At 32.7% G+C, this 144179-nt stretch overlaps 14 protein-coding genes, 1 long non-coding RNA gene, 1 other non-coding gene and 2 pseudogenes across 30 annotated transcripts; 12 read left to right on the top strand and 6 right to left on the bottom strand.

The window, feature by feature from the left end:
- Positions 1-5726: 5726 nt before the first annotated feature.
- Positions 5727-6293, top strand: LOC107956357 (uncharacterized). The gene has a single exon (XM_016892051.1). It carries the CDS (start codon positions 5727-5729, stop codon positions 6291-6293), a length of 567 nt encoding a protein of 188 aa, XP_016747540.1.
- Positions 6294-15188: 8895 nt separating this feature from the next.
- On the bottom strand, positions 15189-16891 carry LOC107955453 (cytochrome P450 94A1). Its single transcript, XM_016891246.2, has one exon. The coding sequence runs from the start codon at positions 16880-16882 to the stop codon at positions 15359-15361; it is 1524 nt and encodes a 507-aa protein (XP_016746735.2). The 5' UTR covers positions 16883-16891; the 3' UTR covers positions 15189-15358.
- A 9715-nt stretch (positions 16892-26606) lies between these two features.
- LOC107956358 (myosin-binding protein 1) lies at positions 26607-30274 on the bottom strand. The gene is made up of 3 exons (XM_016892052.2): positions 29980-30274; positions 27044-29763; positions 26607-26963 (listed from the first exon to the last, which is right to left on the bottom strand). The coding sequence occupies exon 2, from the start codon at positions 29689-29691 to the stop codon at positions 27082-27084; it is 2610 nt and encodes an 869-aa protein (XP_016747541.2). The 5' UTR covers positions 29692-29763; positions 29980-30274; the 3' UTR covers positions 26607-26963; positions 27044-27081.
- Positions 30275-51407: 21133 nt separating this feature from the next.
- Positions 51408-53906, top strand: LOC107956359 (phytosulfokine receptor 1-like; annotated as a pseudogene).
- Positions 53907-61770: 7864 nt separating this feature from the next.
- Positions 61771-65430, top strand: LOC107955454 (uncharacterized). The gene is made up of 2 exons (XM_041116775.1): positions 61771-62164; positions 62926-65430. Exon 2 carries the CDS (start codon positions 62953-62955, stop codon positions 65212-65214), a length of 2262 nt encoding a protein of 753 aa, XP_040972709.1. The 5' UTR covers positions 61771-62164; positions 62926-62952; the 3' UTR covers positions 65215-65430.
- Positions 65431-65765: 335 nt separating this feature from the next.
- LOC107955456 (calmodulin calcium-dependent NAD kinase) lies at positions 65766-69267 on the top strand. The gene is made up of 9 exons (XM_016891247.2): positions 65766-66043; positions 66131-66313; positions 66417-66640; positions 66769-66830; positions 67133-67354; positions 67590-67716; positions 67994-68316; positions 68415-68559; positions 68641-69267. The coding sequence occupies exons 1-9, from the start codon at positions 66034-66036 to the stop codon at positions 68893-68895; spliced, it is 1551 nt and encodes a 516-aa protein (XP_016746736.2). The 5' UTR covers positions 65766-66033; the 3' UTR covers positions 68896-69267.
- A 71-nt stretch (positions 69268-69338) lies between these two features.
- On the top strand, positions 69339-71262 carry LOC107955458 (40S ribosomal protein S15-4). Its single transcript, XM_016891249.2, has 4 exons — positions 69339-69649; positions 69803-69951; positions 70069-70126; positions 70875-71262. The coding sequence occupies exons 1-4, from the start codon at positions 69647-69649 to the stop codon at positions 71121-71123; spliced, it is 459 nt and encodes a 152-aa protein (XP_016746738.1). The 5' UTR covers positions 69339-69646; the 3' UTR covers positions 71124-71262.
- A 1368-nt stretch (positions 71263-72630) lies between these two features.
- LOC107955457 (probable WRKY transcription factor 21) lies at positions 72631-75259 on the bottom strand. Its single transcript, XM_016891248.2, has 4 exons — positions 74755-75259; positions 73790-74547; positions 73536-73661; positions 72631-73156 (listed from the first exon to the last, which is right to left on the bottom strand). The coding sequence occupies exons 2-4, from the start codon at positions 74515-74517 to the stop codon at positions 73015-73017; spliced, it is 996 nt and encodes a 331-aa protein (XP_016746737.1). The 5' UTR covers positions 74518-74547; positions 74755-75259; the 3' UTR covers positions 72631-73014.
- Positions 75260-83896: 8637 nt separating this feature from the next.
- On the top strand, positions 83897-83968 carry TRNAN-GUU (transfer RNA asparagine (anticodon GUU)). The gene has a single exon. It is a non-coding gene; the product is annotated as a tRNA-Asn (tRNA).
- A 2493-nt stretch (positions 83969-86461) lies between these two features.
- On the top strand, positions 86462-88627 carry LOC107956887 (GABA transporter 1). The gene is made up of 7 exons (XM_016892374.2): positions 86462-86847; positions 86990-87112; positions 87191-87285; positions 87362-87548; positions 87642-87772; positions 87843-88058; positions 88149-88627. Exons 1-7 carry the CDS (start codon positions 86682-86684, stop codon positions 88533-88535), a joined length of 1305 nt encoding a protein of 434 aa, XP_016747863.1. The 5' UTR covers positions 86462-86681; the 3' UTR covers positions 88536-88627.
- Positions 88628-89529: 902 nt separating this feature from the next.
- Positions 89530-90482, top strand: LOC107955460 (PRA1 family protein E). Its single transcript, XM_016891252.2, has one exon. It carries the CDS (start codon positions 89797-89799, stop codon positions 90340-90342), a length of 546 nt encoding a protein of 181 aa, XP_016746741.1. The 5' UTR covers positions 89530-89796; the 3' UTR covers positions 90343-90482.
- Positions 90483-90924: 442 nt separating this feature from the next.
- LOC107955459 (E3 ubiquitin protein ligase DRIP2) lies at positions 90925-96280 on the bottom strand. Its single transcript, XM_016891251.2, has 8 exons — positions 95933-96280; positions 95651-95835; positions 94854-94953; positions 94022-94355; positions 93422-93864; positions 93269-93319; positions 91887-91959; positions 90925-91439 (listed from the first exon to the last, which is right to left on the bottom strand). The coding sequence occupies exons 2-8, from the start codon at positions 95763-95765 to the stop codon at positions 91266-91268; spliced, it is 1290 nt and encodes a 429-aa protein (XP_016746740.1). The 5' UTR covers positions 95766-95835; positions 95933-96280; the 3' UTR covers positions 90925-91265.
- A 1514-nt stretch (positions 96281-97794) lies between these two features.
- Positions 97795-102910, bottom strand: LOC107955461 (magnesium transporter MRS2-I). 2 transcript variants are annotated; one of them, XM_016891253.2, is made up of 11 exons: positions 102472-102908; positions 102354-102383; positions 102120-102279; positions 101922-102043; positions 100781-100855; positions 99103-99327; positions 98975-99019; positions 98853-98897; positions 98622-98651; positions 98370-98489; positions 97795-98206 (listed from the first exon to the last, which is right to left on the bottom strand). In XM_016891253.2, the coding sequence occupies exons 1-11, from the start codon at positions 102718-102720 to the stop codon at positions 98120-98122; spliced, it is 1188 nt and encodes a 395-aa protein (XP_016746742.1). In that variant the 5' UTR covers positions 102721-102908; the 3' UTR covers positions 97795-98119. The 2 variants fall into 2 exon arrangements, with proteins under 2 accessions (XP_016746742.1, XP_016746743.1); XM_016891254.2 differs by lacking the exon at positions 98975-99019 and having other exon boundaries at positions 102472-102910.
- An 8040-nt stretch (positions 102911-110950) lies between these two features.
- LOC107955462 (uncharacterized) lies at positions 110951-112113 on the bottom strand. The gene is made up of 2 exons (XR_001699974.2): positions 111479-112113; positions 110951-111220 (listed from the first exon to the last, which is right to left on the bottom strand). It is a non-coding gene; the product is annotated as an uncharacterized lncRNA (long non-coding RNA).
- Positions 112114-129026: 16913 nt separating this feature from the next.
- Positions 129027-133433, top strand: LOC107955463 (probable galacturonosyltransferase 6). The gene is made up of 9 exons (XM_016891255.2): positions 129027-129483; positions 129689-129723; positions 129815-129856; positions 129965-130112; positions 130211-130281; positions 130803-131035; positions 131187-131544; positions 131968-132489; positions 132900-133433. The coding sequence occupies exons 1-9, from the start codon at positions 129369-129371 to the stop codon at positions 133173-133175; spliced, it is 1800 nt and encodes a 599-aa protein (XP_016746744.2). The 5' UTR covers positions 129027-129368; the 3' UTR covers positions 133176-133433.
- Positions 133434-133644: 211 nt separating this feature from the next.
- Positions 133645-134290, top strand: LOC107955464 (photosystem II reaction center W protein, chloroplastic). The gene is made up of 2 exons (XM_016891256.2): positions 133645-133826; positions 133903-134290. The coding sequence occupies exons 1-2, from the start codon at positions 133745-133747 to the stop codon at positions 134208-134210; spliced, it is 390 nt and encodes a 129-aa protein (XP_016746745.2). The 5' UTR covers positions 133645-133744; the 3' UTR covers positions 134211-134290.
- A 954-nt stretch (positions 134291-135244) lies between these two features.
- On the top strand, positions 135245-138534 carry LOC107955465 (DNA-directed RNA polymerase III subunit RPC8). Of its 14 annotated transcripts, none has more exons than XM_041116770.1 (10): positions 135249-135495; positions 135722-135785; positions 135993-136092; positions 136237-136386; positions 136515-136610; positions 136753-136840; positions 137522-137606; positions 137753-137840; positions 137922-138011; positions 138184-138534. In XM_041116770.1, exons 4-10 carry the CDS (start codon positions 136276-136278, stop codon positions 138256-138258), a joined length of 633 nt encoding a protein of 210 aa, XP_040972704.1. In that variant the 5' UTR covers positions 135249-135495; positions 135722-135785; positions 135993-136092; positions 136237-136275; the 3' UTR covers positions 138259-138534. The 14 variants fall into 14 exon arrangements, with proteins under 14 accessions (XP_016746751.1, XP_040972707.1, XP_040972706.1 ...); XM_041116771.1 differs by having other exon boundaries at positions 135719-135785; positions 136035-136092; XM_016891262.2 differs by lacking the exon at positions 135722-135785 and having other exon boundaries at positions 135245-135495; positions 136035-136092.
- Positions 138535-140036: 1502 nt separating this feature from the next.
- LOC107955467 (F-box/LRR-repeat protein 17-like) overlaps positions 140037-144179 on the top strand; it is a 4326-nt pseudogene continuing 183 nt past the window's right edge.

Genomic DNA, 144179 nt, shown 5'->3' with positions numbered 1-144179 from the left:
GCTGTACCCGGATACACTTCAATAGCAAATTCAACCTCTCTATAAGGTGGTAAGCCCGGTAATTCTTCAAGAAATACATCTGAAAACTCACATACGATCCTGATCTGACTACACTGACTTCCAACTGAATCAGAATTAATAACATATGCCAAATATGCTGAACAACCCTGCTGAAGCAATTTATTAGCTTTCATTATCGAAATGATGCGTGTCGGACCACTGGTACGGATGCCACTTACTCCAACTCTATCCCCATCCTCTGTCTGAATACTGAACCTCTTTTTGTAACAATCTAAAATCACCCCATATTCGGATAACCAATCCATGCCCAAAATTATATCAAAGTCCCCAAATGGCATAATTAACAAGTCAACCAGAAAAGTTTTATTCTGTATAATCAACGGGCATATTAGACAGACTTGATTCACTAACATTGTTTGCCCCAACGGACTCGACACCTCAATAGACACTCTAGACATTTCGAATTTTAATTTTCTCAACTCAACTAAATTCGAAATAATGTAAGAATGTGAAGATCCAGGATCAATTAAAGCATAAACAGGCTCAGAATACAATAAAAATATACCTGTTACCACATCGTGGGCATCGCCTTCTTCACGAGTTTTGACCACATAAGCTCTAGCTGGTATTCTGGCTTCAGACTGCTGAGTAATAATATCATTGCTCCTTCTACCGGTTCCTCCTCTGGCAACCGAACTACCTCTACCTAGACCTCTGCCTCGAGCAGTAGATACTAATTTTTGTGATGTGACAGGAGTATCATTTTTATTCTTCAGACAGTCTTTAACAAAATGTTCCGTCGACCCACAATGGAAACAACCTCCGATCACTTTCCAACATTCACCCAAATGTCTCTTTCCACAATGTCCACATTCTGGAATGTCCACATCTCGAGGTGGACCTCGTAGACTACCAGTAGATACCGTCGTCTGTTTTCCCTGGCTTTTTCCACCTCTGTCTGATCTAAAATTGAATCTCCAACCACTCTAAGATTCTTTTGGTCTTTTCGGCTGAGGGTTCCAACTGGTAGTTCCCGTACGCTTCCCAGCTGGTCTAACACTTTGAGTCTTTTTATTAAAGCCCAACACTTGTTCTACCATTTTAGCTCGCTCAATCAAGTCTACCATTTCAGCAATACGTTGAGATACCAACTGTAATTTGATCTCATCTCGTAGACCCCGTAAAAATCTCTTACAACTATCAGCTTCAGTTGGAATAAACTCTGAGGCATATCTACTGAGTCTCGAGAATTCCCTCTCATAGTTTATTACTGACATGTCACCCTGTTGTAACGTCAAAAACTCTCGTTTCTTGTCTTCGATGTACATTTCTCTGATATATTTCTTTTGAAACTCTTTCTGAAATAGATCCCAAGTTATCTGATTCTCTGGTAAATGTCGAACCATTGATTCCCACCATAAGTAAGCTTCTTCTTGTAACAAAGATACAGCACAAATCAAACACTCTCGGGGGGTACAATCTAATTGTCATAAAATTCTTTTAATCGACTCCATCCAATTTTCAGCTACAGATGGATCAACTCCTTTCAGACCTATAAATTCATTAGCACCATACTTTCTCAATTCCTTTATCGGGGCTCGTCTTTGAATTGGAACTGAAGTCATAGCAGGAACAATTTCCACTATTCTTTGTAGTGCATCAGCAATTTTTCTATTTGTATCAGAATCATCTCTATCATTTCTTCTTTCTGCTCTAGGAGGTTGGTTTCTCATCGGGTTAATACTAGGTGTTACCGATTCAGTTTCATCTAACCCGTAAGATTCTTCTTCTCCAGTATGCATTTCTTCATCAGTATCATTTATTCTTTCATCCGACATCTTTAATCTATAAAACAAAACAAATAAATAGATCAGCATCCAAAAATCCCGACTCAATTTCGACTCAAAAGTGGCATATACTTCTAGACTCAATTTCGAGCTCAATATAGCCTGAAAATCAGCTAAACTTGATAGCTCTGATACCAACAAATGTAACACCCTCTAACCCCAAACCGTCGCTGGAACAGGGCTACGAGGCATTACCGGATATATCAGACAACTTATGGATATTTTACAATTATTATAACATTCATAGTATAATTGAAGAATTATGTCCCTATAATGGACTTTCGAAGCCCAACACAAGTATTAAAGTGGAATGGAATGGGACTTGTTCGAGTATTCAGAGATTTTTTTATTTTTATTTTTATTTTTACAAAAATTTCGACAGCATTTCTTCTTAATTTTTACATAAAACCCCCTGCAAATTCAAACCAAAAACCAACTAATCCAAAATCAATGGCACAATCAAAAACAATTTAAACCTAAATATATCTAAATCATAACCAATTCATTAACATAGTCATTTAATAACTAAACATTCATAATATTAATCCAAATTAACTAATAACTTCATTCATTTTTCATTCCAACTTATACCAAATTATATAATATAATATTTACCATTTTATCAAACTAATAACAAAATATGGTATACCATTCTTATAACCAACATTACAAGTATATCTATATAACTTATACAACACCTAGTACATGCCACTTTCAATTAAGAAAGAAAACATCACCCAAAATTTGCTGGAGTCGGGATCGTTCAGATGCTGGACCGGGGTACTAGACTCCTATTAACCTGCGCACGGAAACAACCGCACGCTGAGTATTCCGTACTCAGTGGTATTACCATAGTTCAAATTATAATAGCAATAAAGAATTTTAATTACCAAACATGTAACTATCTAATTTCACAAATATCAATTCATTCTTAAACTTTCATTAATTAATAATAACGATACAAGTTTTATCTATTCTTCAGTTTCCATCACATATTACATGTAACAATTTCAATCACTACATGAACATTAAGTTCATGCTTTTCATTTTCAATCTCAATTTCAAACCACTATTCAACTTTTTCATTTCTTTCAATATTTCAATAATATAATCAATCAATTTATTTTAAATTTCTCATTTTACATATTCACCCTATTAACAAATCCAGACTTTGACGGATACACGGATTCCAACCCAACACACCAGTACGGCACATTGTGCCTAAAACGGTACATAGTACCTGATCAGTATACGACACATAAAGTGTCTAAAACGACACTCGAGGTGCCTGGTACGACACACGAGGTGCTTGAAATACGACACATAAAGTGCCTGATCAGTAAAGCCGGCAAATTCCTGTACACTTCCAGATCCTATGGCATGCCAATTATATCCGACTTAGCCCGACTAGTTAATAAGGTATTTCAATTCTCAATTCACTTTCATTTCCATTCCAAGATTACTTTTCAATTAAAATTTTCACATTCAAATCAATTTACAATTCAATTATACATACACATTCACCATTCAATTCAATTCTCATTCAACTCAAATATCAATACTTACCTTATAATTCACTTATTAAATATAGAATTGATATAAAACATTTAATAAAAAGTAATTTGAATTATAGTAATACAAACCGTGAATTTCTTGTTTTAATCCTTGATAGCTTTCTCCTTTTCTTTGTGCGCCGATGTCTTGGGTTCTTTGTTAACTACGAAAATAATAATAATTTATAATCATCAATGTAACATAATTCAATTTAATCCATGAGCCTAAACATGCAAATTTAACCATTTTTATACACATAATTCCACTATTTACTTATATGTTCATTCAAAGCTGTCTACTTGAGTCGTTGTTACTAAATAATTTATATCTTGAGCTAGGAAGCTCCAAATTAAGATCCACTAATTTTCCCTGAAACTAAACTCACATATATTTTTACCATAAAATTTTTAAAATTTTTGGTTCAGCCAATAAGTACAGTTTATTCTTTAAAGTTGCCCCTGTTCTGCTGTCAAACAGTTTTGACCATTTTTTACTAAAAATTGATTATCTCCCTGTACAAGATTCGAACGATGTTCCTGTTTAATTATATTGAAAATAGGTTCAATAAGGATTTTAAACATATAAATTCCAACCTATAATTACTTTTATACAATTTTTAATGATTTTTCAAAGTTAGAACAGGGGAATCCGAATTCATTCTGACCTTGTCTCTCTCATGATCTAAAATTCTGTTGCTTACACCGTTTATTCTATAAGAAACTAGACTCAATAAGATTTAATTCCATATTTTTTTTCATTATCTAGTTCTATTTATTCATTTTTTTGTGAATTTTCAAAATCAGAACACTACCACTGCCCAAAACTGTTTTGTGAAAAATGTTAATAACTAAATTTACAACACCAATTCACATTTTATTTCTATTCAAATTTCATTTAAACTCAATTTAGCTATTAAATTTTCAACATATTTTCCTAATTTCGAATTTATTTCCATTTAATCCCTAAAACTCAAAACTTATAGCTTAGTTTACGATTCAATCCTTTATTCAATTCCAATCAAAATTTCTATCAAATAAACCCCCAATTCCATCATTTTATTCAACATGAACCAAACTTAAAAATCTAATGACTTTCAAAATTTCTACTTAAAACAAGTACTATTTATCTCTAGGATTCCAAAAACTCAAAAATCATAAGAAAATGGGCTAAATTGACTTACCAAATTAACTTGGAACCTTTAAAACTCTATTTTCCCTTTTTCTTTTCTTTCTTTCTTTCTCCCCTGTTTCTTCTCTGTTTCGTTTCCTGCTATTCTGTTTCCTTCCTTCTTTTTATTCTTTTGTTTCTTTCCTTTATTTCCTTTTTATTTACTTTACTTTTAATAATAATAATTTAATATATATTTTAACACATAAAAATCTCAGATTTTTATGTTTATGCCGCCTCACTTAGGACAAATGGCATAATTGTCATTTTGGTCCTCTTCATTTTCTTTTAATCTACAATTTAACTTTCATCCTTTATTCAATTTAGTCATTTTTCCTAATTACTCTTAATTAAGCTAAATTCACCTAATTTAAACCTAATTAAACACATCGCTAAACTCATAAATATTTCTAGTAATTATTTTGAACTCGATTTACTAAGACGGAGGCCTGTTAATGTACTTTTACGATGCCCGTGAATTTTGGGTCATTACAAGGAGCATGTGCGAGTGTTGAGAAAATTATTCCTGAGGTTGAGAAAATTCCAATTAAAGCTCAATCCATCAAAATGCACCTTCGGAGCTAGGTCCGGAAAGTTACTCAGCTTCGTAGTCAGTGAGAAGGGAATAGAAGTCGACCTTGATAAAGTCAAGGCTATACAGGAATTGCCTCCGCCACAAACTCAGAAAGAAGTCTGAGGTTTCCTAGGGAGACTAAACTACATCGCACGGTTTATTTCGCAACTGATGGAGAAGTGTGACCCCATATTCCGTCTTCTTAAAAAGCACAATCCTAGGGTATGGGATGATGAATGCCAAAAAACCTTTGAAATGGTTAAACAATATTTGTCCAGTCCCCCAGTGCTAACACCACCAAGCCCTGGTAGACCATTGATACTGTACTTAACAGTATTTGATAATTCGATGGGGTGTGTGCTCGGCCAACACGATGAGACTGGGAGAAAAGAAAGAGCGATATATTACCTCAGTAAAAAATTCACTGAATGTAAAATGAGGTATCCGCCAATTGAGAAGCTATGCTGTGCTTTGGTTTGGTTTGGACAACACGAAGGTTAAGGCAATACATGTTGTACCATACAACTTGGCTAATCTCAAAGTTAGACCCTCTCAAATACATGATGGAGTCAACCGCTTTAAATGGAAGGATGACCCGATGGCAGATTCTGCTCTTCGAATTTGACATAGTCTATGTAAACCAAAAAGCTGTGAAGGGGAGTGCAATAGCAGATTTCCTAGCTAGTAGAGCTTTAGAGGACTATGAACCTTTGAATTTCAATTTCCCCAATGAAGATCTAATGTATGTAGCAATCGCTGAAGGAGACATGCCTGAAGATCATTCTTGGAAATTAAATTTTGACGGAGCATCAAATGCCGTTGGAAATGGAGTTGGGGCAGTACTGATATCCCCGAATGTATATCATTATCCTTTCACTTGCAAGCTGGATTTTGACTGTACAAATAACATGGCAGAATACGAGGCATGTATCATGGGAATTCGGGCAGCTATAGACCGCGAAATCAAAGTATTAGAAGTATATGGAGATTCTGCATTGGTAATTTATCAGCTTAAAGGCGAGTGGGAAACGAGAGATCCCAAATTGATCAGTTACCGAAAGTTAATCCGGGAATTAATTAAAGAGTTTGATGATATTACCTTTCATTACCTCCCGCGAGACGAGAATTAGATGGTTGACGCCTTGGCTACACTTGTAATACCCCTACCCGTATTCATTGCCGGAATAGGGTACGAGGCATTACCAGAGTTTATGAATTAATTTTTTTATATTATATATAATCCCTTTATAAATATCTAACCTTCCCTGCAATATTAAATCGAGACCAATCCACATCAACCAAATCAATTCAACATATTTTCAAGATAAATTCATGCATATTTATAAGATAACGTCATCACATATCTAAAACCAGATTTGTTAACCATACTCATGGCTAACTTTACATTCATTTCACGTTAACATTTACTTTGTTAGCTTATACATGCCATTGATTTCCAAAATAAAGTTTCTTTATATATCGAAATCCTGAGGTTGACAGTGTGATGTGTCTCCGACCAAATCTGACCTCCGAGCTCTTAACACTACAAAACAGGGAAAAAGGAAACGGGGTAAGCACTTTGTGCTTAGTAAGCTCATGTAACAAGAATTATACTTACCTAATATTTTCAATACAATATAATAAACATTCATATATCCATTCAATGCATTATTACCCTAACATGCACAAACTCAACATTCAAGTTAGTACAATAATTTTCATGTATCAATAATATATATACCATGATTGATGAGCCCGTCAATACCATGATTTCCATTTCCTTATTATTTTTCCATATTTATCCCATTGAATTTATCAGAATTTCGATGGATTTTCAAAGGTACACATTTATTGTACAATTCCGGGTCCGTCAATTCATATTCATGTGCGCACATATCCATTTCAGAGAGCACACTCCCGCGAACCTCAACCTTGCAGCGGGATTACCAGTCCAGGCTAAATCCCCTGCAATATAAACTCATAGAGTATTGTCAGGATTACCAGTCCAGGCTAAATCCCCTGCAACGACAATTACTCTAATGAGTTTGGATCTGAATTACCAGTCCAGGCTAAATTCAGACCCTAATTCGAATTACCCGTCCGGGCTAAATCCATTTTACACATATTCTTCGGGAGGGCTATATTAGGATAGGGTCACCCGTCCGGGCTAGATCCTTTTTACCGTCAATTCCTTTTCAGAGATCCATCGAATTTTCCTTTCATTCAACCGGGATTTCTTCCCATTTTATCAAATATATCAATGTTTCATAAATTTTCATACAATGAACATTCAAATCATATTCATATCAAAAACATGCATTTCAAGCATTTAAGAATATAATTCAAGTTAAACGAACTTACCTTGATACTTGTTTGTAAACAATAAAAATCTACTAATCCCGAACTTTTTCCTTTTCTCGATCTAGCTTCGTATTTGAATCTTCCGGATCTAAATAAATAAATTTAATTATCAATTTAATACATTTCATGTTCATATGCAACATTCTCTATAATTCAACTATTATTTATAGTTCATTCAAAGCTGTCTACTTGAGTCATAGTCACTAAATTATTTATAACTTGAGATACGGAACTCAAAATTAAGATCTGTTAATTTTCCCTGAAACTAGACTCATAAATATTTTTACCATAAAATTTTCAGAATTTTTGGTTTAGCCAATAACTACAGTTTATTCTTTAAAGTCACCCCTGTTCTGCTGTCGACAGTTCTGACTGTTCTTCACTAAAAATTAATTATCTCTTCATACAGAATTCAAATAATGTTCTTGTTTATTTCTATTAAAAATAGACTCATTAAGGATTCTAGACATATAAATTTAAGCCCATAATTGTTTTTCTTAAATTTGTTATGATTTTTTAAAGTCAGAACAGGGGAACCCAAATTCATTCTGACCTTGTCTCACAAAATTCATTGTATCTCAAAATTTACAAATCCATTGCTTACACTATTTCTTCTATGAGAAACTAGACTCAATAAGCTTTAATTTCATATTTTTTTTATCTTCTAATTCGATTTCTAAAATTTATGGTGATTTTTCAAATTTAGTATACTGCTGCTGTCCAAACTGTTTTTTGTGCAAGTTGTTTATAACCATTTTTCCCCTAAGCTTTTAATAAATGATAATTTCGTCCCTACTCAATTAGCCTCTCAATTGAGCTGATTTTTCTCAATTAACATTTTATTCTATCATGTTAAACTAGTTTGCAACCTTTAGGAATTAGAATTTCAGCAATAGACTTTAATTCCAAGCATTTTCACAATTAGGTCCTAAAAATCAATTTCTATTGAAATTACCTAATAAAATCATCTCATAAACAAATTAAAGCTTTAATTTCATTCTATTTAATTATAAAATTACAGCACTCAACCATGGTGACTTTCAATTTCATCCATGAAATCAAAAACTAATGAATTTAATAGTAGGACCTAGTTGTAAAAGTCTTAGAAACACAAAAATTACAAGAAAAAGGCAAGGATTAACTCACTTGGTGCAAAAATTATGAAATACCAGCTTAGAGAACCCTCCTATGGCATTTTTAGCTGCTGGAATTGAAGAGAAATGTAGAGAAATCTAGATATTTCCTATTTAGTCCTAGCTTTATTTAGTTAATTTTGCAATATTCCAATTTTACCCTTAATTTATCAATTTTTCTGCTGATTTCATACCCTTTCCGTCCATCCCAAATAAATTTTGGGTCTAATTGCCTTTTAAATCCTTTCTCATTAGACTCTTAAGCTATTTAATCACTCTAGCAACTTTTACACCTATTACAATTTAGTCCTTTTCATTTAATTGACTACCAAAACATTAAAATTTCCTAACGAAATTTTAATACCACATTAATAACATTTCATAAATATTTATAAAATTATTTTTGACTCGGTTTTATGAGATAGAGGTCTCGATACCTTGTTTTTACCTAATTTCTTCAATAATTTCTTTTTCTATCTAATCACTATATTGGTAAAATTTTTCTATCAATATTTTCATACGATTTTCCTATCATATCAATTTTCAAGAAAAAATATTGAAATAAATATCTCTTTAAATCGGATCTATGGTTACGAAACCATTGTTCCGATAACCTTAAATGAATAGGAGAATATGAAGCCAATTCAGATGAGTATTGGTGAGGCTCCAGCTCACTGCTATAATGTCAATGAAGAGGAAGAGAAAGATGATCATCCTTGGTATCATGATATCTTACAATATGTGAAGAGCTGTGCGTACCCAGATCAAGCAACCGAAAATGATAAAAGAGCATTGAGGAGGTTAGCCAGTGACTATGTCCTAGACGGTGAGGTCCTATATAAGAAGAGAAAGGATCAGGTGTTGTTGAGATGTGTTGACGCTGTTGAAGCAAAGAAAATTCTAGAGGAAGTCCATGATGGTGTTTGTGGGACACATGCCAATGGTTTCACAATGGCTTGACAAATCATGAGATTCGGATATTACTGGTCTATAATGGAAGGAGATTGCATCAATTACACTAAGAAGTGCCATAAGTGTCAAATTTATGGAGACAAGATCCATATGCCTCCTTCACCCCTCCATGTTATGACTTCCCCATGGCCATTCTCAATGTGGGGCATGGACGTCATTGGGCCAATTTCGCCAAAGGCTTCCAACGAACATCGATTCATTTTTGTGGTCATTGACTACTTTACCAAATGGGTAGAGGCTGCTTCGTACGCCAATGTCACAAATTCGGCGGTCAGCAAGTTCCTAAAGAAGGAGGTCATATGTCGTTATGGTATGCTAGAAAGAATCGTATCTAACAACACGTTGAATCTAAACAATAGCGCAATAGCAGAAGTCTGCAGTCGGTTCAACATTAAACATCACAACTCATCACCATACCGCCCAAAAATGAATGGGGCGGTTGAGGCAGCTAATAAGAATATCAAGAAGATTGTGGGGAAGATGGCGGAGACTTACAAAGATTGGCATGAAAAGCTCCCATTTGCCCTTTATGCTTATCGGACATCTGCCAGAACTTCTACAGGGGCAACACCTTTCTCATTGGTCTATAGGATGGAGGTAGTTTTACCTATTGAGGTCGAAATCCCTTCCCTTCGAGTTTTATCAGAGCTGAAGTTAGATGAAGCAGAATGGATCCAATCTCGTTACGATCAACTAAACTTGATTGAAGAGAAGAGGCTGAAGGCTATTCGTCATGGTCAAATGTACCAGAGGAGAATGATGCGAGCCAACAACAAAAAAGTTCGCCCCAGGGTGTTCCATGAGGGGGACTTAATATTGAAAAAGATTCTCCCTATGCAAAAATATTTCAGGGGGAAATGGATGCCGAATTGGGAAGGACCCTATGTGGTAAAAAAGGCTTTCTCTGGAGGGGCATTGATACTAGCAGAGATGGATGGCAAGAGCTTGCCTAACCCGATAAATTTGGATTCTGTCAAAAGATATTTTGCTTGAAGCAGTTGAGGTGAAAACCCGTAAAGGACGTCAAAAAAAAAGAAGAAGAAGGGAGAGGCCAAGGTGAAAACCCGTAAAAGGGAACATTGAGACCAAAGGGGTTTTGAATTGAAAACCCGCAAAGGGTAATTCAAATTTCGATCCAAACTGGGGCAAACGGCAGTCTCACTACACTTGAATCGACAAAGAGGAGATAAGCTACATCTTGGGGCATCAACAAAATGCTATAGATCCCTTGAACGCGTGCCAAGTTTAAAAGGGTCCCCGAGAAGTTCGTACAAGGAAGCTCAAACTGCGAAATCTGGGGCACCTATTCTATTCCTTTTCATCCGTTTTTGTATCTCAAACAATGTCTGCTTTCTTTGTTGATACATTTTTTGCAAATTTTGACTCGAATATATTTCAGTTCTATCTATCACTATAATCTTTTTCGAGTATTTTCATTGAAATAATGATTAATGAACTAGTAATGCTCTCAAAAGAAGGTTTTGCATATTACTCTGAAAGGTTTCTAAACAATACGAGAACCTGAAACAAGACAGTTATTTAGAACTCACCGAGCTTAAAAGGGCTAGAAACGTGTGAGAAATAAGGGACTAACCACAAAGAAGGTATATGTCAGGCATGTTACCTTAGTAAACAACGAACGATGACAAACCAAAAAGTAAAAATGGATCATTCTCATGACATTTTGCATTTTGTGCATTTAACATCCATAATACATGTAGTTAGGAGCATTTGATTCATATTTGGCATCCTAATCGTCTAGCATAAGCATATCACTCTTCTACAGATGGATTCCCCAGTGGACAATGTAGCAGGATTACAGATATCATCAGCCTTATCTTCACTGAGTAGGAGTGGAGCAGGCTAAATACCAGGTCTTATCTTAGCTGAGCAGGAGCGGAGCAGATCAAATTTTGGTGAATATTATCTCTACGTATCGGCGATGGAGCAGATTCCAATCATCAGCCTTATCTTCACTAAGCAGGAGTGGAGCAGGCTAAATACCAGGTCTTATCTTCGCTGAGCAAGAGCGGAGCAGATCAAATTTTGGTGAATCTTATCTCTACGTATCAGTGATGGAGCAGATTCCAATCATCAGCCTTATCTTCACTGAGTAGGAGTGGAGCAGGCTAAATACCAGGTCTTATCTTCACTGAGCAGGAGCGGAGCAGATCAAATTTTGGTGAATCTTATCTCCACGTACCGGCGATGGAGCAGATTCCAATCATCAGCCTTATCTTCACTGAGCAGGAGTGGAGCAGGCTAAATACCAGGTCTTATCTTCGCTGAGCAGGAGCGGAGCAGATCAAATTTTGGTGAATCTTATCTCCACGTACCGGCGATGGAGCAGATTCCAATCATCAGCCTTATCTTCACTGAGCAGGATTGAGCAGGCTAAATTGCAGATCTTATCTTCGTTGAGCAAGAGCGGAGCAGATAAAGTTCCAACAAATCATACCTTCATGAAACAACTAGGAAACATTTGGAAGCAATAAGATGCAGCGGGTTGCGATAAGGTTACACCAAGAAGCCAAGATCTGACAGGACTGGGTAAAATTGGCCTTTGTAATCTTTTCTTCGTCCCCATTACATGACAACGAGCAAAGAGGGGCAGCTGTTAAGCCCAATTTATGCCCAGGGCCCAATACATTTAAAACCCAAAACAATTAGCAATACAAACCATTACCCAAACCCTAAACCCATCAAACTTAAACCCAAAACAACCCTAACAGCTAGCCTAGCAAAATTAAAGAAAATGAAAACCCTAGCAGCTAACACCCTCAGTCGCCGCAACCGTGGAGGTTCCCAAGCACCGCACATCGCTCGTCCCTCCGCGTCGTGCGCTCCTCTACTAGCCCACATCAGAGACGTGCTCGACTGAACCTACAAACAAGCAAAATAAGTTGTAAAATAGGCTATAAAGCCATGGAAAAACGATTGTAAGGGGGTTTTTTTTTGGAGATAATAGAGAGAGAGAATATACAAATTTTAAGAGTAAATCAAGAATTGGAACTAAGTTTTGAAAGGTGATTTTTTATTTTTTTGAAATTTTCTCTTAATTTGGATTTCGTTTGTTTTGTTTCCTTTTTAATTTTTTTCAAACGGTTTTTAAAAAAAAAACAAGAGAGGGAGAGACGGGACTTACCGATGAACTCCCGACATCGGCGGCCTCGGCGCGCCAGATCTCCGATGAAGGTGGCGCGGGTCTAAGTGAAAATTTGGGAGCTTTCTCTTTATTTTTTTTAAGGAAAATAAGAGAGATAGATGGATAAATTTTTGGGTTCTCAAAAAGGGTGGTTCAATGTTTAAAAAAAAAATAAAAAAGGCATCATTTGTTTTATTTTTTTTTCCCTCAAAAGTAGAGCCTGGGGAAGGGGAAAAGCTGGCCGTGCATTAAAGGATGGAAATCTGCATATGTCTTTTAAATGGGAAATTTTGGCGACTAGTCCCTGTCCTCTGCGCCTACATTCAATCAAATCATTTTTTTTGTTTTCTTTAAGTGCTTTCAAATTACCCCGGAAATTTGCGCCCAGACCCCTCCTTCCTTACCCACGTGTGCATTTTGGTCCCCTTGTCTCCTTTTGTTCTGTTTTCACCCAAGAATTTCATTTTTTAATTCAATTAAGCCCTATTTTGTTTATTTTAGACACTTTTATCACAAAATTATTTTTTTTGGTATTATTATTAATCTATTATTACTATTTTATTTTTTTACTATCATTTTTTAAAATTATTTTCTTATTATTTATTATATTTTTTACACTATTATTTATTATACTTATTATATCATTTTCATTATTTTTTTTATTTATTTTCATTTAATTTAATTAATTAGAGTTATGTTTCACATTATTATATTATTTATTTATTTGTATATTTGTTATATGCTTCGTGTATATATATATATATTTAAAATAAAACTAATTATTTTATGTATAAATTGTCATTATATGTATTACATTACTTGTTATATTATTTTTGTTTTTACTAATAATCATTTTTTCTGTACTATTTCTTTTTATATACATATTTTATAATAATTTTAAATATAGTTTATTACTTATTATATTTTATTTATCATATTTTATTTATTATTTTTTTACCGTTTACTATTATTTTACTATTATTATTTATAATTTTTATATGTATATATTTTTCGCTAAAGTATTTTCAATATAATTATTAATAGACCTACTATATTATTTTTATATACCATAGTTTTTTTTATCGAATATTTTTTATACTAAATTATTATTATTTATTACTTTTCACTTTCACTAATTTAGCATTGTTAATTTAACTTTACTATTATCACTATATATATACATCATCATTCAACATATCATTTTCACTTCTATTATGCATTTTCGTATCGTTAATATCTTTATTGCTAAGTTTGTTATGTTATTATATTTATTACTATTGTTATAATTATTGTTGATTTTCCTTATATTTACTATATTCTAGGTATTAATATATACACTGTCAAGTTTATTATTATACTGCTATTTTCATATCGCATGTCATCATTTTTTTTTGAGTTTCAACAGCCTCAAATTCATTTTATTCAAAGATTTATCCTCGATTGTTTTCAAAATAAAGGCAATATTCGATATCTGGGATCTTCGGGAAGGTTGTGCCCTAACTTACTGAGTACCAATTTTCCTCGTTGAACCTAAATAATTGAGTACCCTTCTTAAATCTAATTGTATGAGGTTCAAATAAAAACCTATTCTTGAAATTCGGGACGTTGCACCCTAACTTACTGGGTGTGGCATCGCATTATATTGAAGGTAGTGATTTCCAAAATCAAGGCAACCTTCGATATTTGGGAGTTCTGAGAGATTAAGCTCTAACTTATTGAGTTCTAATTTTTCATGAGTCCCGGAGGACCGAATATCCTTCTCTCGAACTTTCATACATGAATTTTAAAAATCGAAGACCAACTTAGTCCCGAAGGTTTGAAATGTTGGACCCTAACTTACTGGGTATGGCATTCTCTCCTTCGAAATGGGTAGGTCTTTACATTTTATTCGAATAATTTCGATTTTCTTTCAAATAAAAGGATCGTACTCTAAAATCTTTTCAAATTTCAACATCAAGATATCAACTAATCAAATAGGTACCAATTTTTGGGCGTTACGAGGGTGCTAATCCTTCCTCGTACGTAACCGACTCCCGAGCCTATTTTCTCAAACTTAGCAGACCAAAAAGAATTATTGTTTTAATAGGTCCAGATGTTTTATTAAAACGATTGATTTTAAGGTGGCCCAATCTCACCTTGAAATAGATTGGTGGCGACTCCATTTACATTTTTAAAGTCGATCCACGTTTTTCAAAACTTAAAAATGGTTTCGAAAAATACAGTTATCCTTTATCAATATATATGGTTGCATGTATGTTTATATGTCACTTTATTAGTTAAAGAAATCCCGTTGATTGATAGTTAAGTTGAATTGTTTGGATAACTTTCTTTTAATTTTCTTTTACATAAACTTGTATATAAGTTAAAATATTTTAATTTAAGATTATTAAATTATAGTTCGATTAATATTGATATTGTTATTAATATAGAAAAATATAAATTTAAATGTATATTTTTATTTAAATGTTGAAAAGGATTATAAATAATTTTATCCAAATTTTAGCTATTATGACAATTGGAACAAAACGACGTAAAACAAAATAATTGAAATCAGTGATTGGCACATTAAACATGACGCTTTAGCTCAATCGAGATCTTCCCTTTCCTCCATCCTGACTGGGAACCCACCTTTCATCTTCGATGTTAGATAAACAATTAACGAAGGCTCAAACCCATCCTCCACTGCCGGCACCACCTTGAACTGCCTTAGAACGCCACTCACCACCCTTTTCATCTGCAAGAACGCCATCTCCTTCCCCAAACAAACCCTGGGTCCCGCCTGGAACACTGGGTAAGTATATGGATCTCTCCCCACAAAGCTCCATTTCCCCGCCTCATCTCTCTGCAACCATCTTTCTGGCTTGAACTCTGCCCAATCCGATCCCCATATCTTCTCCATCCTCCCCATCGCGTAAGGATGATACGTCACCACCGTTCCTTTCTTCACAACCGTCCCGTCCGGTAAAATATCGTCGTCCACCTCCGTTTTGCCGTCCAATGGGACTGGAGGGTACAGTCTCATGCACTCGCAAAGAGCAGCGTGTGTGTAAACCATGTCTTTAACTTCCTCAAACACCGGCATACCGGATTTCCCTTTGATTTCTTTGAGAATCTCCTTTTCAACTTCAGGGTTCTTGTGTAATAACCAGAAAAACCACGTCAAAGCAGCCGATGTTGTGTCACGGCCGGCAAGTATGAAGCTGATGACAATATCCGTCGCGAAATTCTCGTCCGTATGGCCTGAGGTCAAGAACCTCGACAACAGATCAACAGATTCCAAAGACGAATTATCAGCCAGCTCCTGTTTCTTTTCCTTTACAATCTTCCTCGCGAAATCACGAACTTGAGTGACCGCAGTATGGAATCTTTTCTCCGATCCCACATTGAAAAATCGCTTGATTTTCCAAGCTATGCTAAGAAAAGCACGAAACCTTTTGCTACTTGTATCAGTAGCATCTTCAAACGCTTCAGCAAACTGCGCCGACGGTAAAGAAGGCAAAAGACAGGCAGGGTCAAACCCAAAAGCGATCTTACAAACGTTGTCAAAAGCGAATCTCTGAAGAATCTCTTGCAAGTCAAGCACGGACTTATCGACAACAGCATCAGATAACATCGGAATCAAACGGTCGTGAAGCTCGGTATCAGCCACGGTTTGCACGAATTTACGAAGCGACTTGGTGTTGAACTCGTGGCTAGAAACTTGTCTCTGGAACTTCCAAGACTCGCCATCGACGTTGAAGATGCCGTGGCCGAGAAAATCGAAGAGAACATCCCTGGAGAAAGGGCCCTTATGGTAGTTGAAGAAATGGGTCTTGAGCATGTGCTGGACATTGGCGGGGTTGGCAGTGAAAATCTGGCGGCTACCAAATAAGTTGTGGAGGGTGAAAGTTGCAGAGGGCGAACTCTGGAGGATTTCGGTAGTCCATTGCACACGGTTTTCTCGATTGGATTTGATAGCAAAATAGGAACCGATTATTGGGTAAGATTTGGGGATATTTGGAGGAGATGAGGCTGATTTCTGGGATTTCGACGTTCTTCTGATGATGGTTAAGATTAAAAACGGGAGAGCGAAAAGCAACAAGGAAGTAAACAGCTGAGTAAACATCATGATGCTAATGACTTTGAGGTTTCGCTTCATCATGGATTCCCCAAATATATAGACGAAAAAACGTGTTGTACGGATTATCTGGAATCCAATTTTCTTAATTAAAAAAAAATATCCAAAGACGGTAAATTATAGAAAGATTTAGAAAGAAAATAATATTTAGTAACTTTACTACTTTTTTCTCTTTAAATTAAAAATTTAAAAAATTATATAAAATTCAATAAATAAAAAATTATGACCTCAATAAAATCCATGGACCAAATTGAAAAACATCTATCGGATCAAAATAAATTGAAAAACAATTCTTCTAGGCGATTCATATGTCTATTTACTAGCACTTAACTAATATTTATTATTTTATAAAGTTTTTTTAAATAATTTCTAACTTATATTTAACCCCAAACAATATAATATGTCACTTTGCAATGGTTTTATATAATAGTAGGTTTGATTAGTTGGTGCATGCAAATATTAATTAAATAATAATTATAGTTAATTATATATTTTATGAAAATACAACAACACATTCATCCAGCATATTAAATAATTGCTTTCATATTTAATAATTAAAAACGTGTAGGATCTCAACAGTTGTTATGGTTTTTTTTAGAAGGAATTTCGTCATGGATGAGTGAAGGTGAGGAATAAAAAGAAAAAAAGACAACAAATTAGATTTCAAAACATGGGTGTAAATGTAAATTATAAAAAAATTTAAGTTCGGATTGAAAATTATCGAGCTTGGTAATATTTGACTTAGGGCTAATTTAACATTATTTTTAAAAAATACTTTTAAAATGTGATATGATTTTAAAATTTAAGTATTTAATATTATTGTAGAAAAGTACTTTTGATAAATAAAATATTTATTTTAAACATTATGTTATAAAATAATAAATATATATTTAAATAATGTTTAAATTTATTAATATTATGATATCTGATTAAGAATATAAAAATCATTTATTATAATTTGTGCAATGATTAGATAGTCTTCAAATTTTGATTTTGAGAAGGGAATTTTATTTTATTAACAACCTGTTGACCCCTAAAAGAAGTGTGAACATGTATTATTTTAATATCAAGGTGGCCAATGATATTATAAACATAAGCAAAGACGTACCATCACTTTTAATGCCATTGCCAAATGCATAAACCGCTAAGGCAAAAACCCAGTATTTTTCTTGGTTTATCTTCTAGACTTTGATTTTTTTTAGTGACGTGATCGAATAAAGGAGTGAGACGTACAAAATAAAACTTAAGAGAGCGATACGTTAATTACTCTATTTTTTTTTAAAGAAAAGTAAATATTTAGGGAATGATTAGAATTTATAAAAGAAATAGTTAGAGATTTGAGTTTTAGTTTGATTGGTATAAGTATTATTTTTAATGTAAGAGAGTGTGAGTTTACGGGCGAATCTAAGGGAGTTGGCAAGGGCCCGATCCCCTAAAATAGATTTTTTTTTATTTTGGCTCTTTAAATTTTTTAAAATATTAAATTAATCAAGGTAAAATTACACTTTAGCTCCTCTAAAAATAACAAAATTTTGATTTAACCTTTTAAAAATTATAATTTAATTTCGCCCGTTCAAATGCCCTAAAACCAGGGAGACTGGCGAGGACCCTGACTCTCTTTAAAATAAAAATTTTTCTATTTAGACCTTTTAAAATTTTAAAAATTCTAAATTAGTAAAGGTAAAATTACACTTTGACCTCCCCTAAAAATAATAAAATTTTCATTCAATCTTTTAAAAATTACAATTTAATTTTAACCCCTCCTGACTTCGCCTCGCCTCTGGTGAAATATATTATTATTTTTTATTTATAGTTTGAAATTGAATTATAGGTAATTTTAAACAAAATTTATAATGAAACTATTTTGACATATGTTTTAATTTAGGCTCTGTTTGATTGGTGGAAAATATTTTCCGGAAAATATTTTACGGATTTTCCAGTGTTTGATTGGTGTAAAATGAAATCCTAAGGGAAAATGTTTTACAAACACAGGTAAAAAAGGCCCCAATTTATGGAAAACGTCTTACCGATTTGGAATCAGTAAGACATTTTCTGGAATTTCCAGCGTTCTCCCTTCTCTACACCCTCGTTCTCCCTTTCATTCTCCCTTCTCCTCTCTACACCGATCTGGTTTCGTTCTCCCTTCTCCCTTTCGTTCTCCTTTGATCTGGTTTCGGGCTCCTTTTCCCCCCTTGATTTCTTCTTCCTTTTATAAATTAATTTGGGGATTTTCTGCTTGTTTTTGTCTGAGATCTCTTGCTTGGGTTTTCTGCTAGTTTGGCTGTGGTGTTTGGCTTGTCTTGAGCAGACTTTCTTCGCAGACTTGCTTTAGAAAGGTATATTTTCTTGTCCATAGTTTTGTGAATCGGTTTCTGGGTTAGTTCCTTTATGTTATTGGTTTCTTGTCCATAGTTTTGTGAATCGGTTTCTTGTCCATAGTTAGAAAGATTTTGTCCCCTGTTTATGCTGAATGTCACCTCTGCTCTCACTGATCTGTGCCTACAGTCTTCTGTAGTTACCACTGTATCGTTGGTCGCAGCTTAGATTTTAATCCATGCTTTTGATGTTCTAACAGCATCAAATGTAGTCAAATGTAGTTTAATCCATGGTTTTGTCGTTGGTCGCAGTTTATTACTTATCTAGTTAGAAGTTAAATTTGTTAGCATTTGATGCTAGAGAAAATGGCTTCCTTTGATACTGGCAGTCCTATAGACCATGTGCTGTAATAAGAGGACATAAACTCCAAGGGTTTTTGTTGATAAGAGCCTGCAACTCATTGTAAACAACACCTTGCAAATGAAAATGAGTCATAGCCTCATAAACATAAGTAGGAGTAGAATCTGACAGACAAACTACCTTGGTTCTTTCATATGATTTATTTCTTTACATGTTGGCGTAGGCAATTAAGAACCTTGTTCTTGGAAGACAGCTCAATTATTGAGAAATATGGTCGATGGATTCATGAGATTGCGATGAATAATTCAGTTCTTGAGACTTTAAACTTTTACATGACGGATCTTGTAAAAGTTGGTTTTGAAGATCTCCAACTTATTGCCAGAAATTGTCGTAATTTGGTCTCTGTGAAAATTAGTGATTGTGAAATTTTAGATCTCGTCGGTTTCTTTCATGCTGCTGCTGTTTTAGAAGAATTCAACGGTGGTTCTTTCTACAACCAACTTGATGGGTATGCTGCTGTAACATTCCCCTCGAGGTTATGCCGTTTGGGTTTAACCTACATGGGGAAGAATGAAATGCCAATTGTGTTTCCTTTTGCACCGTTGTTTAAAGAATTGGATCTCCTTTATGCATTACTCGACACAGAAGATCACTGCTTGTTAATACAAAGTTGCCCAAACTTGGAAGTTCTCAAGGTTGAATCACAAAACCATTGTCCGTATTCTATTTTTTTTCATTATGTTCTTTAATTATCAAACATATGTTTTCTGAGTGGAAAAACATATTAATAGTAATTAATTACATTTAATTACTTAATTTTTTCATAAATTTTTCATTTGCTGAAGTCCTATATGAAGTCCTTAATTAAAGTCCTATATGATTTATTTGCTGAAGAGTGAGCTTCTGAAATCTGTATATGTTGAAATCTAAAATCTGTATTTGGTAAGGTTCCCATGGAATTATTAGACTTTTAATTTTTAATAAGGATTTTACTGCATCATAGCTGCATCATAGTTCTATTACCTGCATTCCCCCATTTATGTTTCAATGCGCGAGAGAAATTCTGTCACTTTGTGTTCTATTACCTTGTCCTTGTGTCATCAACTTTTGGATCTTTATGGACTCGATTTAGAACTGGAGTTTTCACATGAAGAAAAACAATTTTCTCTGCTGAAAGAAATTTTAAAGCTTGGTATAGATGTAGTGGTGTCTGATGCATTTTCCTCCATATTTTTTGAAAATTCTTGGAACTGCATTTTGAGACTTGGAAGCTGTTCTTTCTGGGTTTTTGGTACCTGAACTGCTTGTGGATGAAATATAAGAAACTGCCGCAGAGTGCTCTGAATCTTCCAAACTAGGCACTAACTTGAGGGACTAAAGCTTCTTCCTCAACAGTTTGAGCCTCTTCTCAGCCTTGTTCATTACTTTGGTCTATTCTTTGAGTTTTTTCATATATATATATATGAAGCTTGTGTTGTTTCTTATGGGATAAATTTTCGTTTAGGGTTAATTTTAGAAGTTTAAAATTCTAGATTCCGGTTTCAATGTTAATGGCATTGATTATTATGTCAAATCTTGAGAAATGAAAATTTTTTCAGCAACTCATGTGATACAAAATGCATCAAATATGTATAGAACATTATACTTTTATAGCAAATCATAACAGAATTCAACTCTTATGATTTAACAGTCAATCTTCTTTGATAATAATTGCTATCTCATAAATGTTAATTATTTCTTCTATCTTTTTTTTTGTGAATTTATTCGTTTTTCTTTATTTACAAGTAATCGATATCAAAATCTTTTACGAAAAATCCAATTAGTACATCCTCAAACTATAATCAATAATCTAGATATTAAACTGGTCTCTATAATCTAGATTTTAAATTGGTCTCTATAAATTTTGATATTAAAAATTATAACTTATAATGTGATTCCTTTAGTTTTTTTAGAACATTAATATCCGATTATTCTTTTTTCTTCCAATTATAACTTATAATGTGATTCTTTTTTCATCCAATTATAAATATATTAATATTTGTTGAAGTATTGGACACAGAAAGTAGTTTAATTTCTCAAAAAATTATTAATGCAATTATAATTAGCTTGATATAAAAATTTATTAATATATATTAATATATGTAAAAACAACTTTTCCAGAAAATATTTTCAGGAAATCTGCCAAACAACAGAAAATATTTTACACAGATTCAATCAAACACCAGAAAATATTTTCCAGTAAATCATTTTACAGAAAAGTAAAACATTTTCCAGAAATCATTTTACGGAAAACATTTTACTGGCAATCAAACAGACCCTTATATAAATTTAAATTTGAGAGAAAAAAAATCATGAAACTTTTGACTTTGAATATCGTGTTTTTAGTTGGGTGCATGAATTTCTTTATCTGTTCTTTTCCTTTTGTAGAAGTGGGACATGCTTTTTTGTTTCATTTAGGATAGTGATTTTGGATAAGGTTGGGAATTCATATTTCGAATTCCAATATTCGTGGATGTATGATTTAAAGTTTACGAATTTAGATGTTAAATTTATTAGTTATTGTGGATTTTCGAGTAGATTAATTAATTTAGATATCTAAATCTGATTATAAAATATTTAATTTTTTTCTAATAAGATTTAAATTTGTTGATAAAATTGTTTGATAGGTCTAATCTTGATTTTACTCGAAAAATGGGTATAAAATTTTATCCAAGTCTAGCCCGCTTATATTAATTTTTTTATATAATTTTTAAATATATATAATACACTACAAACACAAAACATTAAAATAAAATTTTCTCAACAAATTGAAAATAAATTAAAAAAATCTTTATACTTGAATAGCACTATAATAGATACAACTTAACATGCAAATGCTGTAAAATAGTAGTAAAATTAACAATAAAATAATAGTTATACAATATCTAAACAATAACAATAAAATAATAATAACATAATATTGAAATGACAACAAAACAGTATAAAAAAAACAAGAAAATAATGGAAAAAGAATGGAAAAAAACATGTAATTAGTTTTATGATAGATTATAATATATATAATTATAGCATTATATAATTAGGCTAGATTATTAATGATATGTAGCCCTATATATATCTATGACATTATAGATTTAAATAAATTTTTGTTTGATTTTAACTTATTTTTAAAATTTTAGTTTTAATAGATTCGGATTTTTGCATATTTGGATACCTGAATGGATAATGATATTTAATTCTGATTTGGATTCCGATAATAATACTTGAATAACTTGCAAATAATAAACGAATTCATATTTTTAGACATATTTATGAATTCAGATTTGGATCATCCAAAAATTACAAATATTTAATCCACTGACATTCTAATCTTCGTGTTTTCTATCTCATCCCTATATTTCCTTTACTTTTTAAAGTATCAATCAACCAACTATTCATATTCCCAATCTGATCCCTCAAAACATAATTGACCTTAAACCAAACCCCTCTCACTCAATCCCACCCAAACTCATTGCACACAACACAAACAAGACTATACCTAATCTAGAAGGAATAGCTATTACAACATGCATTTCCACAAGACAAAAATTATACTTGGCAAGCTCAGATTATTCCATATGATCTGCTAGCTAGACCTTGTCATCCACTATATATGAGATGAAGAGGCTTTATTTGAAGTTCTTTCCTTTTTATCATTCTTCAACAACCAATATCCCTTTTATGCATTATGAGGCCAAATCACACAGTCTTCTCTTTCAACATCATAGAGTAGAATTCTTTGAATTACATTCAGGAACTCATAATCCAATTACTACTCTACAATAGACAAATCCCAAATTTCTTCTTCTGTTTTTTTGATTTTAGGCATTTTTGTTGGTAATATCTGAGAATTATCAATTATTCTTGGATTCTTAATTTCTAGTATCCATCTATCCCACCAAATACTAATCTTCTACCATTTATCATTTGGCACAAATTGTCATCATTTTGTTAATGGTTCAATTAATTATTGATCTAATTAATCGTTTGAACACCTTAACTCTAATTCTATCTCCATTTTCTTGATGTGGGGAGTGCACTATCATTTTAGAGGATGTTGCACTGCAACTCGGGCTTCCAATCGATGGGAGTGTAGTAACGGGAATAAGTACGATCTCTGAGCCGACTGCCCTTTGTCATAACCTACTAGGAGTCTCGCCCGGTGATGTTGAGCCAAAATTTATAAGTTTGAGGTTTTCATAGATGAAGGCCAATTTTAAACATTTATCAATTAATTCCACTGAGTGGGAGGTGATGTGTACCGCTCGAACATACATTATGCACATTATAGGGGGTGTATTCATGCCAAATGTAAACAACAATAAGATCCATTTGATGTACTTACCCCTATTAACTTATTTGCGTAATGTTTATTCTTATAGTTGGGGTTCCGTAGTACTAACTATGTTGTATAGCGAGTTTTGTCGGATGACAAAACCTTCTGCCGTGGACATAGGTGGATGCCTCATATTGCTGCAGTTTTGGGCTCTTTACCGAATGCCATTCTTAACTCGTACCCACCAATTGTAGCCTTTCATCGACCTCCAACACTCCCCAATATATAATGTTGGTTTAAACACGGCGACTTTGTAGTCCACTGACACATTCATGCTATACCGCTTAATGGCAAATATGCACTCTTCCTTGCTTTTGAATTTTTGGCCCACGAACAACTCATTAGGATCAGAATCTACGGTCATAAGGTGAGCAGGTAATATATCAGGGTATTTCGAGAACTTGGTTGTATACGTCGCATCGGGGTCTATAAGCGACATGCATGCCCCAAGATTATTCTGTATTACAATACGTCGAATCTAGCTCCCGAATGAAGACGCGTTAACATTTCTATTATCATTCACACCTTTATTGTCAATATCATCCGAAACCTCGTCCATATTGGGATTACTATCACTATCGACCTCATGATCAAAAGGATCACTACTACCGCATCCATCATCACCAATCGCATCAGTCTCGGGTGCAACATTAAGATTAATATCGATTCCACATACAGTCGATTAACTATAAACATACGATATTGGAACCATCAAACACGGCTCTTGAGCTCCATGTTCTTCACCTAATGGAGTGAGATCTTCAGTTCTCTCCACATCAACTAACTCAGCAAGTAACTGAACTGGTGCATTTTGGTCGCCCTGATTCCCACAATAAAGAGCGACCATTGTCTCCATCGTCTAGAAGTTTCATCTCGATGAATTTAATGGGATCTATCGAAACTGGAAACTTATAGAAAAGTTTCGAGATCCTTTTACCACAATGTCTAACAATTTTTGCACTATTCATTCCTTTCGTATCATCAAACGAGATATTTCTATTAAATCTCATTGCTATTTGTTGGTGACATTCAAATGTACATCCAATTGTTGTGGTAAGATTTATTCCATCGAAATAAACGCATGCGAAAAACTAATTATCCATCTTCAATACTAAATCTGTTAAAAAAATAAAAATTCTCAATATAATTTCGAACAGTAAAAAAGTTACTTTAATAAAAAAAATAAACTGTAAAAAAAAGACCAATATTATATCAATATGAAAAACTTTTTATTCATAAGATTAACATTATATCAGCATTAAGTTCTCATTTCGTATATGTACAACCATATTTACTCATTTTTTTTCACATTCTCTAGTCTCTAGCTTTTACTTTATCTTTGCATTTAACTACTTAAACTCATTTCTAGGTTTTCTTCCTTCTCCAATTCTATATCTTCCTCTAGGAAATTCTTTATATTAAATTTTGAGTTCTCTTCAAATTCATCTTTTACAATCCAAGTTGGAAATTCCTCAAGATCTTCTTCCTCTTTTATCTTTAAAACAAGTATTGAATTTATAAATTCTCTTGGTAATTTCCTAACAACTAATTTATCCATCTATGGCATGTCAAAGACATTTTGCTTCCCAATCAACTTTCGTGAACTTATACTTTGTCTCACTATTTTTCTTACTCCATAAGAGATTATAAACTTCACGTAGTATATAACTATATTCCAATAAGTTCGTGGTACCAATGTCTTCCAAAGTTGTTGATGCTAACATTCTATTAATGTCTCTCTAAGGGTCAAATATTACACTTTATTCTTTCTAATTAGTTTATGATCTTTCCATAACACTTCTTATATCTTTTGACTTACAGTAATAAGGTGTTGAAGATGTCTTCTTCTGATTTCATTCTATAATCTTGCATTTCTCTCATCATTCTATCAATTTTTTTCCTTTGTGCTGAGGTTGTTATTTCATCAAATAATATCAGATTTATTGTCATTTCTTCCAATATCTATAACAGAAAATAAGTTTTTTTTTCGAATTTTAGTATTTATCTATTTTCATTTATTGTCATCACTAATAAACAATTAATTTATAATAATTACTAACAAAGTAACTTTAAAATAAATTAAAAACAACATAAATAATTACATTTATAACAAATCACAACAAACATCAAACTAAACATTAGTAACAAAATACCTTCACAATAAAAATTACATTTCTAATCCCTTTATTAAAAAAAAACATATCTTCACCTTTCTCTTCTCTACTATCCTTTCTTTTTTTATCCTCTCCCTCTCTTCTTCCCTTCTGCTATCTTTATTTTTTTTTTAAACTACTTCTCTTCTTCTCTACAAAGAACCATGGTTATAAGGCCCCCAAATTTACTTCACCGATGTTGCCTATAAGATAGGGGTCACTGGTGCCGCCTATTGATATGGCACCATCCCCAAATGCTATACTCGTATATATCAACGGATATATACTAAACTTGAACTTTAGGTGCCGCCTATCAACATGACATCACCTATTAAAATATATATATTTTTTTAAATGACAAAAACTGAAAATGACAGCTTTAGGGTGGTGGTGGCACCTATCCACCACTCTCCACCACCCCATCTCTATCATTTTCGTTTATAATCAAACATCCAACCTATTTTCAAATTTAATATGTTTTTTTGTAATATTGGTGTAAAAAAGCCAAGAAAAGTAGAAATAAATAAGAATAAAAGAATCTCCTCAGTTTACAACTTGATAAAACAGTGTTTTAGGAAAAAAAAAAGGCCACAAATGTAACCGTCTTCCCAAGTGGCAACCAGTAAAAAGGAAAAAACCCACCAAGAGAGAAGAAAGAAAACAATCGTAAGTATTTGTCAAAAAAAAAAAAACAATGGTAAGTAATTACTCCCATGACCGATCACCTGAGGTGGTACCTTTCTATGACAACTCCCATTTTCTTTATAAGCTGAGAGATAACCAGTTCTGTGTTCTGCAATGTTTGTTTCATATCTCATGCTGACATGCCTCGCTTCTGCTTCTGATCAGTTACCCTCAATTTGGGACACATCTGAAAGACAGTAAAATGGTCAGCGTAAGGATTCAGACACTATTTCCTTAAGAACATGGATGAGTTAATAAAATGCTTACCTTCTGTAATGATGATACGCAGTCTGTCCACATTGAGCTCATAAAACAGAAAGGTTCATTGTCTTTAACCCAAATTTCTTTACTTCTCGTAACAGATGAAGTATCTCTTGAATTAATAGCAGCCCCTTTTTTCCATTTTTGAGAGCATTTAGAGAACGTTGAAGAAAACTACAGTCAGTTTCAAGTGCTTCCAACCTCTCATTAAGTTCTGCAATTTCATTTTCAAGAGCATCTAAGCTAATTTCTCCACAATCTTCTGAACCTTCCTGCCCATTGGAAACCGTATCACCATTTTCTTCTTCATCTTTGCTTATTGAAGTTTCTTGGAAAACACCGGTTCCATTAGCTATTGATGAAGCTTCCTGTACTGGTGTATGATCCTTTTCTTCTCGGCCTCCATCAGAGTTTTGTGGCGATGATGTCCCATACTGAGCAAGCAAGTTAAGTTTCTTCTCCAACTTTTGTAGCCACTGAGAGATGTACGACTTCTCATCTTCGATTTCCGACCATGCGGTTATGACTACGGGATGATCGTCGACGACGGTACTAGCCTCGGGCAACATTGTTTCCAAGGGATATTTCATATCATCTTGCTTGGAACATGTGCTTGTGTTGTTCTCCATAGAAACATGTTCCTTGTCTAAGTTGATGTTCGCCTCGGGTTCGGTCTCTTCCGATGTTTCATCAGGGAAGTTATATTTGTAATATTCAAGCTCTGCTTCCAAATCTTGTATTTCTTTCTCTTTTTCAGTCAGAAGATCGTTAGCTTTCTCCAAGGCGTCAACATCGAATTCGGCTTGCTCTTCCATCATCCTTAGGTACTGCAGGGCTTCCATACGGAGTGCTGCTTTTTCTTCTTGCAACCTTGTGATCATAGCCATTGCCTGATTTGCAGCAATTGCAGAAGCATTCCTTTCTTCATCTAGTTCTTTGGATAATGCATTTATGTAGTTCCTGTAATTGTCAACTTCTTGTTTCAGCGTATCAAGTGGATTTTCGCCTTCGATGACGCTGCTTTCTTCGAAATATTTGAGGCCAGGCGAGTCATTTATTGCTTCAAAGAACAGGTTCTGAAGATTCCGAACCTCTTCGGAGTTGGATTCGGATCTTAGCAATTCAACTGCACGATCTTGTAACTCAGGACTTAAGTTGTTCAATGATAAATGAATCCCTTCTCTAGAAGTGCTCTGCCCCGGCAATGACTTAACTTCTCCAGTAACTCCATTCGTAGGTTCAGTAACAAACTCGGATGCACTTTTTTCTTCACCACAGACTGGTAGCTCCTGCACCGCACTCCGATCCCCATCGGTTGAATTTACGATGGCGGTATCATCCTCAAGTTGGTCAGTTCCGAAAACAGCTTGAGTTGACGAGCTTATCAACTTAGAGATTTCATCACTCTCAGTTTTACTTGGTTCAAAAACAGTCTCCACCGGCAATGACTTATGATCTTCATTAACTCCATTATTGTTTGTTAGCATATGTTTTGTTACAAACTCAGGTTCACTCGGATCTCCATCGGTCGAATTTAGCATGGCAGTATCATCCGCAACTTGATTGGTTTCGAAACAAGCTCCGGTTGTTGTACTTATCAACTTCAAGATCTCATCATTCTTATTGACAGAAACATTTTCATTATCTGGTTCAAGAGGAACATCCTTAGCATTAATTGAATTGGAAGCATCAACCTGAGAAATAAAATCAGCTGCTAATAATGAGGCACTGAAACTTGGAACTTCCATAAGACAGGATGTAGGAGGATAATTATCTAGAGAAATAAGCTCAGGTAGTTCATTAAAATTAGCCTTCACTTTATGCTCACTGAGCACATTCTCGCACTCTGGAACCAAGCATCTAAGATCAAGAGATTCATTAGGATCATCAGCCTGTTCTTTTTTTTTCTCGTTTATATTACGATTTATGCTATCGCCAGTATCGTTATCAGTAGCCGGGAACGCGGATTTGGATTCAGAACTGATCTTCACCTCAGTGTCTCCTACGTGAGACAAGTGCTCAAATCCAGTTTTCCTAGGAACCGTGTCGTTCATCTTCTTCAAGTCATTTATAGGACTTAAGCTACGAGGCAAAGGAATGCTGGGCTTCGAAACCGACGTGGATGATTTCAGGAGAAGTGATCTATTGGAACTTGGGCTTGGAATCCATGGTTTATTACAGCATAGGCACAAACGTGTGAATTTGTAGGCAGATGTAAGATCCTCATCTACTTGAGAACAACAATTTCCATCATAACCCAAATTTCCTAAAACGAGTCTCTTCATATCGGAGTTTGATTCATTTCCCTCGACATGCGACGCGAGACATTCATCGCACATGCCACTGCTATCGACGAGCTTGTCATGGATGTTGCAGGAAAGCAAGAATGAAATCTCTGATCTATGACTTCTGCAAAACAGAGTCCGATAGAATCCATCTTTTGCATTGCCGAAAACATGATCAAGCCGAGAGCATAGAATGCAAGGGATTTGCAATTCACAGTACTGTGCAAAACTTGTGACCATGTAAGAGAAGGCAGCATCAATGAACAATAAAAAGATTAGAATCCATTCACAAGCAGCAAACTTGAGCACTCTTATAAACCCTTTCAAATTCCTTTGTACTCTGGGAAATGGATTTACAATTGCAGTCATTTTTTCCAGAAATTTGCTCTAGGACTGGATTTCCACAAGGTTCACAAAAAAAAAAAACCTTGCAATGCAAACCTGAGATTTTTAAAAAATGGGAAAAAAATTTCATGATAACAAATAATTAAAAATTGAAATCAAATTCCTTAAGGTCCAACCTATTAATTAATTAATGTAATAAAAAACAACCCCACATGAAATCAAAGAAAACCCAATTATGAGGATCTATTGACATAGACAATTATAAGAACAATCCTCCATATTCAATTAAGATCCAAAGATGAAGAATAATACCTTATCAGGATTGATATGAACGATGATGATGAGTTAGGACGAGTGTCAGGTATATATATATATACCTGTATATACATATATCTGACACAGGTAATGTTAAAATGTTATTAGATTTAGAAAAACATTACCATATCACTCTGTCCTAATAAAATCCATACGAAAAACCCAACTAATATGATGATGATTTAACAGGGAAGAAGAAGAAGAAGAAGAAGAAAAGGAAATGGAAAGTGCTTTTGTCCGGGAAAAATGATTGACCGTTGAAACCAACTGTTATTGTTTGTTCAGTTGCCAAATAAAGGATTATTTCATGTTGGAAATTTTTTAATTTGAACCAGTTTGGATTTGTATTTTTTTTAAGCTCGAGTTCGAATATTTTTAAATTCAGATTTTCTCTTGCTCAGACCTTTTGAAATCAATTTTTATGGGGCTTGAATTTTTTTTTTTGTCTGGATTGGTTCAGGTCAAAGTGATTTAAACGGATTTAAATAATTTTAATGTTTTATAAATACTACCTTTCTGAATGTAGGTGAACAACACATTTATTTTTATATAAAAATCTATATAATATATAACATATAATATAAATAATATTTTATAAATAAAAATTTTTGAATCATAAGTTAATATAAATAATATTTTATAAATAATATTCAGAAGATGGACATACTACATGACCATATTTTCTGTTCTTTAATTTTCATTTTTTTGATGTATGCGAAATTGATATAAATAAAGTAGTTATATTCTAGATTCACATAATAATAATTTTCAGTGAACGTAACACTTCCAGCGCTGCAAGTACATCAGCCACCATATTACCTCCACGGTACTCATGCACCACCGTGACCTCCCAGTTTCGCTTAATCAGTTCCATCGTTGACCACCCGATCGAACAAGGAGGCTCCAGCTTCGTCTAGAACCATCCGTCTTATCCCTATCTCCCATGCACCTTGGAGTCCCTCGTATGCACCCCCAAAACTCTGCCTCCATCACCGTGCAAGTTCCAGCATTTTTTGCAAACCCCCATACCCATTGACCATTCTGATCACGTATAACCCCTCCACTGGCAGCCACCCTGTTAGACTTTATATGACTTCATTAAACATAAATCTGGACTAGGGTTACGTACACATCTGCGATAGAGATCATACAGCATAAATTGAGTCTGTATAGAACTATATTTTTACTACTACTATTATTATCGATGTTTATTATAGTTTTAATATAACTATCGTAACTCATTTTTTTCAATATTTTTAATTTAAAAAAATTATTATATGCAATTTCTTACTTAATAAATCTGATTCTAAATTATATTATAATTTTCACAATATTTTTTTAAATGTAACCACCCTAATCTATTTCTTTTTCTAATCTATTTCTTTTTTCAACTTTTTTAATATAATTATAGTAACCTATTCCCTAAATTATATTATAATTATCACACTTTTTAAATATAACTATTGTAATTTATTTCTTTTTCAACTTTTAATTTATTATAATTATTTTTAGGATTTAATATGATAAAAAAATAAAGAGTATTATTATCCATTTAAAAATTTTTCTAAACTCATTTATATATATATAACACAATACAAATTTATCATTATAATTTGCATTATTATATAATATTACATTATATTGTGCATATTATAATGTATAATCTATCATATAAGATAATATAATGGTATAAAAAGCCATTGAAAGTATCCTAAAAATATTGATTAAGCCCTTTGATTTGATAGACTTAATAAATGACTGTTAAACTCTAACAGTTGACCTGCCGTTATTTGATATGTATGTCAAATTAGTTCTTATGAATCCGTTGAATAAAGAAATTAAATATATTTTCTCATAGATTCTTTTATGGTAAAATTGACAAGACTTTAACGGAATTAGAATTGGGTTGAGAAAAATATTTGATTGAAAAATTAATTTAGTTAATTTGATTAATTAATTAATTTTAATATTTATTTTGCGAAATAGGATTTCTGGTAGAGCTATTTACACTCAAGTTTTTATATATTGTTATTCTACTAGAATTTCTGGGAATTACAATTTCTGTCAATTTTTATAAGAGAGAATTATTTTCCTACTGAAAGTAATAAAATTGTTTCGTTTTGTGTTTGATTTGTGTTGTTTGAGCCCACACTCGACGCAATTCGGGGTACGATGATAACGAAGAAGGTCATTCAATTGAAAGTCGAGAATGATTCAAATCCGTATCGCACAAAGTATAGAACTTTTCCATAAAAGTTTATCGTTGTAAATATCATAAACTAGCTCGGTTTAGAAAAATTGTAAACTTTCACTATTACTGTAAACCATTTTTTTAAACCGAATTTTTCCAACACAAACTAAGGTCCATACACAAATTTGAACAACTCAAAGAACAAAAACAATAAGCAAAGAGAGTGAGGGAGAGTAAGTACAGAAGCTTTACAAACTCAATTCGAATTTAATTCTACTTTGTAGACCCTCACTCGGTGAATAGTTTGTTCAACAATTGATCCAACAATCTATTGGCTAAAGCTCAATCTATCCTTAAATAAGAAGCAGTTGTAGCCCCAATAGATAACCCCCCAATGTGTTACAACCACTTGCCCAAATGACCTTGTTGACACCATTTTTTGGATGAAAACGGGGTCGACTTGGATTTTGAAAATAAAACAAAATTGGGAGTCGCCACCAATCTTTTTTGATGAGGTGTGATCGGGTCACCTCGTAAAATGGTTGTTTTTGATAAACAATTTGATTTTATTAAAACAACGAGTTTGGTCTACGAAATCCAAAAACAGGTTCGGGAGTCGGTTACGCACGAGGAAGGGTTAGCACCCTCGATACGCCCAAAATTGGTACCTAGTTGATTTCTTAATGTCTTGGTGTCGAAAATTAAAAACTCAAAAAGAATTTAAAATATATATTGTTATTTTAAAATTACTCAAATAAATCAAAATGGAAAATGCTTCCTTATCTCGAAGTAACAAGATGTCACGTCCAGTAAGTTAGGATACAACACATCGTATTTTCGAGAGTAAGCTTGCCTTTATTTTTTGTTTAAACCTCATTTATTTTAATTTCAAAAGGATGTTCGGTTATCTAGGATCAACGCGAGAAGAATCGAAGCTCAGTAAGTTAGGGCACGATTTTCTCGAATTTTCTAAATACGAAATATTGCCTTATTTTGAAAGTTTAAAAAGGATATTTGGCTATTTGGTCGAACGAAAAATCGAAACCCAGCACGTTAGGGCACGTTTTCTCGAATTTTTCAAACGCGAAATATTTCCTTAATTAAAAAAATTTCTTTTTGACGTATGGTGTTAATATGCATAGCAAAACAATAATGAATATGATGGCATAAAAACAACACGAGTAATAGCAACGGAAACAAGATTATTAAATAATAATGAAAATGAAGATAAATAAATAAATAACGAATAGATGTAAAGAACGTATATACATGAATGTACACAAAATTATGAAAATATGAAAAATCTATGTATGTATACGTATTGTGAGATTATTAAATATAAAAATATATGTAAATATGTATACATGTATAGGTATATGAATTAAAATATGTAAATAGATAAGTATATATATATGCATGTAGAAAATATGAAATATAAAAAATATATTTAAAATAAATAGAGAATATGTACGTGTATATATATATAAATTATAAGATATAGTAAGAAATGTATATGAGTATATATATACATATATATATTAGAGAAAAATGTGTACGTGTATATATTTATGAAAATGAAAATATGTATATAAATATATAGGTATGTACATAAGTTGTAAAATATATAAAAATATATAAGTATATATATGTACCGAAATTTTAAATATAAATATAAATAAATAGATAACAACAATAATAGTAATGTAATATAATAGTAATAATAATATTAAATAACTAATTTAATGATAAAATAACTAAAATAACAAATAAGGGATTAAATTGAAAACTAAACTAAAATTTGGGGGCGAATCGCAAACAAATAAAATGATTTGGGGCCGAAATATGAGATATTTAAAGGCTAGGGGACTGAAATGAGACGCGCTCCAAGTATAGAGGACTGATCGGGAAATATGCCCAAGTCCTGAAGCGTCGCATTTATGCGCGGACTAAATTGGAGCAGACGAAAAAAATATGCGGCCAAAATTAAAAGAATTGAAAGGCTACATAGAACGTGTCGCAAAGCTAGAGGGACCAAAAGCGCAAATAAACCATTAGGGCAAAGTGCGCAGGTCTCCCCTTTAAACGGCGCCGTTTTCATCACTATAAAAGCAAAAATTTTTACTCCCTCTGCCGTTTCACTCTCTTTCAAAGAAAATTGAAAAAATAAAAGGGAGGCTTCCTCTTTTCTGTTCGGGTTCCAGGCCCAGCCGCCGTCGTGCCTTCCCTTGCCTGGTGGCCGGAGCCATGCAAGGGCGCCTTCAGGCCGCGCGTTGCAGCGCACTCAGAGATCGAGGCCAAGGAACGGGGGGAAACGAGGGGAAAAAAAGAAAAGCTTCGGGCCTCTCCTTAAACTCGCGTCTGACGACGGCGAAGAGCCGACGACGACGACGGCTTCAGTGGGCCGATTCAGGTGGTTTTCTTCCCCTTTTCCCTTTTTTTCTTTTTATTAATAATAAGGAAGTATTCAAAAAAATGAAAAAGTAGATAAATAATGAATAAAATAGATCGAAAGAGGAAGCAATTTGTTATCTTATTTCAAGTGTGTTTGTTTTTTTTTTAATCCGAAGAATCCTTTACAATGGTGAGATTTTCGGTTTTTATAACCGATTACAACTGTTTATTTTCTATTTGTTTATTTCTGCTTGGCTTCTTGCAGGTGGTCGTGGCCAACAATGGTGGTGGGAGTGTCAGACGGTATGGGCGTCGTGGGGGCGAGGGCGCGCATGCGATGCTGGGAGGCAGACGAGGCTGAGCGGCGCACATGGGCATAGGGCTGCTAGGGTTTCTGTCATTTTTTTGATTTGGGCTAGGGTTTATTTTTGTTGGCCCGTTGGGTTTGTTTAGTTAGGGTAGGTTAGTTGGGTTTTGGGGGTGGGCCAAAATTGGCCTGTACAGCTGCCCCTCTTTGCTTGTTGTCGTGTAACGAGAACAGAGCAAAGACTAAGAAGGCCAATTTTGCCCGGTCTCACCGAGTCTTGATTTTATGGTGCTATCTTCTTCAAGTAACCTCATTTCAGTCCACTGCGTCTTCTTGCTTTGATCCACTTCACGGCAACTTCAGATACGCCTTGTAGCTTCAATCTACTTTGTTACAACTTCATGGGGATGAGATTTGTGTTTTTAGTCTGCTCCACTACTGCTTAGGGGAATAAGATCTGTCATCTTCACTCTATTCCACTATTGAATGCAGGGAGATAGAGTTATCGGCTTCAATGTACTCCACTGTAGTCAGTGAGGTAAAATCCGCCATCGTCGATCTGCTTCGCTGCCAAATACAGGAAGGCAAGATCTGCAATCCTCAATCTATTCCACTGTCAAATACAGGGACAAGATCTGCTTTCTTCGATCTACTTCACCACCAGTATGGGAAGACAAGATCTGCATCGTCGATCCACTTCCTATCAATATAGGAAGATAGGACCTGCTATCTTCGATCTACTTCACGCCAATACATGAAGACAAGATCTGCTTTCTGCGATCTACTTCGCCACCAATATGGGAAGACAAGATCTGCATCTTCGATCCACTTCCTACCAATATAGGAAGATAGGATCTGCTACCTTCGATCTACTTCACGCCAATACATGAAGACAAGATCTGCTTTCTGCGATCTACTTCGCCACCAATATGGGAAGACAAGATCTGCATCTTCGATCCACTTCCTACCAATATAGGAAGATAGGATCTGCTACCTTCGATCTACTTCACGCCAATACATGAATACAAGATCTGCTTTCTGCGATCTACTTCGCCACCAATATAGGAAGATAAGATCTGCATCTTCGATCCATTTCCTACCAATATAGGAAGATAGGATCAGTTATCTTCGATCTACTTCACGCCAATACATGAAGACAAGATCTGCTTTCTTCGATCTACTTCGCCACCAATATGGGAAGACAAGATCTGCATCTTCGATCCATTTCCTACCAATATAGAAAGATAGGATCAGCTATCTTCGATCTACTTCTTGCCCCAGGAGATAGAACTATCAGCTTCAATGTACTCCACTGTAATCAGGGAGGTAAAATCCGCCGTCTTCAACCTGCTTTGCTGCCAAATACAGGAAGGCAAGATCTGCAATCTTTAATCTATTCCACTGCCAAATACAGGGAGATAGAGTTATCGGCTTCAATGTACTCCACTGTGGTCAGGGAGGTAAAATCTGCCATCTTTGATCTGCTTCGCTGCCAAATACAGGAAGGCAAGATCTGCAATCTTCAATCTATTCCACTGCCAAATACTGGGAGATAGAGTTATCGGCTTCAATGTACTCCACTGTAGTCACATGGAGGTAAAATCTGCCATCTTTGATCTTCAATCTATTCCACTGCCAGATGCAGGGAGATAGAGTTATCGGCTTCAATGTACTCCACTGTAGTCAGGGAGGTAAAATCTGCCATCTTTGATCTGCTTCGCTGCCAAATACAGGAAGGCAAGATCTGCAATCTTCGATCCACTTCCTACCAATATAGGAAGATAGGACCTATTTACGCCTAGTGTTTAGGATGACATGATCAGAATGAATCAAATGCTCCTAACTAGATATGTATGTATTATATTTGTAGAATGTCATGAGAATGATCCATTTTTAATGCTTAGGTTGTCATTCCTCATTGTTCATCAAGGTTCTATCACTGATGCCTTCTTGTTCAGCCAGTTTGACAGAAAACCCAAAGAAATAGACGCTATTTAGACTATCATTTCTCAAATGTTTCCAACCCTTAGGTTTGGTTAGTTCTAAACAATAGTCCTGTTTCAGGTCCTCGTATTATTTAGAAACTTTCAGAGTAATATGCAGAACTCCTTCTGCGTGTGTATTGTCAGTCCATTAATCGTTATTTCAATGAAAAATGCTTGAAAAAGATTATCAAAATGGACAAAATGAAATTTTATTGAGAGCAAAGCTCTAAACAAACAAATCAATCAAGATAGCAAATTTTGCTGAGATACGAGATGAATAAGATGGAAAATATTATCACAATGGATAATATGAAAATTTGTTGAGAGCAAAACTCTAAATGAACACATTAATCAGGATAGCAAATTTTGCTAGAATACAAAATGAGAATAAATTAATCAAGATGATGTATTTTGTCAAAAATACAAAAAATGAATAAAATGGGAATAGGTGCCCCAGATATCGTAGCATGAGCTTCTCTGCCCCAAACTTCTTAAGGACCCTTTTGAACTTGATATGTGTTTAGAAGTCCTAGAAGGCTTTGTTGATGCCCCAAGATGTAGCATCTCTCCTTCTTATTAATTCAGAAAGGGTAAGACTACCGCATGCCCCACCTTTGAACAAAATTTGAACTGCCCATTCATGGGTTTTCAATTCAAAACCCTTTGGTCTCAAGGCGCCCTTTGCGGGTTTTCACCTTGGCCTCTCCTTTTTCTTTTTCTTTTTTTCTTTTCTTTTTTCATTTTTTCATTTTTCTTTTCGTTTTTTTTCAAGTGAAGTATTTATTTCTTGAATCAGAATTCTCGAGATTAGGCAGGTTCTTGCCATCCATCCTGTCAATATCAACGCTTTTTCAGATAAGGCCTTTCGCATAAGGTCCTTTCCAGTTCGGCATCCATTTTCTTCTGAAGTCCTTTTGTATGGCAAGAATATTATTCGATATCAGGTCTCTGGGGCGAACTTTTTGGTGAGCTCGCGTATTTTATTTTTGGTACTTTTGACCAAGACGGATAACCTTGAATCTTTCCTCTTCAATCAAATTTAACTGATCATATCGGGTTTGGATTTGCTTCATCCAGATTCAGCTCTGACAAGACTTGAAGGGTAGAAATATCAACTTTGATGGGTAAAACTACCTCTATTCCATATACTAGTGAGAACTGAGTTGCTCCAGTAGAGGTTTTTCTTTTATTTGGTTTTTTTTTTGCTTTTTATTTTCTCGTTTTTTTTACCTTTTTTGTCTTTTTTTTGTCCTTTTTTTTTGCCTCCACTGAACTGTTCATTTTGGGCGGCATGGTGTTAATCTTGAACAGACTGCAAACTTCTGATGTCGTGCGGTTGTTCAAATTCAATGCATTGTCTAATATGATCCTTTTTGGCGTTTCATATTGACATATGATTCTTCAAGAAATTTGTTGATTGTCAGCTTTGTGATATTGGCATATGAAGCAGCTTCCACCCACCTAATGAAGTAATCGATGACTACAAAGATGACTCGAAGACCACTAGAAGCTTTTGGCGAGATTAGCCCAATGACCTCCATGCCCCCACATAGAGAAAGGTCATGGAAAAGTCATAACATGAATAGATGGAGGTACATGAATTTTGTCCCCGTAAATTTGGCCCTTGTGGCGTTTCTTGGTATAACTTATGCAATCCCCTTCCATGGTGGACCAGAAGTACCCATATCTCATAATTCACTTGGCCATTGCAAAATCAATGCATGTGTTCCTCAGACACCCGTATAGACCTCTTCCAAGATCTTCTTTTCCTTAAGGGCGTCCATACGTCTTTGTAGCTCAAGCATATCTTGATAATGTGAAAACATCTTTGAATTCTTGGAGTAACTCAATGACATCTCGCTTCGTCTCTGCGGTGATACAGGCTCTAATCTTCACCTTTTTCTCTTCTCCTAAGCTCACAATTTCCAACTGATTTTTTTGTAAGGTAGGATTTGCTTTTCGACTTACTCTACCATCCTTAATAAATCAGGAGGTAAATTACAGTCTCGATCATCTTCGAAGTCTTGAAGTTCCCCTAGACACATATCTTGCTCAAAAGGAGATTCTGAGTCAATAGTAGTGTCGCTCATATCATTGATATTTGGAGACCTATTCTAGGGACGAAAGAAGACTCAAAGGACAAATGAATCAAAGGGTAATTATCTGTGTAGTATGAGTTTGAATGAAATGGAAGGAACAAAAGAATATTTGCCAAAACCAGACACAAAGATGCATTTCATTGAAATAAAAAAATGTGGACATACGCCTTTTTCACAAAAGGATTTTCTATTGCTCCTAGGCTTAGAGCAATAAGAGCGTTCCGAATGTTACTCTGAAATGGCCCTAAAAATTACAAGAATCTCCTCCACAGTCCAGTTGTTTTGAATGCCTCTAGGGATGCAGAAACAAATTCATGATAGGCTTTTTCATTTTTTTAGTTCTTCTTCAAAGGCACAAACATCTTCACCTTTCGAACCATCGATATATTCAAATAATTCCAATTCTTTATCATCCATCTAGTTCTGTACTAGAGTTCTAAACTCGACGTACTTTTGGATTTTAGGAAATTTACTATATGCAATGAAACGTAATGTTGATGCATGAATGCGTATTTTTGGATTTTAGGAAATTTATTGCATGCGATGAAATGTAATGTTGATGCATGAATGCAAAAAAAAGATGTTGATTCTTGGTTCAATTCTATTAGAACAACTTTACTAGAAAATAAATCTCTTTACATAAAACGGATATATATACGACTTTGCCCTCATATGCGGAGACATTCGATCCTCTTCTTCATTCGAGCGTTAAGATAAATCTCACGAACTCTTTAAAAGGAACATCTCTTCTATCTCTTTTTTTTTTGCTTGATCCAGGCCGCGACTCGTTACTCACTTATCCTTGTGATGCTCGTTGGCTTCTCTTTAAAAAGTTTAGCGGTTCTCGAATAATCTTTGTCATCTTGAGTCTTCAGGCAACGAGGCAAAGTCGTATAGTCCTCTACTGAACTATCATCCTTCTTTTGTTATATCTTCTCGGGCCGTATTAGGACAACCGTATCGTCATCCACTTTATCAAGAAACCCATTTTCTTATGACAAGCTCTCTATTTAGCAATTGAACGTGAATCAACACCTCTTTTTATGATGAAAATGCAATGCAATCATAACAAAAAGAAAACATGTTAGTACAAAGCAAAAGCAAGCAAGAATAAATAGAACACCTATTTGGGTGAATACTAGGGGTTCGAAGTGGTTCTACCTAGGGTGGGCTCCTAAGGTTCACTACATGAGGTTTGGTTCTAAAGTAAGGGTACCTGAACCAGCAGATTCCTCGATCCTCACCCATTATAGGCTCATATGGACCGAGTTCAGTTCAGGGGAATACATTTCCCTATAGCCTTGCGGAGATGAAAATCTCACGAATACATAGGTACGGATGTATCCCGGAAGCGATTCACTACCCATGCAGAGGTGAAAACCTCACGAAGGCGTAGTTTCTCACTCCCACTTAAAAGGGTATGACCAGTGGTCATGCAATGCAATGTGCAGAGGTATAAAATAAAATACAGAACACGATAAAAAAATATACCTCAAAACAAAAGAGATGCAATGAGAGGATCGTAAATTTAAATCGAATTTTCCACTTTCAACAAAAAGACAAGAAATAATCAACACGTGGCTTGACTCTCTTATTGTCCCCAGTGGAGTCGCCAAGCTGTTGACACCATTTTTTGGATGAAAACGGGGTCGACTTGGATTTTGAAAATAAAACAAAATTGGGAGTCGCCACCAATCTTTTTTGATGAGGTGTGATCGGGTCACCTCGTAAAATGGTTGTTTTTGATAAACAATTTGATTTTATTAAAACAACGAGTTTGGTCTACGAAATCCAAAAACAGGTTCGGGAGTCGGTTACGCACGAGGAAGGGTTAGCACCCTCGATACGCCCAAAATTGGTACCTAGTTGATTTCTTAATGTCTTGGTGTCGAAAATTAAAAACTCAAAAAGAATTTAAAATATATATTGTTATTTTAAAATTACTCAAATAAATCAAAATGGAAAATGCTTCCTTATCTCGAAGTAACAAGATGTCACGTCCAGTAAGTTAGGATACAACACATCGTATTTTCGAGAGTAAGCTTGCCTTTATTTTTTGTTTAAACCTCATTTATTTTAATTTCAAAAGGATGTTCGGTTATCTAGGATCAACGCGAGAAGAATCGAAGCTCAGTAAGTTAGGGCACGATTTTCTCGAATTTTCTAAATACGAAATATTGCCTTATTTTGAAAGTTTAAAAAGGATATTTGGCTATTTGGTCGAACGAAAAATCGAAACCCAGCACGTTAGGGCACGTTTTCTCGAATTTTTCAAACGCGAAATATTTCCTTAATTAAAAAAATTTCTTTTTGACGTATGGTGTTAATATACATAGCAAAACAATAATGAATATGATGGCATAAAAACAACACGAGTAATAGCAACGGAAACAAGATTATTAAATAATAATGAAAATGAAGATAAATAAATAAATAACGAATAGATGTAAAGAACGTATATACATGAATGTACACAAAATTATGAAAATATGAAAAATCTATGTATGTATACGTATTGTGAGATTATTAAATATAAAAATATATGTAAATATGTATACATGTATAGGTATATGAATTAAAATATGTAAATAGATAAGTATATATATATGCATGTAGAAAATATGAAATATAAAAAATATATTTAAAATAAATAGAGAATATGTACGTGTATATATATATAAATTATAAGATATAGTAAGAAATGTATATGAGTATATATATATACATATATATATTAGAGAAAAATGTGTACGTGTATATATTTATGAAAATGAAAATATGTATATAAATATATAGGTATGTACATAAGTTGTAAAATATATAAAAATATATAAGTATATATATGTACCGAAATTTTAAATATAAATATAAATAAATAGATAACAACAATAATAGTAATGTAATATAATAGTAATAATAATATTAAATAACTAATTTAATGATAAAATAACTAAAATAACAAATAAGGGATTAAATTGAAAACTAAACTAAAATTTGGGGGCGAATCGCAAACAAATAAAATGATTTGGGGCCGAAATATGAGATATTTAAAGGCTAGGGGACTGAAATGAGACGCGCGCCAAGTACGGAGGACTGATCGGGAAATATGCCCAAGTCCTGAAGCGTCGCATTTATGCGCGGACTAAATTGGAGCAGACGAAAAAAATATGCGGCCAAAATTAAAAGAATTGAAAGGCTACATGGAACGTGTCGCAAAGCTAGAGGGACCAAAAGCGCAAATAAACCATTAGGGCAAAGTGCGCAGGTCTCCCCTTTAAACGGCGCCGTTTTCATCACTATAAAAGCAAAAAATTTTACTCCCTCTGCCGTTTCACTTTCTTTCAAAGAAAATTGAAAAAATAAAAGGGAGGCTTCCCCTTTTCTGTTCGGGTTCCAGGCCCAGCCGCCGTCGTGCCTTCCCTTGCCTGGTGGCCGGAGCCATGCAAGGGCGCCTTCAGGCCGCGCGTTGCAGCGCACTCAGAGATCGAGGCCAAGGAACGGGGGGAAACGAGGGGAAAAAAAGAAAAGCTTCGGGCCTCTCCTTAAACTCGCGTCTGACGACGGCGAAGAGCCGACGACGACGACGGCTTCAGTGGGCCGATTCAGGTGGTTTTCTTCCCCTTTTCCCTTTTTTTCTTTTTATTAATAATAAGGAAGTATTCAAAAAAATGAAAAAATAGATAAATAATGAATAAACTAGATCGAAAGAGGAAGCAATTTGTTATCTTATTTCAAGTGTGTTTTTTTTTAATCCGAAGAATCCTTTACAATGGTGAGATTTTCGGTTTTTATAACCGATTACAACTGTTTATTTTCTATTTGTTTATTTCTGCTTGGCTTCTTGCAGGTGGTTGTGGCCAACAATGGTGGTGGGAGTGTCAGACGGTATGGGCGTCGTGGGGGCGAGGGCGCGCATGCGATGCTGGGGGGCAGACGAGGCTGAGCGGCGCACATGGGCATAGGGCTGCTAGGGTTTCTGTCATTTTTTTGATTTGGGCTAGGGTTTATTTTTGTTGGCCCGTTGGGTTTGTTTAGTTAGGGTAGGTTAGTTGGGTTTTGGGGGTGGGCCAAAATTGGCCTGTACAGACCTCACTTACAATAAGTTTTAACTCTCCAAGAATGCTTATAACAAAACACAAACAACAAAGTAAATGCTAACGACAATTACACAAGAAAACAATACAAAAGCACTCCCTCAAAGAGTCATCGAACCATGTGAATAAGTTGCCTATTTATAGGCACAATATGACAACTTCCTCAAATAGCTTCATGAAATAGAATTATCATTTTTGTTGCATGATTATCCAAGAAAAAAAAACCTCCAATATTTATCTTAAATTAAAGCCTTTTAAGTTGAGCAAAATCAACAGCTTTATCACCAAGTAAATGGCTTAAAGGATAAGGACAAACCTTATGGGATAAGACAAGTCAATCACCAATTTATTCTCTAACCAATATCGATCACCATCCTTTAAGAAATGATAAAACATACTATGAGGATCATTTGCTTATAGAGAAATGAATGATGGAGGTCAAAGTCAAAAACGTCAACAACCAACTCTATTCGAGCTATCTTGAAGATATTTTCAGACTGTAGGTCAAAGGTATGCCTGGACATATGTTCCAACATAGGAATAAAAAAGCAATTCTAAGAGTTGTTTGAACATGAATTGAAACATTAGCAACAAAACAACTAAAATCCCAATACATATATTTTATATTTACCATTTACATAGGTATTGCAATAAAATACATAAATTATTATCATGATTTACTATTAAAATAAATTGCTCTTGATTAATTCTAGTCAACTATTAAAATTCATAATTTTAAATTTTTATTTATTATTTTTCATGCCTTTTATTATAAACAGTTATAATTATGCATACAAAATTTTCAAGTTTAATTTTTGTTTTCTTAGTCCTATTGATTTACTCATGATTTGTATTGTTCTTCTTCTATGAAGTTTCATTTTGAATTATGTAAAATTTTATTTATAACATGACAAATTTTAGAATTTTTTTATAAATCTTTATCAACTTTATAATTAACTTGCTTATTGTTAATTTTTTTAATTGATTTAGCATCCATGTCTTTTTTATATATATAATTAAGATAACTTTTATGTCTATTTTTTTTAATTATCCATATGAACAATGACATTTTCAAGATTCAAACATAAATTATTTTCCGTATTCATGTTATTTACATTATATATAAAATTATACATTTTTACTTTATAAGGGAAATAATTTCATGAATTATGAAGAATAATAACATATTTAATAAAAATATAATATGTGAAGTATTTATTGAATTAAGTATTATGTGCATACCACAGGTTTAAAACTATTATTATATTTATTTTTAGGAAAAAATAAATTTAAAACTATTAGTATATTTACTTTAGAAAAAAAATTGGATTGTTTATTTATTTGTTATAAATATGTTATACTATGTGGAAGTATGCATCGCATTTTGACCAATACAATGAGTTACGTCGCAACAAGGGAAGACTCTTCATCCCGACTAGCAGTCGACGTCACGACTAGAAGAAATGCCTCCGTCCTAACAACGTGATCGCTCTTCGTCCCAACAACACAAACACCATGTCAAAATGTGGCAATGTGTTTCTCAAGTTTATCAGTTTTCTTCTCTAAATTAAACTCTATTTTAATTTCTCTTGCCATAAAAGCTACGAATTTTAGTCTATAAATAGGCCTTAGTTACCCTAGGTTTATACAACAAAAAATATACTAATTGAAAGATTTTTGTGTTTTTGAGTTTGAAGGGTTTTACTTTTGGGGTTTCAGGTTTTCCTTGTTTTGATTCTCTCCATATTTGTACTTCTTTTATATTAGTGAAATCTCATTTTGCTCGTGGTTTTTATCTTTTTTTTAAGGAGTTTTTCCACATAAATTTGTGTGTTCGATCTTTTCAATTTCTTCTTTACTATTCTTATTCTTTGCATACACGAGAGTATCCCCAATAAATTGGTATCATAGTTTAGTTCGGTTTCTAAATTCTGCCCGTCCAGAAATGGCAGTGACAAGGTTTGATATTGAGAAGTTTGATGGAATCACAAATTTTAGTCTGTGGCAAGTTCAGATAATGACAATACTGGTTTAGAATGGTCTGAAAAAGGTTATTACAAGAAAGAAGCCCGCGGATATGGATCAATAAGAATGAGAAGAGCTTGATGAAAAATCTCTATTTGCAATTCAACTATTCCTCACGAATAATATGTTACAGGATGTTCTAATAGAGAAAACAGCGTCCACACTATGAGGGAAACTAGAAGCCTTATATATGACAAAACCTCTGGCCAATAGGTTAGTTTTAAAACAATGTTTATACACGTTTAAGATCGTCGAAGGTGAGTTCATTAGGGCTCATATCAGTGAGTTTGTTACCCTTCTAAATAACCTAAAGAATCTTGTAGCATATATCATTGATGAAGATCAGGCTATGTTGTTCTTATGTTCTTTGCTCTCTTTTCACAAAACTTTAAAGGAAACCATGATTTACGGAAGAGATGATATCTCCTTCGAGAACGTGAAAGGAAATCTACTGAGTAAAGATAAACTCAATAAAGAGTTAGGCCCAAATAAGAAGTCAGACGGGCAAGTCTCAGTCTTTGTTACAATGGGCAAACAACAATCCAGAAAGTCAAATCGAAGCAAGTCTAAGGCAAGATCAAAATTCAGAAACTGAGACAAACAATTTGGCTATTGCAAGAAGATGGGTCACATTAAGGCAGAATGTTACAAACTTCAGAATAAGAATAAAAGATATGCAGAAAATGATGAATAGAAAGCAAAAGTTGTTAATGATAGTGTAACAGAATAAAAAATGATAATTTCTTGTTAGTGTCGACGAGCAAGAGTTCCAAGCTTACTTCTGAATGAATCCTAGATTCAGGGTGCTCTTATCACATGTATCCTAATAGGGACTGGTTCTCCACGTATAATTCTATTGAAGGTGGGGTTGTATTAAGAGGGAATAATTCTCCATGTAAGATAATCAGAATTGGAACAGTACAAATCAGGATGCACGAAGGAATTATTCGAACACTGTCAAATGTCAGGTATGTACCTGACTTAAGAAAAATCTCATCTCATTAGGAATTTTAGACTCTAATGGTTGTAGGATTATTATCGAGTCAAATGACTTAAAAGTTTCTCATGGAGCCCTCGTTGTAATGAGAAGATAGAAAAAGGGTAGCATGTACATTCTGCAAGGGTCAATGGTAACTGGTGCAACTGCAAGCACCAAAAAAAAGCTAAACCCGTCGTCACTTTGCAACGAGGACCACCATGACGTTGTAACAACATCACGTGATTTTTTTCCATAGATTCTGAAGTAACCAAACTATGGCACATACAACTTGGTCATATGAGAGAGAAAGGTATGACAACATACATTGTGTAAAAGAAGTCTTCTGAAAGGCACTAGAGTTAGAAAGTTAGGTATCTGCAAGCACTATACTTACAGGAAATAGACACGAGTAAGTTTTGATTCAACAGTACATATAACAAAAAGGACTTTCAACTATATCCATTTTGATTTATAGAGTCTGACTCGTGACATATCAAAAGAAGGTAATAAATATTTCCTAACTTTTATTAATGATCACTCTAGAAAAGTTTAGGTTTATTTTTTGAAACAGAAGAATGAAATTTTTGGAATCTTTAAGTAGTGAAAATATTGTTAAAAAAATAGACAGGAAAGCCTGTGAAGAGGTTGAGAACGAACAATGGTCTTGAATTTTTATTTATCGGATTTTAATAATTACTACAAACAAGAATGAATAAAGAGATATCGCACCATTGTAGGTACTTTGCAGCAGAATGAAGTTGCTGAAAGGATGAATAGAAACTTGCTCGAAAATGCTCGATGTATGCAATTTAATGTAGGCTCAGGAGAAGAATTTTGGGATGAAGCCATCAACATAGCAAGCCATTTGGTGAACCGATATTCCTATCGAGCATTAAACAAAAAATTTCAAAGGAGATATGTTCAGGTAATCCTTCCAATTATTCTAACCTGATAATTTTCAATTGTCCTACTTATGCTAGAGTTAGCTAGGGAAAGCTCGAACTAAGGGTCATAAGTGAATTTTTCTAGGATACTCTGTCAGTACGAAAGATTTTAAATTGTGGTGTCTGAAAACCGACAAAACAATTGTTAGTAAAGATGTTACGTTCGATGAATTTGTCATGATTTGTTCAGAAAAGGGGTTACCTACATTTAAAGACACAACAAACCAGAGTGTTTCAAGCAAGGTGGAGCCTTAGGAAGAAACAATAAGTGACATCACGACGAGAGGGAGCATAACGTCACAATAAAGGTACATCATGAAGATCCTTAAACGATTTGAGATGCAAGACTCAAAACCGATAAGTACTCCCTTAGTTGCACATTTTAAACTCTTAATTTCATATTCCCCTCAAAATGAAGAAGAAAGGTGCATGTCAAAAGTACATTACTGATGTATACGTGATAAGTTTTATATTTATGATTGATCGTACTTGAAAACTAACTATTATCACGATGAAGGCAATCGCACCTATCGAACAGTAGTATAGTTTATAGCAAGACCGGAATGTCGAACCCACAGGAACTAAAAGTACTAGTATTAATTTTCTTTTTATTATCTAGCCTAAAAATAAAGGGATTTACTTTATCTAAACTAATTAACAAAACTAAGAATGCACAGGAAGAAAATTAGGGAAATACTTTTGGGAAAATTGATTGATTTGGACAATACCTAAGGAGAAATCCACCTAGACTTCACTTGTTACTTGACTCTGAACCAGACGATTTATTCACTTAACTCGATCTGTAGAAATCCCTAAGCTATATTATTATCTCTCTCAAGACTGACAACGTCTAACCCTAGGTTGATTAATTGAAATCTCTTTCTAATTAAAACCCCTAGTGTTGCATTAACTCGATCTATGGATTCCCTTATTAGGTTCGACCCTAATCCGGTAGATTTATGTCGTTCTATGTCTAGGGGTGCAATCAACTCCGCTTAATTATACTAGATCTACTCTTAGACAGGGACTTTTGCTCCTCTGAATAAACCAATCAAAACTTGAATCAGTATCCTGGAATATTAAAACAAGAATTAAGAATACATAATTAAGAACAAATCAAGTATTTATCATATAATTCAGAAAATAATAACAAGATCCGTCTTAGGTTTCATTCCCTTAGGTATTTAGGGGACTTAGCTCATAAGTGTAAAAGGAAACATCTCAGAAGAATAATAATAACAAAACATAAAGAAAACCCAAAAACCTCTGAAGGAAATTGAAAGGAGATCTCCAGTCTTAAATGAGAATCCGGCTTTTGAGATGGATCAATCGGCTTTCTTCGAGTAATTCTTTGTCTCCTACTCCGTGTGTCTTTTCTAGGTACCCCCTAGGGTGTTTATATAGGCTTTAGAATGCTTCAAAACCCTCAAGAGTGGCCTTTTCCAAATAGGACTAGACTTTGGCTCGACAGGAACACGCCCGTGTGAGGTGGCTTAGGTCGTGTTTAGAATCTGCTAAATAGACACGATCGTGTGGTGTGGCTTAGGCTATGTTACAATCTGTTAAATAGACACAGGCATGTGGTCTACCCGTGTGAGGAAGTCCAGGCCGTGTTGATTTCCCACGTTAACCCATTTTCTCCATTTTTGGCCCGTTTCTCGCTCTTTTTACTCTCCTATGCTCACCTAAGTATAAAACATGAAATTAAAGGATTAGGAGCATTGAATTCCACAAATATAATGATAAGTCATCCAAAAATATGCTTAGCATGGGATAAAAATATGTATAAATTACGACTTATCAATTACCCAAGCGCAGTCGAAAGTTTAATGTCTGCAATGGTATACACTCATCTTAATATTTTATATGTTGTTAGTGTTGTTAGTGTTATTAGTAGATATATGGTCAAATCAGGTAAGTTACACTAGCATGCAGTTAAGTGAATTTTCAAATATTTGTGGGTACTTCAAATATGTGCTTAGAGTTTGGAAGAAGCCAAAAGGGTTTAGTCAGATATGTTGATTTAGATTATGCAGAAGACTTAGATTGAATGAGGTCTCTCATAGGTTATCTATTTGCTTTCAAAAATTGTGTTATTAGTTGGAAAGCTATATATCAAGCCACAGTGGCTTTGTCAACTACTAAAGCTAAATACATGGCAATCATTGAAGTTGTAAAGGAAGTAATTTGGTTAAGAGGCCTGTTAAGCGAACTGGTTAATAAAAAAGGGGAAATTGTTGTATATAGTGATAGTCAAAATGCTATACATCTCACCAAAAATTAGATGAGTCACAAAAGGAGAAAACACATAGGCATTCGTTATCACGTTGTTCGAGAGGTGATCATTAGGGATGTTTATATTCATAAAATCGGCATAGAACACAATCCAACCGACATGTTGACAAAAAGTCTTTCAGATTCAAATTTCGAGCACTGCTTAGACTTGGTAATTATCTGACGAAAATCCAATTAGGCCCATAATAGGGCTTGGCAAAAGAGTTAAGTCAAAATATAAGTCAAGGTGGAGATTTGTGAAAGTATGCCTCGCATTTTAACCAAAACAGTGAGTGACGTCAAAACGAAGGAAGACTCTTCATCCCAACGAGCAATCGACGTCATGGCGAGAAGAAATGTCTTCGTCCCAACGACTCAATCATTCTTTGTCCAAACGACTTGATCAGTTTTCTTCTCTTTGTTAAACTCTGTTTTAGTTTTCCAGTTAAACTTTGATTAACCTTGGGATATTCTAATCATAAAAGCTACGAGTTTTAGCCTATAAATAGGCCTTAGTTGCCTTAGGTTTATACAATAGAAAATATACAAATTGAGAGAATTTTGTGTTTTTGAGTTAGAATAGTTTTTCTTTCGAGGTTTCAGGTTTTTCTTGTTTTGATTCTCTCTATCTTTGTACTTCTTTTATATTAGTGAAATCTCTTTTTGTCTGTAATTTTTTATTTTCTTTTGAGGAGTTTTTTCACGTAAATTTATGTGTTTGATCTTTTCAATTTCTTCTTTATTATTCTTGCTCGTTGCATACATGAGTTCATCCCCAACAAACTATAATTTATTCAATTGTCTATAATATTATAATATTGATAGTATATATATACCAAGAGTATGTTAAATATAACACTTAACTAAATAATCCTTAATCGATACCTAGATTATGGAAATGTCTATGTGTCGATTCATTGCTTAGAATTTTTTATTTTCTTGCACAAACTTGAGCTCATGTAAAGCACATTTTATTAGTCAAAACAATTTTAAATAGTATTAAAAATGAAAAAGAAAGTATGTTATTTTTATAGGGATAAATCTCAAAATTATATATAAACTATAGTTTAATGTGTAATTGTATACATGAAATTTTAATTTGATCTAATTCTTGTAAATCATTAACACAATTATTCATATAACATCATTTTATGTTTATATACTGCATACATAAATAATTATATTTATCTAATATAAAAATAAATTGATGTATTTATTCTTTAAATGTGCATAATTAAATCAAAATTAAATTTTTAAGTATACATTTGAACCACAATTAGAGTTTCGCGTTTATAATTGCACCAAATTAAAGGTCATGTATACAATTACACATTAAATCAAAATTCAAGTACAATTTTGAAATTTATTCTTATTTTTATATTTCTTTGGTTGGCTCACTAAATTATTTGTATATTTCTATATTTGAGTCAACCTAAAATTATAAATACATAATATCCAATCTATATAAGTCGAGCTTTAAATGACAAACTTGACCATTGAAAGGTTCAAGACGATAATTAAACAAAACTTTGGGGTCTAAAAATATTAAATCAATTAATAATTATTTCATACATTTAAGCTTTACAAGTGGACTGAAGATAGGATAAATATAAAAATAATAATAATAATTAAACGATAAATTTCAAATATATATTACTACACACTTGTCCAAAAAAAACTCTTAAAGGGATAATTTTCGTAAATCAACTTGTTTTCTTAATAAATCCCCAAGTGGAACCTGTGACCTAGCTGGTCATCGCGGGTCAAACCAACTGTTGGCAGGTATATACCATTTCGTCGGATGGCAAGGTTAGGACTACAGGAACATTTGAACAATTAATATGTTTTCCATCTGCCAACAGAGTTGTTGGCTCAAAAAACCCAAAGTGAAAGGCAAAACGTCTCTCTTTCATTCATTTGTCACCTTCCCCTTCCATATCACTGTTGAAATATAGTCAGAATTTTCAGTTTGGTTTTATCTCTTCTTTGTGTTCGTCTTCGTGCTTCATTTATTCTCCTTTATAAAAAACCATTGGAAAAAAGTCAAAAAAGTTGTTTACGTGTAAGGGGTTTTGCATGGTTTCTCATTAAAAGTTTCAATCTCTACATTTTGGTTTTCTCAGTTTTTTGTTTAAAATGGGTGTTCATCGAAGTTGGGCTATAGTTTTTACTCTTGGGTTCTTGTTCCAAGCTCAGTTGCTCAACTCAAAAAACCGGTTATGCAATCAAAAGGATTGGCATGCCCTCTTTGGTTTCATGAGTAATTTGAAAACATATTTTGAAGCTTGGATTTCATCAATTGATTGTTGTCACTGGGAAGGCATCATTTGTGGTCCTTTATCTTCTGCTAGAGTAATCAAGTTGGAACTTTCTAGGAAAAGGTTATCAGGAAAATTATCTGATTATTTAGTTGGTTTGGATAAGCTTAAAACTCTCAATCTTTCCCACGATTTCCTTAAAGGCTCACTGCCACTAGCTTTGTTTTATATGCCAAATTTGGAGCAACTTGACTTGAGCTATAACGATTTCTCTAGACCAATCCCAGGAAGCATTGATCTTCCTTCAATTCAAATTCTTGAAATTTCTTCAAATTCCTTGATTGGTTATCTTCCTTCACATATATGTGTTAATTCTACACGAATTCGGTTCCTTAGTTTGGTAATGAACTACTTCTCTAGTAATATTTTACCAAGGCTGGGAACTTGTTCTTCCTTAGAGCAACTTTTGCTTGGCAGAAATGATCTTAGAGGTGGGATAACTGAAGACATCTTTCAGCTTCAAAATTTGAACCTTTTGGAGCTTTAAGAGAACCATGTTAAATATGACTCCTATTTCAGTCAAATTTGAGAAATAATCTTTTAGTTAAATTATGTTTATTTGTTTTAATCAAACTCTGATTAGTTTAGATTATTTTATTATTTGACCTATGAATTTTGCCCCATAAATAGGCTCTTTTACAATATTAGAAAATATACACATTTAGAGAATTTTGTGTTTATATGGGTTTTTTATTTTCGGGTTTTCGGGATTTAGTTTTTATCTCCATCTTTTATACTCTTCCTTCTTTTTCCATTATAGTAAAATTATCTTTACCGGTGGTTTTTCGTTGTTTAACTGGGTTGATTCCCAACAAACCACTTTAGTAGGAAGCTTAATCCTAGTATTGCTAATTTTTCTAAAATTGTTCGGTTATATATTTCTTCAAATGGAGAGATCCCGGATGTGTTCAGTCAGCTTCAGAATTTTCAGTTTCTAGCAGCTCATTTAAATATATTTAGTGGTAGAATTCCCAATTCATTGTCCAATTCTCCAACCATTAGTTTGTTAAATTTGAAGAACAATACATTGGAGGGTCTTATAGTTGTTAATTGTTCAGCTATGATTGCTTTGAATTCTCTGAATTTAGGTAGCAATAATTTTTCTGGCCCTGTGCCAGATAATCTTCCCTCATGTCGACAATTGAAAGATATCAATCTTGCTTGGAATAATTGCGATGGCCAAATCCCTGAGAGCTTCAAAGAATTTCATAGCCTCTCTTATCTTTCCCTCTCCAATTCCAGCCTCCGAAATCTATCATCTGCTCTTCAAATTCTGAACCAGCGTAGGAATTTAACTACTCTGGCCCTCACCTTAAATTTTCGTGATGAAACATTGCCTGATCTTCCTAATCTCCATTTTGAGATGTTGAAGACTCTGGTTATTGTAGATTGTAGACTTAAAGGTTCAATTCCCCTATGGTTTAAGCGTATTACTGTTTTGCAGTTGTTGGATTTATCATGGAACCATTTGGTTGGAAAAATTCCTCCATGGTTTGGGAGCTATAAGGATCTCTTTTACTTGGACTTATTTAACAATTTGTTTACAGGAGAGATCCCAAAAAGCTTAACTGAATTACTGGGCCTCATTCATGGAAATATCTCGTTGGAGGAGCCTTCACCAAGTTTTCCTTTCCTCTTGAAAAGGAATGCAAGTGGTAGGGGATTACGGTACAATAAAATTTGGTGTTTTCCACCGATACTAAACCTTGGTCACAACTTTCTTAGTGAACTAATTTGGCTAGAGTTTGGGAATCTGAGAATCCTTCATATGTTTGATTTGAAATTCAATAATTTCTCGGGACCTATTCTGGTAAATTTATCCGAGATGATCAACTTGGAGATTCTGGATTTATCGCATAATAACTTGTCCGGGACCATACCATCTTCACTGCAAAGTCTCAATTTTCTGTTTTTCTTTAGTTTTACCTATAATAAGCTTTATAGGAGAATTCCTTATGGTGGTTAATTCTAAACATTTCCGAGTTCAAGATTTGAAGGAAACTGTGGTGATCCGAGGTCTCGTTGTCACTAAGACCGTCATGAATCTCTGAAAATATCAAGAAGAAACATGAGTATCATCATTGGACTGGTTATTTGAATCGTTTGCGGGATAATTTTTCTGGTTGGCCTCATAATTCTAATTGCGTTGCGTGCAAAAAATTCGCGATGAGGTGGACCCCAAGAAAAAGGAGCCTAAGGCTGACACAAATGATAAACACCATGTGGTTTGTTGAATAAACTCAACAATGTAGACTACTAAAGTTGGAATTTAAGACTGATGTAATGAATTTTAATTTTGTGTAATCTTTTACATAAAATCTTTTATTTTGGGTCTGGTTCAATTACATTCATGAAATTTTTATTTTTTATTTTTATTTAATTGTACATATCTTAAAAAATTAATAAACTTATTTTATTTACATGTTTGATAAATATAATTGTTCATGTGTACAAAAATTTTTTTCTTTTGTTACTCTCCTAAAAAAAGATTCAAGAGTTTTGTGATTTGGTGGTTCGATGTGTCGTGTTGGCTCTATAGTATTGGGGCTATGAATCAAAGTAGACCGCTAGCTTCCATCTATTATGGTACTTGGGTGGCACACAGTTAGTTCATTTTAAAAAATTTAACCAATAATCCTTTTTTGGTGTGGAATAGAGCAGGGAGTTTGTTGTTTGTGAAAGAGAGAATGAGTTGGTTTCGTTGATTCGGACTAGAGGGATTGCTAGTCTCAAATGGAAGAATTCGGACCTTCAGACTATCAAAGGAAATTGCGATGCATCTTGGGCGAGCAACTCGAGATGGTCAGGTATAACGGTTGTTACCAAAGATAGTGCAAGAACTATGATTGACGGGTGCAACGTAACAGTACGAACTGCCTCAGCAAGAGTAGTAGAAGCTATGGCTATTCGTTTGGATGCTACTTCGATACAAAATGGATATGAGAACGATCTATTACCGGAATGGCTTGCCAAGACCTTGCTCTCTCGTTAATGAATGGCTCTCTAAATGACTAAATTAAGGATAAAACCTAAGATAAGCTATGTGTTTTACTATTAGAAATAAATATGGGTTTAACCAATAGAATCGTATCTAAACTATCCATCTTTTTCATCTTTGTATTTTTTTTATCACAAGGGATACTTAAACTACTTGGTTTTTTTTTTCGAAGTTGATACCTTTGCTCATCAAATCCTTAAGTATATTTTAAAAAAGGTTAAATATAAAATTGGTACTTGAACATGTTCACTTCTCCCAGATTGGTACTTATGGTTTTTTTTGTCTCAGATTGGTACCTGAACTTTTTTTCCATCCACTATATAGGTATCCGAGTCTAACGTCTTTACCTTTTTACTAATGTGGTAATGTTAGCCACTCGTGCACCGCCATGTGGCATGTCCCATTTTTCTTGTTCTTTTTCTTTTTTTTTCTTTTTTTCTATTTTTCTTTTCTTCTTGCTTTTTCTTACCCTAGTTACCCTGCTTCTACACCGTTCGCCACCATCCGGCCTACTCTGGTGAGCTCTCCGACCAATAATGACCACCGTTCGACCTTCTTTCATTTGCTTTTGTCTACTAATACTGTTAATGAGACTAATGTTGTGCTGAAACTAAAGATTGCTCAAAGATCTTAAGATTTGAGTTTTAAGGGGGAAACTGAAAAGTGTTGGTGAAAAAGAAAAACAAGAATGAATCTAAATAAGAAAAGAAAAACAAGAAAATTTGAAGGTATAAAGTTTTGAGAAATGGGTCAAACGACACCAAAGGTCGTCTCTTTCACCCTTTTTCTCCTCCTTCTTTGCTTTTCTGTTCTCTTCTTCTTTTTTTCTTAATATACCACCAAAATGGAGATACAAATCAATATTCTATAGGGATTGAAAACAGGTAAAAATAAAAATTAAAAGGGGGAAGAAAGTGAAATTTTTCACATTGCATAATGCATACAAATAAATATTCTATAGTGAAATTTTTATTTTCCCCTTTTTTATATCCATTAAAAAACTACCATATTATTTGGTTATTAAAGAAAGTTTCCAAATTAGGAATTGGGTATTTTTCATTATTTTTGTTGGTTGTGCAACTCAGACTTTTTTCCCCCAATCATTTCCCTTGTGTCTCACAATTGAACTGGTATAATTTTTAATCATAGTTTATTTTGTTTTCATTTTTGGTTAGTCTCTTAAGTTACCCATAGTTGCAATATTTCTGCTGTTTTCTGAGCTTTTCTTGTATTATTATTGTTTGACATGGTAAAATATGGGAGAAGGCTTGATGCTCTCTGGTTCTAGACATTGAACTATTGAAAGGAGAGTTTAGCTCTGTCTGATTTTACGATTCCAGTTCCCCTTGCACCATATCCCATACCTCCAGCACAATACACCTCTTGTAACACACCTATACCTAACCCGGCTATCAGATCAAATATAGGAATGCTACATTACATATCAAAGTATTAACCAATCAAAATTTAACAAGCAAAGTTTCATTTAGAACTTATTTTTAACTTATCGAGTCATTAATTAACCAATATCAGTGACAGAGAGGAGCCTAATAAGTTTCTTAAACATTTTAGTATTTAAAACAGTGTTTTAAAGTGAAATATGAACTTTGGTGAAAAACAGGGTACATGGTAGTGTGGGTAGGCCGTGTCTACCACATGGTCGTGTAGTCAAGCCGTGTAAATCACTGAGACCGTGTGTAACACGCCTAATCCGTCTCCGTCGCCGGATTAGAGTTACAGAGTATTACTGTACAATCAAAAACATTTAACTTCCAAACAATCTTATAAATTAAAACATGTCATAATACATTCATTCACATGCTATCCATCCCTAAATCGAGCCCTCAAGGCCCTAAAAATAACTTAGAAACAATTTGGGAGCAATTGAAAACAAATTAGAAAGTTTAGGAAAAAGATGCAAAATTTGTAAAATAGGGTGCCTCACACGGCTAAGACACATGCTCGTGTCTCAGTCCGTGTAACCTTCAAACTAGGGACACATGGTCGTGTTCCAACCTGTGTCCTCACCTGTGTAACTCTCTAAGTAGGGTCACATAACTGTGTCACACGCCCGTGTGCCAGGCTGTGTAACTCTCTGAGTTGCCCTACACGCCTGTGTGCTAGGCCGTGTGTTAGGCCATGTAACTGACTTGCACCCTAAAGAAATCATCAAATGACACACGACCATGTCGCCATGCCGTGTGCCTCGCATGGCTAAAACACACACATGTGTCTCAGGCCGCGTGGACCAAAATTTACCTAAAATCAAGCCATTTCCAAAACTTTTTCATGCATAACCTTTCAACCCATTTAAACACACTTTAAAAGTACCTAAACATCACCAAAACCCACATCAAAATTTCATTCCAAGATCCTAATTCAACTAACCAATATGCCATTGAAAGGCACTCAAATGCATACAAGCAATGCCTACTTAAACATGTCAATATTACCATATTTCAAGTATCATATCCTAGTTCAACACTTACTAAAACATACCACATATTGACCATTCTCAATCCATTTAGAACATACCATAAAGGATCTTATAAACATGCATAAAAAGGTGACCAAAGTGACCCAATTTTTCAAAACATCAAATGGTACCAAACCAACATAATTTCTAAAGGTTTATACATGCCAAATCACCAACATCACATTCATCAAAATATTATTACAAATCACCCTATACATGCCATTATAAACCTTGGCCAAAACGTTCAAAAACTACCAAAATGTCTGTTAGATGTGTGATAGATCTCCAATAACCTTCCAACCAAACCGAGCTTTCGATAATCTCGATAACTAAGGGGTGGAAGTTAAATTGAGCTAATCCGAAGCTTTTGCTTTTCCTCGATCTAGGTCCGTAAGTGATTTATCTTGATCATGCAATCAACATAAGCTTGACCTAACCCAGCTCCCATCCATGGAGTTTCTTCTTCTTTAAAATCGATTAGGGTAAAGAATAAAGGATAATATCATTTTCTTTTCTTTTGTTTAAGCTTAATTACCTATTTACTATATTAACCTTTTAAAACTAACAAAATTTCAATAAAATCATGCCATGCACATCCACTAATTCATTAAATAGTTTATTTACCATTCAAGTCCCTTGGTTTAAGATTTCATAACTATTGGACCATTTTAACTAATAGAACTCAACTTTTACACTTTTTACTTAATTAACTATATAAACATCAAAATTTCTTGAAAAAATTTTAACACAACCTTAATATATTCCTATAGACATTAAAATAATAATTTACTCATCAAAATTGTGGTCCCAAAATTACTGTTTCGATATCACTAAAAATGGGTTGTTACACTGTGTGATTCCAAAATTGACCAATTCTATAGGTTGTATACGATAACGTGACTAGCCCGTGTAACTCTCTAACCCCGTGTGGGCCAAAGTTGAAGGAAATTTTGTAATTTTTAAACTTTTACACCTTAGTCCCTATATATCAATTTTCAATAGCAAACCAACCAATTGATAATTTAAACATTTAAAACCACCATAACACTATCTTTCCATCATACTACTCAAACATTTAGATTAAGTTCTTATAATTTATAAATTTTACATTTTAGTCCTTCAGAATAAAAACACATACTAAATACCTATGTACATACCATTCTAACTCAAAATTTAGAAGTCATACTCTCTTGACCTCGAGATGTGATAAGACGAATAGATCTCCAACTTTTAAATTCTCTTTACTGCTTCAACTTACGCGTTAAAGAAAAAACGTTAAGCTAAAATTATTTAGTAAGTATTATAACAGTTTAATCGAAAAAAACTACATATTATAATTTGAGAGACTAAATGATGGATGGTGATATTTTCATATTTTTCTTCCTTCTTCCACACTCTTCCTCAAAAATATCACATGATTTTTAACTAAAAAATGGCTAAATTGATACCTAGTCCTTCATCCTCTCATCTATACACTTTGGCCCAATCATTATCCATAAATATCTTGCCTCACTAATTACCATTTTGATATTTATTATCTTCACAATTATCATGAATGAATCACATTTTATTTGGTAAAATTTCTTCCTAATCATTCCTTGTTTTCCATCTACTCCTCTATTATTAACTTAACTTTTAATTTTTACACTTTTACCCCACTATTTTTTTTTATTTTCCTATAATTTAGTCATTACCTCAAATCAAAATTTCCTATCTCGAAATTATTTCTAATTTCTATCAACTCTAGTTACTTCAGATACTTTTACTCTAAAATTTCTATTTAATCTATTTCCGAAAATTCTCTAATTTTCCTAACCCAACACGCCACTAAACCACACCCTCTATACTTTGAAGATGTTACACTCCTCATGTTTGTTTCCTCTCCTTTTTTTCTCTCTCTTTCACCATTGGTGCCTTCTATTCACCTTGTCAAAGAAAGAAGGTCGGACGATAGTCGTCGTTGGTTGGAGAGCTCACCGAAAGAGGCTGAATGGTGGCCAACAGTATAGAAGCAAGGTAGATACGGTCGAAAAAAGAAAAAGAAGAAAATAAAAGGAGGGAAAATGAGAAAGAAAATAAAAAAGGGGCCAAAGAGGACATGCCAGGTGGCGGTGCACAATTGGCCAAAGGACACGCCATATGGCAGCCCGCAAATGGCCAGCGTTGCCACATTAGTAAAAAAGTAATAGCGTTAGACTTGGGTACCAATATAGTGGATGGAAAAAAAAGTTCGAGTACCAATTTGGGACAAAAAAAACTATAAGTACCAATTTGAGAGAAGTAGACAAGTTCGGGTACCAATTTTATATTTAACCCTTTTAAAAATAGACTTAACCCACCAATTGGTACTTAAACTATGCTTTTTTTCCGCTTTTGATACCTAAACATTTTTTGGGTCAAAAGTGGTACCTAAACTATGATTCTTCTCAAATTTCCCCTGTTAGTTCAATCGTTAGTTAAACAATTAAGTCTATTTAAAAAAATATATAACCAATTAAAAACTTACATGTGGAAAAACAAAACCAATTAAAAATTTACATGTGGAAAAACAAGAGAAAAAGTATTATTTTCCCTGTTATATATATATTCTTTTTTCTTTCTTTCTTCAAAACCAAACAAATAATCGAAATAGTCAAGCCACCAATTCTGGGTTCGATCAGTTCATCTGATTTGATCAAATAAATTATTTTAAAAAAACATAAAATAAAAATTATTTTAAAACTTGAGAGAATTGGTTTCCTGTGTTTTTTAACTTGGTTTAATCGTTTTGAATCGATTCACGAGTTAGTCAGTTCAACCCCTATCTTCAGACCAATATCCCAATCAGTTCTCGGTCTAATCAGTCTAAGTCTGAAAATATTAGTTTTGATTGATGAAATAACTTTTTCGATTCTGTCAAGTAGAGCAAACAAACAATGAAGTTTGGAAACAAAATTAACCGCCAGTTCTCAACTTCATGATGGCAAATTTTTTGTCATGATTTCTCTTACAAAACAAAGTATTTTTGCACGTAAGAGACAAATGAAGTTAGAGATGTGAAGAAAGAGAGGTTGTTGCTACGGCATGGAAGGGGCTTGAGATGCAATGAAAAAATGTAGAAAGAGAGATAAGAGATGTGCAAAATTTTGTGGTCTACGAGTTCTTTAGGCTTTAGTCAAATATTAACAAATAATATCACGTGTCATCATTCAATAGGTTAATGTGTCACATCAATAATTCATTAATAAAAAATGAATTGTTTTAACTAGAGTGATTGAATAAAAAAATTTAAATTGATCAAAATAAGATAATCATATTTTCGAGTCACATTGAATATAATTTACCTATATTTAATTTAAATTGTCTCAAAATTAAGACCCATTTTGAAAATTAATGAATTAAAAACATGGAGCATATAGCGAAATAGAAGACGATGGACTTCCACGAAAGCTTCCTTGCACTAGTGGATTTCATGGGTAAACTATTCATTTGTTTCACATTGCCATAACTTGATGTTCTTACTTTGTACCAAAAATGGTTATGATTTTTTATACTTTCTGTGAATTTAACTTTAATTCTATATAAAATTATACATTTTTTAAATTATTAAATAAAAATTAGAAAATTCAGTATAAATATTCTAAAAAAATCAAAATTCCAGAAGTGTTATTGCTGAAAAATTAAAATGCATGAGAAATAAAGAAAAAGATGAATTGTGTGGTGAAAAATAAGTCTTAAACTCCATAATTATATTATAAAAAATTGATGAACTCGATTCTAATGTCATTTTTTAATTAAAATATATAAAAAAATTTAAACTCAATTCAAAATTTCAATTCATTTAAATTATTTTTCAAAACCCAAATTGTAAATATAAATTATATTTCTATTTTTTTTATAATGAAAAAGCTTTGTCAGAAGATATAGAAAATAGAGAACCAATAATTTTACTTAATTTTTATATTTTTTCTATATTTTTTTAAAGAATGGTTATTGGATATTTTAATATTGTAATTTAAAATTAAATTGATAGAAAGTCTAAAAATTATGGATTAAAATTGTTATTACACCAATTAAAAAATATTATTGTAAGCCACTTAACGATCGAGTAACTAATAATAATAATTTTGAAAATGTTAGTGATCAAATTGTAACTTTTTTTATTTAAGTGACTAAAACAAAATTTTATCCATAATTAAGTGACTATGCTTTTTAATAATTTTGATAATTTATAATGATTTTTATTCATTTTATTTTTTTAAGATTTTTAATACTTTCATATTTTTTTATGGTTTTTAAAAATTACATCCAAATTGGATCAATCAGGACAAATGATCTATTTTTAGTGTAAGCCTTGACAATCATTCGTCTAATTTTATTCTAGAGTCTAGATTTACATTTTTTAAAATAAATTTTATTTTCTTGATTTTTTTTAGTTTTTTTCTAGCATACCAGTGCCACATCATTAATGTTCAATATCAGTCAAAGGATTGATTTGGTCAATTTTATAAGTTCAAAGGTGTAATTGGATGAAAAAGTTCATAGAGACTCGATTGATTATTTTGGAATAATTTAGGGTCTTATGTACTATTAAGCCATTAGTAAAAAAACAGAGAAAAAAAAGCGCCCAAAATCTAGATGGCCCACTGTGGCCGGAAAAACAGAAATCTAGAGGGCCCACTAATTACAATATGCGGCAAACCGGTGAGGAAAGTATCGTAGCCGAAGCAACGAAGCTATATATAAAAAGGGGAGGGTGGTGGGCTGTATAGATGACCTAAATGCCCTCTAACTTTGGCTAAACCCTACTTCACTTCTCTGCTATGACATCCCCTCGCCCCACCACCTCTTCTGCCCTTTTACCCTTCTCCTTTCCCAGTTTTCCCCTTTTAACCCTAAACCCCCGCCAACTCCCCCCCTTTCAAATTTCTCTACACTCGACACCCTCCCTCCTCCATTCTCTATGTACATGCAATCCCTAATTCCCCTTTTAAGCTCCATTTTTCTCTCCCCCCCCCTTTTTTTTCCATTTCCTCTTTATTGATTTATTGAAATCTTTTTTTCTACCCTTTTTGGTGGTTTCAACTTATTTTTGCAGGTCCCTTTAAAGTGTTATCTTCCGGTGAGTTTTTTTTTTCCCTCTCTCGTCTGTTTGATTGTCTTGGAGAAACAAGAGAGGATTTTTAAAGCTGAATTTCCAATGTTGCTTTTTCTTTTTGGATACATTGAACGTATTCGAAACTTGAACTCTGTTTCTTTTTCTTTTTTCTGTATGCAAAGTTGATTGTTTATGGGGGTCCCACGTGTGATTTTTGTTGTGTTTGATAAAAGACCAAACTGAAAGTAATTTGCTTTTTTGTTTGGTTGCCTAGAAATACAAAAAAGAAAAAGAAAACCTACGTTTCAGTTGCTCTTATGTCGTTTTGTTTCTACTTTATTCATGATTTCTTTTTCTTGTAAATTGGCCATTTTGCATTGAAGTATGAAAGTTTTTTTTCCCTTTCTCTTAATTCTTTTATTTCAACTTCTTGATCATTATTGAGATGGATCCTCCCCCCCCCCTTCCAAATCCATGATCCTGAGGAACACCGTAGAGTGGTGTTTTGTTCCAATTTTCAGTAAAATGGGTGCTTGATCAGTAAATGTTTTTCTTTATATAGGTTCTACAGCTACTGGCTTCCTATAAATTTATGGCTTTATATCATGTTTAGATCGAAACACTGCTTTTTACTACGAGTTTCTTTTTTTGTTTTTTTTCTTGTTATGTAAAATAATTGTTTATTTACCAACATTGTTACATGAATGGGTTCTGCTTGAAACCAAAGCAGTCTCAAATTAGAGCTTCCTGTGGTTTTTTAGATGAGGTTTTGCTTGGATTTGTAGGGTGTGGGCTATCAGTTATTTAACTTTATGGCAAACCATGAGTTGGTGATTGAGCAAAATCAAGATTTGTCACTACGGCAGAACCAATATGTCGGAATGGGGCATGATGCCAACTTTGTTCTTGGTCGTAATCATGATTTATTACGTTCAGAGCAGATCCCTGATGTTGATATGGTCATCCGGCTTGCTCATGATCACTCTCAGACATGCACAAATGATGTAGCTCTGTTACGTGATAATCTTCATGATTATGAAGAGAATGGATTAGATATGGATCAAATTAACTACCCTGGTGCGGAGGAAGACCGTGCTGGTGTTGAGAAACATGATGATCAATTCCCTGCTGTTGTTCAAGATCATGAATTGGGTTTTGATGGTACTGAATTGACTCCTGTGAAGAACCAGGATATTTCAGACAACTTAAATTCGGATTTGCAGCTAAATCAGGAAATGAGTATTGAACCTGTATCATACCTGTTTCGTCAACAAGAACAGATGATAGTCGGTTCTCCCATGCTTCAGCACCGCTCGTTATTTTTGGTGGAAAACCATGAATTGACTGTTGGAAAAGAGTTCACTGATGTCCACAGCTGTAGGAGGGCCCTGAGAGATGCAGCTATTGCTCTTCGCTTTGAGATGCAAACAATAAAGTCGGACAAGACTCGTTTTACAGTTAAATGCGCGAGTGAGGGATGCCCTTGGAGAATACATGCCGCAAAGCTCCCTGGTGTTCCTACTTTTACCATTAGGACCATCCATGATCAACATACTTGTGGAGGGATTACACATCTTGGTCATCAACAAGCCTCGGTTCAGTGGGTTGCAGATGCAGTAGCAGAAAGCATCAAGGAAAATCCTCATTATAAACCCAAGGAGATATTGGAAGAGATTCACCGTGTTCACGGAATAACGTTGTCATACAAGCAAGCTTGGAGGGGCAAGGAACGTATCATGGCCAGTGTGCGTGGCTCTTTTGAGGAAGATTTTCGCCTCCTCCCGCAATATTGTCATATGATCAGAAGAACAAATCCAGGAAGTATGGCTCGGGTTTATGGGGATCCTGTTGATAACTGTTTTCAACGCCTTTTCATCTCATATCAGGCATCCATCTATGGTTTTCTGAACGCGTGCCGACCTCTTATTGGACTTGATACAACTGTTTTGAAAAGCAAGTACCTGGGGAGCATGCTTTTTGCCTGTGGTTTTGATGGAGATGGTGCTGTATTCCCTCTTGCATTCGCGGTGGTTGACGAGGAAAATGATGACAATTGGATGTGGTTCCTAGCTGAGTTGCACTATCTGCTTGAGATCAATGCAGAGAACATGCCCAGGCTTACCATCTTGTCTGATAGACAAAAGGGTGTTGTAGATGCTGTGGAAGCAAACTTCCCAACAGCTTTTCATGGGTTCTGCATGCATCATCTTGTTGACTGTTTCCAGAAGGAGTTCAATAGTTCTGTGCTTACCAACCTTTTCTGGGAGGCTGCTTATGCGGTCACCAGAACTGAATTTGAAAAAAAACTCATTGACATTCAAGCAATCTCACCAGAAGCTACTACCTGGATTCAAAATATTCCTCCTCATTTATGGGCCACATCACATTTCGAAGGGACAAGGATGGGACTCCTGGCGGCCAACATTGTGGAATGTTTAAGTGCTTGGATAGCAGAGGCCTCTAGCCTTCCAATAATCCAAATGATGGAGTGCATCCGTCGGCAACTGATGACTTGTTTCAATGAACGTCGTGAGACAAGCATGCAGTGGACAGGCAATCTTGTTCCTCCTGCAGAAAGGATTGTATTGGAAGCCTATGATCGTGCATGCACTTACCAAGTGTTCAAAGCAAACGAATCTGAATTTGAGGTACGATGCCCCAATGATGGAGCATTCGTAGTAGATATCCGAACCCGAAGCTGTTATTGTCGTGGGTGGGAGCTGAGTGGACTTCCCTGTGCTCATGCCATTGCGGTCCTCCTTTCTTGTAGACAAAATGTGCATAGGTTTACAGAAAGTTGTTTCACAGTGACAAGTTACCGAAAGGCATACTCGCAGACAATACACCCTGTTCCTGATAAAGCCCTTTGGAAAGAGATGTCTGAACAATCCCCAAATGAAGGGTCTAAAGACGTTGAGGTCACTATAAAACCACCCAGATTGCTTCTGCCACCAGCAAGACCTAAAAAGAGACGAGCTCGTGCCGAGAATGCTGGTCGGGCAAAATGGATGGTGCATTGCAGTCGCTGTAATCAAACCGGACATTTCAGAACTACATGTACAGCACCTATATAGAAACTCATTTTTCAAAGTTTTCCCCTGACCTGTGCAGATAGAGAAGTAATTTTTTAGTTTGAAAATTCTTTTAGAGCTGCTATTGTCAGCTCTACTAAGTAAGCACAGATATATATATATAGGTTTTCCATAGATAACTGAATACCTTAGTTCTATTTTCGAATTAACTTTGGCAAGCTTTACTTAAATATATATATCAAGAAGTTGCAAGTTCAATTTTTTTTTTCCACAGTTTGCTTGCATTTGCTGATAACTTTTAGCAACATATTCAAGCAATAAGACATTCTTTTTTTTTTATAAATAATAGCAATAATGCGAATAAACTATCGTGTCCTATTTATTTCATGTAATGTCTTTACGCAAGGGTTTATTATTTATATAAGCAATAATTTAACCATGCATGAATGCATGCATGCAATCGCAATGTGGATCCATCCACCTTTGTTTTTTTGACATTGAAACTTAGTAATATACATTTCCTCCATTTCCCAAAAATAATATAAAAGGCTTCGATGGATCGAATTAAGTTAAATTAAGAACCATAATATAAATAGCAAAAAGAAGTTTTGAATATGGGAGATGTATGCATTTAGGGGAAGCAAGAAATCATCAGATTATTACATGTGTCGGTGCTCGATCTTCATCTGAATGAGCATCCATGAAACCATCTCAATGAACAGATATAAAGGATAAAAATGTGCAGGTTCAACCAAGATTAATGGCAATTTTTCTTCTGGCATTGGGGTTCTCATCATCATCATCATCATCATCATCATCATCAAGCCTCGAAGAAAATTCTAGTTTTTGGAATTATAAAACATGCATAAAGGTAAGTCACAAATCATTTTACAAGCCCTTTTACGTGATTTATGCATCTATATATAAATTAATATATATATCTATTTGTGTTGTTCAGATAATCACAGCGAACCCACATTCACACAAATCATGGTTGCCTCTTCTATAGGCATCATCATTGCAGCAGCGTTGCGGTTTCATCTATGGAAACTAAGGGATGAAAAGATCATCCCACGCCTACGATCCAGAGACAAAGGCGGCGGCCGCATTGATAAGGTCGAACGCTTCCCTCACTACGTAGGTAAATATATATATTTTTAAATTTATATGATCCTCCATGGATTCTCCTTCACGTATTTCGAGTCCGACCCTTGATTTTGTTTCTCCTATCCTATGTATTTCAGCTAGGCAGATGGGATTTAAAGATAGAAGAGAATGCCCTTTGCTCTGCAAGTTATCTGCCGAATATATCAGGAAATTAGAAGGTTGTGAAGATGATATATATACATTCTTCTCCAATGAGCCGGATGTGGATTCTCTCTTTGTTAAGCTTGTGGAAGAGTTTGAGAGATGCATTCTTAGTTATTTTGCATTTCATTGGTGCCATGCAGATCTTATGATCACCCAGGTACTAAAATATATGTATATGTATGTTAGATTCATTTCTCTTTTCATTCTTTCTTTATATTTTCTGTATTCTGATAGAAACATGTAGAAAGTGAACGCTTTTTTTTTTTTTTTGCTATATGGTTTCAGGTTTTAAGTACTGATGCTGAACCCAAGAGAAAGCTCAAGCAGATTTTCATGGCAGCAACTAGGTTGGGCATTGATTATTACATTACCTATTCATTGTTTTCATATCATTTTAAAAATATGAAATATTGAAATGAGATGGACCATTTTGAATATGCATCCAACTATTACAAGAAACTGGAATTAAGATCTTAAACCAGCCCAGATATAGTCTCTTACCATCCTTGTATAAGCTGAAGCACCTATGTTCGAACATGTGGACATGCCTCTGCATATAAGAAAACAAACTGGGCATATTCATACCGTATACATACCAACATTTGATGCTAATTCCTACAGGAGAATAAATCATGCTTTTCTAATATAGGGAGCAGAGATTTGAGAGGGTGACAAAAAATCTAAAGGTGGCTAGAGTTTTCACTACATTGGTGGAAGAAATGAAAGCAATGGGGCTTACATCAACAGATGATTCTCAATGTACAGAGGTGATGGCTCCAGTGGCTCACAGTGACAGAAGTCCAGTGCTGCTCCTCATGGGAGGTGGGATGGGAGCTGGGAAGAGCACTGTGCTTAAGGACATTCTCAAAGAGTAAGCCCTTTTTTTACCCAAAAAAAAAAAAAAAACTTAAGACCAAGATGAACTTAAATGTAATTGTTCGACTTATGTTTTAGGAAGAATCAGAATGCAATAAAACCTGGAGCTTAACCACTGTTTAGTTACAGATATCTTTATTTCTTCCTACAGCATTTAAACACTGTATATTAAAAACAAGAGCAATATTTAAAAGCACTAATATAAAGCGTTTTGCATAACATATGAACAGACCATTCTGGGCAGGAGCAGCAGGGAATGCAGTTGTGATTGAGGCAGATGCATTCAAAGAATCAGATGTTATCTACAGAGCCCTCAGCAAACGAGGTCATTCAGACATGGTCCATACGGCCGAATTAGTAAGTATTGATTTTTCTGTCTCATCCCACATCCAGTCCACCATGTCCTTCACTTTAGCACACCAAAATTCTATCAATCATATCATACCATTCACCTTGTCTCGCTCAGCTGCATGGTAGTAGGCGAATAGAAGGACATTTGTGTTCAATGGGATAGCTTAATGACTGAAACCGGTTTCACTATACAATAACAACATAACTTAATAGGTTATATTGAATGGCATCTATGCATGTTTCTTATCGGCACTTAAGATGGAGGCTTAATTAATCGAAACAGGTGCACCAATCATCTACAGATGCAGCATCGTCCCTTCTAGTGACAGCACTGAACGAAGGGCGGGATGTGATCATGGATGGAACACTGTCCTGGATACCATTTGTTTTACAGACAATAACTATGGCCAGATGTGTCCATCGCCGCCGGTATCGTATGGGTGCTGGTTACAAGAAAAACCCCGATGGGACCATAACTGAGAACTACTGGGAACAAATCGAAGAAGAAGATCAAGTTCCAGAAGGAGGCAAAAGGAGGAAGCCATACAGAATAGAGCTGGTTGGGGTTGTTTGTGAAGCTTATTTAGCAGTTATTAGAGGCATAAGGTAAGGCACACACTGAAACAAAACTATGCCTAGTAAGAATATTTTATTTCCCTTTTACCCTGAGATACTGATTCTATGAAGGAATCTAATAAATTCAGGAGAGCTATAATGTGTAGACGAGCCGTAAGAGTGAATTCACAATTGAAATCCCACAAGAGATTTGCAAATGCATTTCCAACATATTGCCAACTGGTTGACAACGCTAGGCTATATAGCACCAACGCCTTGGAAGGTCCACCTAAGGTGAAATTTCACTATCACTCCCACCTTCATTTGTTAGCATGATTACTTGATGAAGTATTGACTTAAACAATGTATGTGAAGTTGATAGGATGGAAAGAGAAAGACAGGACATTACTAGTGGATCCCGACGAGATCGGGTGTTTAAAGAGGATAGGCAGGCTGAACGAAAACGCGGATTCCATATACGAACTTTACAGGTATCCTAACCCCGCTTGTCAAACCGGTTCGATATGGAAAGACATTGTACTATCACCTTCAAGAGTAAATATCCAACAGGAACTGAAGTATACCATCCAGAAAGTTGAAAGAATGGCAAATGTAGTTTCCCACATATGAATGTTCACAAAACAGAAATTGCAGGCTGAACATGTCTAAATTCTCATACCTTGTTGGATGATGATGATGATGAAGCTTTATGTGTAAATTTATTGTTACTAGCTAAAACCAAGTTTAGACTAGGAAACCGAAAACCACAATATTTCCCTTTAATTGTTTCAAATAATCTGCTAGTGTCAGTAGAGTGTATTGGCTTAATGGGAACTCCAAACAGGGATTTTTAAGAAAAGAAAAAGCAAAGAGCAATTGCAGCTGCAACTTTGAGATAAAGTTTCCAAAGTTCACAAAATTCAGTTAATGCAGATGGAGTATTTTGTATGATTTAAATTATGGTATCAATGCAGTTGGATCATCATTCCACTTTTTAATTCAGCTATTAATCTCAAAATATATAATTTTTATATATTATTTTTAATCGGATGGGTTATTGAATCGATTATGATTGATTCATACAATTCGATCAAATAAATTATTTCACCATATTCGCTTACAAATTAATGGATTCAACCTTTTCTAGACCAATACCATGATGGATCCGATTGTAAGAGAGTGAAAAAATAGCACCTACTAAGTAAGTTCAATGGACCAAGTCAATTGGTGTCCAATCCGGGTCGGTAGAGTAAAATGCCCGTTTCCATTTCGGTTACCTATAAATTCTTGCCCCGCAATATCTTAACCCTAGAAAACGCACTCTCTTGCTCACTCTCCCGCGGCTTCGAGTTTTTGGTGCTGTTTACTTCATCTCCTAGCCATGGTCTCGCCATCGTTGCTAACTTCACTCATCTCTCTTTTCTTTCAATGTTGCTTCATTTTCTAGATCCTTCTCTTCAAGTTTCTCGGGATCCAAATATTTTCTTAACAATAGTGTTTTTTCTAAGTTTTTTTTTTTTTGGTTCATTTCGTTTAGGCGGACGTGGATGCCGATGTCGCCGCACCAGGTGTACCGAAGAAGAGAACGTTCAAGAAGTTCAGTTTCAGAGGTGTCGATCTCGATGCTCTCTTGGATATGTCCACTGATGAACTCGTCAAGCTCTTTCCCGCCCGTGCACGCCGAAGGTTAGCTCTCGCTATTTTCCCTACTCGATCTTCTTTTTTACTTTTTAATTCTTCAAGATTGTTTTTATGCCTTTTTTTAATTTCGAAAATTAGATAGTTTCGTTTCTACTTTTTTAGGTTTCAGAGAGGTTTAAAGAGGAAGCCAATGGCTCTGATAAAAAAATTACGCAAGGCTGTAAGTATTCTATTTCCCTTCTTTTTCGACTATGTGAGGACCTAATTAATACTTTAATTTTTTTTCTTTTCTTGTTTTTTAATGCTTGGATTTGCATTTCATATGATTACTTTCTTAAAATGCATAGGGTTTTGGATTACTCTCCTAATCTTTTTCTGTAATATATTGTTGTAGTTGGTTGTGTATGGTACTTTAATGTGATTAACTAGATATAGATAAATGGTATTGATTATCATCTAAGTTTTATAAGGAAAATGCTTCCTAGATTCGATAGCCAGTAGTATATTGTTCTCAGAATTTTTTGAACTTCACTTTGTTTATATTGCTCCTCTTCATTTGATGACGTTTACCATATTTTTTTTACAATACAGTTGTTTTTTTTTACAATATGTTGGTTCTCTTGATTTGTGCACATAATAAAGTTATCTGTTTCACAAGCAACATTGTGGGAATCTTATGATTTCATGGCTGTAATAGCTTGATCATTTCATGATTATCTTCCTTTCTCCTTTGCCCTTGTTTAGCCATTGTGTAGTTTCATCTGGGATCTCTCTGTTACGTGAGATTTGTGGCTGTTGCAAATATTGCCAGTGAAGTAGATAGCGTGATTATTCATTATGATATTTAACTGATTTGTTGATTTATAATAAATTTCCCCTGAACCATTTTATTCCATGTTAATGATTACTATAAAGTAACTATAGATAGCACCATAAACTGAGAATGTTTTGCGGGTGTCTTGAAATAGAAACGTGAGGCGCCACCTGGTGAGAAACCCGAGCCAGTTAGGACACACCTCCGCAACATGATTATAGTTCCTGAAATGATTGGTAGTATTATCGGTGTTTACAATGGAAAGACCTTCAATCAAGTGGAAATCAAGCCAGAAATGATTAGCCACTATTTGGCTGAATTCTCAATCTCCTACAAGCCAGTAAAGCACGGAAGACCGGGTATTGGTGCCACCCATTCATCCAGGTTTATTCCACTCAAATGAAAGAGATTATGCATGTGTCTTTATTCTTGGTCTTGTTGGAATGTTGTTTTGTTATTGAATTTTGATCAATATGTCTAATGTTGATGCTTCTCTTTTGACTATTCAATTTAGAAAAGGACTCTGTCAAGCTTTGCATTTCTTTCCTATTTCCCCTTATTCTGAACTATTACTAAAAAAATTAAGGTTTATGTTATTGAATTTTGATCAATGGGTCTGGCCTGGCTTTGATGAAACAATTAGGCTCAAGTTTTTTGGCCCAGTTCTCAGCTGTCCGATCTTGTTTATCCCCATTCTCCACATAACTGACATGTTAAGTAAAAACCCACCATATATTGTATTATTTTATATATTGGATAAGCAAACCCAACCTATATTCAATCATAATCAGATTCATTACATTTTCCTAAATTTTAAGGTAAAAAGTTATCCCTTGTGTAGGGTTTCACTTGAAAGAACAAAAGTCCCCAGTTTTTATCTTTAATTATGTAGTGTAACTATGAATACTACCTTTCTATCCATGTTACGATTTTATTTTTATTATAATAAAAATTGGAATTTTCAGGTAGCCCTAACAATCACAAACTCATTGCAGTTTGAACAAATGTTAAATTGCTGAGTTAATCTTTTGTATTTCTTACCCACACAAGACAAGGAAAGCCAGCCTACTTGCCCTGTCCTGAAACCAATCCTCGTAACGCATTCCTTGTGTCATATTATGGGTTTTATGGTTTCACAGATGTGACTCTTATCTTCTGATTGGACATCATCTAGTCTACAACTAACAAATTGTTGGCTCGTCTCAATTCATTTTACTTTTTCAACTCTTCTTCCTTATCATCTAAGGTTGTACTTGTTGCATTAATAGTTGTTTGAAGCACCAACTTTTTAACCAAAATTCAACCTCCAAATTTTAATCTCATTATCATCATTCCTTTTTTCTTGCGTATTGTTTGGTTTAGCTCATGATTTTGTTCATAAAAAGTCTCTGTAGGACTACAGGACCGAAATTTCTACCATAATGCCACAGCTAATCCATTCAAACTAGTTTAGGAAAAAGGTCAGCCTTTTGCTAATGGAAGAGGGAATACAGTTACAATGTGTTGTCGAGCCATGTTGCCCATGTTAGTTTAGTCTACGCAGTTCACATGCCTTGTTGCAAGGCTCACTAGAGTTTCACTTCCAATAATAACATGTTATATAATTGGAGATTATTAACTCAGACAAATCTTTGAACGCAATCAGTTTGGTAGGTATACCCTAGTTATGTCATTATTCAGAAGTTTCCAGCTGTATGTACAAGACTGCAAATCCTTTGTTGGCCTTTAAAGTTCAGAGGAGATGACACATATAACCCGAAAAGTGAAAAGAAACTTGAAAAATTATGACCAAGACTTGGTAGCTTGGACAAATTTTCGACAATTTTGGTTTGGTTCCAAACGTATTCACGCGTAGACATGCAAGCAGCAGCCAAACTTCCATCTCATGCCATGTTGCACACAAAAGAAAGGCAGCCCCACAACCCCTTTTGTTCATAAAAAATTAAAATGTATACCAATTACAGCATCTTGGGCAGCACTAATGCCATTTCATTTAATTCAAAAAGTTCAACCCCTTTCAAGCTTTTCATTGTCATGGAAGATGGAACAGCTCTTTACAATTTAAACCTAATTCTCCAATCTCGTTTTGGTCCAGCACTAGGCTTTTAATGTCGGCTGCCGAATTTTTAGAAAAGGCTTGGAAAGCCAACCTTCCAAAGCCCCTCAAAAAGAAGGGAGAAAAGAAGAAAGAAACTGTTCCTATTTATCCCATGCTTGAACCATGCAGAATATGTACATGACCAGATTGAACATTGAAAGACTTGACGAATTCTTTAGCAATGTTTCCACTGAGATTATGTCGTTGCTTGTGACGGTAACTTTGGATGGTTGTGCTCACTTTCATACGTAACAATAAGCATAGCCGGCTCTTCCAAGCACCTCTCCACATGTTTCCTCGCAGGGCAACCTCTCATACTGCTACATTTATAATATCCCCTACACAGTTTATAAACAAAAGACCACCTAAGTCGATTTTATACGACAGACTCCACCAACGGCACATAAAATTTTACAGCTCGGTCCAACATTATAAAACTGAAGACTTAAATGCATCCCTCTATTCATCTTAGTCCTGGTGGGAGTCAAAATCAGATGAGAATCAAAAGCTTAAAACACTATATTTCAAGTCCCCTAATGGAAAAGATAATCTGATAATCATATATCGCAGACACTACGACCAGGGAGTTAAATGACTTTCCATTACTAGTCATTTTCAATCTAAAAGTTCATCCATGCATACAAGCAAAACCCAGCAGGGCAACACCAAAATTCATATAAATGAGATAGCAGTCTGATAAGATGATAATGATATTACCTGGGATGAGGAGAACCCTTGATTGGCTTCTGCCCATATTTCCTCCATGAATAATCATCAGGAGGAATATCAGCAAGCTTGTTACTGATAGCAGGAACCTTGATTGATCTCTTTACCCTATGTTTCCTGTCAATACAATGCAACCAATTTAAGGTAAAAACTCAACAGTCCAGATCACATCCCTTCACTCTCCATAAAAGGGAAAGCATAATTCTATAAAGATGTGAAATTGTGGAAAAAGAAGAGAATCCAACCTCCTTTTTGAGCAGTGGCATTTCCCACTACTTCCACATTTGACACTCCCATCTTCTCCCTTACCAGAACACTTCTTTTTGTGTTGGGAAACCTGATCCGAGGATCGAGGTGCGCCGATTAAATGGAAGGCATTCCCACTATCCATGTTAGCTACACTACCATCTATACTCAGAGAAGAAATGAAAGACCTAGTTGATGACATGGTAGGTGTGCAGCTAGAGCTATCAAAGTTGAAGTTAATCCCACTATTACTCTTCCTAGACAACATTTCAGCTTGATGCTGTTGGAGCTGTAGCCTTTGTTGGTGGAGGAAATGATAGTGGGCAGGAGGAGGTGGCTGTTGGGCGAGTGGAAGAGGGTTTTTACCATTCGAACTCAGTTCCAAACATGGGGTTCCCAAATAGAGAGAGCTCTTAGCATGTGAACTAAGTTCTTGAGGGTAACCGAGCTGCAAATCCTTGGATGGATAATCTGTTGGGTTATGGAGTTGATTATCCAAAAAGATGCTTTGAGGAAAAGGGGTTTGTAATTTCCTCAGTTTCCTCACTCTTGCATGTCCCAAACTAGAGTTTAAAAGAGAAACTACTCTCTTGAACTTAAAAACAGCCTCCCCTGTTTCAGCCATTAAATTCCTGTAGTGAACTTGATCTTGAGGCTGGGACAAAAGACTCAATACTCTATGGCAACTCTGCACTGCTGCCTTGTTAGCTTCCTCAACCTCCTCCATATTACCACCAATTCTGCAAACCCAGATTAGCTAAACAAACAAAAAAATCAACAAAGTTCACTAAAACATTAGATCTTTAAACCAAAAAGGTTAAAGAAAAGAAAGACCAATCAGCGAAAATTCAACTTCCAGATCACCCAGAGACTCAACAAGGATCAAAGCAGAAACAACACTCTCATTAAGAGAAAAATAAAGGGAAAAAGTGCCCCCAAAAAAAGAAAGGAAAAAAAAACAGACCTTGTTGGACTTGGTGTTGTCAAAACCCTAAATTCTTCTCCCCACGTTTTACTTTTTCTATTTTCTGAGATTGAAAGGTGTGAAAGAGAAGACTTTGTTTTTGGCTTTGAGAGGAGAGAAACTCACAAACGGCCATAATACAAACAAAGCTCCCATCTTTTCTACTATATTATTATTATAATATTACAAAAACAAAAACAAAAAAATCAATAGGAAGAGAGATTTAAATATATAAATAAGAAAAAGGGGGAAGATGAAGCAACGAAACTGCCGTCTTTGTCACAGATTTGAAGGTGGGACCCAAACAAAACACCTTGGTTTGGGTTCATTCTTTTCCTTCTGCCATTTCTGCTTAACACCATTTCAGCTCCAGTTGTTTTTAATTATCAATCTGTTCCAGAAACCAGACATGCTTTGAGGTTTCCTTATACTTTGTCTTGTACTACTGTAAATTGCAGAGTTGTTGAGGAACTGGTCAAGAGTTGGAGGGGACATTGATACTTACTTTTCAATCCTCTGCTCTTTTTCTTATTCTTTTTACTATTTACTTTATTGTAATTCTTCTTGTCATGGACGATGAAATTTGTCATTTTTTGTGTCATAGATTTAGTCTATTATTATTAACCTAATTCAATTCCATCATTTTTAGAAACCGATTATCTTTAAAATTACTACAAATGTTAATGCATTTTCTCATTGTATAGTTGAAGAATGCTAAATATGAATTACTCCTTTTTTTAGCATTTTTCATGTTGAAAAACAAAACACAAATGATGCATAGCGTATTCGTCGTCCACTCTGACTCTTTTGGAATTCACATACATACTGATAGCTTAACTATTACATTAGAATCCACCCAGGGTGGATTTCATACATATTATTAAATAAAAAATTAGGGGTGAGTATTCGATCGAGTTTAGTTGAATCGAATAAAAAAATTTTAAGTTAGTCAAGTTGAAGAATCATATTTTAGCAACCAAACTCAATTTGATTTTTTATCGAATCGAGTCAAAATTTCAAGTCGAGTTAACGAATCCTATTATTTATACTCAATGTTATAATTACATAGACCGATTATTTAACTAGGAGATGAAGTATAAAAAATAATATTATGGTTTTGTATTTTAACTTAATGGTTTTGACTTTTAACTTTTAAAAAAGTAAATATTTATCAAAACAACATAGTTTTGTCTTTTCTTATTCGGATTTTCGGAAAACTCGAATTCTGTAATTTATATTCGAGCTAAACCAAAAATATTAATTTTTTCTTCGAGTTGATCCGAATACCTTGATTAACTCATATAACTCGAACTACTTAATTCAAAATTTGAATTTTTTATCGAGTTTTTCGAATTGAATCAGATTTTGCTCACTCCTACTTCTAACTTTTAACTCAAATTTAGGTCAACCAAGGTCCAATTTGTATTCTTTGGTGGTAAAAATATTAAAAGTTGAATTTTTTGTGGTATAAAACTTAACATATCAAAATCTATCATGTGAGATCATTAAAAATAAAATTATATGCGGAAGCGTACCTAAATCAATTATTGGAGATTGCTCCAAGAAAATAGTTTTTCTCTTAGTATAACTCTCTCTGATGGGGATGGAAAAGAAATACCAGATACATACTTTTTAGGGACCACTGCCCCTTTTTAAATAACTAGTTATTAAATCAGTTTTTGGTATTTATAATTTAGCCCCTCATCAAATTATAAATACAACTTATGGTATGACACTTTAATACTTATGACACTTATAACATAATTGCTCACTTAATATTGTATCACACTTTATAATAGCATTATACATTATACATATGTGTTCATAATTGAGGATTTTAATATAACAGGACTATATTTTAATATTTTTTTTCTATCAAAAATGGGCAAATTAATCTCTGTACGTTAGATCAAAGAGTTAGTTGATCATTCAGTTAAAAAATTCATCTATTTCTACTGTTAAAAAATAGCTTTTGTACGTCAACATGTGGTACATGTGTTGCACCACATTTCATTATCTAGTTATTTTGTCAGCTATATCAGTTTTTAAAATTAAAAATTAATGAAATTTTTAGCAAAAAAAATTAGTTTACTCATTGATCTAATGTATAATTAAATATTAATTTATCTATTTTTTTTAATATAAGGGGCAAATACTTCATTATATTTTTACCACCCTTTGTTACATTTAATGTATTATTAAATTATTTAAAAATTAAGAAATATATTTATTAATACTAAAAAAAGAGAGTAAGAAAGGGTAAAAAACTGAAATGCGTAGTAAACTTTATGCTTTTTTTACTTTGCTTTGGAGCGTTTTAACTTTTTGCCTTTCTTATCAAAAGTGGGGCCCAGCCCGGTACACGAGAGCAGAATCCGATTAAGCCGTTGTTGGGTCCAACCAATCATATTTCCCCACGTATACCCATTTTCGCCCTTAAAATCTTACCACGTACCTCATGATAAGCGGTGGCTTTGACTGCCGAGATGCTTATGTCGGAACGCTAACTTGGGTCTGGAGGACACTGACCGTGGGACCCAAGTAGGTCACGCTGCCCTTGAATAATGATATACACCTTCCAAGGCTTCATTAATAAAATAATATATATAAAAAAGGGTAAATTCATAGTTAGTCATTAAACTACGGGTAAGTTTTAGTTTTGGTTATTTAATTGAAAAAAGTTACAATTTGGTCACTAAAATTTTCGAAATTGTTTTATTTGATCACATGACTGTTAAGTGACAATTTTTTTAGTTGGTATAATAATAATTTTAGTCTTTATTTTTTTATAACTTTTTGTCAATTTGACGTTGACTATATATAAATCGATAAAAAAAATTGAAAATCTTTTTAAAAATACTAAAATCTAAAATAAAAAAGGGTAAACTGCCTAAATAGTCACTTTTGCTTCCCTCGAATTATATTTTAGTCATTTATGTTTGAAATGTTAAGTTTTAGTTACTTAAGTTAATATGTTGTAATATTTTAGTCACTGAGCCATTAATTGTCATTAACAGTGTAATCGTAAGCTGATGTGGCACGTTAAATCATCATTTGAAGTAAAAATTTTAGGTTAAATTATACAATTGGTCCCTATATTTTTTTTGTTTTGAGCAATTTTTTTGGTTCTTTTTTTTTTAACTTTTCCTCTCTCTTTTTTTTCTCTATTTTCCATTCTCTTCTACTTCTCCCTCTATTTTCTTCCCTTCTCCACCTCTTTTAACGTAAAAGAAAAAAATTAACTTGCTCAAAAAGAAAAAAAAAAGGGAGCAATTGTATAATTTAAACTAAATTTTTTGTTTGAAATGATGATTTAACGTGCCATGTCAACTTACGATTACACTATTAACGGCAATTAACACTCAGTAACTAAAATGTTACAACACGATAACGTGACTAAAACGTAACATTTCAAACATAAGTGACTAAAATGTAACCTGAGAGAAACAAAAGTGACTATTTTGACAGTTTACCCAAATAAAAATAAAAGTAGATAAAATTTCAAAAATAGATAAAGTGAGAAAAAATGAGGGATTATTTTTATACCCTCCAAAATTTCTCTCCCTATTATCTATATAGAGATATCCAGTACCCATTCTTTAAAAGGCATAGAAAAAAAAACATTAAGCAAAATTATCATTAATTTAACCTCTTTTGTTTCTTGGCATGATTTTTCATAATAAGAAAGAAAAGAATTCAGAATACAATTTTTTTTTTTTACAATTTGAGTTTTGAAAGATAATTTAAATAAATTAGAAATCTGAATTAAGTTTGAAAAAGAAAATTTTACCGTAATTTTTATATTTTTTAGCTAAAAAATAGAATCAAAGTCAATTTCACAAATCTCTATAATATTAATTCTGACATTCTTCAAGGGCATGGAATTTAACTTGAAAATATTACTAATTTGATTTCGAGAAATACTGAGGCATATAGTGATTTAATTTTTTGTTTTGGGTTTTTTAATTTGTTAGGAATTCTATTAAATGATTTTTTTTATTTCCCATACATTTTTAGATTTTATTTTTCTGGAATTTTTATATAGAATTTTCTATTTTTTTTATAATTTTTATATAAAATCAAGGTCAATTTGACAGAAAATATAAAAGAAGGGGATTAAAATTATTATACCAACTAAAAAAGTGTCACTTAATAGTTGAGTGACTTAAAAAAATAATTTCAAAAACTTTAGTAATCTAACTATAACTTTTTTAGTTAAGTGATCAAAACGAAAACTTACTCATAATTTAGTGATTAATGATGTAGTTTACCCATTAAAAAATAATAGTTAATATATTATTTTTATAATTTAACAAAAATAGTGTATTACTATATTTAAAAGGGTTAAATCCGCCGGAAACTTTCTTATATCGGGGTTTAAACTTTTTTTTGTTCCAATTAGGTTTGAGCTTGGCAATTGTGACTACATTAGGATCTGGATAGGCAAGAATTCCCGTATTAAGGATTGAATTTTTTTTCCCAAGCTAATCCATAAACTCGACAATTATTCCCATATTTTCAAAAAAAAATCAGAACCCAAATAGTAATTTAATTCTATCTAAAATAAACAGCAACAACCAACTTAGATTCCACCTTTAAAAATATAAAAAAGATTTAAAAATGCTTATAAACACTTCTTAATTTAGAAAGTATATTTTCTTTTTTTAACTTAAGATTATAGATTACTCCAAACTTTGATTTTACTGTTTTTTTTTTCTTTTACTAATTTTATTTAGGTTAAATTATGCTATTAGACCTTGTACTTTGTGTAAGTTACGGATTTAGTACATGTACTTTAATTTAGTTATTTTCAGTCCCTATACTTTTAGAATTTGAAAATTTTAGTCCTAACTAAATGATAACTATTAAAATTCATTAAGTTTGGTTGTTTTTAAAATTTGGTGTGTTAAACATATTATCAAACGTGTAATGCTACGTCCGCTTATTATTTTCACATATTACTCACAAAAAATTGGTTAATAGATTTAACGACTGTCGTTTGTATTAAGCTTAAATTTTTTAAATTCAAAAAATGTAGTCAATAAGAATGATCCAATTGACGAACGTTAACTAAATTTATAACTTTACGCATAATAAATCTAACCAAACAAAATTAACTGCTACCATTGGATAAGACTAAAATTTCAAAATTCGAAAAGTACAAAGTACAAAGGTTGAAATTGATCAAATTAAAGTACAAAGACTAAATACACAATTTAAACAAATTACATGGTCTAATAGCAGAATTTAACCTTTTATTTTTGTAACATATTTAATTAAAGTAATTGTAATCAGTCATCTTCGTGCAAGTAATTACATGTAGTGCATGTGTTCATATACACACATAAATATATGTATATATCCATAATTTATATTTTTTGTATAGTTTAAAGAATGAAGTTAGAAAATTTATTTTGGGAGTTAAAATTAAATTTTAATTTTTAATAATTTTAATTTTTATAATTTTTAAAATATTAAATTAAATTTTTATCATTTTTAGGAGGGTAAAATGTAATTTTATTTTTATTAATTTAAGATTTTAAAGAGCCTAAATGAATAAGTTTCTATTTTAGAGAAGGGCTCGTGCTAGCCTCTTAAATACGCCACTATTGTAATTATTAATGACTTAAATATGTGAATAAAACAGCTAAAATTTGTTTGTAGCGGTAATTAAATTTTTTATTCGCGATATAAATGATACAAAATTAAATTATATGATTTTTTTAAATATTATAATGATAAAATATATATTTGAATTTAATGATAACATTTATTCGAAAAAAGTTGATATAGAGAATAAGTGATAAAACAAATGATTTTACAATTAAAATTGAACAATGTAAATAGTATTTCATATATTGAAACGAGTCGGGTGGGCAAACAATTACCATAATCGTTGTATACCCATTACCCAAAAGAAAAAATTCATCCCGAGCTGCATCCACTTTTCAAAAGAAAAAGTTTGCTCTATTGGGAGCAGATCGGTTTAGAATCCATCGGGGGTTCAAGTTTTACCATCCCTACTTAGAGTCATGGTTGTTTGAATCGAACTGACCAATTTGACTAGGAGCTATTCGGAGTATTGATTCGGAGAGAGGCAGCAGACTAGTTGATCCACGAGCTAGTACAAACCGATTGAACCAAATTAAGAAACTAGTTGAACTGGTTTTTATTTTTAAATATTTTTTTTTAATTTTGATGATTTCTTAATGATTTCTTTATTCCAACCATACAAACCAATAGCTTGAACAGTTCGACCATCAATTTAGTTCTGAAAACTTTGTTTAGACTATATTTTAGTTTTTAAATTTTTACTCTATAATTTAACACAAACAAATAATCAACCAAACGCGTAACATGAGTGAACTATTCTAATCTAATAAATTTCAATGTTATCATCTTAGACCTCAAATTTATAAAATGTAATAAAAATTATTATATGGTAAAAATCATGTAGGTTCTTCATATGTTTTCTATACTCTTTATCTAATTCATACAAAATAATAAGTAAAATTATAGCTTAACTACAAGATTAACCTCCAAATTGTATTCTTTTTCACTTAAGTATTTAAATTTTTTTTGTAAAAAAAAATACTTAAATTATCGATTTTATTTCATTTTACTCAAAAAATGTATGACATCCAATAAAAATATACCGTGCGTAATATTCTTATAAACTAATATCATATTTTATGATCAAATTAAACGAAATTAATGATTTAAATATCACTTTTAACCGAAAAAAATTCAAATACTCAAATGAGAAAAACTTTAAATGCCTTTTTGAAGCGTCTGTCTATAGTTTTAAATCTTAATTTTATTTTGTATATAATGGTAACGCTAATTAAGTATAATATAATATTAATCTAAAATCTAATTAAGTAATAATAATTATCACAGAAAACATTATTGAAAAACTAAATATAATTATTTTATATTAATAATTTGTTATTGAAAAAAAAAATGAAAACTTATGTATCATGTACATATCCAATATTGCTATAACTTTAGGTTGATAATATAATGGTTATAATTAAAATAATTTTTTTTAGAGTAAATTACACATACAGTCATCTAATTATCAAAAAAAAATTATTTTAAGCATCAAAAATAAAAATGTTTGTAATTTAAGCACACATATTATATAGTTCCGTCATTTTAGTCATATTCATTAAAATCATAAATGGCAAACTGACATGAAAGTTAAAAATTGGTATAATAACAATTTTAGTCCTCAACTTTTACATATTATATCGATTTAGGTATATTTTTAAAAAATTAATTCTCAAAATTTACAAATTTATCCTAATTCTAAAAATCCAAATACATATATAAAAATACATAAATATTTTTAAAAAAAATATAATAAGAAATTTCATATTAATATTAATATTGAATAAAAATAATTATATTGATATTAAAATAAATAAAATAAAGAGTAATTAACACATTGCAAAAACCACAAGTAAGATTATCAATATGCTGTTCAGCTGACTTACCATAGGACTAGTTTGGGCATTAAAGCCTTATTTGCCTAAGAGAAACTCAACATTCACCTTTTGGGATTCCAAGCTTTTGTTGGGAGCATAGTATCCACATGTTTGATTATATTAAATAATCCACATGTTGAGTCTGTATAAAGTGGTAGTTTAGCAGAGCTGCCATTGCCATTTGCCAATAATAATTTGACAACACTCAATATACACTTGTTTTCCCCTTAGTCTGACAATACATTTTAACATATTTCTAACTTAGTGTATGCCAATCAAATTAAGATTTAACTGACAAAATTTTTATAATTTTTATTTGATTAAACCGTGAAAAGTAAAAAAAAATTACTTTTTACAATTATACATTCTTACAAGATTAATTAATTGGATAAAAATGATAATTCACATCTAAAAAAGAAACTTTAATTTCCTTTTTTTAGTTTTTTCTCCAAATTGAGGTTAATAAAAATTAAGTAAATCAAGGAAAATTAAAGAATATTCAATTTTCTTAACTTTCTCTTAAACTTGCTCATGGATTGGATTATCCATCTAAGCTTGAAGGTTCATCCGAAAAATGAGAGAGTTTGAATAAAATACGATATCTAAAAAATGGATTTGGATAAATTTTAATGCTCGTTTTTTATATGGATTGGAAACAATATTATATTAATTATATATTTTAAATAATAATTATATATATTTTATATTTATATTAAATCACTAATCCAATAGCAATTAAACTCATTGCCCAATACCTAAAAAACTTACCTAACTAAATAACCCAACTCAAAATATAAAAATTTAACATTTATATTAATACAACAAAATATTTATTATATTTATTTGTGTTTTTAATATAATAAAACATTTATTATATTTATGATAGTTTTTTTAATATAAATACTTTTTAATGTGTTAGAAAACTTTTATTTTAGTATTTTTTTTTGTGTATTTAGTGTATTATATTTTTTTTAAAAAATCAATGCTAAAGTATTTTTTTAGGCAAAGAAAAATCCAATAAATAGATCCACATTCAGGGGCAAGCATTTCTGTCATAGGGGGAACTCCATCTAAGGAAAGAGCTTAGTTAATTAGAGAATTCTAAAAAGTAGCTTGCCTTTAGAAAGCTAGTACAAGAAAGTGGAGGCTCGATGAACGGCCTAAAAAGTCCTGGTATCTCGTTGTAATCCCAAGCTTGCAATCCCTAAACTCCTTGAGTAGTCCTCTTTTTGAAGAGCAGTTGATCGTGCTACTCATTCATGTAGGCTGTCACTCTGTTCGTTCCCTCTCATAGATGGATTTCTCAGAGTAGATCCTGCACTTCATCCTTATCCTTATTCTTGATAGCATAGGAAAGGGACGATTCTCTGTGCCTACCTATTACCTAGTGTAACAATCCCTTTATGTATATAAGAGCTCAACTTTCTTGTAATTGTATATTTGAGCTATGAGCTATTACCCCTCCTGGGACAATGGCAATAGCAATAAAGGCCCTAGAAAGAAAGGTAGGGCGAATGGTGATCCGCCTGCAACCAAAATGACTCGCTCGACAGAAAGGACTGGAATGATAACAGCCCTAAAAGTTGGGATAGAAGAAAATGCATTCATAGGTTGGTCCAAAGAATGAGAGTCGGCTTCCTTAAGTCCGTTGTTCCTCAGTAGCTCAGTGGTAGAGCGGTCGGCTATTAACTGACTGGTCGTAGGTTCAAATCCTACTTGGGGAGAATTTATAGTTATCGCTTTTCTGACCTAGCGACCCCTGCCCTTCTCCTTTGTTTCTAAACTAGCAGAATCGTGGGACATCAAAAGCCCATTCCCGATAGAGGGTCTCATTCTCCTCCGAATATTTTATCTTCTCCCCTGTGAGTCGTCTTATCTTATGCTTCATCCCTTATGGTGGATTTCTTGTCTTGCCAAAAACTCTTCATAATAATCTTCAACTGAATTCTTGAAAGGAATGGGCCTATCAAGACTAGGAGTTTTCGGGACCACATAGCCTTTCTTTGCCCTTGTCATTTGACATAATGGGTACCCTTTTTTGGAAGTACTATGGACAGCAATAAAGAAAAGTAATCAGGAGAGGAATCGGGTGACGAAGAAAAAGATAGGGCCATAGATTACCTCAGTCGGATGATGGTCGGAGCCGAAGACCGATATCCTCCTGTTGAGAAGGAATGCCTCGCATTAATATGAGCAGTACAAAAGTTAAGTGACAAGGGGGGAACGGTATACTTTCTTCTCTATGTCGCCGTCTCATCAATGAGCGTAGATTGATAGAGATGGCTTTTGTGCTGGTCAATCTGTATCCTATTCTTCAGGTATAGTTTTGTTTGATCATAGATCGGCAGGTGACCCGTCCTTTCTCCCCCTTTCGTCATAAGGCGTGGTTTGACTCTGAGAAAAACCATTCCTGTGTTTAGGTCCCTACTAAGCAGAATTCGTAAACTATGCAAGGGCTATTTTAAGACTTTTTTAAGAATTTTTAGAGTGACTTGTCTTTTTTTGAGTACTGGAGTAAGAGATATTCCTTGTCTGGTCCGTACTCTGGTAGTAGGACTGGCATAGAAGGTCTTCCTGTCATGTAGGAATAGGGCCAGTTAGGTCAGTACCAGTTCTCCCGGCAAGAGCAGATCCTTTTCCATATGCGGGGGCGAAGGAGCGGGCATCGGAGCAGGTGTCAAAGCCTGCATCCATTTCTGGTCTAACCGCTTTTGCAGAAAGAATGCCAGTCCTTAGCGGTCAGGTTAAGGAAGAAGAATTTTCCAGAGCTAATCAATGCTAAAGTATTTTTTTTCTCACTCACTCACCAAAAACATTAATGTATAGTCATGAATTGAGCTGTTCATGGGTCGGGTTGGGTCGAATTTGGGTCAAGTCTAAATATAACATTAACATAATTTATATTTGTTCAAGTCCGGCCCGGCCCGAAATCTGGGCTTCAAATTTTGTCCAAACCTGCCCATATTATTTTTTAAAATATTTTATTTTATTTTATTTGAATATTTAATAATTTTATATTTTTTTAATTATTGAAATTTTTTACATAGTCATTTTAACATTATTTTAATATTTATATTAAGTTGTATTATAAATTTAGTATAGGTTTATTTTTTTAATGTGTTCTAAATTACATAATATATAAAAATAACATAATATAAAATATTATAAACTTAAAAAGGGTCGGGTCAGGTTCAAGCCTTGAATGTTTAAGTTCGAGCCCAACCTATATTTTAAACGGGCCTAATTTGTTTATCCGAGCTCATTTTTTGAGCTTAATATTTTTACCCAAAACCTCCGGACGGATCTTCAAGCCTAAACAAATAGCCTAATTCATGAACAAATCTAGTCATGAATTTGGGGTTAATCTCTGATAATTGTAACAATTTTCAATTATTAAAAAAATACTTAATAAATTACTCTCTCTTTTTTTCTTCAATATGTTTTATAATTTAAGAGGAAATTAGGTAACTGAACTAATATTTAATGAATTAAAACCTTACTTAAAAAAAATTAAGTTATCAAGCCTTAAAAGAATTTTAAAATATCAAGTGAGAAATAAAATTAAAAGAATTAACTTAAATATCAAACGACAACTATTTGATATTTTACGTAAAAGTATTAATGGGTCAGGTTGGGTATAAGCATAGTATTAATATATTTTATGTTTGTTCGGTCCGACTCGAAATATGAATAAATTATTTTGTCTAAGTCCGCTTGTATTGCTAAATAGCTAAGGTGAGTTATTTTAGGCCTGTTCATATTATTTTTTTAAAAAATTAAAAAAAACATATATTTATATTATTTAATATTTAATAATTTAATAATTTTATATTTTTTATTTATTAAACATATATAGTTATCTTATAAATTTTAATATTTACATTATGGTAGTATTATATAATACTATAGATTTAATTTTTATGTATTATAAATTATATAATATATAAACAAATAACATATATTAAATATTACAAACTTAAAAAACGAGACAGAGTCAAGTCTTGAGTGTTCAAGCTTAACTTCCGGCCCTATATTTTAAATAGTTCTAATTTTTTTTACCCAAATTTATACTTCAGGCTTAATATTTTTAGTCAAAGCCTCTTGAATTTCAGAAAAAGATTTGGGATTGGGTGAATAACTTAAGGCATGAAGAGTGGAATTAGCCATGTATAAGTAAATTTATGCAAGAATCACCAATGGAACTTTTCGTCCATACACTCGTAAGGTAAATAAAAATCAAAACAAACTACTCAATCCACTTGATGAATGAATGAGTACCTACCCTGTTTGACAAAAATAAAAACATTAGCTATAAAGTCAAACGAATCATGTCCGAATCCGAAAAGACGAAAAGGAAAAAGAAATAGCTACAGAATTTTCCAACTCAGTTGCAGCTGAAAGGAAATAACCTGATACAAGTTCAAACCACTTCCATCCATGTCTGAGAAAGAAGAGGACCAAGAACTCGAAGTAGGAAGTGAAGATGAAGCTGCCGGGAAAGGGACATGGAAACACGCAGCTTTTCATGTTGCCACCACCATTGCTACCCCTGCCGCTTATGCTCCTCTTCCTTTTGCCCTCGCTTCCCTCGGTTGGCCTCTTGGTAACTGCTATCATCTTCTCCCCTTATTCCTTGTCTTCAACTAACCACTGTTTATATAAGATACACCCAAAAACAGCTATAGCTTCATAATTTTTTTTCCCTTCAAAAGAATAACAAAACTTGCTGCCCGATTGATTTCAAGGTGTAAGTAGCTTGGTGACTGCAACACTAGCCACGTGGTATTCTAGTTTGCTTATTGCCTCTTTGTGGAGATGGAATGGGAAGAAGCATGTCACTTACCGGCTTCTTGCAGACAGCATCTTTGGTCAGTTTCTTTGTATTATTCTTCCAAATCACTGTTATGCTATATGCTTGACCATTTTCATCTTCCTGGTTCTTGAAGGATTCTGGGGTCACTGGTCTATTGCATTTTTTCAGCAGGTGGCTTCAATAGGAAATAACATTGCCATTCAAATCGCTGCTGGAAGCAGCCTCAAGGTCAGTCAATCTGGCCCTCATTTCCTTCAAGGAATCATATCAATAAGGCAATAAGTTAGTGCTCTATCATTTGCAGGCGGTTTACAAGCACTATCACAAGCACGGCACACTCACCTTGCAACATTTTATTATTTTCTTTGGGGCTTTTGAACTTTTCCTATCTCAGCTCCCTGACATCCATTCTTTAAGATGGGTCAATGGGTTATGCACTTTAAGCACAATCGGCTTTGCCTGCACAACCATAGGTGTCACAATCTATAATGGTAAAGTTGGGGATATCCATTCTTAATTTTGTTCTTAGATATGATCTTCATATCAGCTCTACAACCAAGTGCTAATTTTGGACAACTTTGTAGGTAAAATGACTGACAGGGAGTCAATCAGTTATAGTTTGCAGGGAAGCTCATCTGCTAAGAGATTTGCAGCATTCAATGCTCTTGGTGCAATTGCCTTTTCATTTGGAGATGCAATGCTTCCTGAAATACAGGTTTAAGATAAAAAAAATTTGATTCATTCTGTGCTTAACAATTGATAGTTTATTATTTTTTAATTCCCAGAATACAGTGAGGGAACCTTCAGTGAAAAACATGTACAAAGGTGTATCAGCAGCATATAGTGTTATTGTTCTAACTTACTGGCAACTAGCTTTCACTGGATACTGGGCATTCGGATCACAAGTGCAGCCTTACATCGTGGCTTCATTGACTGTCCCAAAATGGACAATTATAATGGCCAATATCTTTGCCGTGATTCAAATATCAGGATGTTACCAGGTAGACGCCTTTCAAGAACAAGTTTCTAAAAAAAACAAAAAACAAATATGCAGTAAACCCCAAAGTGTTAAAACAATTCCTCTGTTCTAGATTTATTGCAGGCCGACTTATGCATATTTTGAGGAAAGATTGGCATCCAACAGAACATCCATGTTGAAAAATGGTCTTATCCGACTAATCCTCACCTCCATCTACATTGTTGTCATTACATTGGTTGCTTCAGCAATGCCATTTTTTGTAGACTTTGTGTCCATTTGTGGTGCCATTGGATTCACTCCCCTGGATTTCATCTTCCCTGTTTTAGCATTCCTGAAAGCTGGGAAAATGCCCAAAAACAGAGCAGTTGGCATCTCCATGCGGATTCTGAATGTTGGAATAGCCGCCTGGTTTTCGATTGTTGCTGTGTTGGGTTGCATTGGTGCAATCAGATTCGTTGTTGAAGACGTCAAGACTTACAAGTTCTTTCATGACATGTAAAAGTTCTTCTGTTTTAATATTAAAAGATCACGTGATACACATAGATGGTGTTTGATAAATTTATATAAATATTGGGAATTTAGTTGCTTTAATCTTTAACCTTTAATCTTTAATCAATCCACTTTTTTTTTTTCATTCTAGTCTTGAAATTTGTTAACTTTTTTCATATCAGTCCTGAAACTTGACAAGTTTTCTAATTTTGATCACGTGATGAGATAATACTCTAAAATTGTACTATATTATCTAATAAAAAATATTTTTTTTAAAAGAATTCAGGCATCATCATAGGATCAAAATTGAAAAAAATTATTCAATTCAAAGACTAATGTTAATAATATGTTGATTAATTGTGTTATATTTTTGTATTGTTTGGTGATGTTCCCTTGCAATAGCATTGCATCATCTACGTCCATCCACATATATAGTAATATATAACAATTTGTGCATTACAGGTCGTGTATATATATTTTAAGAGAAAAAGCATCGTTTTATTGAAAGGGTAAGTATTTCATATATTGGTGATGTATCTTTTATTCCATTAGCAGTTTAAAAAAATTGATATGTAACCAAGGCAATTGGGTATTTGAGTATGGCCATTAATATAGACACTAGCTCGGTCTTAGAGACAGAATTTCGAGCAATTGTTGATAGACTGAAAGCGGCTTGAGAGAGAGGGTGTGTTAGTTGGAGTCGAAGTGGTGGGCTCGTCGAGATTAACATTGGAGGTTTGCAACTGAATGACAAGAGATTGACAAGTGGAGATTCAACATATACACAACAAACATGGCTGTTGATGCTATAAGGTGTTAAGGTGTTGCTAAACAAGAATTTTTTTCTCACAATCGACTTTGTTGGTGCAAAATGTAACTTTGAAGGACAAGTAATGTCTATTGTTATCAGTTAAACGTTATAGTTCAATTTCCTTCATTGTTTTAAACTTTTACGAGTAGTGTATCAAATATTTTCATTATTAAAAATGGAAAAATTTAAGAGGTAAATAAATAAATAAACTTTTGGCATAAATGTGAAAATTTAATATGGCAATTCGGGTCGTTAATAAATAAATTAAAAACGCTATCAAAGAATAGTAAAAGACAGATGGAAAATTGAGGATTCCCTTTAAAACGAAAGAGGTCAAACTAGTCTCTCGCAATCTCTCTCGCTTTACCGTGTATTCCTTGCTGGTTAAGCCAAGCTCAGTAGTCGATTATCAGTTCAGATTATCTTCACTCCTCTCCAATTCGATTCTTCCACGCCAACAATGGCCTCCCAATCACCGCCCACCACCGCCTTTTTCACGCGTGCTACTCTGTCGACCTTCACGCGCCGCCCCTGGCGGGTGTTCCTTTCCCTCTCGTCCTTTGCCCGCCCCATTTCCTTCGGTGACGCCTCCGCCCGTATGAAGCGTAACCTCAACTACTTCCGGGTGAACTACGCCATGATAATCCTGGTGATCCTCTTCCTCAGCCTCCTATGGCAACCGATCTCAATGATCGTTTTCTTGGTCGTCTTCGTAGCCTGGTTCTTCCTCTACTTCTTCCGTGACGATCCCTTGGTCATTCTCAACCGTTCGATCGACGACCGCATCGTGCTGGCTATCCTCGCCGTAATTACGATTGTAGCCCTAGTTTTGACTGGCGTTTGGCTGAACGTGTTGGTTTCCGTTCTAATTGGGGCTTTTATCGTGGGAGTTCACGCTGCGTTTAGGGGAACAGAGGATTTGTACTCGGACGGACTTGACGGTTCCGATGGTGGGCTGTTTTCGGTTGTCGGCAGCCCCACCCCTGGTGGGTACTCCAGCGTTTAAATCCAATTTGTTAATTACGCTGATACATTCTTTGCTTCTAGTGTTTTTTTTTTTTTGGTGTAATTTTTTATGTAATGCTTTCAACCCAAAACTAAAGATAGGTACCCAAAATTCAATTAGAGATGTTACTTCTTATTAAAGCTTAGCTTTGATGATTTTCTTGCTTGCTTGCTTGCTTTCTGGTACAATCAAGTTCTGGGTTTAGTTTAGGGGTTTTGCTGGTAAAACTAAAGATAGGTTCCATTGACAATTGAGCTCTCCCAAGTGCCCAACAGATATTTTGGTGGGTAGATTCCTATAGATTCGTGGTTTTGTCTCCGCTAATAATCATATTTTGTCCTAATTGGGATTTTGCCTATTGCTAACCCAACTTAGCCTTTATTTTGCCTATTGCTAACCCAACTTAGCCTTTCGGTTGGTGTAATGTGGCTATCCTTCTTTTCTTCTTTTTCCCCTTATCAGAATGTCTTCAAAAGGCCTACTGCTTGATTTTGTCTTTTCTTAGACGATGTCGTAGCAAAGCATAAAATTTTTTAGTTGTTAAAAGTTAAAAAATTTTAGAAAAATAAATGAATCCCTGGGTAATGTGGAAAACGATGATGAAAATTTTACATCAAACTGATAAATTGAAGACAGTCAAAAAGGAAGATGAAGCAATTGTAACACTAATGGGTGGCAAGTTGGATGACAATGATGTTTTAACATAGCAAATCCCATTACTTGGCCACATACGGTGCTCTAAGAAACTATATTGTAGAAGAACCAATCTCACTAAATACATATGTTTATGTAGAAGAAAATATATGCCAGAGGATCAAAATGTCCTACTCTATCACCAATGAAATTCCAATATATTTTATATATAGAGAGAGAGAGAGATTATTGATTGTGGTGGGGAAAAGAATGAAATAAAGAAAGCATTATTACTCATCTGGGGCTTTTCGTGCATACGCCAACACCATGACGAATTCCTTGGCAGATGAACCAATGGTGGCCGGTACTTGCTGTGATGTTGCTGCTGTTTGTAGCCACAAATCAACTAAATTATACAACTGCAGTGTTGGAACTACAGGCTGCCCCATGCATTTTATCTCAACCTGTCATCAAGTATATACCAAAATGTAAATAAACACATTGCACCTTGTTTATCGAAGAAGACGATAGATCTATGGCTTAAACTAATTCTTCAAACTGCTTGTTGGAATTTACCTATATATTCTTCAGAAATTTTCACAAACTAAATGTGATGTCGCTAGATAAGTAAAAAAAAAAGTTATCAAACAAGACAACAACTAAGATGTGGATTCTATAAATCAGACTGGTTATACATGCATATGGTTTATCCCACATGCATGAAGTGGAGAATAAAGCTTGAAGCTCTTCTATCTTAACCAGACGTCAATTATCCATGCATAATAATAAAGCATCTCCATGACATCATAAATGAGCCTCATAGTAAAAATACAGAAAAGCTAAAATCTTTTTGGTAAAATTTCATATTCGCATGTCATTAAAGAACATTATTCAAGGAGAGATTAACTCACCTCAGCTTCATCAGTGAGGTCCAGTTTCTTCTTCAGATATTTTTGAATAAAAGAAACAGGTATATTTCCATCCCTGTCACAGAATAAAATAAGTATGATAATTATCTCCTGTAGTTAAAGAAATTTTTAATCATTCTACCATTTGAAAGGTCAGAGATAAGTTCAACTTTGTGTTTTTGTAACAACATATAATGAGAAAAACATTTCAACAGGATTTGTTACCGAACACTAACAAAGAGCTATCATTTGGTTTAAAACATGATCACTAACCTGATACAAAAATTGTAAACCTGCTATGCAATTGATGGAAGGGGGAAAAAGTAGAAAAAGAGGCAGGAGAAAGCACCTTTAATTTAACAATTTGATAGAATCGGTTTAGCTAGTGATGATGACAGACCAAACTTAAAGAAAAATTGGTCAAGTTAAAATGGTTACTTGGAAATAGAAACAAACTGCAGATTATTTCTTCTATTCCCCTTAAAAGCATTCATCTTACAATAAACAGGCCATTCAGGAGATAACTATTACATGCTAGGCAACAGTGTCCAGAAGGTATATTCCACAATGATTTAGGCTAAAGTAGCATAACCAGAGTAAATGCCCATAATGTCATAAATATTCCCCTATGCAGAATTAACACCTTCCAAGAGAGAGAATATAAAATGGGAAAAAAGAATCACCGATAATAAGTCAATAGGAGATGAATTAACAGCAGAAAGTGACTAGAGACACCATATAAAACAATCTAAACCTTAAGCACTTCTAATCCAAGCATAGTTGTCTTACGACACTGTCATGTACTTTCTTCCTATTTATCCTAAGCTTACTGGATTATTACATAATCATCCATATACTGGTCAAATGCTTTCTTGATCATTTTGATGATAACATAACCAAAGATGACCGGCAAAAAGCTGTGATGGAACTAAGTTAAGCCCACGATCTATTTGGTTGCCCGTGTGTCATTATACTATTCAGTAGCTCCCACCATCCGCGTTTCAAGAAGTGGAACTCTGGGTGCAGGAGTTACACAGAAGACTGTCAGGGTATTAGTATCTTCGCCTTCACCCATCTCCTTTCTGCTTTCACAGTCTATTAACACTTCCTATATAACTCCAACTTATCTGTCACCTTACTGAATCCAGCATATAATATTTATTTAATTCCTCCACTAGATTTGCAAAGACCACATGTTTGTTGTCTCTGCATTCTAAGCATAATATCAGGAGAATATGGTACCGAAAACAGGATAGCTGACAAGTCAGAATCACAGTCTTAACAAACAACAGATAAAATTTACAGTCTTCGTCCAAAAGGAAGAAAAATAGATATAGCAAGCTACTGTAAGACACATGCAAAAGAAATTGGACAAAGGAATGTACTTTATCCTCAAGTAATGTGCAGAAATTTGAGGGAGGGGAGCATCTCCTTCCCTGAAAGCATTGACATTTGAATCAGTTTATGACCAAGACAAGTAATCTTAAGCAACTATGTTCTCAAACCACTAAAGTCTGAAAGTTGAAATCAATTCTTACTGATCTTCAGAGGCCACTAATGAGAACCAAACAGGACCAATTCTTCTTTCATGCTTTGGACCAGCAGCATCTAGCACTGCCTGCGGGGAGATGCCAGAATCCCCAAAACCAGAAGCCCTTTTTCGACTGACTCTGCGCAGCTTTTTAGGTGTTACAGTTTCTGAAGTTGCAGGACCAGCACTAGTCCTTTCATCCTCAAGTTTTGTTTTGCATTTATCTTCTCTATGTTTGCTTTTGCACGTATGAGCTTCAATGGAGGGCACACAGGAAGGTTCTAACTTAGAATCAGAGCCTTGAGAATTGGACTTGAAGGACTTGGTCCTATTTGCAACCTCCACTAAACAATTCAAAGGTTTCCAAAGGTCCAATTTCCCATCCCATGCTTTGCCGCCATTCTCTGCTTCTTTATTTATGTTTTGGATATGTTCGGCAGAAGAAGTACACTGCATTGTTCAATTTTATAACATCGCAGATACTATCAGTTTAAGCTAAAACAATTTATTTCAATTAGAATGGATATTTGAGAAAAAGAAAACTATTAGACAATATTAAGCCCTACGAGAACAAAGGATATCACCTAAAAAATTGTCTTCAATTTACCTGTCTTTTATTCTGAGTGAATTTATTTAGTGTCTCAGGTGAGCTTGCAATCTCCTGGTGATCCTCCTTAGAGCCTTCATCTCCTTTAACAGGCTTCTCTATTGGAAAACTGGAATGTCGCGAAGCACCAGCCTTTCTGGTAAAAGCTTTTGTTCTCCTCCCAGTCATGGTAGTTTGTGATGATACTTTGGGGGCATTAACCACCAACGAAGAGAGTGATCTCTCCTTTCTTCTAGTTGGGACTGTAACTGGGGGTACAACTTCAGGTGCCTTAACTTTTCTTCTTTTAAGAGGGAAGATTTTGGCCCGCACATCTTGCAAATTATGGTCTGGCCTGATTATCACAAGCACAGACCAATGTCAATGCACAATAATTTTCCAATATGTTGATTAACCAACATTAAGTGTGTGGACACTCAACCAAGAAAGACGGAAAATGATTGATTATACAGGGAAGCCAAAAGCGGGTAGCATAAGGTCATTTTTTCCTCTTCAACATATTTCACCTTGATTTTTGGCACTGAGAGACTCACAATAGGAGTCCTTGCATTTGCATAACTGCTAGACTCTGCCTAGATAATTTACTTGAAATTGGCTAACGTACATATACAAGCCCCTAATTTGTAAATATTAATCATCCTTGGACATTCAGAAGAAATCAGTAAACTTTGCTAGTAACCACTTGAAACAAGTAAATATAAATTCAGAGCAATTGACAAGATTAAAACTAGGAGTAGTTTAAATTTCAAGAATGTGTCATGAAGAACGCATTGTATACATCAGTTAAGGCTTAGAAGTTGGTAGAGGAGAATAATATGCAAAAGAATGGTACCTTAATTTCTCCAGAGGGACACAACCCAAATCGATGTTGCATATCGGACAGCATTCTAGTTCTTCCTCTTCTATCTTATCATATATGCACTTTCTGCAAACTAAATAAAATTCAAAAGAAAAATATATCATAAATTTCTATTTATTGACTCAATAGAATTCTATGGCACATAAATAAAGATCACACCCATCAATCCTAGCAAATATTTTAATTAAAAACGAGTTAAAACTGGGAAATCATCTGGGAATTTGAATCTTATTTTGGAGTTACAAAACAGAAAAGGAAAGCTCCAATGTTGGAAAGGAGCCTTGAATTGGAAATAAAGAATATGATAGTAGGGAGCCTTAGCTTAATGTGGAAAACAACAACAAGTGCAAAAAATAAAAAAAATAAAAAAAAATAAAGGAACGGATTCGTAATCAAATAAACAGAAGCCATGAATGAATTACATTGAGAACCAACTTTCTCGATAACCAAACTGTATAAGAAATACGACTGTTTTCGACTAGTTTATTAAACTAATCTGAACCCAGTTATTGTACCAAAAATGCATCAGCATCAAGTAATAAGAAACAGAGGGAAACGAAATAAAACAGCAAAACCATAAGTTTATTAAGGCACAGTAATGGTCAACCGAAAAGGTAAGAAATGAAAGCAAGAAAAACCCAGATATAAAACGGCAAAAAGGAACAAAATTTGAAGAATTAAGAACAAATGAGCTAAAAAAAGGAACAAAATTTGCAAGTAAAAAAAGAAGAAAAGGAGATATAAATCTGAGGGAGAAGAGAGAGACTCACACGTGTGAAGACATTCAGATATGGTGGTGGCATCTCTAAGAAGCTTATTGCAAAGAGGGCAAGTCATGCATGCCGCAATCGCTTCTCTCTTCACTTTGACGACCTGATTCGCCATCTCTCTTCCCTTTCACCTTTCTCTTGTTTCAATCTCAACTCAATAACCCCTTGAACACGTATCCCCCTCACTGCATGTTCAATCAAAAGAAGCAAAAAAAGGAAAAATTTACGTACATATCTTCATAAACAAACCTGCATTAAAACCCATGACAGAAATATACTAACAAGAGGAAGGATTATAAACAGAGAGAGGCCGAAAAAAACCGAGAAGCAAAGGTAAAGAGATATGGGTGTATAAGCTATATGGGAATAATTTTTATTCTGAAAGCAGGGATTGAGATTAAGGGAAAAAAAAACAAAAAAGGGGAAAATATTATAATTACGATGAAACAATGGTGATTTCTTTTCAGACAAAGAAGAAGAAGAAATAGGGTTGTTGAGAAGAGGAAGGCAACGATGATCTGAATCTAACCAAATAGAAAGAGAAAGAAAAAAAAAATACTAAAGAGGGTGTCGTCGAAAGGAGCATGAACCAAAGAGTTTTCCTTTGGTTTTATTATTATGTATTTTTCCCCATATTTTTATTTATTTTTTTTTTTCTAATAAATATTTAAGACAAGTTCAACGGAGGCTTCAAATTACACGATTCGAAATTTTTGGGTCGGTGGTGACTTGTCCCTTTTGTGAATATGTATGGGACATGCGCCCTAAAGAAAACAGAGTAACCCTAGGATGCAGTTTAATATACGACGTCGTTACTGTGTTTTATTATTCTTTTGGGGTGGGGGAGGGGGGAAGAGGCTTAAATTTTGTTGTTATTATTATTAATGGTAGTGAATAAATAACAGAATATTATAAAATATATATATTTACGTGAAAAATCAATTTTAGTATTTTCGAAGTATTCGTGTTGGTGTCGTTGTAGTATGCAAAAGAAAGAACATGTTTTTTTTTTATACAATGATGATATTAAAAATTTTCAATTTTATAAGCCGAATTACAATTCAAGAAATTGTGAAATGCTTAATTTCATTTTACTAATTAATTTTTAAATATATTATAAATAGTTTTTCTTCAAATCATTTCACTTATAAGTTCGATTAAAAATTATATTGATGTTGAATTTTTATTTTTTTTAAATTTTACCCGGATTTCAAATAAGAATTTATCTTGCTTCCCCTATCCCTTAAACTTCAGCCACTCATTACAAAGAAACAAAAACAAAAAAAAAAAATTGTAGAGCTTATTAATAATGCACATTTTGGGGACTTCTTGTAGCAATTGATTGGTTTATTAACCTTCATTGTTAAGGTAATATTGAAATGGTGACAAATGAGTAAGTCTTAGGTTTCAATCTTCTCCTCTACAAGCCTTAGTATAATGTTATGCATTAAAAGACCAAAGCTATTTCTCTTTTTTTCTTTTTTTTTAATTTGTGCCCCCACCCAAATAAAAATAAAAGGGGATGGTTGTTATATTCTAATTTTTAAACTTAACATGCACGACATTTTGCCCAGAGAAGTAAAGGAAAGATGCAGGACACAGAGGTACGAGGCAAAGCTATTTGGGAAATGATGAAAAAGGTTTCGACCACGCTAAAAACAAGGATAAGGCAGAGAGAGAGAGAGAGAGAGCATTTGTTCGTCGCAGTGCCAGAAATCTCGTTAGAATTTTGTTACAGTGAAAGGCTTTGACAACTTTGGTTGGTAGGTATCCGAAGAAATTATAAATGCTGGAATTAATGCTCTATACCCGCTCCCCGAAAATGATTACATGAATCAAATGTACTAACTATCGAGATCCACCCACCTCATAGCCAGTGCTCACTGGAAACACTTAGATTAATGAAATGGAAATGAAAATGCCATGGAAGGTGGGAAAAGGAAAACATGAGCGTTAAAAACAGAAAATGATAAATGATGATAGCAGTAATTGATGTGTGGCGTGATGTCTGTTGTAACTCTAACACAAGACAAGGCCTGCCTTATTCCTCTACAACAGTTATAAGGTGGCCTACCATCTAGACAATGGCATACTAAAGGCCACTTGAGTCCCCCCCCCCAAAAAAAAAAATAAAAACAAAAAAATAACCCAATTAGTATCAACTATCACACAATATTTAAAATATACAACGTATATATACATTTATGTATATGCCAACATGATGATACTTGATAAAACTTTGTTCTGCCAAATGCAGTGACCAATTACAATAGGAGGAACAACCCCTCCCATGGACCATATTTTTCATAAAGCATGATAAATTGATAATACTAAATATTATAGCATATGCAATGTTTCACATGAAATTGCCAATGACCTGAAGCTTTACCAGGAATTCATTTCAGTTCTATGCATCTGCATAAAAAGATCAAGCTTTATCCCTATTACCTTGAACGCATTCTATGCACCTCATGACCCAATAAGACCCTTGTGCCTCGCGTAAGAAATTATTGATGTGAAAGTCGATGTGCATAGTAGTCCGGTAAGGATGACCACCTAAATTCAAACAGCATGTGTTCGTCATTAAAATTCTCAACAAATTTATGCAAATTATCAATAACTTGGGGAAATAAATCTTTAAAAAGAAAAAAACTGTAGGTTAAATTTCGTAGACAAATATAGTAGTTTATTTCTGGTATGGTGATCATAGGAGGCATACCCATTTAAACATGTATCCATGGCCCTCTTTCCATGTATAAGGAATATTCATGCCAAAGATTGCAGCAACCAGCGAATATATAGACAAGCAAACAGTCCCAGAACTTAAGAAGAGCTCTAGCTGCCACATACAGTGAAACCAGTAAACATAAACGCATGCTGCATGCAGATATAATATTCTATCTCGAAACCAGATTTATGTCACTGAATAACAGCAGAGAAAAAGGGTTTGGAGTCTATTTTAGAGGAGCACCTGAATAAGCTGATTTCGATGATTGTCAAGCTGCAAGAGAAGCATAATTCAATATCAAGATCTCAAATTAGTCATGATACTTGAAGGCAAGCTAGAATTGACTAGATTTGATCAATTGTCAGGTAACTGAGACATTCAGACACGTCCCTCAACCATCAAAACCCTCCTTCAGCAATTTTGCCACCTTAGTTTTTTTTTTCTTTCCCAATATAAATTTACTTAGCTGATCACCTGGATATTGATATAGTCTTCTGTGTCATCGATGTATTCTCGCAGCTGGTGAGAAAAAAGGATAATTATGTTAAGTAACCATGAGATTAGAGCAGAATTATTGTTAAAACTAAGGAGCCTACCGTGGTCAATTTGTTCAATGTATTGTCAATTTGCATAAAGTAAGCCTGCAGAATCCAGAAATCTAAACATAAACATTTACTTTTGCATTAGCTAATCAAAACCCATGACAGGTAACGACTTCAATTACCTCAAGCAACATTTCAAGCTCCTCGACATCGTTGTCCTCCTCAACTGTCACTGCACTTGCCCGACTTGTTCTTGATATCTTTGAACCTATAGTTGGTGAGGACGGATACCAATTAGGAGCACCAGAAACACTTACAGGTGAGCATGCCACTGCCAACTTTCTCGATAAATAAAGGTCTGCCATATCATCATCGTCATCCAAAAGTTGTTCAAGTTCATCTCTTACCTAAAGGTAGGAGAGCTTATAAAGAATTGGTCTAGCTCCTTCAATAAAATAAAATAAAATAGTCTAGGGACTTAATGTGTTCTACTATGTTTTACTTCAGTCATTAGTGCCTAAGGATCTGCAACATATGCCCTAGAGAGCACTAGCAGTCATATAGTTGTAAACTGAACTCTGGACCTCAGGTTAAAATCTAACCAACCAAGATATCGAACCTTGACACATCCCAGAAATGTTCGTACGTTTTTTTTAGATCAATTAAACTACTACTGAAATAGACAATATAATGTTCGTACGTTATTCAATGAGAAAGTTACAGGTATCTTAGCAAAATGCCAAAACCCCTCTTAATATATTGGCTCCTAGGTCCTAAGGCTTTTCCATTTGAGGAATCTTTTTTTTGAAATCAGGATCATCCTTGCACCTCTAGTTATAACTGCTCCTCCTTGTTAAAATTACCAGGTTTTCCAATTGATTTACAGAATGTATATGCACTTACCAATATTTCTTCTTATTCTGAGGTAAAACAGATATTACATTTGATCTTAGCCAAAAGACCGAGAAAAGGTATTGCCCTTACCAACATACATTTTCTTCCTCATTATCCCGTTTTATCTAGTATCATAAAGTTGTTCTTATTGTGGCTCTCCCGGGTTTACTTTGGGAGGTTACGTTTGCCTCTTTGGTTTTCCGAGTGACTTGCATCCTAGACTAAATATTAGAACATGAGATCAACTAGAAAACAACCAAATTTGTTATCCTTCCACGGGGAAAACCTGTACCAAAATCAGATTATCCGGATCAACTCCTTGAACAGAGAAACCTATCCCCCCAAGTGCCTCCCGTTAGCTTCCTTTTATTTGCTTAAAGAGGTTTTTCCTATGAATTCGCATGCATCTAGGGCCTTGGCTTTTCATTTTTTAAATGGAAAGAAAAAAACTGATGAAAGTGCAAGCAATGGCGGAAAACAATTATGGTAGCCTTGAATCCAAATATCTCTGTTTTCGAAGCCACAAATCTGACCCTCGGTTTCTAAATGTGTTCACTGTTCGTGCACGATCAGCCTCTCAGTGAAAACTCACTTGCGGAGGCAAGAATATTATAAATTCTAAGTGACTGACAAAGCCAAAATAAAGAACTGAAGTACTACTAAGACTATACCAATGCACGTTAATCTTTAGTTAACAGGAGAGTTTATTTGAATTTTCCTTCTGGAAATCAGCTGGACCATTCTATACATGCGCCAATAAGAAAAATCTCCAGTAATCCTTAAAAAAAAAAAAGGTAGATATTTATTATGCCTGTTATTGCACAAAGTCATCTGATAACTGAAAAGCTGTAAGCAGCTTATTAGCATTGGGCCAAATCAAGAATGACAAAAAAATTATTCATCCACCATGAGAAACTGAAATTTCAGTGATGTTTAGCTTCTAGAATCCTAAACATGGCAACATACCTTTTGAACCCGATTTGTCAGTCTTGTCATTGCACTTTTCAGTTTACGCACATGGTCCAAGTTACGACTGCTAATCTGCACATAATTACAATTCTTGCTTGTAATTGAACTTATCTTACAGGCAAACCTAGAAAACAGTGGTACTGAAACTCTTTGCTATTCATCAAATAACATTAAGGCAAAGCAAATGAAAAGCTGTGATATAGAAAATCTTATTTCTATGTTATATAGAGATGACAATTAAACAACTGAATCACAGTGGACAATGTTTCATTGTAATTCGTATGTTGCAAGAGCTTCTATTCAACATTGTGGTCATATAACGTATTTTACTATTTCTCTCAATGCTACTCATATTTCATTACATTATTTATGGATGCCTCAAAGTGAAAGTGCAGCCTGTTCTAGTGGCCATATAGGATGCAGTTGGTAATAATGTTAGCAACTATAGAGGAAGACCAGCCTTAACACTAGAGCCTACTCCTGATGACCAAGTTAATTGTGAACTGAAAATCTGAGCCAGAAGCACATCTTGCGATACCGAAACCTCAGGCTATCATTGCAGCTTTTACCTAGCTTTCTTTCTCTCATTTAGCCTGACAGTTTCAATGAAATTAAACTGCTTAGTTACCACCATAAGATGTAATTACTGTCATTATCAAGGCAAGTTTGGTAAAAGGACTAAACAGCACATGCAGTAAAATGGCAAAATGCCAAATTGTGATGCAGAGAAATCTCAAATATACCAAAGTGGCTGACGGATGCTTTGACTTCTTACACGCTGAAGTCGTTATTGAAATTCAATTTTGCGGAGAAAGGTTGATGTATTTTCCATGGTTGAATGTATTCATGTAATGTTAAGTTTAATCCTTTCATCACTTTCACAAAGAATAGGCATAAAAAAACTTTGGTATAATAAAGTGAGGAGGCGTTAAATAGATATAATAAAGTTTGTAGTACTTTAAGAGCCAAAACTCTACTCCTATAGCTATATTGTATGTTGCATCAAAGTCAACTACTAGCTTTAAATGAAGCACTAGAAAGAATAATCAGCCAACAACAAATCTCATCCCTTCAATTCAACTAGATGTAAGGGAAAGTTAAGGATAAACTATTCAGAGAGAAAAAAAAATGAAAATACCTTGGAGGTCAGCTCATCTAGAGCTGGATAGGTATCAGTCTCCAGTTCTCTAGTACGCGCATCAAGAAAGCTACAAATTGCTTCTAGTGCTACTTCCAGTGCCCGGAATTCAAATGGAAATTCTACATGAAACGATATAACGTCGTAGAATGAAAGACAACTCGAGAAAATGATTTCCAAACCAAAAGTTAGTATTACCGTTTTCTTCTCCAGTGTTGATATCGTTACGCAAACCAGGATGTTCTTCTTCTTCTTCTCCTAGGCCTTGACATGTGAGATCTTTTTCTTGAGGCAATCGCCTTTTAAGTTCGGCAACAATAGGTATTACGTTATCATCAAATGGATCTCTAAGCAAGACCTATCTCAAAATAAAACCTCAGTACTACATTAAACGGAAGTATTAAAAGGTATTCGTATATCCTATAAACTAACCTCTTCTGCTGTTATTATAGCTTTAATGTGCTGCGATCAGATCATGAGAAACAAGAGTAAAATCAAATTAAAGCAATAGAAAATGAAAAAGATGAAAAAAAATGGAAATCGAAATTACCTCTAAATTGAGAACAATGACTTTTTCTCTGCCCAAAACGGTGGAAGGATAGGATAACATAGGATCAAGAACACGAAGATCTCTAGCATGGATCTGAACGCGGCGCATTATAGCGTACTTGTCGACGTCAAGAACCGTGCCTTGCCCCTTTGCATCTACCGAAACCCAGCTCGTCGTAACCGCCGTTTTCTTCTTCACCGAAGCTACTTGCGTCTCCGCCGCCGGAACAAAATACACCTGTCGAGTCATTCCTGAAAAAATAAATAAAAAAGACCTTGAAAATAGAGCAAAGATGAGTGGAAAATTTTTTATAGAGATCCGAGGACATAAAAGGGAGTGTTAATGGTAATGAAGGAGATGTGGGGGCAGATGAAAAGGAAATTAAGGAGATATTTGCTGCTGTACTGCATGGGGCCTCAAAATGTTTCAGTGCTGAAAGTGAAAAATGGAGGAAAGGTTTTTTAAACAGCATAAAATTTCCTTGTTTTAACTTCCAACATTTGGCGCGTGTTTTAACGGTCTTTGTCTTTGTTCTCTTTAAATAATAATTATGGTATTATTTGATAATACTTTAAAATATTAATTGTTAAAATTTTCTGTTCAAGATTACTTTAAATCAAATGAACAATTCTAGTATTGTTTTGGTCAACGAGGCTTTGGGCAAATGTAGAATCTTTGTATTATGAAAATGGAGGTTTTTTTTTTAAAAAAAATTTACTATTAATTAATTAATTAAATTATTTTAATTAGAACTTTTGACATAAATAATTTAGTCTACGTTTTATTATCAAACTGTTGAAACATTTTCAACAGTTATAAGTAATCAAAAGTTATATCATAGGTTATTAACTAAAACTTATCGCTATTTATAGTGATGAGTTATAACTCTTAAATTCAAAAATTATATTACTTGATTATTACCAAATAGTTATTGCTAAAGACATTATTGTCCATTTAGGTAGTTATATCTTTATGTAGTGGTGAGCAAAACTCGATTCCATTCCAAAAAATCGAAAAAAATTTTGAATTTCGAGTTATTTAAATTATTCGAGTTCGAGTTGAGTTGAATTTCACAATTTGAATAACTCGAATAATTCTAATAATTCGAATAATAGATTAGTGTAAATACTCTTTTAGTCTCTGTCAACTTTGAAAATAAGTAAGTTGGTCTCTCTCTTAACAAAAAATTCAAAAAAAAAATTCAAAATAACATTTAAATTTCAAAACATTTATAAAAATTTCAAAATTTATATTTTTAAGAAAAATTATAAAATTTCTAAAAAATTTCTAAAAAACATATAAATAAGTTAAAATTTTAAAATTTTTCTAAAATAATAATTTGGGACCTAATTAATGATTCAAATTTATCATACTCTCTAACATGAAATTAATTATACTGTAACAATATTCTTATTTGACATGTTTAATTTTTTAAATTTAACTCAAATAATTTCACTCGATTCGACTCAACTCGAATTTCATTTCATTCGATTCGAAAATTTTTTAAATTGAGCTAGAATGATAAAATAGGATTTGTGAACTCGATTAACTCAGACTTTGTTCACTCGATTCGATCGAACATTCACCCATATCCTTATGAAGAGAAATGAGACGTCCTATAAATAGGTGCGGAATTTTATTTGCATGACACATAAAAACATAGGAACAATGTTTCTTTCTATTTTTCCCACCATATTTTATATTTCTATATTATTTTATAAAGAATTACTACAAAAATTGATATTTTGTTATACTCCAATCAATGCTCAATGGGTTGTTTTCGTCAATGTAAAACATAGACAATCATTAGGATTCATTGTATCATTAAGGTTCATTTGTCAATAACTCTTCTGTATACCATAATATAAGTAGGGGCGAGTACAACTTTAAAGAAAGTGGCATTGATACACGCCTTGAAACTTTTGTACATTTCTTGTAAGTTTATTTTTATCTCCAAGGACCGACAAATTCACCCCTTGTTAAATAGATTATATATTCTACAGCTAACCCTTATCAAAATTTGAAATCAAAGTGAGCAATTGTCTCATGAATAATGAATGATTAAGGAGACTTGTTTGTGATGATATCACCAATTGCAAAAGGCTCCTAAGTTTCAACATTTTCTTATGCCATTGCTTAATTTGCAAGCAACACATTCCAACCTTCTAATACATATACATCAATTCAAGCCACCCAAATTGAAATAAAAACTTTCCATAGAATTTTTTAGTACGCACATTAATTCCAATTTTTCATATCATTTACTCCTAGGCCAACTTCAGTTTTAGGGGCCAAAATACTCTTTAGATGAGTAGTACATTTACTTGCGATAAGTGTAAATATAACGGTGGCGGTGTTATTAGATACTATACCGATATTTAGGGGTGAGTAAAATTCAATTTGATTCAAAAAAATCGAACAAAATATTCGAATTTTGAGTTAATAGAATCAAGTTATTCGAGTCGAATAACTCGATTCGAGTTCGAGTCGAGTTGAATTTCACCATTTGAATAACTCAAATAATTCAAATAATAGATTGGTATAAATACAATTTTGGTCCTATCAACTTTGAAAATAAACAAATTGGTCTCTCTCAACAAAAATTACAAAAAAAAAATCAAAATAATTTTCAAAAATTCAAAATAACTTTGAAATTTTAAAATATTTATAAAAATTTAGATTTTATATTTTAATTTTTTTAAAATTTCTAAATATATATAAAAATTATTTTTTTCTAAAATAATAATTCTAGGACTTAATTAATGGTTCAAAATTTTCATACTCAATTATCTTTTTTTTTTACTTTGCTTTGAAAAAAATTCAAACATATATGGTTTCAAATTTGTATACTCTAACATAGAATTAGTTATACTGTAACAATATTTTTCTTTGACATATTTAGTTTTTTTAATTTAACTCAATTAATTTCACTGGATTCGACTCGACTCGAATTTTATTTCACTCGACTCAATTCGAAAAGAATTCAAATTAAGTTAAAATGATAAAATAAGACTCATGAACTTGATTAATTCGAATTTTTTCACTAAATTTGATTGAACACTCACCCCTAATAATATTGTAGCATAAGATAAAAAAAATTAAACGCATGGCACTGAAAATAAACGTTGATTCAAATTTAAAAACTCCCTTTTATTGCACTTCAAGTCTTTTCCAATCAAACACATTACAAATTTGAGTAATTTTCTAGTGAACTTTTGTTGGCAAAAAAAAAATCTTTCATCAAATGTTGTGAAGATTGAAAATGATTGATTGGATAAGTTGTAATATGCCATAAAAAAGAGAGAAACAAGCTTTCAATTCTCTAAGTGACTTTCTCAGTGGAATTAGGAAATTTTGGATTTTAGTTTTCTATCATCACCTAATGTTAGAAGCAATAAACAAATATTTTGACAATGGTGAAGAATGCTTTATGTTTTTTTTGTTTTTTTGTTTTTTTTATAGTGGGAGAGGGTCACAATCATCAAATTTTAATCTTGGTTTTGAGGTATTATCCATTTATCTCTTGTATTATTGGCATTTTTAATTAAAATATACATTTATCTTTTAAAAATATTAGAAATATCTATTAAAACTTAAATTGGGACGACGGTGAGAATGTGAGATGGAATGAGGATGAACGTGTTCAACATCCATGATCATAAAGATAGTAATGATTTTCAAGATTACGCAATCATAATTGAGCAAGGCGGATGATAAGGCAATAGTAAATTTAACAACATCTGCCCCATGTTTAGAAGTGTTCATGGACCGGGGCGGGTCTAAACATAATGTTAACATACTTTATGCTTGCCCAAAATTAGTCCGGCCCAAAATATGTACTTAAAATTTTACTCAAATCTACCCATATTTGTAAATGGTTAGCCTAAACCCATTTTAGACCCATACATATTATTTTTTTAATTTAAAAAATATTATATTATTTTAATTTAGTATTTAGTAGTTGTCTATATTCTTTATTATTTAAAATTTTATACATAATTATCTCTAATATTTTTTAATGTTTACATTATAGTAGCATTATATATTACTATAGATTTAATTTTTATTTGTTATAAATTACATAATATATAAAAAAATAACATGGTATAAAATATTACAAACTTACAAAATATTAAGCCTAAACATGATCCTTATTTAAAACAAACTTAAAATTTTTTACTTAAATCTCTTTCAAATTTTACACGAACCTTCAAACTTAGATAAATAGGTCGGAACCTATGTTGCTCCATTGCGACCCTTAAAAACCCGATTTGCAACCCTAAGAAATAGATTTTTTAGTAAATTACATTGTTGGTCATTCAACTATGTTTAACTTTTATTTTTAGGCATTCAATTATAAAAAGTTAGAGAATGACCATACAACTAACCATGTTTGTCATTTTGGTCTAATTCATTTAACTATAGTTAACTGTGTGATAAAGAGATGACATCTAAATTTGATATAATAACAAGTTTAATACTCGACGTTTACATATTGTATCAAATTGGTCATTACTTAAAAAAAATTAATATTTATACAGTATCTCAATTTGGTCATGGTTCTAAAAATATTTTTTATATTATTTTATAATATTGTATGGTTTTTTTATAAAATCATGGCCAAATTGATACAATGTGTAAATATTGAGGATTACTTTTTTTAGAGTCATAATCAAATTGAAACAATGTGTAAATTTTGAGGACTATATTTATTATCATACCAATTGTAAAACTATTCTCTACGTTACAAGTTAATACAAAGTTAACAGTAATTAATGAAATTTGATAAAAAAAAATAAACATCATAGAAATAAATAGAAAAATGACGGGATATTTCAATCCGTTGATCTTGTTGCCCCTATAAACAAACATGCGTGAATCATTTCATGAAATATGTGTTTAGTTAATCCAAAATCTCAATAGTTAGCTCTTGATCTTTCGGTCGAAAAGCATTGTCAATGAAAGCATGTGAGTGCACTGTTTCACGTGAAAATTATAATTTTCCATAAATTTTTTTTATTTTTCATTTTTTCTGAAGGTGGATGAATCAAAGGATATTTTTTTTCCAATTTTTTCCTTTTATTCTCCCTATGAATCAATCTTTTCTTTGCAATAACAGTTGATTCCTATTAGGGGTGAGTATTTGATTGAATCGAGTCTAAAATTTTCGAATTAATCGAATTCACGAATCCTATTTTAGTAACCAAACTCGATTTGAATTATTTTCGAATTGAATCGAGTCAAAAAATTCGAGTCGAGGTAACGAATCCTATTACTTATACTCAATGTTGCATTTACATAGACTGATTATTTAACTAGTAGACGAAGTACAATATTATTTAACTATATAAAAAAAATATAATGATTTTGCCTTTTTATTTATGAGTAAACATTTATTAAAATGACGTAATTTTACCTTTTAACTTAATGGTTTTGAATTTTAACTTTAGAAAAGATAAATGTTTATTAAGACAACATAGTTTTGTCTTTTCTTATTCGGATTTTCGAATAACTTGAATAGTGTAATAATATTCGAGTTAAACCGAAAAACTTAATTTTTTATTCAAATTAATCCAAATAACTTGATTAACTTAAATAATTCTAACTATTTAATGCAAAATTTAAATTTTTTATCGAATTCTTTGAATCAAATCAAATTTTACCCAATCGTAATTCCTATTATTATCAATAATACAAGTAGGGCAATTAGTAGGATAATAATTTTGTACCTCTTATAGAGGCCCGCCCATCGTTGATGGGTTAATTGGATTCAAAGCTTTAGTGTGGGCCTTGCTGTCTCCAAAATTAAAAAAAATCATTTCTCTTTAAATTTGTTAATTTGCCTCCTAATTTTTTAAAAATTTTCATTATGCCATTTAGTTATTTTTAAAATTTTAAATTAAATTTTTTTATTTTTCAATTATTTCATTAATCTCATAAAAGAATTTAAAATTTTAATTAAACTATAATTTTAAAAAAACTCATTAAATACTTAAAATTTTTTAATATTTTAAATAAGCCTCACAAAATTTAATCTCAAAATCTTCTATTTTCTAACATCAAAATCTTACGCTTTTTTATAAAAATAATATTAAATTTTAATTAACTACAAAAATAAGGTGGAAACAAATTAATTACAACAAACTAAATGTTCGCTACAATAATTTTAGATGTCGCCTGACACATTAATGGCACCAATAAATTTAAAAAGAAAATTAGTTTTTGATTCCAACACCAAAGAATAACTTTTTTCCTACATTTAGTGTCTTAATTATTTTTCCATGCATTTAATGCATTGATGCATACTTTCTATATTTAATGTCTTTTCCTTGCATTTAATTCTTAAAACAACAGTTTTTTAATTTTATTTTAATGAATGTCGCTTGACACATTAATGGCACCAATTAAAAAATATTTTTTTTTAAATTCATTGGTACTATCAATGTGTCAAACATCACTCAAAATTACTGTAACAAATACATCATTTTCGTAATTAATTTATTCACACCCTATTTTTATAATCAATTAATTTTGTAATATTTTTTATAAAAAAACAAACATTTAAAAGTATAATAAAGAAGGTGTGGAAGGCTGCACCCCTCAATAGATCTTCTATAAAACTTTTTCTAGCTAGAATTTGAAAATTTGATAGCCTAATTTAAGAAATTATTTAGGTTATTTTAGATATTAAGTTAGCCATAGAATAGATGGTGGTGACACTTGTGGACTACTAAGGAAAGGTGATTTGGATGATTTATCCCTAAATTATTAGTTAATTTTTAAATTAATCCCTAAATTTCAAAATATTCTATTTGAATTCTTAGAGTATCAGTATTGTATCAATCATACCATTATATTAGCATAGCCATTAATTTCAACATTGAATGCTAGTTTGAATCTAACATGGAACATATTTAAAATACATTAAACAAATTATGAATACATGTGTATTTATCACATTAACACGTTGGAGATGAAAAACAAACGATATCGATAAAATTTAGGAGGGTTATTTTCTTTTCTTTTTAATTTTAAAAAACATTAAATTTGAGTTATTCATGGCGGTAGTTACACATACGTTTACAATTTAATCCACATATTTTAAATATGATCCACATCAAACTTGAACTAGCATTTAACACCCAAGTTAATGGTTAAATTAATAGGAGGACATATTTTATAAAATATTATTACTTACAAAGTTTAGAAACCAATTTAAGATCCGAGACATACATATACATGATCACATTATTTTGTGTATGCTCAAATTATTATAATATTTTTATACGTTAACAATTTATTCTAAACTTTAAAGTATCAATATTATATCAATATCCTATAGTTTCTAAATTATATATACACGTGTAAATTTTGTATTTTATGCAGTTTGTTATAATTATTCAATTAAAAATAATTTTATATAATTTTTAATACATATTATAGTTTTGTTCAAATATTTTAATTATTTTTATTTTTTATGATGTGTCTTAATAGATCTCATATTTTACGTTATTTGTTATAATTAAATGCGTTCATGGGTCAAGTTTGGGTCGGGTCAAAGCATGATATTAACATATTTTATGTTTACTCAAGTCCAGTTCAACCCAAAATCTAGGTCTAAATTTTTGTCCAAACCCGCCCATATTTGCAAAATACTAACCCAATCCTATTTTAGGCCCGCCCGTATTATTTTATAATTTTTCTTTAAAATATATTTATATTTTTTATTTTAATATTTAATAATTTTATACATTTTTTATTTATTGAAAAATTTTATATAGTCATCTTAACATTTTTTAATGTTTACATTAGAGTAGTATTATATATTTAGTATATTTTTTTAATATGTTCTAAATTACGTCATACATAAAAATAACATAATAAAAAGTATTATAAACTTAAAATGGGTCGTGCCGAGCTCGGGCCTTAAATGTTCAAGTCTGAGCCTGATCTATATTTTAAACGGATCTAATTTTTTTGTCCAAGCCCATTTTTCAGACATAACATTTTTGTTCAAACCCTCATTAATTTTAGATGGACCTTCAGGTCTTAACAGGTAACCCGACTCATAAATAGTACTATTTATAAATGTTTATTTTCAACTTTAAATTTATTTTACACATGGTCTTTGGCCTTTAATGAATGGCATTGCCAATTCTTATACGCAATTGGAGTTTGCATTTGCTTCACGCCATGGACTTCCTAATACATAAAAAAGACTAATTTTCTTTTACTAAAAATCACAAGTTATTATTATTCTGGTCTGATATAGGATATGGAATATAAATATACAGATGATTTATTCTTTGAAATTAACTTGTTACTATATGTAGTCAATTGCATATTAGCTTGATCGATATTAATATTATTGTCAACGTAGGAGAATACAGGTTCAAGTGCAATGAAGCGCATTATCCTCCTATTTAGGGTTGGAATAGGATTATGAATAGTTGTAGGTATTGATAAAAGAGAACAGATATGATAAGAACCTATAATTAGATTAATATTCAAAAAAAAAAACACTTGTTGTTGTAGGCCAATTTTAGCCTGTTTACAATCAAACCCGAGTGGCCCAACAACCTTTAACCCAAAACAAAATAAAACCTAAACTACCAGCCCAAATTAAACAAACCCTAAGCCACTAACATCAGCCCAAAACATTAACAGAAAAAAGAACCCTAGCCGCCGCTTCTGTCCCATCATCTCTGTCAACCCCCAACCAGCCTCTGCTCCACCGTTCAACCACCACCTGCACAACAAACAGAATACGCAACAGCAGCAAAATATAGGGAAATAGACAGTGTAACAAATGGGCTATAAAAAGCCGAATGGAAACTATTGTAAAAAAAAGGGATGATCTTTTTCGAATATTCAAAAAAAAACAAATCAATACAAAAACAAACGAATATTGAGAAGCAATCGAATAATAGAAAGGTGATTTCTTTGTTCCTTTTCCTCTTTATTACTATTATCCTTAGATAAATAAACAAAAGACATCAAATCTTACCTTGTTTGGGGCGATCGGAGAGTAGAACCGAGAAGTTTCTCTTGATTTTCGTCGGTTTTCGTGAGGTTTTTGGGCGCTTCAACTATGGATCTAGGGTAAGGGGAACAAAAGGGTTAAAAAGGGGTCGATTTTGCGCTTCCAGCCGCCGTATACAGCGGTCGCCGATGACGGACGGACGGTGGTCCGATCGCCGGAAATCGTCCCTGCCCAGAGCATCAAGACCCTTTCCCCTATTCTTTTTTTCAAAACCATAGCTGAAATGAATTTAAAAAAAAAACTTGTCTTTTATACCATTTACAAAACGGCGTCGTTTTGGCTTAGTGCCTGCTGGTATAAGACGATGTCGTTTTGGAGTAAAGCGGGTCGACCCGACCCATCCCAAAGGGATCCACGTGTTTTGCTTTTGAGGGGCTATTTACCCAGTTGGTCCCTCCTCCTTTAATTACTCCACAATCCACTTTTCTTTATTTTTTAATTTGGCCCTAAAGCAGATATCGCTTTGCGCTTTAGTCCCTCTTGCTGTGTTGCGTTTTGGGGAGGAACAATTACTTTTTTAATCCTCCCTTGTTTTGCGCGCATCCAAATCTATCCTATTTTCCTTTATTTCTTTTTTAAAATTACCCCAAAATATTGTTTTAATTTAAATTTTATCCTTTTTCACCCTCTTTTACGTATTTTATTTTATTTTAATATTATTTATATTTTATTAATATCATTATTATAGCTATTATCAATATTCTGTTATTATTATCGGTACTAATATAGTTTCAATTGGTATTTATGTGTCTATATGTATATATATGTATATATTTATATAGTACTATTAGTGTTTTTTAATATTATTATTATCATTTTGAATATATATATTGTACACGTTTTTATATATTATGCATGTATTCTTAATATTATCAATTATATATTTTATATATGTTATGTATATATTCTAATGTTATTAGTTATATATATTTTTATACTGTTTCATGTATGTATTTTTATATTATCCTTATTATTATTAATATTAGTATATGTTTTATTATATATGTATATATCTTTAATACATATAGATATATATATTTATGTAATATTATTAATAGGTGTTTTTAACACTATTATTTCTAATATGTATATATTATGTAGATATTTTAATATTATATTATGTATATGCATTTTTTATATATTACGTATATATATACCTTTTTTTAATGTTGTATTTTTATATATATCATGTATATATTTCGAATACTATATTATATTTTTTCTTACATATTATCTTTTATATATATATATATATATTTAATAACTATATAATATGTATGTATTTTTAACATTACACTATGTATATATTTTTTATACTATGTATATACTTTGTAATACTACTATTATGTTTATATTTTAAATATATATACGTATGTATATAGGTAGCATTATTAGTATTTTTAATATCATGTTTCCATCACTTTACTAACTATTATTATATATACATATATATATTCATTGTTTTTATTTCGCGTTTAACACTATTATTACGTTTAATATTGCATGCATGGTTATTTTTATTATCATATTTATTATTTGCTTCGATATATTTCCAATGCGGTTCTTACCCATTCTGTATTAGTTTGCTTATCTTGTTATATTATTAGCATATCATTATTTATATTTTTTTTGTTTTTATCTTTTTTTATTGTAAATACTGTTTTTTTATTTTTATCTTTATCCTAGTATTCTTATATTATATGTTAACATTTGTCACTCATCATATCATCGTTTGTACCATTTATTTACTTATGATTTTTTTATTTATTTTAAAAAAATATTTGATTCATTTTTATTAATTTCAATAAATAAGGTAATGTACCGATTTAACATTAAGTCATCGATTTCATCGCTATGTTTGTAATACCCCGAAAATTTTTACAGTAAAATATTATCCGTGATATAGTAAAATAAGGAAATAAAGTGACAAAAAGGGAATTTTTGAGCGATGTCAATATTGAGAAGTATATTATGATATATTAATTCAAGAAAGGACTAAATTGCAAAGATGAGAAAAGTCTTGTTGCACAAGAGTAAATACTCAAAATTTAAAGGGTTGAAGTGTAAATATAAAAAGTTGAAGGACTAATGGTGAAAATATTTTAAGGGTGTAATGATCTAGAAACCAAGAAAAATTGATGAATTAGAACCAAATTGAATAGGTAAAAAAATTATGAGGGACTAAATCGCAATTTTACCAAATTAAGTGATGACTCAAGGATGGAATTCTAAAAGATCATGAAGGGCAAAATGGTCAATTAGTAAGAGAGAGAATTCCAGAATGTAATGATTATGTTGATGATATTTTAAATTAATTAATTAGATAAATATTATTTTATTAATATTTTATGAGATGTTTATTATTATTATATTATTATTTATTTAGTATAAAAGGAAGGAAAGATGAAGAATTAACAACACATTTCCTTTCCCATGCAAACTAACGTAAGATAAGAAGAAGAAAAGAAGTTTGCTTTCTTTACAATTTAGTCCTTCCACCAAAAATTTATTATTTTCACCTAAAAATTGAAAGAATTTCCATAGCCATCAAGAGAGAAAGATAGCAAGGAGATGATGGGGAGCAAGAATATCAAGTTGGATTCAAGAAATCGAAGCTGGAGGAGAGAGAAAAATCAAGTTAAAGATTGAAGTCAATAAGAAAAGGTAAGTACATCAAGATTTCAATATGTTTTTAAGTTTGTTATTATTGGTAAAGCATGGAAATAATGTTATAGTAGAGTTTTCTTACATAAGGTCCTATGTTCTTGATATGTTAGTGAAGAAAAAACTAAGAGAAAGTGATGAGAAATGGTGTAGAAAAAGAAAATAAGGATGTTATAACATGGTAATTAATATCTTGTACTAAAACAGTTTTGGACAATAGCAGTAGTCTAACTTTGAAAAATCATAAAAAAAATTGTAGAAATATAATTATAGGATGAATAAAATATGAAATTAAATCTTATTAAGTCTAGTTTCTTATAGAAGAAATTATGTAAGCAATGGAATTCTAAATCATGAGATATGATGAATTTTGTGAGACAAGGTCAGAATGATTTTGGGTTCCCCTATTCTGAATTTGTAAAATCATAAAAAAATTGGATAAAAATAATTAGGGGCTTAAATTTATATTTTTAGAATTCTGAATGAGTCTATTTTTAATAGAAACAAATATGAACATCATTCGAATTCTGTACAAGGAGATAGTTAATTTTTAGTGAAGAAGGGTCACAACTGTCAGACAGCAGAATACGGGTAACTTTAAAGAATAAACTGTACTTATTGACTGAATAAAAAATTCTGAAAATTTTATGGTAAGAATATATATGAGTCTAGTTTCAGGTAAAATTAGAGGATCTTAATTTGGAGTCCTATAGATCCAGATATAAATAATTTAGTGACTATGACACAGATGGACAGCTTGAATATTTATAAAAGTAAATAATAAAGATTATAGATAATGTTACTTACAAGTGTGCTACATACATCAAGGATGTGGAATGGAGAGGAGGAGGAGGAAAACATATATGAATATTCATTAAGCATGGCTAATTTGCATATTTTAGGCTTAGGGACTAAATTGAATAAAAGTAAAACTTTATGGGTAATTTTGTAAAAATGTCAGAAATGACCAAATTGCATGAAATGGATTATTTTATTATTTAAATTACAAAATTGAATGAAATTATTAATTTAGTTCAAGATCGGGGGAAAACATGTTTTAGGGATTAAATTGAAAAGTGTTGAAATTATGGAAAATTCTGATATTTTATAGAATTCATGGACTGTTATCAATATATATGATAATAATAGCTGGAAATAAGGATTAAATTGTAAGAATTTTATTTTCCTGAACCTAAGGACTAAATTGTCATTAATTAAAAGTTTAGGGGCAAAATGGTAATTTTGCCTAGAGCATTAATTAAATGCATTAGAAGATGAAATGAATGAAAATGATGACCAAATTTATTTATAAAGATCCGGACGACTCAAATATGAGACTTGATCGTGGAAAAGAAAAGATATCGGATTAATGAAATTATAAACACAAACAAGCAATGAGGTAAGTTCGTGTAACTTGAATTATATTCTTAAATGCTTGAAATGCATGTTTTTTATATGAATATGATTTGAATGTTCATTATATGGAAATTTATAAAACATTGATATATTTGATAAAATGGGAAGAAATCCCGTTTGAATGAAAGGAAAATTTGATGGATCTCTGAAAAGGAATTGACGGTAAAAAGGATCTAGCCCGGACGGGTGATCCTATCCTGATATAGCCCTCCCGAAGAATATGTGTAAAATGGATTTAGCCCGGATGGGTAATCCGAATTAGGGTCTGAATTTAGCCTGGACTGGTAATTCTGATCCAAGCTCATTAGAGTAATTGTCGTTGCAGGGGATTTAGCCTGGACTGGTAATCCCACTGTAAGGATGAGGTTCGCGGGAGTGTGCTCTCTGATATGAAATGTGTAAGACCGTGGTTGAAAGATACCATGGCAGCCTGATATGAAATGTGTAAGACCATGGTTGAAAGATACCGTGGCAACCTGATATGAAATGTGTAAGACCATGGTTGAAAGATACCATGGCAACCTGATATGAAATGAACAAGACCATGGTTGAAAAATACCATGACAACATGACAGAAAATGAGTAAGACCATAGTTGAAAGACACTATGGCATCATGTCAAAGATAAATAAGACCGTGGATGGGAGACGCTCTAACATCTGTTGAACAATTGATATTCAGGTAATATGTATTAGATGACGAATGGTTATATGAAATAATTATGAAGATAGATAAACGAAATAAGTATAAGTACATGGAATATAATTTATGTTAAGTTTGATATAAGCTATTACCGGAATAAATATACATAAAATATATGGAAATGATGGAGCATGAAATATTGATATAATGAAATGAATGATATATGCTTATAAAGAAACGGTAAGAGCATGATATGTTTCATGACATGTACATATATGATTATCTTTGATATGTTGATACAAGGAAATTATGTAAGTTGAGACTATTATTAAACTCAAGTGCGATATGTCGAGAAAATAGATATATCAATGTTGAATTTATATGAGATATGTGCAAGTATACTAACAATGTTGCTGTTTGATGCTTATACAAGTGTCAAACTGTTGATTGAATGGTAATATATTTATTTATATGATGCATTGAATCGGTAAGTATTTAAATTCTTTTTAGTGATCTGTAAATGGTAGTAATGCTTCGAAACCCTATTCTGGCAGTGGATACGGATTAGGGGTGTTACAATGTTGGGTGAAATTCGTCGACTCGTGTAAAAAACGAAACACCCTTCTAAAAAACCAAAAATTTCAAAATCTCGTACTTCAATCGGATCGCGATTAAATATTAAATTAAACTTGTATTTTTTAGAATTAAGACAACGCTTGTTTAATAAAGATACCAATTTTGGACGTCGCGAGGGCGCTAACACCTTCCTCGTGCGTAACCGACTCCCGAACCCTATTTTTTTCTTTGGATTTTCCCGTAGACCCAAATTTGGCCTTCATTTTTGTTCAATAATAAAATTTCTTTTCTAAAAAATATGATTTATTAGGTGTCCGGTCACACCTAGAAAAAAGATCGGTGGCGACTCACTCTTTTAATAAAACTGAAATTCCATTTTCAAAGTTTTCAAATAATTGCCTCAGCTAGCGACCAAAGCGAAAATTTTACGTCGCTACACTTGTTACTGTCAGCATTAAAAGTATCATCAAAGTTTTTGTACTAAGAGTCGAATTATATTTTGTTTTTTATTAAAAAAATAAGTAAATTAATCATTATATATTAGAAAAAAGTACAATTTGATCTTTCTATTAAAAATTCGTTGTTAAAAAATAACATGGAATTATTTTTTTTTTGAAAAAAAATATCCAACATAGTAAATGTACTATGGAAACCTTTATACTAAGTGTCAGATTGCATTTTGTTCTTTCAATATAAAAAATTAGGTTAATTAATCTTTGTACATTAGAAAAAATTAATTCCACATTGGATATTCCACATCATCATTTAAGGGTGAATTTTTAATAGGATGATCAATTTGTACTTTTTTCTAACATATATGGGCTAATTTGTACATTTTTTTTAGTAGAAGGCAAAATAAAATCTAATTTCTAATATAAGGGCGCTCCATGATTATTTTACCCATAACATTTTTAATTTTTTTATCCCCAAATTGCAATAATAAAAAAATATTATTAGGAATTTTCAATTGGAAAAAAAATTCTAGCTAACTATTTAAATATAATATATTTGTTACTCCATTTAGACATAGATAAATGGAAATTCATAATAATGAATAATTTAATAATTTTTTGAAAAAAATTAAATTTGTAGAACTAAATTAATATAAGTATGATAGAATACAATAAATGGAAAAGGAGTCTAAGCGATATTATACAAAAAAATAAAAAAAAAATTCCGTTCTTTTTTTTAATCTATCTAAAATAAAATAGGAGATCATATGAAAAATGTAATCAATTCTTTTGTTTCCTTGAGCTACTGGCCATTCGCCAATAGTTTCGATGTTAATACCGAGATTTTAGCAACTATATTGATTTTTTCCGAAAAGGGAGAGTGTGACTTTGTGAGATTTGTTTGTTTCAAGAATAATTTTAATTTACCTAGATGTACTTTTTCTCAATATAATTAGGAAAGAAAAGATATAATCCTATGAATTACTTCTAAATAAATTTTAAAAAATAATCATATCTAAGAACTATAGCATTTCGTGATTCATTGATACATCGACTTTGATCTTTGTTAACTAATAATATGTGGCTATTAACCGGTTACAGCCAAACCGTTTGAAGTTCAAATGAGTACTCTTTTTTTTTTTTTTTTTAATTTGAGTAAAGGTGAGATTGCTAGAGATTGAACCCAATATCTCATATAATGGTTAAATATCAATTATGATCCCTCTATTTTTTTAGATTATAAAACTATCAAATTTCAATTTTGGTTACTATACTAAACTTAAATTTGAGGTTTAATCTTTACATTTTAATTTTTGACATAACTTGATACCACAACGTTTACAATGTCATCAATTTGTTTAAATATCGTTTATTCTCATTAAAATGTAGATATGAATTTTAAAAATTGTTTACACTATTAAAATTTTTTATTAGATTTAGCTTCATTGCAATGCAATTTTTTTGTCACATGGCTATTATGTGAATTTTTTTTAGAATGTCAAATCAATGAATTCAATAAAATAATTTTGACAATGTTAACAACTGGAGCTGGATTTTATCCAACGCAATCACTCTATTTCGTTCGGGTTAAATAGTAATATAGTATATTATATTTAAATATTAAAGCTTGTTTATATTTGATTATTAATATATTATGCATAATGCACGTAGTATTGACAATCTTGCTTTGAGTTATCCCATTTATTATTGTTAGTTAGGAAGTTACGAGAATATCTTTTCGAGAATATCTTTCCGTAATTAAAATAAGTAATATTATTCGAGAGTATTTTAATCTTTTCACTTTAAAATAAACCAATAAAAATATGCACACAGTGGGATTTGAACCCACTTGAACCCACGCTAATTATATTAGTTTTATTTTAATATTTTTATACATTTTAATTTTACTATGCACACTTTATTTCCTCTGTCAGTTGTATATATTAATAGTGTATTTGATTGAATTGGTGTCACAAGTTAACTCGATACTGACTCAGGATTAATGTCAATACCATGATAAACAATTTAATCTATTTTTTTTCATTTTAAAACATACATATTTCATGTGTTATTATTAATTAATTTCAAATCATACGTTTTATTATTTATTGTATGTTATTTTAAACAAACATTTATGTTCTAAATTTATAGTTTCCACATGCATACACGTGATGAGATTTATTATATTATAATATATGTATATAATGATCGCGGCATAGGCTTAAAACTTAAAAACGAACGTTGGTTATATTATTTATATAATTTATTAAGTGTTTTATCAAATTGGTATCACCTCCAATCCGATTACCAACTTAGTTGTGCAATTACAAAATAACCATTTTATTTTTTTATGTCAGTTATATTATTATGTGAATGTTTTTGTCTTTCTATATTTTTATAAATCGATAAAAATTTACCCTTAATGAGATTTGAACTAATGCCCCATTCATATAAAACATTTTCATTTACCATTTTAACTAAAGCTTTTTTTTACAAAAATATTATATGAAACTTTAATAAATATACTTGCAGGGGCGAAGTTGAAATTTTTTTTTAGGGGAACCAAAATTAAATTGTAATTTTTACAATAGTAAAAATGCAATTTCACCTTTTTAATAGCATATTTATTTATAATTTTTAAATGATTAAATCAAAATTTTATCATTTTTAGGGGATCTAAAGTGTAATTTTACGTTATTAATTTAAAATTTTAAAAATTTTAAAGGACTTAAATAGAAAATTTCTCATTTTAGGGGTGTCGAGCCCCCTACGAGCCCCCTAGCTATGCCCCTGTATACTTGTTATATAAATGTTTAGATATTTATGTATATTAATAACCATTTGGGGTAGATAACAAAAACATTGATAATCAATTGTATTCATTTAATATTCTTAATCTGATTTGTTTTTTGTGTTTAAATTTTATTTCGCTTAATATTTAATCTATTCTTTCGATTTTAATATCGTACATATTTCACGTGTTACTATTAATTAGTTCCAAACAATATTTTTCATTATTTATTATATGTTATTTTTAAACAAACCTCTACCTTCTACATAAGTGATTTTCACATGCATAAGTGTGTGATAAGATCCCATTTTTTTCATTTTAATATCGTATATATTCCATGTGCTATTATTAGTTAGTTTTAAACCATACATTTCATTATTTATTATATGTTATTTTTAAACACGTATTTGTGTTCTCAAATTGTGGTTTCCATACCCATACGTTCGTGATAAGATTTTTAGTATATTATGATATACTTCACCTTAAAAGTATATCTATATTATTAATAAAATCCCTGAATGAGTTGGTGTCACGACTCAACTGGGCACCAACTCGATTAGAAAAATTATTAAAATGCACTTCTGTAATTAAAACAAGTCATATTATCTGATGGTATTTTAGTATTTTCATTTTAAAAAAACTAATAAAAATACATATAAGGTTGGAATTAAACTTATATCAATTGCATTAATAAAACTTTAAATTTACCACTCAACCAAAACTTTATTTTAAAATATTTTATACATTTTTATTTAATATGCACGATTTATTATCTTAATTAGGGTGGCAACTACGGTGAGAACTTCTAAAACGAGAACCAAAATGATATTAGCCATTACATCAAAATAAATAGTTTTAAACATTAGATTTTGTATTTATCTTGCCTTATTAAAATAAAGTCAACAGGATCCAATCTTTCCCTCTCTTTTTTTCTCTTCACCGTGCAATTGAAGTCTTAAGATGAAATTATTTTGGATAATCTTTACTTTTTTTGGAAAAAAATTAGAATCGAAAGCAAGAGATTAGGGCTATTAATTAATTTGGGTTTTAGGTATTTGTTTTTCTTGATTGAAAAAATTGGTCAACCATTTCATTCTAAAAAGTTTGGGATTTTTTATTGGTTGATTTCAAGTACTCAAAAGAATTTCAAGTATAACAATTTAAAACTTACCTCACTTTTCTCGTGATATGTTTGAAATTCTTTAAATACTTGAACCCGTGACTGCATCACCATTAGCTGAGAGCCCGAGTTGCAATATGACATCTTCTAAGGTGATGGTGCACTTCCCACACAGCAAATGAAATATGTGGGTCTCTAGGTGCCACTGCTCAACTAAAACAGATATTAAGCCGACCCTCAGCTCAAACATTCTAATCAATGTCGATGTTCCAAATCCCACGACATCCAAATATGATAAAATACGTTCGTTTGGCTAGTAGCTCAGACCATGGACACGCGCTCTCAGGACGCGATACTCACCTTGTCCATAATAAATTAACGTATTAGTTAAATATGCCAATTAAAAAAAATGGTGTGTAACTTTGTAAATATGCCTGTGAATAGCAAGTCACAAATCTTTTTACCGACACATTAATCATCATAACTATGTGATTGGTTGATCTGATCAAATAGCCCATTTCAATATCTACACAAACAAAATTGAATGAACATATCATTTTAAAACATAAACGCTTCCACGTAATAATATTTACCACAAACCATTTATTATTATTATTATTATTATTTTATTTAAATGAAATATTCACATAATAAAAATTTTAATCACCAACTAAAAAACAATTAAAAAATTTACCATAACCTATATTTTTTTCAAATGAAATTTGAGTATCTTTATTAAAAAATATTTAAATATAAACACAAACCGACTTTTTCTTCTCCCCAAAACTCTAACATAAATATATATTTTTACCAACTAAATATAATCTTAAGCATTAAATCTAAATATTACAATATATAAATTATTATTAACTAAAAAAACATACATTAAAACTATCGTAATCTAGCCCTACAACTTAAACATAAAAATAATCTTAAATATTTAATCTAAAAATTAACAATAATTTAAAATATAAACATATATAAAATATAAAAATAATAAAATATATCTTAAAATTAACACACTTTCTCCCTAAAACTCCAATACAGACAAACTTTTCCTCTTAAAATTCCCACAGCCAACAAAAAAAAGTAAAACAAACTTTTTTTTTTCTTCCTGAATTTCAAAATTGAGATGGGAAAGGGGGACCAAGGGTTTAAATAGGCTTTTGACTAAAAAAAGAAAGAAATTTGAAAAAATAAATGTTAGGGGTCACGTCAACAGTAGGGTGTTAGCCGGGTGTTGCTTAACAGTTCAGCTCTTTTTCTTAAATTAAGGCGGTGCCGCTTGACACACTACAACATCAATAAAAAAAAGTTTTCATTGTGTATACTCATATTTTCACGTGTATTTTTAAAAATATATATTGGTGTCGCTTGACATAACGACGACATTAATTTTTAAAAAAAGAAAAACATGATAATTGTTGCATGATCAGTCAAAAAATGAGTTGGTATTGCTGATATGTCAAGTTACACCTAGAATCAAGATAACAAATATCTCGTTTTCATAATTAATTTTTTCTCATTATTTTTATAGTTAATTATTTTTTTAATATTATTTTTATAAAGAAGCCTATGAATTCATTACTATAGGTGCAAGCATTCACCTATGTTTTTTTTTGTTTTTTTTTTAAATTGTAAGGTGCAATGATTTTGTTATGATCATTGTAATTATTTTGTATACAACTAAACTGGTCATTGTAAGTATTAGGAATAAATCTCAAAATTATATATGAATTATGGTTTAATATGAATTTTAATTTTGTATAATTTTATATATGAAGTTTTTATTTGATCTAATTTTTGTAAATTATTAACACAATTATTAATATAACATCATTTTATATTTATATATTGCATACATAAATAATTATATTAACCCAATATAAAATAAATTGATGTATTTATTTCATTGAATGTATATGATTAATTCAAAATTCAAGTTTTAAGTATATATTTGAACCACAATTAGAGTTTCGCGAGTATAATTGCACAAAGTACAAATTCATGTATATAATTACATATTAAATAAAAATTTATGTATAATTTTAAAATTTATCCCTAATTATTATTAATTTAATGTATGGTACAATCATTCTTTTCTTTTCATCATTTATTTATATAAAAAAAAACTTTACTATAGATTGATCATGAAGTAACCTAATTTATTAGGGCACATGTGTTACACTGCAAATTAAAGTATCAGACAAAAATTATTATAAATATCTGAATATATATGCTCTCAATTGGCTTCTTTTTGCGACTTGGAAATTCCTTAATATTTACTCCATTCGTACTTAAAAGCTAGTTAAAAAAAAGAGTGTAGTAATAATACATTTATATTGTATTAATGTCGTAGCCAATGAAACAAACACAAAACATTGTATAAAAATTTATTGATTAAATGAGGCTCATTTGACCCATTTGAACTGATTCGATTTATAAAACATGTGAAGAATCTCATATACTGGAAGCCTTTATGGCCAAATGAAGCATTTAACGAAAATTAGGACTACCATAGTAAATATGAAAACTAATCTTCGAATAATCTCGACCGTCGGTGTAAAGTAAACTATATTGTTAAATCTGAGGGAGTTCAACTATAAATATCATCCCCTCATTTGTAATCATCTCATTGTATCCTGATTCATAGTAATTGAATATGATTGAGAGTATTACTCAAACACCTTGTAAGCATTGTTTTTTGTGGCTTTTTCTGTTCTCTCGTTGTTTTTTTTTTTGTCTTTGAATTGCTTCTACTTTATTTTCAATGCTTTGGATAAGTTCTATTGTAGAATTTTACTTTTTAAGAACTAGACTAATTTAGGTGGATTTGAAACAAAGAAATTACCTAATATCGCACAGATTACAAATCTAAAATTTTAATCCCGTGACACTAATATGTACTAAATTTGATTCTCAATGGTTGCCATCATTTTGTTCAGTGAAACTATTATAGATCTTCGTTTAAGCATGATGTAATATACATTTATATTTTAAAAAATTATTAATATATTGTAACTTTTATTTTTGTAAAATTTAACTCAACTTCACCTAATTTTTTTTGGATAAATTATATTTTTTAGTCCTCTAACTGTAAAAAAGTTATAAAATGATGACCTAAGCAATTGTGCTTGTCTTTTTTGGTTCAATTATGTTAACTACTGTTAACTTTGTGATCAGTTTTGTACTCAACGTTAACACATTGTGTCAAATTTGCCGTTATTTTAAAAAGAATTAACTCTCAATATTTACATATTATCCAAATTTAGATAAAATGTAAATGTCAATGGTTAATTTTTTTATAATCATGACTAAATTGAAATAATGTGTAGATGTTAAGAATTAAAATTGTTATTATACTAATTTTAAAATGGCCACATCAATATTCCTCATAAAGTTGATGAAATTGGACAAAAAGGGGCAAATACACTTACTTAAATGACCATTTTATAAATTCTTATATTTAAGTGACCGAGAAAAATAGTTAAGGATAATTGAATGGACTGAAATGTAATTTACCCTTAATTCTCCCTCTAAATTAAATTCATCACACAATAACAAAATCTTGCAGTGTTTCACTCCCAAAGACGTTGACATTTTGTAATTAATGCAAGGACGACTTATGTAAATCACCCCTATTTGTCGTTACACGTGGCACGAATTTCGATCCAATAGTCATTAACTGCAATCATTGGAACTACAAAAGGTGGAAATCTACTGTGAACGTTAACTTGCAATAAATATACTATTATTGTGAGCCAATTTCAGATTAGATTCGAGTCGTACTAATCACGTTATTGTTAAGATTTTATTCTCCATTTATAATTCACCAAAACATATATATACGATTATTGTATTGCATTTTCAGGTAAAAAAAAGAAAAATAAATTTAATATCTATTTGTTTATCACTAATTTTCATTCTTCTTTTACTTCAAAGGACAAAAGAGTCATTTTAATTTATGGTTGAAAGTTTTGTTCTTTTTTTTTCTCAAGGTAGCTATAAAAACGAGCGCAATAATTAATTTTTAGCATTTTGTAGATTAATTAAAAGGTAGATATTGACCACAAGTTTTAAAGTTACTCCATACCAAGAACAATGATTGAACTCTCGACCATTAGTTAATATAAGAGAGACATTTACTATTTCACCTAACTCTCGTAGTTAAATTAAATCATTTTTTATTTGTTGGTCTAAATCACTATTTAATAATGATAATCTTAAGAAAATAATATATATATGTGTGACTAAAGATGAAGGGATAATTTTAAATGTAATTTTTCATTAATCAATAAGTTAATAAGATTTAAGTTAATAATTAATTATTACAAGGGGCTGTAATTGTAATTATTCCATTTAGCAAGAGAGGCAAAGCGTTGCTTGTCCCCTGGTTTGATCCTTGATTTGAAATGGCTATAAATATAATCAAATCATTCTAAAATGCAAATGGTCTCAAAATTAAAACATATTCTAAATACTAATAAAGTAAACTCATAATAATATATATTTTTTAAAATAGAGGGGTTTTTCTCTAATAAAAAAATAAAATATATTTTGAAATAGAGGGGCTTTTCTCTAACAAAAAATAATATCTTTTAAATAGAATGGTTTTTCTCTAAAATAATATTATTTTTAAATAGAGGGTTTTTCTCTAACAAAAAAATATTATTTTTAAATAGAGGGGTTTTCCTCTAACAAAAGATAATATATTTTTTTTAAATAAAAGGGTTTTTCTCTAAAAAAATAATATTTTTAAATAGAGGGGTTTTTTTCTAACAAAAGAAATAATATATTTTTTAAATAGAGGGGTTTTCCTCTAACAAAAAAAGTTAATAAAGATAAAAACCAAACAAGTAATGGTGGATGAAAATGACCAAAAGGAAAATGGTAGACGAAAATGACAAAAAGCGTATTATACCGAATATTTAATTTTATTTAGGTTTAACCCTTTCACAACCGCGCTTAATTTTTTTTATTTAAACTAACAATGTGTCACAATTTAAAAATTATTATTTTTAATAAAAATATTTGAATTTTATTAAAATTATAAAAATTATAAAAATTATAAAAATATAAAATATATAGAATTACAGAAAAAAATTTATAAAAATGTAAAGAAATATAACATTCTTCAAAAAAATTATAAAAATTATCATACCAAAAGAAGTATTTTATAATTTTTCTATAATTTTTATTGATTTTTAATTTTTATTATTTTTTGCCAAATGTCACTCCGTAGTTGTGACACGAGATAGCTTTAACTGGAAAAAAAATTAGGGGAAATTAACTTTAAAGGTCAAATAGCCTTTTTGATACATTTTGACAATTTAAGTACCCAAGTAAGTGCAAATAAAAAAAAAAGAGACTTAATTGCCTTTTTTTTAAATGTTTGAGGAATTTTTACAGCCTTAAATCATTTAATTTAAATTTTCTGCTTATAAAAAAGTAAATTATATTATAAAAATTATTTGATATGTTACAATAAATTTTATTTTAAATTTCACAAATGAAATTAAAAGAGATGTCACATGGCTCTATTTAATATTTTTTAAAAAATAACATATATGACAGAATTTTAATTTTATAAAACTAAAGATCTCCATGACTAATATATGAAATAACAATTGTTATATTGTTAATTCGAATTTATTTTAGTTGGTATTATTGTTGTAATAAGCACGATAATGTAAGTTTGAACGTGTTTAAGTTTTTGTTTTTGTCTAATTTAAGTGTTAGAGGATTTTTAAATATTTTATTTATTTTTATATTAAAAAAGAAAATATTTACTACACTCCGGAGTTTTTAAACTCCACATGATTAGAGGTTGACAAGTATCCTCTAAGGATATAGTAAAATATTAAAAAAATGCACATAGTAAAAATTTTAAAGTTACTTGTAAAATATAAAATAGACTGTCATTATACCAAATACTAACCCATAAATATTTAAAAATTTAAAAATAAATAAGAAAAGTGTCGAAATCTCAGTCCACTTTGTACCGCTTATGTAACAAATATTTACCATTTATATTGTATAATAATTAAGTATATTAGCTGTGAAATGTTTGAGTTGAGATTTTGCTATATACTTAAATTATATTTAAAATTTAAAAAAAAAATAAATAAAACACGTGTCACAATTTTAACCCCTCTTGTGAACTAAAAAACTTTCTACGACGTGTATACCAAATTATTTCTATTAAACCGTTAAATTAAGTTGATTCATCTATCAAATCCAAATCACCGATAAAAATCTAGATTATTTTAATACGTTCCAAATTATTTCTAGAGAAAATGAATTTTCAAAATAAAAATAATAAATAACATTTTATGTTTTCAATTAAATTTTTATAGGTGCGATTTTAATTAATGATTAATTTTTATTAAATTAATTTGTATAATGTTTTCTCTAAAAAATTTCAAGATTTGTTTATTAAATTACGTTTTATTAGACGCTTAACTTATTTTAAACCTATGCGATTTAGTCCATGTTTTTAATTTATTTTTGCTGTCGTATTTAGTTTATATTTTATATAATTTAATATTTATTAATTTTATTTGATTTATTGTATAATTTAGTTAATTTCATGATAAATTTTGATTTTGTTTTGGATTTAATTTCAAATGATTTGTTTGTGTGGTGATATTAGTTTATTTGATTAAAATCTATTTATTTGAAACAGATTTAAATTTTTAAATATTTTAAGAGTTTTAAAAATAAAATTAAATAGTATTTTATATTTTAAATTTAGGATAAATTATCAAAACAGTTACTTTTGTTTGCCTCAGGTTACATTTTAGTCACTTGTGTTTGAAATTTTATGTTTTAGTCACTTATATTATCATGTTGTAACATTTTGGTCACTAAGCCATTAATTACCGTTAACGGTGTAACAGTAAACTGACGTGGCACATTAAGTCATCATTTCAAACGAAAATTTTAGGTTAAATTCTACAATTGGTTCCTATATCTTTTTCATTTTCAGCAATTTAAATTTTTTATGTTCTTTTAACTTTCTTTCTTTATTTTTCCTTTTCTTCTATTTCTCCCTCTATATTTTTCCATTCTTCATTACTTTTAATGTAGTTTTTCTATGTTTTTCATTTGTTAAAACTAGTCCACAAGCTTGCCTCCCTCGAAAAAGTTAAATTGTTCGAAAAATAAAAGTATAGGGACTAATTTTAACAAATTGAAAATATAGAAAAACTACATTTAAAAGAAATTGAGAGAGGATGAAAACAGAGGTAGAAGCAGAAAAGAATGAAAAATAAAGAAAAAAAGGAAAGTTAAAAAACATAAAAGAAAAAATTAAATTGCTTAAAACGAAAAAAAAAATGGAAACTTGTATAAATTAACCTATAATTTTTGTTTGGAATGATGATTTAACACCATTAAACAATTAAGGGTAATTAATGGTTTAGTGACTAAAATGTTACAACGTGATAATGTAAGTGACTAAAATCTAACATTTTAAACATAGGTGACTAAAATATAACTTGACATAAAAAAAACTATTTTAGAATTTATCCTTAAATTTAATTTAATTTCATTGCATTGCTGTAGACAGCCCAACAGACAGGAGCTGAAAAGGAGCCCACAAAATCCTAGAGATAAGTTGACAAACAAGTCCGAGCATCATCTCGGTCGCAAACTCATCATACTAAATATTTTTGACTAATATCAACGGTCAATATTCCTCGTACATAACATCAACAAAATGACTGCGGTACCACCCTATCCATCGCTATCTCGCATTTCCCGCGATTCAAATCCTTTTTTCTCCGAAACTTGGAACCCCAAGGCGTATATATATAAATCTAGAATTCCAGATCAGAAAAAACATTAAATTCCAGATCAGAAAGAAAATAGTAATAAAAAAGAAAGCTGGAAAATGAAGGTAGTTGAAAAGGAAAGTCCATCTGCCCCAGCCGCAGAACGTGAACGAAGCTCTTAAACTATTTTTTTTTCCTTTCCTCTGGAAAGAGCGGCAAAATCACCGCTAGAAACCCTAGATTTTCGTATTTCTTAAACTGCTGTTCCTTGTAATTCTGGCATCGAATGGATGTCGATTTGAATCTTTGAATGGTGTTTTTCTTTTGGGAGAACGATTAATAAACTGAATAAGCGATTATCATATTCTTAACTTTCTGTTCAGAGTTCAGCGAATTCTTTTAGCAGTTTGTATTCACTCATGAAGAAGTTTCATCGTCATTGGCAGAGGATTCTAATCCTCTCTTTTCTCTCTTTCTCTGTATTCGCTCAAATCGTGTTGGTTTCGCAGAGACTTAACCCTCTCGCTTTCATTGGTAATATTCTTCGTCTATGTAGATTTTAGATTATAGGAGAACACTTATAATTTTAAGCTAAATAAGTCGCGCTTACCTTTTTTTTTTTTGTATAAAAGAAATATTGGTGTGTTTCATTTTTGGCCTTCTGTGATTTTTATTTAATTTAACTGTCGGGATGTTGACTGTTCCTGTTTTCTTTGCATTTATGATTCTGTCACGGCAGGGCGGAAGGATTCTGTGGAGGATTTAGCCAGTATTGTATAGATCTCTCTTACTCGGATCTGCTGTATTTTTTTTCTTCATTTTTTTGGTAGATTTCTAACGTGTTCTTTTGCTTTATTTGATACAGAAGTATATGAAAGATGATTTAAGACTTAACGCAATAGAACAGGTAACTTTGAGATGTATGGATTTAGTGTAGTTTGCTTTGAACGTTTTTTCTTCAAGTGGTTTTGAGTTTTGACCGTATGCAATTCAATCTTTGTTGCTTTTTATTCAGGAAGCTGCCGAAGGTTTAAAAGGTCCAAAAGTAGTTGTTTTCAAAGAGAAGGATTTCAGTTCTGCAGTTAATCACGGTTCTAACCAGAATCCTGATTTCGATCAATTGGGGGATCCGCAAGATACATCAAAATTGTTAGAAGCAAATGGTTAGTAGTTCTGGGTGCTTATAGAGTCTTTTAATTGACTTCTAGGTCATAGAGCTAATGTGAGTGTGACTCTGTGTTGCTCCACTTTCTATATTCAGGAACTAATGGTAAAGGAAAAGGCGACCATCAAAATCAGCAGAATATAATACGGCTAAACTCCAGGGAAAAGGTGTGTATGTGTCTGAACATTTAACTCCAAGTATGCTGAGATGCTATACATTTGAATCCAAGTGTAGACTATAGATGGTTGCAGTAATGTATGCTTTTCAATCTCGTGAGCAAAAGCATATGTTGGTATTGAAATTATAAATGTCTTGCCAATTTTGCCAGACCATCTCCTTTTATCAATTTGTACCACAATTCCCTGTCCATTGTATTTAAATTGCTTCCTACTAAAATTAGATTGTATATTTGTTGGATTGTAATGCAAGAACTGGTGAAGCAGTGTGTTGTATCCAAAATCTGAGCCATACCAGAACACACTATGAGAATAAGAAACAGAAAAGCCCTTTTTCTACCACAAATTTAATTGGCAATATTGCCATCAAATTGAGGGTTACTGTTCTTTTTGGGTTCAGTGGGGATGTCAGCTATTTTTTCTTTTCTTTCGAAAATGGTTAGAGCTAGAGCAAGTCATGTTTGTTTCAATATATTTGTAACATATAGTTAACAATAATTTATTTGTTGCAGGAACAATACAATCAAGAAACAGGTAGCCATGATCAACATTTACGGTCCCTATCACACAAGGTAATGGATGAGAAGGTAAAGCAGATGAGAGATCAGCTCATTAGAGCAAAAGTATACTTAAATTTTGCACCGCCTGGTCGTAATAGTCACTTGGTGAAAGAGTTGCGAACACGAATCAAAGATGTTGAGCGAACAGTCGGCGAAGCCAGCATGGATTCAGAATTGCCAAGGAGGTAATAGATTTTTAAAATAATAATTTTATCACTGCAACTTATATTCAATCATAAACATGAGCTCTTGAATAGTATTAAGTGAATTAGCTTAGATTTAGGGTTGAATTTGCCTTCACTTAACTCTATATCTGAAAAACTGTTGAATTTTCAGGGCTTCACAGAAGATGAGATCTATGGAGATTTTGTTGGCCAAAGCAAGTCTAGTATTCCCTGACTGCTCTGCGATGGTCAGAAAACTTCGTGCCATGGCTTACAATGCTGAAGACCAGATTAGGGCACGGAAGAATGAAGAGTCATATCTTGTTCAACTTGCTGGAAGGACTACCCCTAAGGGCCTTCACTGCCTCTCTATGCAGCTGACAGCAGAATATTTTTCCCTTCAACCCGAGGAAAGGGAGTTCCCTAACCAAAAAAATTTGAATGATCCGGACCTTTATCACTATGCAGTATTTTCTGACAATATTCTGGCTTGTGCAGTGGTTATTAATTCCACAATTTCATCTGCAAAGGTTAGCCTTCGGTGATTTTCAATAAATTTCAATCCCTGCTTTTTTTATTATGTTAAACATAGTTGTTTATAGAGTATTTATCATTCTAAACAATCACATAACAAAATTGTGTGTGATAATTATGCTAGGATGCTCTGAAGGTTGTGGTTTTACATTGCTGGACAATAATTGAAACACTTGAAATTTATAATGAATAGTAATGGATTGAGCTTTCCCAAATTCTCCATGGAGTTCTTTCACATTTCCTATATACCAAAGCTTATCCCTAACCTGCCATTAGATTAATTTCCCCCTTAAAAAGAAAATACTCTTCTGTCATTACTCCCCTTACTTTGATGAGTTAACTATAGCTAGCTCAGGATGGACCTCTGATTACCTGTTGTGGATGTAATATACCCTGGTAACTAATACTTGGTTATGCAGGAGCCAGAGAAAATTGTTTTTCATGTGGTGACCAATTACCTCAACCTCCCAGCAATGTCAATGTGGTTTTTATTAAATCCTCCTGGCAAAGCTACAATTCATATTCAGAGTATAGAAAGTTTTGATTGGTTGTCAACCAAGTATAATTCAACATTGAAGGAACAAAAGTCGTATGATCCAAGATATAGTTCAGCCCTTAATCATCTGCGGTTCTATCTGCCAGACGTATTTCCAGCACTGAATAAGATTGTGCTCTTAGATCATGATGTGGTAGTGCAAAGAGATTTAACTGGAATTTGGAGTGTTGACATGAAGGGGAAAGTAAATGCAGCTGTGGAGACTTGTCTGGAAAGTGAAGCTTCATTTCGTACAATGCGCATGTTTTTGAACTTTTCGGACCCGTTTTTGGCAAAGAAGTTTAATGCACATGCTTGCACATGGGCATTTGGTATGAATTTGTTTGATCTCCATCAATGGAGAAGAAAAAAATTAACCATGCTTTACAGAAATTACCTGCAACTGGTATGGGGCTAGCACTTCCTTTGAATTTGCTTTTGCTTACTGCTAATATGATATGCTTGTAAATTTCAAGATAGGTCATCTTTCTTACCCCCTTTTCCTCTTTATTCCCTAGAGAGTTCTATATCTGTCTAAGCTTTGTCGTACGATGACCTGTGAATGATGAACACTGACAAGCAAAGACCTTTTATGGGTTGGAATTGATTCATACCTAAACATCAGTGTCATCTAGTTTATACATTCATATTAGTTTCTTCAAAGTATTTTGCACGCTGCATATCTGCTCCTAACATGATTTAAAGGTGTATTTATATTCAATTCAATTCAAAGCTGGTATTATTTTGAATTCTTTTCATTTTTAAATAATAATTGTGTTTTATTATCCAACTTGTTTGTTTGGTGTTTGATGACAGGGACTTAAGAGGCCATTGTGGAAGGCAGGAAGCTTGCCCTTAGGTTGGATTACTTTCTACAACCAGACTGTGGCTTTAGAAAGGAGATGGCATGCGCTAGGGCTTGGCTATCACTCAGGTCTTCGGCGTGCTGAAATCGAATGGGCAGCAGTTATACACTATGATGGAGTCATGAAACCCTGGTTGGAAATAGGAATTGCTAAATATAAAGGCTATTGGAGCAAACATATGCAGTATGACCACCCTTACTTACAGCAGTGCAATATCCATGAATAATTGATATGATCACGGCATAGAAGTGGAATTATTTGATTCATTGATGTAATTTTTTAACCCAATTTTTACCCCCCAGAATAGTTCAGGCGGGTAACATTTCAGGGGTTTAGTCTTATTTGTGGCAATGACCAAAGGTAATAAGTTTCTGTAGGGATGCTGCATTGCAGGTATACCTTTGTACAATTGTTATAATCACAATTCCACTAGGTTCTATCACGGATTCTTGAAATGAAAGAGGAAGCAAATAAATTATTATTATTATTATGGAGATATTATAAAGCTATTGAAAATATGAAAATAATTTAAGTTGGGTCAGGGACCATTAACTTTGTTGTCCCTCCTGGATCAATCTTTGTTTTATAAGAAGGATGACGTGACACGTGGATGGAACTGGTTGGGCAAATGTGGATAGGGGATATCAAAACGAAGGGTTATGCTATCTCTGAGTCTGGTCTGATTCTGGACCAACGGTATTAATCATTGTAAATTCTGTTTTCAAAGTATATGAAATAAACAAACGGGTAACCCTTTGGATCCAACTCGGCTTTGTTGCAAAAAATCAATCTGTCATGGCAACCATCTCGGCTACCACCACCCCTGCAGCTCTTGTTCACAAGACATTGCCCAGGATTGCATCCCCAGTCCCCATTGGTAAGTATTTTATTGGGTTCTTTTTCAAGGGTGGTCAATGGGCATTTTCACCTCAAACTGCATATTGAACTTGCAGGGTTGCCAACAATGGGAAAGAGGGGGAAGGTGATGATGATGTGTAGCATGGAGAAGAAGAGTGAGAATGGGTCAAACATGGGGATGAGTGCATCATTGCTGGCAGCAGCCTGTGCAGCAACCATGTCAAGCCCAGCCATTGCTCTGGTGGACGAGAGAATGTCCACTGAAGGAACAGGACTTCCCTTTGGTTTGAGCAACAACCTCCTCGGGTGGATCCTGTTTGGTGTGTTCGGCCTGATCTGGGCTCTTTACTTCATCTATACTGCCTCCCTGGAAGAGGATGAGGAGTCTGGGTTGTCCCTCTAAAACCCAAACCTTATTTCCTTCCTTTGTTCTTCATTGCAAATATCATGTATGAATCAAATGAATGGAGTATGGCTTTCCTATATTGTAGCAAAACTATTTTTTTTCCCCTCTGCATGTAGTACAATGTGGGCTCTTCTATAAATTTTGATTTTGTTTATCTCCGTTGTTTCTCGATTGATGTATCAATCGACTCAATATGAACATGGATATAAGATTAAGAGGAAATAACAGGGAATATGAAGGGGGCTCTACCTCTGCCTCTGCCTCTGCCTCTGCCTCTGCCCTGTCTATGCTTCCTTGGCAATCTGCACTGTATTTCATCCTTTACGAATGGCTACTCAATCAATTTCTTCAGGCATAACAGGGAATTTAGAAATTGTAAATACCTGTGAAAATTTTTGGTATCAAAAGCAATTTGAAACCATAATCAATGCTAAATTATCAAAAGCAATTTGGGTAAGTTCATCAGCAATTATTGAATGATTAAGACAAAAATTAACCTTAAATCATTGCTTACAAGTCTGAAATTATCCGATGGTTAGGATAGATTTAACTCAATCATTGCATGTAATATTAGATTTAGTATGGTGAAATTCTTTTTTGGGTAAAGTCTTGCAAATGTACGGATGTAGGATAGGTTTAAATCGTGTTAACAACTTTCTATATTTAATCTTTTGTTCTTTTCATGTTTGTGTATAATTTGGTGTACGCAATTTTTTTAACACAACTCACTATTAGACTTTGAACTTTTTATTGGTATCATAGCCACACACCTAAAGTATTTGGTGATATCCTAGGTCTGATAATTGTGTAATATAAACTATAAAGGAAGACAATTCAACTATACATCCACCATTTTTGGATGAATTTAATTAGGAAAATATATAAGTATGTTAAAAATTAAACCCAAATCAATCATAAGAATTAAAATTTAAATTTTAAAAAAAAAATTTAAATTCTTAAAATATTCGTGAAATTGAGTTTATTGATTAATTTTTCATTAAAAAAAAAAAAAACCCTAAAAAGCCTAAACAAAAGGACATTTCTCATAAGCCTCTCAACTCAAAGCGCTGCGTTTCTTACCAAAACCAGAACCCATCGCCGACACCGAAAAAGACGCCTACGGCCCGACCCCATTCACCTTCTAAAACCCAATTCGACGCCGTTGCTTTGCTTTCTCCCATTGCCTTATCTCTGTCTGTTGCTTTCTCTGGCTTTGCTAATCTGTCCAATATTGACATTGGCTGATGCCTGAACTGAAACCTTTTAGGAAATTTGGAAGTTGGTAAGCTCTTTTATTTGAAAATTACAAGGTTAATATATGAACTAATTTAGCTTTGAATCTTTAGTCTTTGGGTTAAAACGAAAATTTGTTGGAGAGATGTGAGAATAAGAAATGTAAAAAAGAAGTCTTATTTAATTTCTGAGGGATGTAATTTTGTATTTAATCAAATTAGGTGTAATCTGGATTGTTGATATCTGCTTGTTTGTATTTGTTTTGTTAATAGCAGTTTGTAATTTGGTTATCCCTAGACCCAAGCTTCAATTTTACAATAGACTAGGAAACTAAATAATGTAAGTTTTGAAACCCTAAACTTGAAGTTGATTTCTACTTGAGTCATAATATTTCAAGTTTTATTTGCTTTTCTGTTTTCTGTCCTGTTGGTTGTTATTGTGTCTCATCTACACTCTTTCTCTGTTTACTTGAGAAGGAGAATTTTCTTAAAAGCTATCGGTTTATCGGAAATGGTGGACCATTATCCGTTACATTGTTCTTTGCAGCCCACTGCTATTGATGTGAAATTTGTTCATACCACTTTTTAGGTCTCAAGTGGTATCAAATGGCACCGCTACCTCAAAATAGCGGCCGCGGCACCACTAGGTTTCATTGTTTTTCCCTTTTCTTAAACAGAACTCTTGGGTTCTTGCAATCCCATTTATGTTTTCAGTTTATTGCCCATCACAGGTTTGGGATAATGCCTCAATCTAGTATTCACTTACTGACAGTTTTTCTTTTGATTATAAGATTCTTGAAACTTTAAAACATTGAAGACAGCAAAAGAAAATGTTCTATCTAAGCTTAATCGAGCACACTTTGCGGTTACCACCTCATCTTCTTCACCTTCCTGTTGATGAGGCTATTAAGTCAGAGTTGGAAACCCTTTTCTTAGATAAGGTTTGTACTTTGTAGTACTATATCTTCCAACATATTCATTGTTTCAATGGTTCTTTTCACCCCCTAAAGTATATTTGTTGAACTATGTTTTGATGATGATTAATGAATATTTGTTAATTATAATATAGGTTATTGCAAAATTAGGACTCTGTATTTCAGTATATGATATCAGGTCAATTAAAGGTGGCTTTATCTTTCCCGGGGATGGTGCTTCTACTTATACGGTATTGCTTTCCATTTTCCCCTTCTTTTCCCTCCCTTTTATGCATGTTAAATTACTTTATGTGGGACATATTGGTTCATATTATTGCTTGTCTGAAGTCTCAGAAGTTTGACAAATCTTTTTTCTCTTTCCTGTTGTGGCAGGTTGAGTTCAGATTGATTGTGTTTCGTCCATTTATTGGTGAGATTATTGTTGCCAAACTTAAAGAATCTGATGCTAGCGGCTTGCGCTGTAAGTCTGGAAGAATATTTTTCTACTTATATGGTTTTGGTTGTTTGGTGTAGACGAATCCAAGTCCGTGTTTCTTTTCCCTTTTGAATAACTATTGTCCTTTATCATCTTTATGTTGGTGTCTACAATAACCTTCTGGTTTAAAGATAACATAATAACCATAATTTGGTTTAGGCATTAAATAAGCCTGATTACGATAGTCTATTCCCTAACGAGTGCCTAGTTCAGCGCAATACGAGCTGTTGAGAAGACATTTCATGTAGAAAAGAAATTTGCTGGTGGTGTGTGGAGCTCACCTTTTTTTCCCATCAATGAATTGGAACTCAGTCTATAAGCTTAGGTAAAACGTGAAAAGGAATAAAATAAGCGATACTTCCAATCCTTTCTAACACTTCAAGTTTTGATAGTAACAAATTCTAAGTAGAGGCCAGGAGGAGAGTTAGATTCTTCGACAGTTCTATTATTTGGCCACTAATTGCTGGTTTGCCAGACGGATTCCACTAATTTACTTGACATAACCTTGAGCTTTGTCATATTACATGACATCTTTTCTTGTTATTGCGATCAAAGCTAAAATGACCAGACATAGGTGGTCTATTCTTTGGGCCAATTATAGTCTCATCAACCCTTTCCTTGTCAAATACCATTTGTGAAATATCTACGTGGTTCTGTAATTTGCAGTGTCACTTGGATTTTTTGATGACATTTACATACCTGTCCACCTTTTGCCGACCCCGTCCCGCTTTGAAGCTATCCCTAATACTAGGTAAGAACTAGTTTATTGTTTATTCATCTCTGATATAACCAGAGCTAGAACTCACAAGTTCCACTCTTAATTTTCCTTGCTTATTTATTATTCACTCTATGTCGGTACGTTTACTAATGTGTTGATTACCATTTTGAGGATTGCAGAAATCAAGGCAGATGGATATGGGACTTCGGAGATGCAGAAGAAGCACAGTCCGAAGAACCACGATTTGTTATTGATGGGTCAGATCCGGTATGTCTTGTGATATTGTTGCAAAAGTTTCCATAAATTCTGTTGTATACCTTTAGTGACTTCAGCTGTTGTTAATCACAGATTAAATTTCGAGTTGATAGTGTTATTTATCCTTCGATTCCCCTTGAACAACCAGAGAATTCGAAACCATTTGCCCCGATGGTGATTACTGTAAGTTCATCTTTCAATTGTTTCATCCGAAATCTATGAAAACCAACTTTGCACGTAACACAAGATGGAAAGACAATTATTGTCATGTGTAACAAGGATCATGTCTTCTTTTCCTAAAAGAACCAAATGTTGAGTTGTATGCTTGATTTCTTCAACATTTGTTTCATTGCAGGGAACAATAAACTACGATGGTTTGGGGCCGGTTTCGTGGTGGGAGGAAGCTGAAATGATTCAGGAGGATGAATAGGCTCGCTAACATTTAGTCCTAGTCGTTTATAGTTCTCAACACAAGGCTTGACAAATATTTTTTCACCTGTGGGTGTTTATATCATGCTTCTCCCTAACTACCAGAGTACATGAGCTCCATTTGCTTGGAGATTAATCCACTCAACCGTAACCAGCTAACAAAAATGCTTAAAGTCGAGGATCCAAGTTGTAGTCTATTGGTTGACTGTTTACTTTTCTTAAAAATAGTTTGTGTTCGAATCTATCAACGTATCAAAAAAAAAAATTGTTAACACAATTTTTGTTGTTACATCTTTTATCTTTCTATCTTCACACCTCTTTTCCTAATATGTTAAGATTGGTGGGTGAGATTTTTAATTTTAATTTATTTAATTATAAAAGATTAAATAAGAACATATAATTGTTCTTTTAATTTTGTTTCTTAAATTAAAAATATTAAATAATTATATACTACATGGATAATTATCTTATAAATTACTATCTTAAAGATGAAATAAAATTAGATAGGTTATATAAACAACTAAATACAGTCCCTATTAGATTAATTTTGAAGTTAAGCAGGGTTTAATTTCAGTAATTTACGTATTAAATCTTTCTAGTTTTAGGGCCCAGTAGTCTCCAGTTAAAGCGAGTTTACCCTTAGTCTTGGTGTAAATGCACTACAACCAATCCGTTTGGATGAACGGTGAAAAGGTAATTATTTGACAATAATATTCATGCTTTTATCTATAATTATCATTTTATCTAACAAATAATTTAAATTGATTATATAATTAATAAAAATATTTCTAATTAAATATCAAAAGATACATTTTAATATTTTATTACATAAATTTATAAATTCACATATTTTTAATAATTTCGTAAAAGTAAAATAAATTTAAAAATTTTTAATATATATTATTTTTAATCTAATATCTTTAATAATAATTTTCTAATTCTAACACTATAATTATATTTGAATTAAACACTAACTCTATTACTATTTATAATTTTACTATTATAGTAATTAATTTTACCATACTCTGCTGTTTTTGTCGCGACCGAAGGTGGATGTAAAAACTCAAAATACTGAAACAAAACCGGCGCGCTTTGTTACTGTTTTGGAACAGCGATGTTCGCGCTATGTTGTCTTTTCACTTTGACTTAGATGTCCTCGTTTGAGTAACAATAAGGGAGGCATTTATTTTGAACCCTCTTTTGGTATTTATGAATGTATAAAAAATTTCTTTATAAAAAAATTTATAAAAAAATTGCATAAAATTTAACACTTGAATAAAATAAATATTGCATACTGTATTTTAATTCAGCGAAATTTGAAAAAAAAATATTGTTAGAAAATTTGTAATATTTACTCCCTAGATTGTTAGCAGCGAATGAAATAAATCACCTTACGTCTATTTTAGTTATGATATTTATTATTATTGACTCATAAATTGAATAAGTTTAAATTGAATTTTATATAATTCGTATATTAAGTTCATAGATTAAACTCGTATGATGTTAAGTGTCAATAAGAAAAATTATACATGTGATTATATAAACATACGTTAAGTCTAAAAGTATTATATGTATTAGCATGTATGGTAATAATGTAACAAATTTACTGTTGGTAAATGAATTTGTCCAATTTACCGCATAGAGGCAGCCAGATACTGAAATATTTTCCAATTCCATTAGTATAATTTTTTTTTTGGCTCATAATTCCATAAATATCGTTAAATTAAATAAAAGAAAAAAAACGGCGTTTTAATTTAATTTAATTTTATTGTTTAACGTCTTCCACATTGCCAGTGTCACCTACAAAGATAGAGGGTAAAACAGTAAATAAACATCGTAAACTAGGCACTGGCGACGCTCCTCCCTCGTAATAATAATATTATTATAATTTTCCATTACAGGTTTCGAAAACAGGCGCCAAAAGTAGCCATTTCTCCCGCCCCTCGCCGTTGCCTTTTTTTTTCATCTTTCTTTCCTCTCTAATCTCCCACCTAAATCCCTCCCCGTCTCACTTCAATCTTTCTCTTTTTTTTTGTATTTCCTTCTTCGTTTCCGTTTGTCGACGGCGATGCACCACCACCCACAGCCTCACATTTCTACGCCAGCATCCGCTTCCTTTGCTGCCACTGCGGCGTTTGACTTCAAACCGGCCAAGCGTCGCGGAAGTTACAATTGTGGCAGATGTGGTCTTCCTAAGAAAGGCCATGTTTGCCATCTCAACAGTAGCACCAACCCTACTTCGATTTCTACTCCTACCTCATCTCCATCTGCCGTTACCGTCGAAAATTCCTCCTCCGCCTCCCGTCCACCTCACGCTCCACCCATACGCCAGTCTTACACGCATCTCCGACGTGCGCTTTCCTTTGACGACATCGAAACCCGCGCTGACTCGACGGAACGCGATTTAGATGATTCTGATTCTCCCTACCCGGGTACGGATCTTGATCCGGATAATGAGATGGTCTCCGGTGGGTTACCGGCTGGGTGTTTGTGGGAGGTCTTGAGAAGATTGCCGCCGGCGGGTCTTTTGGCGGCGGCGAGTGTGTGTAAAGGTTGGAGGGAAACGACGAAGAGGTTGTGGAGGGCGGCGGAGGAGTTGAGACTTATGGTCCCACCTAGGGGTCAGCTCAGGTTCATCGGATCGGTTTTAAAGAAATGCCCGAGCCTCGTTAGGCTTTCTCTAAAGATGGAAAGGTTCGGCCTAAGCCAACGTTAGACGGATCTAGGATATTATTGGTTGGATCGGTTGATACCAATGAAGATCGAGATAAAATCATAAAATGATAGTTGATTTGGTTACGATTTAACAATACATAATCAGTATAATGAAGGAGAAATTGATCTATAATGAAAACGCCTTGAAGCTAAAGAGCTAAAACCAATGCAATATTTAATAAGAGCTTAGATTAACTTTTGAACAAAAAATTTTGATTGGAAAATTTTTATTCACTTGGAGAGATGTATCCCAACAATTTGTTTCATTGTAAGGAACAGTAAAAATGGTTTTCTGTTTGCATAATTTTGGGGATCTGTAGGGAGGGGGTCAATGTTGCTTTTGGACTTTTGTTGACCCTTTGTTTTTACTCATTATTTTTCTTGTTTGGGTTTTACAGTGATGTGGATGCAACGATGCTGGCCTGCATTGCGTTTTCTTGCCCTAATTTGGAGTCTATGGAGATTTCTACATCTAATACGGCTGTCAATCGGATCACGGGGTATCATTTATCTTCTCCCTCCTTTTTCTTGTAATTTATCTTTAGGTCTTTATTAAAATAGTATATCTAGTTGCTCAGTTAATGAACTTTGCTACTCTTGTTGTTGCTTGATTATCAGGGCTCTGAAATGGCTTAGATCTAGCTATGTGGTTGAATTTATCAGTTGAGTGGTTAAAGTTGGGGTGAAATGCATAGAAATATCTAGTTGAGTGGTCTCGGTCAATCCTTTTTCTTTCTTTTATTTTCGTGACCCAACTCATGTTTGTAAATATTTATCTGCTCTTTATTGGTCTAGAACACTGTCTATTCACACTATGCTAAAATTTCTGTTTATGATTGAATCCGATATAATATTTTTGTTTGTTTTGGATTTCAAACTGTTTAATGGTTAATGTTTTTGTCATATTTTGTTCCGTGTCTTGATTATGTGTAATTGCAATTTAAGTTGGCTTAAGTTAATAAATGGTAGATCAAGTGATTCTGATTAACTTTTAATTAATGTTTCATGTATAGGGATGAATTGGGTCGTTTTGTTGCTGATAAACGCTGTCTCACGAGTCTTAAGATGGAAGGATGTTCTAATTTGGGGGGCTTTGTCCTCTCTTCATCAAGTCTATCTACACTCTGGCTCTCTGATCTTTATTCTCTTTCCAAGATGGTAGCTTTTTCATCAAGTCCTTTTTTGTTTTTCCAAGTTTATAACTTTTTTGGGGCATGTTAGTGAATTTGTGTTTATATGTGCCTTGTATTGTAGGTTTTTAACTGTCCCAATTTGAAAGAGGTATCCTTAGAATTTTCTCGCCAAGAAAATGATACTACCGATCTTACAACCATGGTTGATGCAATGGGTAGAAGTTGCCCAAGGTTGCAAAACATACACATTGCATCAGTTCGACTTTCACATGCTGTAGTGCTTTCTCTTACAGCTGCTAATTTGAGGTTTGTTGAACCTTTTATTCCACACGTTCATTTTTAATCATGTATCACATAAGAACCTATAGACTTTGCTTTGCTTTATCAGGAGTCATAGCATTTAATGGACTAGTTTTGTTCAGTTTTCCAGCAAATGGCATACTTTGTTTCACAGATTTCTGCATTTGGTGGATAACTAGTCACTAGTTTACTGATTGTTGTCTATATTATTCAGGGGCTTGCGGATGCTTTCGCTTGTTCTTGGCTCAGAAATCACAGATGCATCTGTTGCTGCTATTGCTTCAAGTTATTCAAAATTAGAATTGCTTGATCTCAGTGGGTATGTTTTCCTCCAGCTTTAAATGGTTAATCCATTTATCTGGGCTGGTTCCAAGAGGTACCTTTTTATCAATTAAACATATGTCCTGATGCTTGCTGCTTCGTCTCAGGTCTAGCATCAGTGATAGTGGCATTGGAATGATCTGCAATGTGTTACCAAACACACTGTCAAGACTCCTCCTTGCTCTTTGTCCTAACATAACTTCAAGTAATTTTCTTGTCCAAGATTCACACCTATATCTCCGGCATAGCCGTATTTAGCATGTGAATGTCCTATTTTTTCCCTAAATCTATTCATTGATGCGTTTCTCCGATTTTATCAGGTGGAATTCAGTTTGCCACAGCTCAACTACCTCTTCTTGAACTTATGGATTGCGGGATGACCGTATGTGATCCTGATTCCCAGAATTCACCTTGTGATGAAAGTGGTGATAATGAACTTCCAAATGCATTGAACAATAAACTGCACCTTATGTACCAGAAGCTTATTATTAAACACAGCCGACTAAAAAACTCAGCTTGTGGGGTTGTTCTGGCTTAGATGTGAGATCTTTTGTCCTTAATCTCGACTATGTTGCCAATTTCTTCTTAATACCCTATGCGGTTCTTATTTCGGAATCTAAATGCAGGCTTTATGTTTGAGCTGTCCCGAACTCAATGACCTAAATCTCAACTCCTGTAAAAACTTGCATCCAGGTATCGATCTGCTAGTTTGGCCAGTCGAGTATACTCATTTTTTTATGATTTAAGATCTCATAAACTCTGTTTTCATAGAGAGATTGCTCCTTCAATGCCCAAGTTTACAAAATGTGCATGCGTCGGGATGTCAGGAGCCGTTAATTGGAGCCATCAAAAGCCAGGTAAAAAAACAATAATTTCTTTGAGCTCCATTTTCCACTTGTTATCTCAAGTCTTCAAACTGCAAATGCCATCTCTAATCACATCCTTTTATTAGTCAAATTTCGCCATTATTTAGTCTTTTGCAAATGTTGGTAATGCTAGGTTAGTGATAGCATGGCATCTTTGGAAAACCAATTTCAATGTAAACGATTGGCTGATGGCTCCAAGAGGGTTCGTGCACCAGATTGCCTGAGTCAAGAGGTAATAGTTTGATCAATAGCAGAAATTGGTTTGAGGAATTGGACTCTGTTATTAACAAATGCTTTCTTTCATTACATTGTTGTTGCATCTTCCACATTCACATTCCCATTCCCAGACCTATTTGATATGCTTTGATGAATGTGAAAAGTCACATTTGACGTATAAATGAAAATTGCTCAGCTAAGTTGAATGCTTGTGAAAAGTGGAAGAAACTACCATGATAGTTATGCCGAATAGAGAAATATAAAAATTGAATCAGCTAATATGAAGTAATGTTGGTTACTTTGCAGGCAAGTGATGATAAAAAACGAAGAAAGGTTGCGGAACAACAATGTAAGGTGCTTGTGGACTAAAA

Source organism: Gossypium hirsutum, chromosome A07, assembly GCF_007990345.1.
Source record: "Gossypium hirsutum isolate 1008001.06 chromosome A07, Gossypium_hirsutum_v2.1, whole genome shotgun sequence".
NCBI classification, from domain to species: Eukaryota; Viridiplantae; Streptophyta; class Magnoliopsida; order Malvales; family Malvaceae; genus Gossypium; species Gossypium hirsutum.
The sequence above is the reverse complement of the archived record's forward strand: the minus strand, read 5'-3'. Positions and strand labels throughout refer to the sequence as shown.

Excerpts from the sequence above, each read along its gene's own strand:
- LOC107955461 (XM_016891253.2), bottom strand. The coding sequence starts at position 102,720 with ATGACTCGACAGGTGTATTTTGTTCCGGCGGCGGAGACGCAAGTAGCT. Across the intron at positions 99,328-100,780 it reads TGACAAATCGGGTTCAAAAG|GTAAGAGATGAACTTGAACA; the intron begins GTATGTTGCCAT and ends TCCTACCTTTAG. Across the intron at positions 98,207-98,369 it reads ATGGATACATGTTTAAATGG|GTGGTCATCCTTACCGGACT; the intron begins GTATGCCTCCTA and ends GTTTGAATTTAG.
- LOC107955454 (XM_041116775.1), top strand. The coding sequence starts at position 62,953 with ATGGCAAACCATGAGTTGGTGATTGAGCAAAATCAAGATTTGTCACTA.
- LOC107955464 (XM_016891256.2), top strand. The coding sequence starts at position 133,745 with ATGGCAACCATCTCGGCTACCACCACCCCTGCAGCTCTTGTTCACAAG. Across the intron at positions 133,827-133,902 it reads TGCATCCCCAGTCCCCATTG|GGTTGCCAACAATGGGAAAG; the intron begins GTAAGTATTTTA and ends TTGAACTTGCAG.
- LOC107955460 (XM_016891252.2), top strand. The coding sequence starts at position 89,797 with ATGGCCTCCCAATCACCGCCCACCACCGCCTTTTTCACGCGTGCTACT.
- LOC107956357 (XM_016892051.1), top strand. The coding sequence starts at position 5,727 with ATGGAGTCAACCGCTTTAAATGGAAGGATGACCCGATGGCAGATTCTG.
- LOC107955459 (XM_016891251.2), bottom strand. The coding sequence starts at position 95,765 with ATGGCGAATCAGGTCGTCAAAGTGAAGAGAGAAGCGATTGCGGCATGC. Across the intron at positions 91,960-93,268 it reads GCACATTACTTGAGGATAAA|GGATGGAAATATACCTGTTT; the intron begins GTACATTCCTTT and ends ATTCTGTGACAG. Across the intron at positions 91,440-91,886 it reads ACCTCACTGATGAAGCTGAG|GTTGAGATAAAATGCATGGG; the intron begins GTGAGTTAATCT and ends ACTTGATGACAG.
- LOC107956358 (XM_016892052.2), bottom strand. The coding sequence starts at position 29,691 with ATGACTGCAATTGTAAATCCATTTCCCAGAGTACAAAGGAATTTGAAA.
- LOC107955465 (XM_016891263.2), top strand. The coding sequence starts at position 136,276 with ATGTTCTATCTAAGCTTAATCGAGCACACTTTGCGGTTACCACCTCAT. Across the intron at positions 136,387-136,514 it reads AAACCCTTTTCTTAGATAAG|GTTATTGCAAAATTAGGACT; the intron begins GTTTGTACTTTG and ends ATTATAATATAG. Across the intron at positions 138,012-138,183 it reads TTGCCCCGATGGTGATTACT|GGAACAATAAACTACGATGG; the intron begins GTAAGTTCATCT and ends GTTTCATTGCAG.
- LOC107955456 (XM_016891247.2), top strand. Across the intron at positions 67,717-67,993 it reads TGGTCCATACGGCCGAATTA|GTGCACCAATCATCTACAGA; the intron begins GTAAGTATTGAT and ends TAATCGAAACAG. Across the intron at positions 68,560-68,640 it reads CCTTGGAAGGTCCACCTAAG|TTGATAGGATGGAAAGAGAA; the intron begins GTGAAATTTCAC and ends ATGTATGTGAAG.
- LOC107955453 (XM_016891246.2), bottom strand. The coding sequence starts at position 16,882 with ATGATGTTTACTCAGCTGTTTACTTCCTTGTTGCTTTTCGCTCTCCCG.
- LOC107955458 (XM_016891249.2), top strand. Across the intron at positions 69,952-70,068 it reads CCCGCCCGTGCACGCCGAAG|GTTTCAGAGAGGTTTAAAGA; the intron begins GTTAGCTCTCGC and ends CTACTTTTTTAG. Across the intron at positions 70,127-70,874 it reads TAAAAAAATTACGCAAGGCT|AAACGTGAGGCGCCACCTGG; the intron begins GTAAGTATTCTA and ends GTCTTGAAATAG.
- LOC107955457 (XM_016891248.2), bottom strand. The coding sequence starts at position 74,517 with ATGGAGGAGGTTGAGGAAGCTAACAAGGCAGCAGTGCAGAGTTGCCAT. Across the intron at positions 73,662-73,789 it reads TGCCACTGCTCAAAAAGGAG|GAAACATAGGGTAAAGAGAT; the intron begins GTTGGATTCTCT and ends TTGTATTGACAG. Across the intron at positions 73,157-73,535 it reads AAGGGTTCTCCTCATCCCAG|GGGATATTATAAATGTAGCA; the intron begins GTAATATCATTA and ends TAAACTGTGTAG.
- LOC107955463 (XM_016891255.2), top strand. The coding sequence starts at position 129,369 with ATGAAGAAGTTTCATCGTCATTGGCAGAGGATTCTAATCCTCTCTTTT. Across the intron at positions 130,113-130,210 it reads AAAATTGTTAGAAGCAAATG|GAACTAATGGTAAAGGAAAA; the intron begins GTTAGTAGTTCT and ends TTCTATATTCAG. Across the intron at positions 130,282-130,802 it reads GGCTAAACTCCAGGGAAAAG|GAACAATACAATCAAGAAAC; the intron begins GTGTGTATGTGT and ends TATTTGTTGCAG.
- LOC107956887 (XM_016892374.2), top strand. The coding sequence starts at position 86,682 with ATGTCTGAGAAAGAAGAGGACCAAGAACTCGAAGTAGGAAGTGAAGAT. Across the intron at positions 86,848-86,989 it reads TTCCCTCGGTTGGCCTCTTG|GTGTAAGTAGCTTGGTGACT; the intron begins GTAACTGCTATC and ends ATTGATTTCAAG. Across the intron at positions 87,549-87,641 it reads AGGTGTCACAATCTATAATG|GTAAAATGACTGACAGGGAG; the intron begins GTAAAGTTGGGG and ends ACAACTTTGTAG.